General features: G+C 46.3%; 1 long non-coding RNA gene across 1 annotated transcript; it reads right to left on the bottom strand.

The window, feature by feature from the left end:
* Positions 1–53,769: 53,769 nt before the first annotated feature.
* On the bottom strand, positions 53,770–117,096 carry LOC141156560 (uncharacterized). Its single transcript, XR_012247672.1, has 4 exons — positions 116,927–117,096; positions 108,721–108,865; positions 76,188–76,295; positions 53,770–53,841 (listed from the first exon to the last, which is right to left on the bottom strand). It is a non-coding gene; the product is annotated as an uncharacterized lncRNA (long non-coding RNA).
* Between the last annotated feature and the right edge of the window lie 27,083 nt (positions 117,097–144,179).

Here is a 144,179-nt window from a genome sequence, read left to right as displayed (position 1 = left end):
CTTTCAGGTATATTATCAGCCAACCTAATAGTATGGGATAAAACGGGAATTTAACCATTATCTTTACAATTTCTGGTATTTTTAAAATTTCATTTGGAATTATTTAATTACATGTTTCTGCCAATGCAGGTATGTGGACTCTCTGATTGGCTGATAGACCTGTCAATCTTGACAGGAGGTATAAGAATCCTGAGAAGGCGGCCGATCCCGCCCTTAAAAAAAGCCGGTAATCACGGCGAAACGCGCGTCAGGGACGTTCATTCTTATAATCTATATGTGGTGACACATCCCAGGAACCACACACCACTCTCTGTCACTTTAATTCTTACCCTGCCGGCTTGATACATAAAGCGGCAGTGACCGCGTGCAGGCTATCTGCACGCGATCTGAATGAGAACGCTGTCGGGGAGATAAGAGGCTCTGCTCTCCACGTGCTCTAGCCAGCAATACAAACTGGCAGCTAACTGCACAACTTCTATAATCAATCATTTCTATCCGGCCGGCTTACTATATGAAGCGGCAGTGATAGCGTGCAGATTATCTGCACGAGGTCTGAGTGAGAGCGCTGCGGGGGAGACAGTGTGTTCTGACCTCCACGTGAAGCAAATGATATACATTGACATCTCACTTTATCTTTAATCTCTGCAATATATAATAGTAATTGCTAGCAGACCACCCGCACACAGCAAGAATGTACACGCTGTGGGATTAAATGAGCACCCTTATATTTACGGGTATGACTTGATAGAACAGCGGTATTAACCGCATAGACCACCCATATTAGATTAGTGCTTGGCTCAGAGATACAAATCCAGCTATATAGCTGTTTTTTTCATGCCAGCTTTAATAGTGAGATTGCAAGGAAATAGCTCATCTTTAATATCGGCATTAATTTATTAATAATGCAGAGTATATAAGAAGTCATTTAGGCTCACTGGTGGAAAATTAACTATCATCTCACATATTTCCACGGCACTTTATATATGTTATTATTTACTTTATGACGGAGAATGTTGGGATACCTGGGACACATAACTTATAATACCCAGCCAATAATTATAGGGACATTGGCTGTGGATAATTTATTTTTGTGTCCTCACAATTGAAATAAGTGATTTGTGGGCTAGCACTGCATATAAATACACAGCAGTGGCCCTATATACATAATTTGATGTATGAATATTTATTCACCAATAATTCACAAAATAAGAGTTTTTTTAATTATATTAATAAAAGTTATATTTTATTCACACACCTTTTCCCTTCTATAAACCCTTCCTAATTTATACTTCATGGTAAAATAGTTGCTAGGAAACCACTGCTAAGGACAAGCAACAAGCAGAAGAGACAAGTTTGGGCTAAAGAACACAAGGAATGGACATTAGACCAGTGGAAATCTGTGCTTTGGTCTGAGGAGTCCAAATTTGAGATCCTTGGTTCCAACCACCGTGTCTTTGTGCGACGCAGAAAAGGTGAACGGATGGACTCTACATGCCTGGTTCCCACCGTGAAGCATGGAGGAGGAGGTGTGATGGTGTGGGGGTGCTTTGCTGGTCAAACTGTTGGGGATTTATTCAAAATTGAAGGCATACTGAACCAGCATGGCTACCACAGCATCTTGCAGCGGCATGCTATTCCATCCAGTTTGCGTTTAGTTGGACCATCATTTATTTTTCAACAGGACAATGACCCCAAACACACCTCCAGACTGTGTAAGGGCTATTTGACCAAGAAGGAGAGTGATGGGGTGCTACGCCAGATGACCTGGCCTCCACAGTCACCAGACCGGAACCCAATCGAGATGGTTTGGGGGGAGCTGGACCGCAGAGTGAAGGCAAAAGGGCCAACAAATGCTAAGCATCTCTGGGAACTCCTTCAAGATTGTTGGAAGACCATTTCTGGTGACTACCTCTTGAAGCTCATCAAGAGAATGCCAAGAGTGTGCAAAGCAGTCATCAAAGCAAAAGGTGGCTACTTTGAAGAACCTAGAATATAAGACATATTTTCAGTTGTTTCACACTTTTTTGTTAAGTATATAATTCCACATGTGTTAATTCATAGTTTTGATGCCTTCAGTGTGAATGTACAATTTTCAAAGTCATGAAAATACAGAAAAATCTTTAAATGAGGTGTGTCCAAACTTTTGGTCTGTACTGTATACTCATTACTTAGTTTATTTTTCAATTTTCTTCTTTCTTTCTTACATTTTTCACATCTGCTTACCCCCCCCCCACTGCTTATTCATAATAGGTCACTAACATTCATTCATTCACCTTTCACACTTCTGTTTTACGTTTCAGGACATGAGGCTCCTTGTATATTTATTGCGCTGAGCCCAGCCGGCTGTTATTTGACCCTTGTGTTCTAACATGGAGCGTAGAAGTCGCCATCTTGTTTTGCGCTCCAACGCTGAACGCATACCGCCGTCACTTCTGCCCTATTGATGCGCTCAAGCGAGTCGAGTCACGCGGACCGGATGTGACATTGACATGTCATGCATGACGATCCCTCTCCCTGTTACCAGCTAATCGCGGCTTGCTATATCGCACTTTGCACCCTTTTTGGCCGACTCCGGCTTAAATACTAACTCGGCCTTTTTGTTCCTTGTGCCTAGTCAAAGCCCAGATGGCGAAAAGTGCGTTGTGTGCAGCAGCATGTGTGTGTGGTTTCAGCTCATGCCGGTATGTTAATTTTTTCTGGCGATATGGCACCAGAGAGATTCCGCAGAATCCCACCACTGCCACCACATGTGAAGGATCCACACCTCGCCACCCGCCTGACATCACAGTTACGTCTGACGGATCACATGATATGGATCTGCCCTTTGCACCAACGTGACGTTCCGCACCCCCTTGAGGAAGCATAATGTCAGATTGGTACAGTTCTACACAGACACCCCCTGTCCACACAGGTACAGGAAGGTACCGGGCATGAGAAGAGGTTGCCCACTCAGTGTCTGACGTGGCACCACACTCGCTCACACCCCTGACAGGCTGAGAGGCCCCTTCCACTAGCCCCAGTGAAACAGAACCTTATCAGCTTGGTAGAGCTGCTACCAGTTTCTATTAGATATAAGCCCCCCGGTCCGTTAACGGGAATTATCGGGCCAGAAACCAGCCCCGGTATTGTGTTAGTTGGACCGTACAATGGACATGAGGATTCGTGGATCGAGATAAAAGATCAGCCCAAGGTTAAACTATATATTTAATCGCCATCACATCGCCTATATACATAAGGATTATAAATACATAATGGTCAGAGATGCAAACACAATAGTAGTGGTACAAAAGATAAAAACAGATATGAAGAGTGAGCTACCAGTCAGATGGAAAGCCTGGCTTGTGGGGGAGGGCTGCCACATGGGAGGCTTGTGGGTCCCTCTGTGGGGATGACTTCCCTCACATGATGAGTCATCGCGACCTCCCAGAGAAAAAGCCCTAGGCTAGAACTGCAGGAGCTTTTAAACTCTCTGGGTCACTCCCCCTCCTGCCCCCTGGACTGGACCTAAATCTCCACCCATTGCCTCCCTCAGCTATAAACTCCAAAAACAAAAATGGGTTATACTTCCTTAATGGACGGTCCTAGGGAGCCGGTTCTGGTGTCATCACGATCCAGCCGGGCCTCTGCTACACGAGGAGACTAAAGACAGTGGCCCTACGGGTCTTCAAAAGGCTGTGTCTGGTATCTCCCCATCCCTACGCGCTAGACTGGGCTGGGAGTAAGGCTGACATTCCCCATTCTCTTGGGATCTTGAAAATCTATTTTATAAATAAGTAGGACATATAGCATTTCCATAATTTGGTATTGAATTATAGTTGTCTGACACAAAGGGAACGGCATGGCTTGGATCTCCAGGGGGTCTTCCTATTGAAGCCCACCAGCTAGCTAGTGGGGGTGTAATTTCTTGGCTTGGAGCTGCTAAGTGAGATATTTGTCACTCACTCTCTCGGGGCCCCCTTCCTCCTTCTTGGCTGTAGAAGTGTCCAGTTACAACTGTATGCAGTAGATCTTTATAATCCCCTGCCAAATAGGATACAATGATTGACATGGGATTATATCTACAATATTCTTTACATATTTTGCATTTTTATTGCATCGTTTTATTCTGAGAGCTATAACTTATTTTTCAGCTGATGGAGCTGTATGGTGGTTTGATTCTTGCGGGACAAGATGACGTTTTCAGTGGTACCATTTTTATTTACATTTGTCTTTTTGATTGCGTTTTATTCCATTTTGTGTTCGGCGGTATGATGATAAAGCACTGTTTTTTGCATTTTTTTTTTACACCGTGTTCACTAAATGGGTTAACGAGTGGGACAGTTTTAGAGGTCAGGTCGTTCTGGACGTGGTGATACCAAATATGTTTACTTTTATCGTTTCGTTTTTTTCATAATAATATTTATTTATGGGTATAATATATTTTTATTCTTTAAGATTTTTTCATTTTGTTTTATATTTTTCCAATTTTTTTTTACTTTCTGACACTTTTTTACTTTGTACTACTATGGGACTTTCATTTTTTTGCAGGCTGATTGCTTGTATAGCATAGGGATGCAGCAGTATCTCTAAGCTATGCAGGCTGTAAGCTCTGCACTGACACAAGTTAGACAGATAGTGCTCTGCACATGATCTAACAAACTTGCTGGTGCCTGGTGACCCGGATGTAGTCATGAAGACATCGGGTCACCATGGCAACAAACAAGACCACCACACTGAGACAGCGAGGGGTCTCCGATCCAAGGTAGGAGGGGCTGTCTTACCTCTGCCTGCTCCCGAAATGCTGCGATCGACTTCAAATCACAGCATTTTGGGGGTTAATGTGCCGGGCTGCTCCTGGCACAGAATACTGGGTGTCAGCTGTCAGAATCAGCTGACACTCGGAGCTGAACGCGCCAGCACAGCATGTGTGCGGGCGCGATCGCCGAGGTGTAATAATACGTACCTGGTCATTAAGGCCCAGGGCACAGGGATGTCTTATTACGCCTCATGCCAGAAAGGAGTTAAAGAAATTTTTGTATGACTGTGACGCTGGATTTCCTGCATTTCCATTGCTGGTGAGCTGGATTTTTCCTATAAAGTCTGTTAGTGCAGTTAATAGTTACCATCCGTTTTCCTCTAGTCAGATAGGTTGAGATCACTTGGACACTAAGTTTGTGTTAAAAAACTCAAAAGAGAATAAAAAAAGTTAGAGAAGACCTCCATGTGTTATACACGTATTTTCCCATCAATATTTTGCCACAAATCAATTTATTGTGGAAAACTCATCATGGCTGGCAAACTGAAATGTTACCAGATTCTGTCATCTGCTCCTCAATGTTTGCTGATCCCTCAGTGCACACGGTGTATAATGCAGTCACAGCACCCGGCACTTACTTCCAGCTGTTAGGAGGTGCTGGGAAGTTTCCTTCAGTTTAATGCTGACTGATATTATAGTGAATGATTCCCAGTGAATAGACCATGCTGGCGATGTGGAGCATTATTCTATTCAGGGGTCGCCCACCCGTCACCTCCAGTGACTCCGCTCAGTAAGCGCTGCAGCTGCAAGAACTGGTAATAATCAGTGTGGGGCGTCACATTCCCCCCGCAGCGGCCATTTCATCCATCTGCCACATTCTTACACTGTCTTCTCCACATTTACACCATCTAGTTAGTTAGTTACTTATTTTCTGCCAGAAATGTGAGCTACAATTTTGGTGTAATTTCTGGAGTAGAATGTTAGGCCCCTCCCCTCTCACATAAGCCACACCGCTTTTCAGCTAAGCCACGCCTCTTGTCAGACAAGGCACAGAAAGGGTTTAAAACATGTGAAGCAAATCATGAAATACAGATTTTGCTGCACAGAACTACAGGATTCTGTCATTTAGCTGATAAATCTCTCCCAGTGACTTCTGATTAATATTTAGATTTGTATTGAACATAAACCGCAATCGTATGACCATTAATAGATAACCAGCCTTCTTTATACACGTTCAATTGTTACCATAAGTTATTTTCCCCCAAAATATCTCTGCAGATCCTCTAAATGAATCTATGTAAAATATGAAGAGCTATATATGGAGAGCTATATATGCCCCCACATTATCTGCACAGGGCCACATAATATACAGTATTTGGGGAACATTATAGTAAAATGTATTATAGCACTATAACAGCATCCGGTCCCTTTAAATCTTCAGATACTTCTGTCACCATGGTAACTGCATTTCTGAACAACCAATAGGATTGCTCAGTTTGAATTTGGAAAAAAAAAAAAAAAAAGAAGTCAGTCTGTTATATCTCATCCGAGTGTGAAGACAGACACCTGCAGTCAGCGCGAGATTCCAGGTATAAGACGTCTATAAGATAACGGAGGAGCCACATCCCATCACACGCACTCACAGACCACAACCAAGACGTCCTGAGAAATCTGCTCAGCACCAACTTATTATTCCCCAACACACAATAGGATGAGATATCAGGGGGTGAGGCCGCACTCGTCACATCTCCCATCTGGATGGATCCGGCGACAAGATCCCGATATTTACCCCCCGCTCTGCTCCTCCATGGGGAACGGCCCCGGCGCACACAGGATGGCCGCAGTGTAGTATTGCTAGTACTCTGCACGATACCCCGTCCTCCATATATACCACATACTAAAGGGGAGCTCCCAACAAGTTATCACCTATCTGCGGGATAAGATCAGAGTCCGACCACTGGGAACCACCAATCGCCAGAACAGGGCCCTGTTATCCTGTTAGGAGGCAGCGGCAGTACCCTCGCCCAACCACCGAGGGTGCCAGAGAACGTTGAGTACAGCTCCTGCAGGCCCCAGAGAGGGTGAATGGAGCGGCGGTGGAGCATGTGCACCTCCTCTACCATCTAACGGGGATAAAAGTTCTGGTGACGGCTGGAGTTCCCAGCGGACGGACCCCACTGATCTATAAGTCATCACCTATCCCAGGTATAAGTGATAACTTGTTCCAACTGAAAATCCCCCTGTAATGGAGCCGACATATGTAACAGTCAGTATCCTGTACATTTCCCAATGTTGCCCTTCCCCTGCACCAGAATTTATAGTCAAAACCCCTGCTGACTATTCCTGATGTTTTATAGGATTTGGATACATTGTCAGTGAAGATGTCAGCAGTCACCATGTGCCCCGGATACGTCCCCCCTGAGGAGATACTGAGAAGACTGGCGTATTGTACGAAGCTTCTCCCTTCTCCCCTCTACAAGAAGGAGCGCCTCATGCCAACCAACCCAGAAGCCCAAAGAAGGTATACTGTAAGGAGAGAAGAACGGCCCGCTCCACCCATAAGCATCCAAGCCAGGGAGAAAAGGAAACGGGAAGAAGAAGAACAAATGGCTCTAAGAGAAATGCTGGACTATCTGGATGAAGAGGAAGACAAGAAAGAAGAGCAGAAGGCGGCAAAGAAGATCAAACTGGACATTAAGCTCCCGAGAAGCAGCACAAGAAGAAGCAGGACCAGGCCGCACAACTTCCACCACCAAGTCAGCCAAGTCTTCCCTATGACAAGAAAGCAGAACATCCTGTGGACCGTCCTGCTGGGACCTCTCTGCCGATAACATCAGATGCGGCATTACCGGCCCGTAAGTATAAAAACACCAGTAATAATAATAGCAGGAGAATAGTAATATAGTGGGAATAGATCAGTATTAGACTAACAAGAGTAATTATATTAGTGATAATAAGAAAGTCCTAAAAGTAGTAATAAAATATCCGTAGTAATAGTACAGTAGTAGGTGGAATAGCAGTGTGATCCGGGGTCCTAGGACTGATCGCCTTTTCTCGGGGTCAAGAAGGAATTTTTCCCCTGTGACACAAATTGGCTGAATGTGTCCTGGGGTTTTTGCCTTCTTCTGGATCAACAGTGTAGGAATAGGGTAGTATTAATGATAATAGAAAAGTTAGAATAATAGTTATAAAATAGCAGTATTAATAATAGTAAGAATATAAAATAGTTATATCTATAAAAAGAACAAAACACTAAATTAAAATAATTATAGTAGTAGCTCAATCAGTAGTGTAAAGTGAAACAGTCATAGAAAAGTTAGAATAGTACTATAAGATAGCAGGACGTAAGTAATAAATATAAAATCTATAAAAAGAACAAAACCGGATCTAAAAGTTAGAATAGTTCTGTAATAAAATAGCGGGATATTAATAATAGTATAATATCTATAAAAAGAACAAAACCCTATATATAAAATAATAATAACTATAGTAGTAGTATAATTAGCGCTGCAATATTAATTAGATAACTAGTAATAACATAATTAGGTTTGATCCAGGGTCCTAGGACTGATCGCCTTTTCTCGGGGTCAAGAAGGAATTTTTCCCCAGTGACACAAATTGGCTGAATGTGTCCTGGGGTTTTTGCCTTCTTCTGGATCAAAAGCTTTAGACATAGGGATTTTAGTAATACCATTATTAGAGTCACAAGAGTAATAAAAAAAATGATAAAACTAATAAATAAAGTAAATAATAAAAGGTACATTTTTAATAAATCGTAAAAATGGTAGTAATAAAAAGATATTTGTGAGGCCGAGTTCCAGTTAGTAAATAAATTAGTGTTAGGTTAGCGTAGGGACCCATCTGAAGAGGTCGCCTTGTCGTTGGCAGATGGGCTCGCACAATTTGCTCAAAATGTGCGCTAAGAACCTCATATTTACAGTACAGACCAAAAGTTTGGACACACCTTCTCATTTATAGATTTTTCTGTATTTTCATGACTATGAAAATTGTACATTCACACTGAAGGCATCAAAACTATGAATTAACACATGTGGAATTATATACTTAACAAAAAAGTGTGAAACAACTGAAAATATGTCTTATATTCTAGGTTCTTCAAAGTAACCACCTTTTGCTTTGATGACTGCTTTGCACACTCTTGGCATTCTCTTGATGAGCTTCAACTTTTGGTCTGTACTGTATATCTATAGTAAATCTAGCAGTAATACCATTCAGGAGATATAGATATACATGTATACACTCGTTTTGTGAATAACTTTTTGTGCAGCACCACAGCAGCAGGTATACAGGTATAGGGAGCTCACATCTAATGATAGTGTTACAGTGATATTATAGCTGGGCCTTAACGGGAATCTGTCAGCCGGTTTTTGCTATGTAATCTGACAGCAGCATGATGTAGGGACAGAGACCCTGATTCCAGCGATGTGCCACTTACTGGGTGCAGCAATTGTGATAGAATCACACTTTTCTCTGTAGCAGAGCTCAGATGTTGAGCCCTGTATAACCCCGAACACACCATTGATTGGCAGCTTTCTATGTACACTGTATATTGACAGAAAGCCGCTAACCAGTGATGGCGGTGTGGTTGGACTAGGAGACACGAGACACCTAGTCTTGTAGTGATAACGTCCTGCTGATAAAATACTGATTGTATTAAAACAGCAAAACACACCCAGTAATTGACACATCACTGGAATCAGACTCTCTACCCTTAACCTGCTGAAAGATTAAGAATAACTGGTTCCCGAGAAGCATCGAAAATATACTTCACAGTCAGGATCCAGCACCCGCTCAATAGTGCACATTTTCATCAGGCAGGTGTCGTCAGGGCACCTACGAGATCTGCAGCAGTCGTACAGCTGTATTACACAGTCCCGCTGCTGGAGGAGCTATTCCTGATCCTGGCAGTTTAACCCCTTATACCCCACCGTCAGTAGCAACCACAGCATCTAGATGGTTTGGACAGAAGGAGAGGGAGATACGATTACGGTGCTGATGAGTTTCTATAGAAGTTGGGGTCCTAACAGTGACCCCCATGACTGACATCTTACTGCTCCTATTAGACCTTGACTGAAGAAAGGTCTATTAGGACATCGGTCAAAGTAATGTCACCTGCTCTGCAGCTACTGGAAATACCTAGGTCTGATTACTTTCCCATTTGCAAAATGTGATTTTGCGCTGCACCTACAGCAGCACTGTTTTACCATCATCATCAGTGACAGGACCTCCAGCCTTTCCTGAGATTGATCAGTGGAGGAAGAAGCTTTCAGTTCCTTGTTCCACCATTCAGTTCACCTGTATGTCTCTGCTAGCAGCTGATTGGACTGGTTAGTGCAACCAGCTGTGACATGCCACTGCCGCCTTGCACTGTGTGCAATTGCAAAAAGAACTTCGGCACTCCATACATGAATATATAAGAAATATTGTATCTAGACCAGTGATTTTCAACCTTTTTTGAGCCGCGGCACACTTTTTATACTTAGAAAATCCTGGGGCACACCACCAACCAAAATAGCACAAAATGACACTAAAACAGTCATATTATACATATAGTTAATAATATAGATTCTAAATTTATTTTACTCACTCAGTGTGAAACCTGGGCCGGTTTCGATAAACACAAAAGGGATATCCTGGCAGGAATGGTGGAAAGACACACATGAAGCTCTTCCTCAACAGTTCTCAGTTTCTCCCTGTTTTTAGTTTTTATCGCAGTCAAGCTTGAGAAGCCCAGCTCACATAGATATGTGGTTGAAAATGGGAGCAATGTCAAAATAGCTTTGTTGGCCAGAATGGGGAACTCCTTGGCAACAGATAACCAAAAACTGTCCAAAGGAAGATCAGCAAACTTTAGCTTTAAACCGCGATCTTGCTTCAGTTCAACGAGTTCCTCTTGCTCCTTTAAAGTCATGTCCTTTCCAGCAACGGATAATGAGCTGTATGGGTCCCTAACCCAGTCAAGGCATTCTGTGAAGGCTGAAGAGAAATAGAACGATAACTTCTCCTCAAGAGTTTTCAAATGTCTGCCAATCGCTTCGCACATTGCAGCAGTATTGTCATCATGCAGTTTCTCGGTGAGTGGGAACATCTGAAGGTTGCCACCCTGCACATGTTGTTGCCAGAGCTGCACCTTTAAACGGAATCCGTTCATTTTATCAGTGCTTGTAAGCAGGTTTTCATTTCGACCTTGCATCCGTGTGTTTAGTTCATTCAGATATTGAAATATATCAGCCAGGTATGCCAGCTTTGCACACCACTCATCACTTGCAAGCAGCTTTGAATAATCGGACCTCTCGTTTGTAAGAAATATTTTAAGTTCTTCTCGCAACTCATACACACGGGCCAGCACTTTGCCGCGTGACAGCCACCTGACCTCCGTGTGAAGCAATAAGATTTTATGCTCCGCTCCCATTTCTGTACACAAAGACGCAAATAAGCGACATCTCAAAGGTCGCGTCTTCACAAAGTTCACTATGCGCACAACATCATCCAACACAGGAGCTAGATCTGCTGGTAAGGTCTTTGCAACGAGGGCCTCACGGTGCAAGAAACAGTGGGTAGCAAGAACATCTGGGTTTCTTTCTTTAACCCTACTTACAAAGCCTTTGATGCGCCCGACCATGGCTGCGGCTACATCAGTGCAGACACCTGTGCAGTTTTCCCATGTAAGTCCACTTTTATCAAGATATTCCGATGTGACTTGGAATATTGCCTCTCCTGTTGATTTTTCTGTCAGTGCCTTGCAAAATAGGAAGTTTTCTCTAATGGCTTCACCATCCACAAAACGCACATTGGCCAACAACTGACAATGTCCACTGATATCCGTCGACTCATCAAGTTGCAAGGCAAATTTCTTACTGATGCGCACCTTTTCCAAAACAACTGTTTCAATGTCCGCAGACAAGTCATCAATCCGTCTGGCAATTGTGTTATCAGAGAGAGGCACTTTAGCCTTCTCTTTAGCTGCTTCAGGGCCAAGCATCTCATTTACAATAGCTTTACAAGCTGGTAGTATTAATGTTTCTGCCACAGTGTGGGACTTTTTTGATTTAGCTATGAGTTCAGCAACAAGGTAGCTAGCTTTGAGGGCTCTCTCATTTACCTTTGTGCTTTTTCTCAAAAAAGTTGCCCCTTTCTCATTGTTTGTACGTAAGCGTACAAAATACTCCATCGGTTTATTTTGAACGGAAGGGTGTTTCGTTTGGACATGGCGTTTAAGTTTGCTTGGCACCATAGCGCTATTGGAAAGCTTCTCACCACACACCAAGCACAGTGGTGTTGGTGCTGTCGCATCCCCAGTTGAAGTAAATCCAAATGAAAGATAGCTTTCACTGTATTGCCTTGAGCTCACCGTCTTGTCTTTTTTCTTTTGTCGAACTCTCATACTAGGGCCTTCATTTGGGTTAGAATTGTGTCCAGGGTCCTGTTCGGCATTTGCCTTTTCCATTCTCAAATACTTCTCCATCACTGCTGAGATAGTGTGCGCAGCCACACACTAAAATAGAAGAGTATTACATTATCTGCCACACTTAAAGGACCTCTGCTAGGCATATTTCATTCCTGAGGGCTTAAAAAGCAGCTCTCGTGGTGACAAGAAGCTGATTTAAACCCCCCAAGAGTGAACTTCGCGAGAGCTGTATGTGTGTGATAATAACTTCTATTACTACGGTCTGCATTTCCTGCTTGAATTGACACTAGTGACGTAGCACTCAGCTTTCTCTATAAGTAGAATAGAGCCGGCTGCCAAGTGCTACGCCACTAGAGTCAATTCAAGCAGGACATGACTGCTGAAGAACGGTACTAATATCATTTATTATTCCATACATACAACTCTCACGGAGTTCACTCTTGGGGGTTTTAAATCAGCTTCTTACCACCACAAGAGCTACTTTTTTAGCCCTCAAGAGTGAAATATGCCTGGCAGAGGTCCTTTCAATAAATTATTTATTTTAAAAAAGTGAAATAAAAAAGGATAACCCCCTCATATATTCAATCCCATGTAACCTCATAAATACAGTCCCACGTATATGAGCACATGATTATCAGCATCATATACTGTGGTGATGTGCACTGTACAGCGCCACAGTATATGGTGCTGATTATTATGTGGCTCATATACTGCAATATAAAGGGGTACAATGAGAAGTACTATGGCCATGAGGCCAGAGTACAAGTGCCAGCTCATATACTCAGCATATGAGCTGGTACTTGTAGTACTCCAGCCTCATGACTATAGTATTTCTCATTTTACATTTCTCATTGTTATATGCAGTATACTGCTGGAGTACTAAATGTTATGTTCTGCTACCAAAGCTAAGGAAAGAGAGGAGATCTGTCCCTACTATAAGACTCAGCTGAATCCCTACGATGTAACAGGGAACCTGATCCTGCGATCAGACCTGCTAAAGTCCTAATCTAGTCTGTACGGAGACCTATAGATGTGAGGAGGGAATCCCTACAAGTACTAAGGACTGGGAGGAATATGGGACACCTCCTAACAGAAATAGTAGCAGACAGATGAACAAACAAAATAGATAGAACATAGAGGTCCGTAGACCAAGCAAACTAACAGAGTTAGATACAGAGCACAGGCTAGCTAGAAAGTAGATATACAATGAAGTCCAGCAAAGCCAGAAGGGCGGAGCAGGATTAAATAGGCCAACAAGGTCATGTGACCAGCAAAGGAAAAAAACCTAACAGCAAGGTTCTAACAGTACCCCCCCTTCTAAGAGGATCCTCCGGATCCCCTAGGACCAGGCTTATCAGGAAATCTCCTGTGAAACGCTCTGATAAGTCTGGACGCGGAAACATCATCTGACCTCACCCAAGAGTTATCCTCGGGTCCGAAACCTTTCCAGGCCACAAGATACTGCAAACTACCTCTATACCGTCTAGAGTCAAGGATGCGAGAAATTTCATATTCCCCGTCCTCCACCACCGGAGGAACAGAGGCAGAGGCGTCACCATCCGACACAACAGCTTTTTTTAACAGAGAGACATGAAAGACCGGATTAATTCTCCAGGAGGTAGGAACCTCCAACCTAACAGCAGATTGGTTGACAACCTGAAGCACCTTAAAGGGCCCTACAAACTTGGGACCCAATTTCTTAGAAGGAATCCTCAACCGCAGATTCCTAGAGGACAACCAAACCATGTCACCAACAGCGAACAAAACCTCCTGTCGTTTCCTATCAAAGTAGTCTTTAGATTTTCTGTTGGCCTCCTGAAGATTACCACGCACATCCGTCCAAACTCTTTCCAAATTACCGGAAAAATTCTCCTCCTCAGGCACGGCAGATCCCAACTTGGAGAACGACCCAAACGACGGATGTCTCCCAGAACAACAAAAAAAAGGCGAACAACCAGCAGAAGAAGATGTATGATTGTTCAGAGCAAATTCGGCAAGTGGCAGAAACTCAGACCACCCCTCTTGATTGTCTGCCACAAAACAACGCAAGAACTGCTCAACATCCTGGTTTTTCCTTTCTGTCTGGCCATTAGATTCAGGATGATAACCGGACGAAAACGACAAATGAATTCCCAACCTGTCACAAAAGGCACGCCAAAAACGAGCCACGAACTGAGGACCCCTATCAGAAACAATGTCAGTAGGAACGCCATGAAGTCTGACAATTTCCTTGACAAAGGCCTTAGCGAGAGTTTTAGCGCAGGGCAGTTTGACGAAGGGAACCAAGTGACACATCTTGCTAAAACGGTCCACGACCACCCAGATGACAGTAAAACCCTCAGAGGAGGGAAGGTCAGTTATAAAGTCCATAGCCAAATGTGTCCAAGGAGCACTGGGGACCTCCAAAGGACAAAGCAACCCCGCAGCAGGAGTATGTGAGGACTTAGATCTAGCACATATAGTACATTGGCGCACCCACTTAATGACTTCCTTCTGCCATCCAGGCCACCAAAAACTGCGACCCACCAGTCTCTTGGTCTCAGAGATTCCGGGATGACCTGCCAACCGAGATTCGTGACACTCAACAAACAAATCTCTCCTAAAGGTCCCAGGCACAAACAACCTCCCATGAGGAGTGTTAGATGGGGCATTCTCCTGAGCTTTAAGAATCTCATCTTCCAAAACGGAGTCTAAAGCAGCTATCACAACACCTTCTTGTAAAATGTTTTCCTCTTTCTCAGCACAGACTATGGGAGAAAAACTGCGAGACAAGGCATCCGCCTTAACATTCTTAGTACCAGGGATGTAAGTAACGGAGAAATTAAACCGCGAGAAAAACAGTGCCCACCTAGCCTGACGGGCATTCAGGCGCTTGGCAGCATCAAGATATATCAGATTTTTATGATCCGTAAGAACCTGAACGGGAAATTCCGCACCTTCCAAGAAGTGGCGCCAGTGTTCAAATGCGAGTTTAATAGCCAATAATTCCCGATTACCAATATCGTAATTCAGTTCAGTCTCCGAAAATTTTTTTGAAAAAAAGGCACAGGGATGTAATCCATCCCCGTTATCCTGAGACAATACTGCGCCAACCCCCACAGAGGAAGCATCAACCTCAACCAAAAACGGCCTAGTAACATCAGGCTGCATAAGGATGGGAGCAGAGGTGAACCTCTCCTTGAGATACACAAAAGCTTCAATGGCCTCAGAAGACCACTGAACCGCATCAGCACCTTTCCTGGTGAGATCAGTCAGAGGTTTGACAATACTAGAAAAATTTTTTATGAATTTTCTGTAGTAATTGGCGAAACCCAAAAACCTCTGCATCGATTTCAAACCAATAGGCCTAGGCCATTCCTGCACAGCCTGAACCTTAACCGGATCCATCTCAAAACCTTTGCTGGAGATAATGTAGCCCAAAAAACTAATTCTCTGTACAGCGAACTCACATTTCTCCAGCTTAGCAAAAAGCTAATTGTCCATTAATAACTGTAATACCTCACGCACGCTCCGCCAATGAGACTCCAGATCTGGCGAATAAATCAAAATGTCATCCAAATACACAACCACATTTTTACCGATCAAAGGTCTAAGGATGTCATTAATCAGATTCTGAAAAAATGCAGGAGCATTAGTAAGACCAAAAGGCATAACCAGATTCTCAAAATGACCCACAGGAGTGTTAAAAGCAGTCTTCCATTCATCACCCTCCTTCATGCGCAACAGATTGTATGCCCCCTTAAGGTCAATTTTAGAGAACCACTTGGCCCCCAATAACTGGTTAAACAGATCAGGAATCAATGGCAGTGGGTAAGGATTGCGTACCGTAATTTTGTTAATCTCACGAAAATCCAGACAAGGACGTAAACCGCCGTCCTTTTTTTTTACAAAAAAAAATCCAACCGCCACAGGAGACTTAGAGGGCCTAATGTGACCGGCGGCCAAACTTGTCTGTATGTATTCCTCCAAAGCCTTCCTCTCAGGAATGGTAAGGTTAAATAAACGACTTTTAGGAAGAGTCGCTCCAGGGACAAATTCAATAGAACAATCATAGTCTCTATGGGGAGGCAAAACCTGCGATTCCTTCTCAGAAAAAACTCTCCAAAAATCCTGAATAGGAACAGGCAATTCTCCCCTATCCAAAGCTGCAATACGCCCGTTACAACACTTGTCATAACATTTATGGCTCCAGGATTTAATTTCACTGGTAGACCAATCCAGTACAGGATTGTGAAATTTTAACCAGGGCAATCCCAATATTACTGGAGAAGGCAAGTTATTCAACACTACCAAATCCAATTTCTCATGGTGAACACCATTAATAGTGAGAGGAAATTCACTGACCTTAAGAGTAATATTCTTCAAAGGGGAGCCATCCACAGAAACCACAGCAATGGGGGATGATAAAGGTTCAGGTTTTAAATTGAGTTTTTCCACGAATCCCCCATCAATTACATTCAGTGTAGACCCGCAATCAACAAACACCCGAAATTCCATCAATTTTTCCTGAGCAATCGTGGAAGCAGCTAAAAATATACCCTTGGAATTTAAACAGGCAATACGGGCGTGACTGACCATTTTTTTTTCTTTCTTCATACGAAGCTCACAGCCTTTAATCAAATGACCAGATTTTCCGCAATAGAAACACAAGCCTTCTGAAAAACGACGGTCTTTTTCTTGAGAGCGAGGTGCCACCGATCCAATCTCCATCGGTTCACCACTGTTAGTACACACATTATCATAACCAGAAACTGACATAGCAGAGGATTTGCTCTCATTAACCCTAGCACGCAGTCTTCTATCCACCCGTATAGCTAATTGCATAGCCTGTTGCAAATCCTCAGGTGTAGGATAAGCAATTAGCAGGTCTTTAACCCTTTCACTGAGCCCAGCAAGAAATAGACTTTTCAGAGCAGAATCGTTCCACCCTGTTTGAGTGGACCAACGACGAAAATGAGTACAATATTTTTCGACATTACCTGATCCTTGTTTTAAACGTCTCAACTCAGTCTCAGCTGATGCCACACGGTCAGGATCATCATATAATAGTCCTAAAGCAGAAAAAAAACTATCCACTGATCTGAAGCATGTATCACTAGGTTGCAAAGAAAAGGCCCACTCCTGAGGCTCTTTGCGCAAAAGTGACATTATGAACCCTACGCGCTGGGATTCATCCCCAGAGGACTTGGGTCTCAAACGAAAATACAATAAGCAAGCATTTTTAAATGAAAAAAATTCTCGATGTTCACCAAAAAATAAATCCGGCAAACATACCTTAGGCTCCAAGAAATATGCTCCAGGACAGTTACTCATGTGCTGACGGAGCTCGGCCACTTCCAGAGAGAGTCCCTGCAGGTGTTTAGCCAAATCCTGAACCGACACCATGATGGAACAAAAAAAAAAAAAAAAAAAAAAAATCTTTCCTTAGAGAATTTGCAGGCTGGACTTACTGTTATGTTCTGCTACCAAAGCTAAGGAAAGAGAGGAGATCTGTCCCTACTATAAGACTCAGCTGAATCCCTACGATGTAACAGGGAACCTGATCCTGCGATCAGACCTGCTAAAGTCCTAATCTAGTCTGTACGGAGACCTATAGATGTGAGGAGGGAATCCCTACAAGTACTAAGGACTGGGAGGAATATGGGACACCTCCTAACAGAAATAGTAGCAGACAGATGAACAAACAAAATAGATAGAACATAGAGGTCCGTAGACCAAGCAAACTAACAGAGTTAGATACAGAGCACAGGCTAGCTAGAAAGTAGATATACAATGAAGTCCAGCAAAGCCAGAAGGGCGGAGCAGGATTAAATAGGCCAACAAGGTCATGTGACCAGCAAAGGAAAAAAACCTAACAGCAAGGTTCTAACACTAAAAGTACCAGCTCATATGCTGAGTATTCTGCCAACAGTTCATATACTCAGGCAAAAGCTTATATAGTCAGCATTATTGGCGGGCATTACCTTGGCGGCGGGCAAATGCGAGAGTCTCTCCGCTCTCAGGATGACGCGCCGGCCTCGGTGACGTCATTAAGTCGCGCGAGGTTCAAAGCTTGCGCATGTGTTATTGTACACGTCTCCTACATTGTAAGAAGGCGTGACTGCCCATCGAGCGCATTGCCGGGAAACAAAACACAGGGGGCAGCATAGTTTGGGGAACTTTCCCCGCAGCACACCCGACCATGTGTCGCGGCACACTAGTGTGCCGCGGAACACTGGTTGAAAATCACTGATCTAGACTAATGTCACTTTGAAAAATGAAGGTTTTTTTGCGCATAATTTTGCCAATTTATGTGTGCCCATCAACCACGACAAGGTCACCTTCGTATGATGGGAAACTACGCTACGCTACCACTGGATATGCCACTCTTGGGCTGTAAGCCTGTATGAACAATATGTCTCTGCTTGGGCTTTTAACCTACAATGTATGGGCTGGTAGAGCTAGTTAAAACAACCTGTGACTGAATGAGAGGGACACATGGTCAGAAAAAAGGCTGTCAAACTTCTAATAGTGTGAACACGTACCAGCTGCAATGTTCCAGGAGCGGGATCCCAAAAATGATTAATAGAAAAAAGAGAGGGGTCGCTCACTGGTCTATTCGGGTGCTCTGAAGAAAAAAGTAATCTCAATTGCAAAAAGAACTTCGGCACTCCATACATGAATATATAAGAAATATTGTATCTAGACTAATGTCACTTTGAAAAATAAAGGTTTTTTTGCGCATAATTTGGCCAATTTATGTGTGCCCATCAACCACGACAAGGTCACCTTCGTATGATGGGAAACTACGCTACGCTACCACTGGATATGCCACTCTTGGGCTGTAAGCCTGTACATAACATAAGGTCTCGAAAATCCTCTGTGTCCACCAGGCGGAAAGGCAGCATTTCTGTAGCCAAGAGCTTGCAGATGGAGAAATTCAACCTCTTAGCTTTCTCACGGCTAGGAGGAAATGGTCTTTTACTTGTCCACATCTGAGGGACCGAGGGCTGGCTGTTGTGCTTAGACGGGGTTGATAAGGGTGTCCCGGGCAAACTGCCGGTCTGTGAGGAAGATGCAGGCGGACATGTTAGGTTGCCTTGATCCAAAGGTGGTGCTATCGATGTCGGACAGCGCTCAACACCAGCTGTTGTTACCACCTCCAAAGAAAATGATGACCCAGTCACAGAGGATGAAGAGGCCGCGGATGCACAAGATGTGGCAGACGGCGGTTGGCCCGGCCGGCTAGGCCGCATTGTAGCACAGTGAGCTTCCCACTGAAACTTATGCTTCATGTCCATGTGCCGGTTCATGCATGAAGTACTCAAACTATGTATTTTTTGGCCTCTACATAACTTTTGCTGACAAATGTTACAGATAACACGAGTTGGGTCATCTTTATCGATCTGAAAAAATGCCCAGTCTATGCAAGGCTTAGCACCCATGTGACCTGTAGAGCCACCACGACTTGTGGTGAGAGGTAGAGTTGTGTTTGAGGATGCAGTTGTTGACGTGCTTCCAGTACAACGTCTCTGTCCAGGAAGGCGCAACCTGACCTCGTCGTCACTAGCATTCTCCTCCACCTCCTCTGCTGACCTCATCTCTTGGCTGACTGTGGGTTGACAGTAAGTGGGATCTCCAACCTCATCATCATCACCCTGTGTGTTATCACACCCGTCGTCCTCAGAGCCAACCTGTTCCTGCCCTGACAAAAAACTAAAGTTGTCGCTCCAATCAGGTATTTGAGTCTCATCATCGTCTTCCTCATTGTCTCCACCAACAGGTGTTACAGTTTGGGAATGAGGGTCTACATTATGGTCAGAACCTTCTGCGTCTGGTCCTGGATCCGACTCATAAAGTATCTGGGAATCAATGCAGATCATTTCCTCGTCTGGATTCACAGAAGCGCTGGAGTCGACCTCTGATTCCCAGGCTATAGTATGAGTAAACAGCTCTGCAGACTCAACCATCTGTTCTACCTCATACTCAGACGGGCAGCTGGAGATTTGGGAGCTGTGAGGAAGCAAGTGCGATTGGGGTGACACCTCTGAGGACTGGAGTATTTGTGATGTTGAAGTTGATGTGAAGGAGAGACCACTTAAAGGAGCACTTGATATCCGTTGAAGCACCTGCTGTTTTTGTGCCTCATCTGGAATTTGTAGCGATTGGCGTGGCCGTAAGAAAGGGATCTTATCACATTGTCCGCTAAAAGAAGTAGACATTTTAGTTTGGCTGGAAGATGGTCTTTCTTCTGCAGATGTTACTGTTGCTTTAACACCTACCCCACGGACACAACCTTTTTTCGCCTTCCCAACACGCCTAATCCCCTTTCCACCAGCAGCAGGCCTTTTTCCACTCATTTTGGTGGTTAACTAATTCACAACTCTGGAGTTGTTTGCACAAAAAAACAATGGATGGGAACCGAGCAGAGCTGAGTGGCCAAACTGTGGTATTAGGCCAAAACTATTGGCTGGGTTAGATGCAGAAAAAAATTATATTCAATTTACAACCTGATGGAGGTCAGTATAGATGGACTAATAGACCAAGTCCCACACACTGCTAGAAGCCCAAATATTTTTTCAGAGCTAGATGCAGAAAAAAATTATATTGAATTTGCAACCTGATGGAGGTCAGTATAGATGGACTAATAGACCAAGTTCCACACACTGCTAGAAGCCCAAATATTTTTTCAGAGCTAGATGCAGATAAAAATTATTTTTAATTTGCAACCTGATGGAGGTCAGTATAGATGGACTAATAGACCAAGTCCCACACACTGCTAGAAGCCCAAATATTGTTTCAGAGCTAGATGCAGAAAAAAATTATATTCAATTTGCAACCTGATGGAGGTTAGTATAGATGGACTAATAGAACAAGTCCCACACACTGCTAGAAGCCCAAATATTTTTTCAGAGCTAGATGCCGATAAAAATTATTTTTAATTTGCAACCTGATGGAGGTCAGTATAGATGGACTAATAGAACAAGTCCCACACACTGCTAGAAGCCCAAATATTTTTTCAGAGCTAGATGCAGATAAAAATTATTTTTAATTTGCAACCTGATGGAGGTCAGTATAGATGGACTAATAGAGAAAGTCCCACACACTGCTAGAAGCCCAAATATTTTTTCAGAGCTAGATGCAGAAAAAATTATATTCAATTTGCAACCTGATGGAGGTCAGTATAGATGGACTAATAGAACAAGTCCCACACACTGCTAGAAGCCCAAATATTTTTTCAGAGCTAGATGCAGAAAAAAAAAATATTCAATTTGCAACCTAATGGAGATCAGTATAGATGTACTAATAGACCAAGTCCCACACACTGCTAGAAGCCCAAATATTTTTTCAGAGCTAGATGCAGAAATTTTTTTTATTCAATTTGCAACCTGATGGAGATCAGTATAGATGTACTAATAGACCAAGTCCCACACACTGCTAGAAGCCCAAATATTTTTTCAGAGCTAGATGCAGAAAAAAATTATATTCAATTTGCAACCTGATGGAGGTCAGTATAGATGGACTAATAGAACAAGTCCCACACACTTCTAGAAGCCCAAATATTTTTTCAGAGCTAGATGCCGATAAAAATTATTTTTAATTTGCAACCTGATGGAGGTCAGTATAGATGGACTAATAGAACAAGTCCCATACACAGCTAGAAGCCCAAATATTTTTTCAGAGCTAGATGCAGAAAAAAATTATATTCAATTTGCAACCTGGTGGAGGTCAGTATAGATGGACTAATAGAACAAGTCCAACACACTGCTAGAAGCCCAAATATTTTTTCAGAGCTAGATGCAGATAAAAATTATTTTTAATTTGCTACCTGATGGAGGTCAGTATAGATGGACTAATAGACCAAGTCCCACACACTGCTAGAAGCCCAAATATTTTTTCAGAGCTAGATGCAGAAAAAAATTATATTCAATTTGCAACCTGGTGGAGGTCAGTATAGATGGACTAATAGAACAAGTCCCACACACAGCTAGAAGCCCAAATATTTTTTCAGAGCTAGATGCAGATAAAAATTATATTCAATTTGCAACCTGATGGAGGTCAGTATAGATGGACTAATATAATGATGCTATGCCCAAAAGGTTTTACTTCACTAGGTACAGTAAAAAAATTGGTATTCTATACACAGTGTATATGGTATATGTATATATGGTGTAGCTTGCAACACAGATAGGCTACTCCACTGACTAACACACTCTGCAATAGGCCAAAAAGGATTTGCTTTGCTAGATTTAGCCAAATGCTGTGAAAAAAACTTGCACAGCACTAGCACAGACCTGCCTGGCAAAAACTGATAGGAACTGATGTAACTTAGTCCTGAAAAGGACTGCAATTACAATTAGTCTTTACTCCCAACCTATCTATTTAAGAGCACAGACCTGCCAGATAAAAGTCGTAGGAAATGCTGTAACCTAGTCCTTAAAAGGACTGCAATCACAACTATTCCCTACTCCCAAGCTATCTGTAGATTTGTGCGAAAATTGGCTTGAAATTAACAAGGTATAGCGCACACAGCAACAGCGGTGCCGTCTAACACGCAGCTGCAGCAGTGAGAAAATGCTGGCGACGGGGAAAATGGCTGGGTCTTATAGGGCAAGGACATGTGACATACACTGCCAATGACACATGCCCTTGCTTGTGTGAAAAAAAGCACTTTGCTGCGTGTGTGCGCTGCTGATAGGCTGACAGACTGCACCTCCCCACTGTAAATGCGGGAAAGAGAAAAAAAAATGGAGATCTTTATTATTCCTGCAGAGATCCATCCCCTGCCCCTCCCCCCGCCCCGCTGTACACTCAAACTGCGTATTAACATTAATTTTCATCATTACTGAGAAAAAATCCAGTTATGATTTTGGTGCACGAACAGTTATCGAACATAACCTCGAACAGCCGAATTTTTTTCAAATCGTTCGTGTTCGCCGAACGGCTCGAACACCGCCCAAAACAGCTCGAATTTGCGATTGGCGAACAGTTCGAGTCGAACAACGCTCATCTCTAATCGGCGAGTTCAGAATCACCCGATTTGTCCAAAATATAAAAAGAATTAATCAGATCGGTAATGAGGAAAAAAAAACAAAAATGTAGAATTTTGGTTGCTGCAACATTGCGATAAAATGAAATAACGGGTGATAAAAACATCGTATCTACCCCAAAATGGCATCATTAAAAACGTCAGCTCAGTGCGCAAGAAATAAGCCCTCACCCGACCCCAGATCCCAAAAAAGGAGATTCCATGGGTCTTGGAAAATGGCTCCTTTATTTTCTTTTTTACAAACTTTGGATTTTTTTTTCACCACTTAAATAAAAAAGAACCTGGACATGTTTGGTGTCTACAAACTCGTAATGATACAGAGAATCATAATGGCAGGTCGCTTTTAGCATTTAGTGAATAAGTTTAAAAAAAACAATTGTCGAGTTGCACTTTTTTTGCAATTTCACCACAGTTGGAATTTTTTTCCCGTTTTCCAGTACACAATATGGTAAAATCAATGGTGTCGTTCAAAAGTACAACTTGTCCGCAAGAAACAAGCCCTCACACGGCCATATTGACTGAAAAAAAAAAGTTATGGCTCTGGGTAGAAGGGGATCAAAAAATGAAAATGCAAAAACAAAAAATCCCAAGATGGTAAAGGGGTTAAATGAGCAATGTATATATGTGATTTGTGTTTTGAAATCTATGTCTTAATCCACAGTTTTTAATATATCGTATTTTACAGACCATAAGGTTTTAGAGGAGGAAAATAGAAAAAAAATGTGAAGAAAAAAATGTCATGCCGCATTGTTATGGGGAAGGGTCTCCTGCTGGCACTGTTTATGGCCCCCACACGCCGATGTCAGCTGGCGGAATATTCACTGCTCCCCATGCCCGGGGGTGTGTAGAAAGTTTTAAGAAAATTATACAAACAACCTTTTCACCTATCTAAATTAGTGCCCTTATGGGAAAATCCTAGATTTATTCAGGGTAAACAGAACAAGCTTTGTAAGCAATGGAACCAGAAAGGGATTTATTAAATGTTAATGAAGGAAGGCTGCTCACCTGGCAGGAATTCTCAGGGATGTATGATATGGGAGATCATCAATGTCTACAGTACCACCAAACAGTTACTTTCTACAGCTCTATGGTGAGAGATTTCGGGAAGGTGGAAAGGAGGGGTGATTTTGACATATTGATGTGGTCTAGCTCATGGGTAAATTCCCTATCCACAATATACCAAAGGATTAGGAGACAAATTCTGCACACTGCGGTACCTGATTCATTTATCCATTGGAGTATAGCGCTAAATGACACTTAGATAGATGGTAAACTTTTGACGGGCTTGGATAAAATAAAAATAGCAATGAACAATGGAGAGAAATGCAGTACAAACTGATTCATAATGCCATTTATGCTTTCAATTTTTCCTACAAAGATGCTTCATCACATTATTTATGAAAATGCCCAAAATGTAACCTAAAACCAATTTGTTTGATAGCATCAGGCGATGCCCTTCCACCCAAATGGTGTGGGAAGAGACCCTTCTCTATTTAGATAATGTTTGGAAAATTAAAGTACCACAGTTTCCTCGGGCATGTTTATTTCATCATATTGTAACAGAACATCGGGAGGATGGGGACAGAGTTCTGTCTATACAGATAATACATGTCGTTCTTTTGATGGTTAAAAAATGTCCACTTAGATATTGGTTGAAGAAAGAGACTCCTCAATTATCTGAAATAATGAAAACTCTGAAAACCTTATTAGTTTATGACAAACTTGAGTCAGAAAGACAAAAAGAAAAGTCGACGACAGCGTTTTTTCACAAACTGAGATCTTTTAATGAATATAGCAATACACAATCTGATATGTCACAGCTGATGAAAGTATTCTGACACACATCCTGGTATCATACGGAGGAACATAGGGGGGCAACAGGATTACTTAAAGTCTAATGGATTCACTTATTTTTACATCTATTCATATAAGGATTTTGGACAAGTATTTTTTTGCTGTTTTGCATGCGGAGTTAAAAATTGAATCTTAAAATTGTGAAAAAAAATGATTGGATGAATTTCACACTTATTTCTAAAGATGTGGTCTGTGTTGGTAAATGTCATGGAGATTCTAGGATTATAACCTGATTTGTTTGTCTATTTTGTCTCATTAAATAAAGTTTGTTTAAAAAAAAAAAAAAAGATGAGAACACTAGATTCCATCATGACATCATAATTAACCATCACTACTTACAGAAGTGTTTACACCCATATAGTCACTTTGACATTCCGGTGTCATTGCTGTCAGTGAGAAGCTGCATAGCTAATCATATACTGATTGCGCTTGGATTTACTTTGGATTTACTTGAAATGTCTGAAATTCCTTCAGACAGACTTCAGGTGTTAGCACTGCTCCAGGGGATTCTTACCACCTACGCCCCTGACATTGTGCTACCACTACCCGATGGCGTCCTCAGCTTCACTTACCGGCTGGTTATGAAGCTTGTGAGAGACTGCCTGACCAAATACCACAAAGGTCGTATTAGCTCAGAATATCTTGAGCATTTACAGCAAAACATCTGGACACTCGTACAGCAGGTAAATAGCAGGCAATCTGCACAAATCTTATAATAATAATAATAATAATAGAATATGATAAGGGATTACATGTTTAAGTTTAACCTGTTCCAAATACTAAGATAAGAATAGCTGGGGACCAAAAATAGGGCATACAGGCTACATGACAAGGGAAATTGAGGTATCTAAAGGGTTAATTGAAATAGGGACAGGAAGGTTGTTACCGTGGGGTGAATTGGATTGGTTAACCTTGTAAGGATCAGGAAATTTGACATTTTTTTGCTGTCATTTTTTCATCACTTTCTTTTAAGAGCCATAACTTTCTTATTTTTCTGTTGGGGTTTGTGAGAAGAGTTGTAGTTTTGAGTGGCTCCATTCTTTTTACCATAAAATATACAGTAGTTTTTGGGGGGTTTTGTTTTTACAGCGTTTGTTATGCAGTAAAAATGACCTGGAAAAATGATTTTCCACGTCAGTTCGATTAAGGCGATACCGAATATGCAAAGAAAATTCAGAATATTGCAAAAACATTTTTTTGCTTTGTGTCGCTATATTCTGAGACCCGTAACATTTCTTATTTTTCTGTTGATGGGGCCCAGTGAAGACTTGGTTTTTACGCTGTAAGATATGGAGGAGAGGAAGGAGGATTTAAAAGGCGGTACTTGATAAATAGTGGGTTTGGGGAGATGTGATTTTTAATTGTCACAGGCCGATTTACACAAGTCGTAAGCAGTCATGTGTCTTACTTACATGCCCTAGGTGTGGAGGGTGGACGTGGAGATATAAAGGGAACCTGTCGCCTAAAATAATGCTATTAATCTGCACCTTAATCTGCAGGTTAATAGCGTTCTGACACCATGGAGCCGCCACACTGAAATAAACTGTATCCCCCAGGCAGCCTCACTCTTTCAGTCATATCGGTGGCGCCGGCAGGCTTTCAGTCACCGTTCTCTGCATAGTGAGCGGCGGCTGTGACCGCACCCGGCACTGACTGACAGCCGGTGCTAATATGGCAGCACAGTGTCAGAATGCTAATAACCTGTATATCAACTCCATATCTGCAGGTTACTAGCATTACTTTACATGACAGGATCCCTTTAGAGGTTTACAAATGACCGGATCCCTCGTCAGCTGTCATGTAGCATTTGTAGTGCCGATATCAGGAGTAACACGGCGATATAAATGGCGTCCTCCATTCTGCACTTTCTCTCATGATTTTCCTTTCTTGTTTATTTCCATCTCTATAGGCTGAAGAAAAATCCCATAGTGGAGAATTGGCCTTTATTAAACAACTGGCCCAGAATGTCCTGCTTGTACTGGAGTATCCGGCCTACTCCCTGGAGCGCCTGGTAAGGAGCCATCGTCTTCTATATCTCATGTCCTTGTTGTCTGATCTTCTCCAGATTACCGTCATATAGCAGAAGCTCAGATTTATGGTGGTAGAGGCCTCCCTGTCCGCTCCAGGCAGACACAGGACATTTTTGGCCGCCTGTCTCTGCGGCTCCATCATCTGTGAGGACAGTCTGTACTCAGCGGTGCGGAGTTAGTATTTCCGCTTCTGTCTCTCTCGATGATCACAATCTTCCTTCTTATAAATGCTGTAGTCCTGATAGAAGATATTGGAGATCAGTTGTAGATACAAGTCCCTTATACAAACCCTGGCAAAAATTATGGAATCACCGGGCTCGGAGGATGTTCATTCAGTTGTTTAATGTTGTTGAAAAAAAAGCAGATCACAGACATGGCACAAAACTAAAGTCATTTCAAATGGCAACTTTAGGGCTATAAGATACACTAAAAGAAATCAAGATTAAAAATGTGGTACTCAGTAAGGGTAATTTTTTTCATACCAAGTAGAGGGAAAAAAATTATGGAATCACTAAATTCTGAAGAAAAAATTATGGAATCACCCTGTAAATTTTCATTTCCAATACTAACACCTGCATCAAATTAGATCTGCTAGTTAGTCTGCATATAAAAAGGAGTGATCACACCTTGGAGAGCTGTTGCACCAAGTGGACTGATATGACTCATGGCTCCAACACGAGAGATGTCAATTGAAACAAATATGGAATCACTCAATTCTGAGGAAAAATTATGGAATCATGGAAAACAAACACACAAAAGAACACTCCAATACATCACTAGTATTTTGTTGCACCACCTCTGGCTTTAATAACAGCTTGCAGTCTCTGAGGCATGGACTTAATGAGTGACAAACAGTACTCTTCATCAATCTGGCTCCAACTTTCTCTGACTGCTGTTGCCAGATCAGCTTTGCATGTTGGAGCTTTGTCATGCACCATTTTCTTCAACTTCCACCAAAGATTTTCAATTGGATTCAGATCCGGACTATTTGCAGGCCATGACATTGACCTTATGTGTCTTCTTTCAAGGAATGTTTTCACAGTTTTTGCTCTATGGCAGGATGCATTATCATCTTGAAAAATGATGTCATCATCCCCAAACATCGTTTCAATTGATGGGATAAGAAGACTGTCCAAAATATCAATGTAAACTTGGGCATTTATTGAAGATGTAATGACAGCCATCTCCCCAATGCCTTTAACTGACATGCAGCCTCATATCATCAATGACTGTGGAAATTTGCATGTTCTCTTCATGCAGTCACCTTTATAAATCTCATTGGAACGGCACCAAACAAAAGTTCCAGCATCATCACCTTGCCCAATGCAGATTCGCGATTCATCACTGAATATGACTTTCATCCAGTCATCCACAGTCCACAATTGCTTTTCCTTAGCCCATTGTAACCTTGTTTTTTTTGTGTTTAGGTGTTAATGATGGCTTATGTTTAGCTTTTCTGTATGTAAATCCCATTTCCTTTCGGCGGTTTCTTACAGTTCGGTCACAGACATTGACTCCAGTTTCCTCCAATTCATTCCTCATTTGTTTTGTTGTGCATTTCCTGTTTTGAAGACATATTGCATTAAGTTTCCGGTCTTGACGCTTTGATGTCTTCCTTGGTCTACCAGTATATTTGCCTTTAACAACCTTCCCATGTTGTTTCTATTTGGTCCATATTTTAGACACAGCTGACTGTGAAAAACCAACATCTTTTGCAACATTGTGTGATGATTTACCTTCTTTTAAGAGTTTGATAATCCTCTAATTTGTTTCAATTGACATCTCTCGTGTTGGAGCCATGAGTCATGTCAGTCCACTTGATGCAACAGCTCTCCAAGGTGTGATCACTCCTTTTTAGATGCAGACTAACTAGCAGATCTAATTTGATGCAGGTGTTAGTTTTGGAAATTAAAATTTACAGGGTGATTCCATAATTTTTTCTTCAGAATTTAGTGATAACATAAATTTTTTCCCTCTGCTTGGTCTAAAAAAAATTACCCTTACTGAGTACCACATTTTTAATATTGATGTATTTTAGTGTTTCTTAAAGCCCTAAAGTTGCCATTGGAAATTACTTTAGCTTTGTGCCATGTCTGTGATCTGCTTTTTTTTCAACATTAAACAACTAAATGAACATCCTCCGAGCCCGGTGATTCCATAATTTTTGCCAGGGGTTGTATATTAATGTGGATTTACTGGGGGGAGCGGCGTTGTACAGTTCATCCAATACTGAAATTATCCAGGAAATCCAATGTTTAGTCCTTCCTGTCTATTGTATGTGGTAATGTAGTATTTGTGAAATGTTATATTAATTGTATATATTATATCCATCAGGAAACATCTGAAGGCGACTCCAAAGAGGGGCAAAATGGAAATATTGCTGACCCTGATATCAGTCAGCCGGGGCCGAACCCTGATCTGATGGAAGGTAAGCCGGTCATCTAATATTCTACATACAAATATCAAGTTATAGAGAACGGCAGAGAACATGGAGATTTACTCTTCATCCAATGTATGAGGCCGCTGGCGGCTCATGAGCCCCCATGGACTATAATGAAGGGGGTCACAAATGTACAAAGAGGCTCATTGGTCCCCAATCATGTAATTGTTGAGGATTCGGTCAGATCCTGCGCAATGACACGTTCATAGTACAGTATATATATATATATATATATATATATATATATAGATATGCCATAAATATATACAGTGTGTGCAGAATATCCTTATATCTAGTATATTCCATGTACAGGGGTCTTATTTCCATTATTATATGGATGTGTTATATAAGTGGTGATATAGACTAATACATGTCGTCTCTTTTTTATTTTATCATTATTATAGGAATAACTGTGCCGTCAAATACTGATGGTGGAACATCTGAGCCACCAGAAATCATCCAGGAATCTGCCAGTGTAAGTATCATGGGACGTCTGTATATCATCAGATGACGGGTGGGAATTACACATCCCATATTATACCCCATATGACAATGGGATATCTCTGCTCTTATGTAGATCAGACCTATTATGTGTGACGGTGGTGTTATTATTCTGTCTCCTCTGTGTGATGTCCCTTATCCTCCCCTGCAGTACAATGATTTATGTGTATGGGGAATATCCCCTTATAATATAATAGTGTCTGTGGGGGGTCCGGCTTTTATCACGTCCTCTACTTCGGTTGCAGTGTAATCAGGGGGGATATAATATAGACGGAAGATGTTCCTGCATCTGGAGCTTTTATCCTCCTGCAGCTTCGTTGTCTTGATGTCATTTCTTATTCCTTTTTAGGCCTTGATCGGATCAGTGAACCCGGGGAGAAATCCTTGTAAGGACGACTTTAATCCTATCAAACTGATCAGCTGTGGAGGATTTGGGTGAGCTTTACTTTGGTATAATATTTATTTCTCAGGGCTCCTTATGACGATGCCTATGTCTCTACGTCCTGCCCCTGCAATGCTACCATAGAGAAATTATGGTTCCACATCACTGTCCACATCTAATTGTCTCTCTTCAGGTCAGTTAGGATGTGACGTGGATGAGGACTTTCCATAGGTGATCATTTATGGAGTGTTATTTTATGGATTTCTAGTGATGGCCGCACATCTAGTATTAACCATTAGTACAGGAGATCACTTGATCAGGTCTATGGATGGACTGTTAGTAAGAATTCATAATAAATCATGGATTTTCTTCCTCCTCAGATCCGTCCACCTAGTTCGCCATACAGACACAAACAAGATATGTGCTATGAAGAAAATGGACAAGCAGAACCTGAAAAAGCCAAAGACCCTTAAATGGGCCTTTCAGGAGAGGGACATCTCTACATTCGCTGATTGTCCCTTTGTGGCCTCCATGTTCTGCTCCTTTCCTACTAAACTTCATCTGTGTATGGTCATGGAGTATGCACCAGGTAGGACACATCCATTGTATTTATATCCAGCCCACGTCTGCCTAATCCTAGCACCTTATATATAACCTGAACATGTCCACATGGACGGTTACATGTCCACACCGCATTTACTATAATGTTACTAAGATGCCTTGTGTGTCCTCACTGAGCATGGCGGCAATATCTGCTATGGAGGAAAGGAAGATTTCTCTGTATTTGAACAGTTTTTATAGATGAGAACTTTCACAGAGAAATAAATTAGAGGCTTGTAGATGAGGCCTGGCTCTGTCTCTATGTACAGGGTTCCTCTGCAGTATACGCTCTACATTACACAGTGTATCTCTATATATACCATCCTGTCCCAATATCTCCACTTGTTTCACATTCACACTCATCATGTGTAATTTACTCTGTAACAGACCCTCACCTGTCATATTTGCTTTTTCCTGTAGGAGGAGACTGTGGCAATCTTCTACAGCACAGGGGTCCTTTACCTATCACCTTGGCCCGTCTGTACATTGCAGAAACAGTCCTTGCTGTGGAATATCTGCACAGCTATGGTGTGGTGCACAGAGACCTGAAGCCTGTAAAGTAAGTGACCCTTGAGGTATAATAAAGGGGATGAAAGTTAGTTTGTTATACAGTCTATGGGTTATTACTTGGGTCTGACAATCTTTTCTTTTACAGCATCCTGATAACATCAACAGGACATATTAAAGTGACCGATTTTGGAGTTTCAAAACTTGGCCTCATGAGACCAACATCAAACATCTATAAGGCTCCAACTAAGGACATCACCAAAGAGTTCTGTGATAAAGAGGTCGGCTTTACTTACAGGATCTTCTACTTTACATATTTCATCTCTTTCTCCTTCTCTGATCATTTCTCATCACATTTCCACTGATGTTATTTGTCGTATGTATTGATCATCATCTCATTCTTCTGTTGTTTTCCAGACTGCTGGCACGTCTAGTTACATGGCCCCAGAAGTTATCCTACAGAAAGGCTATGGAAGACCTGTTGACTGGTGGTCAGTAGGCATCATCCTATATGAATTTCTCTTTGGATATACACCATTTTATAGGGCTTCCCAAAAGGAGAAATTACGCAGTATCCTCAGTGGTAAGTAAAATAATCTGACTGCTTGTCATGTCGCTGTTATTTGGTTTGATTGGTTCCTTGGTTTAGCTTCTAGCTTTTTTTAAGGAAAATGCTTTTTTATGTAAATAAATGAAGAGGTTTTATTTCCAGTAATATTTTCTTTTTATATCACAGATGACATTGTTTGGAGATGTAATTACTTTCCTCCACCAAATGCTCGGGGCATCATCACTCAGCTACTCAGAAAAAATCCAGAACAAAGACTTGGGACAGGTAATATGATAATAGTATTAATAATGACTTATTACACCTCTGGACAAATGAAGGTGTCCATGAGGATGAGCACTGAAGGTCTCTACCAACGTGTCCATTCCCCATTCTTCATGCTCTAATGTTTAGTACATTTCCTTCATGTTGGCTCTTTTAAATCTCCAGTTCACATTAACATAAACTGTATAGATACGGAGTAGTTTCTCTGACAATAACTATCGATTTCTTTCTTGTCTTCCTTTTCCAGGAGGGGCACACGAGATCAAAATTCATCCATTTCTGCGTGCCTTAAACTTTAACAACCTTCTAAGTCAGAAGCCTCTGTTCGTTCCTGATCTAAAATCAGATGAGGACACCAGCTGTTTTAGCAGTAAGTAAAATGAGACCTTATCAGCAGAAAACTGCTGAGTGCCTTTTCTTTCATTATGTGTGACAATCAGTTCCTATCATAATGAGTAATAACATTGTGACTGTCTGACCGGCTCTTATACTAATAATTTCTCATAACACTTTTACTTTTCAGATCGCTCTGTGCGTTATAAATTTAGGAATTCAGATGATGGGGACACAAGTGAGGACAATGACTGTCCAGAAATCAAAAACTTTGAATCATCTTCTCAAAGGTTTTCCAAAGTAAGTATGTCTAAAGCATGTAGGTCAATAAAATGAATAAAACCTATAATTAGAAAAAAAGTTTAAAAATATATCTATTTATATTTCTTTGTGTTTTTTAGCTATATACCACCAGTACCAAGATGGTGACCATTGAAGAACCTATGTCACCTCCAGAGTGTACCCCTGAGAACAGCGAAAAACACCCAGACTGGTGAGTAGATTATTATTATTATGAGATTTAGCTCTGATATATGCTCAGACACGAGTAACACAAATCTAAATCCAGCATCCACCACCCCATGATAACTGATTACTGTGGATCTGGCTTGTGATTACACAGCAATATCAGTTGATCATTGCAACCAGCCATTCATTCCCAGCTCTTTATAGGCCAATATTACTAGTTAGACTCCATTCTTGCTGGTAGAATGGGGTCCTGAGCAGAGTATCCCCTTCATGATGTCCCAAATGGCCTTACAGACAAGTGTTCTTCATTTTTGTATTGTTTTCACTTGTAATTTACTTGACTTTCTTCTACCAAACAGGCAGAAAGAATCTCCCCCTTCCAAAACTGATGATGGTGACAATCAGTGTGTCACTGCTAAAAAGTGTGAGTCATCCTCGCCCTCATTGTCAGGTATGTACAGATTTATAGACCATCCCATTATAGGCTATGATACAAAAGTGTAATGTGAATCTGCACATGAAGGCTCAGATAATGACTTACTTTATTCCCGCTGCCCCTGAGTATTCAATTTTTTGTTTTAGTAAAATCCACCATACGGTTCCAGAGTTATTGGCAGTTTTATTTAGTGCTAATTTTTATGTTCTTTACAAGGGGGTGGTGCTTACAGGATTATCTGGGGGGGGGGGGCGTCTTCAGCCTCTTCTTCAGTATTATAGTGTGGTAAAGACCATAAAAATGACCACTAAATAAAAAGGCCCCTGTCTGTGGAACTGTAAGGCGATGTGCTCACTATGTGTTTTTAATCGTTTCCGCAGCGGCAATTCCACCGCAGAAACGCTTAAAAAACGCTTGGTAGAAGGTCTGCCATGTTCCCCAATGATAATCCGCATCTGCTGTGCACATGCTGCGGAAATTTCCGCTGCGGATTATCATTGCGGAAAAATCCGCAGCACTACCAATTATTTTGCAGAAGTGCTGCGTTTTCACCGCCATTGACTTGCATTGGAACACATGGAATCCGCATCACTGCATCTGTACATGCGGAATCCATTTGTTTCAATGCGCGGATGGTACTCGGGTCTGGAGAAGAGGAGCCTCTCCTCCAGACCCCCCCTACCATAGAACCTGTAAAAAAAAAGAATAAAATAAAAAATAAATATTATACTTACCTTCTGATGGCCTCCGGTTCCTTGTCTCGGCTTGCCGGCAGATCGCGGTAGACTAAAGGACCTGCGCTGACGTCATTTAGTCATGTGACGGGTCATGCGACCAATGATGTTGGCAGGTCCTTAAATCTACCGCGAGCTGCCGGCAAGCCAAGACAAGGACTCCGGGGGCCATCAGAAGGCAAGTATATTTATTTTTTATTTTTTACCATTCTTTCGATCAAAACGCTTCGCATCCGCATGTCCCTGGCAGGAAAAACGCATGTACAATCCGCGTGTACAATCCGCGTGTACAATCCGCGTGTACAATCCGCATGCGTTTTTTGTGCCAGGGAGATGCAGAAACGCTCAAAAAAAAATCCGGAGCATTTCTGCATCGTGGGCACATAGCCTAAGGGGGATTTTAATAAAAACCAAAAACAGAGTCCTCAGGGGAGCAGGGGGAATAAAGTAAGAGTGAATTCTGGACACTTAAGACCTGGTGATGAGTCTTCTTTAAACTTACGCTTAAGTGTTATCTGACGGATTATATAAAAACACTTTGGCTTGCTGCAAGTAATGTCATGTTAATAAGGGAGACACCACACGGCCGCACACAGAAAAGCTACAAGTGCATATTAACCAGTTTGAGTAACTCTATAAACATATAAAATTAATCTTTGAGGAGTTTATAATCAACATCTTTTTCTGACTTTTTATTAGAACCTCCAGTTCAGGAGAGAAAGAAATCTGCACTAAATCTGAGAAAACAGCAAAGAACAGATAAAGTGGAAGAGGGGGAAAGTAGTAGGCGAGGTAAGTGTGACGATAATCTCCATGTTGTATGATGTCAGTGAGATAAGTCATGTGGAGCAGATGTCATCTGTCAGTGGTGGGATTGTCACATGTATGATGGCTGACAATGATCCCGCACCTCTGTATGGAGAAGATTCCTCTACCGGCCTCCCACAGAGACACCACAGTAGTGTCCTCTAATATGGAGTCCCATTACTTACTTCGGTTTTACATCTTTTTTATAGGTTCTATCTTCCGCCGGATGATATCATCCTGCCGGCGTGGATTATCCAGGGCTGCTCGCACTATCAGACAAAGCTGCATTTTTGCCCACTGTCACCAGGGCACCAGAAACATCTCAAGGGCAGAAAACCCTCACATCTAGTGCCCTGAAGAAAGTACAGCACATCCACCATCAATGCTGTACCTGCATGGAAAGAGTTGTACCATCTACTGTACCTGCGGCCGTCTGACCAGCAAGAAATATCTGCAAAAGTCAAAGGCCTCCAAGAACATCTTTTCAACCTTCCATGTAATTCTTAATTAAAAAAAAAAATTAAAATTGCTTAATGTCCTTTTGAATTTAATTGAATATTACTGACATTTATGGCATATCAATGCTATACATGTTATATCTGTCCAACGGTTTGGACACCAAACAGAAGATTAGACAAGACTGAAACATACAGTTTGCACAGCAAGTTGTTTTTACATTGCAGTGTATGTTCAATTTAATTTTTATTGAGTGCTTTTCATAAGGGAACCAGGAGGAAACCACCTGAAATAGACATTGTGTGCACAAAAAGTGGCAACCAAGCTAGGTGGAAACATGCCCTGATCCACTGATTTTACAAGAGCTCAGATACTTTTACCTTAGTAGCGCTCTATTTCAGATTCAGGCACAAGAACAAGTTGGATTCTGTGCTGTGCATCCTGGGGGTCCCAGCAGTCACAATCCACCAAAATCGTAGCTAAGACTTCAAGCACTGACGAGGCGAAACATCCGAGTGGGTCACTAACCGATATTACCACTATTTGGTGACCATATAGTGGTAGATAACAGCACATATTAAGACTATAGATGAGTGAGCACTAAACTGCTCAGATGCTTGTTACTCGAACCGAACAATTCCTAATGCTCGTGTGCTCATTTCAAGTAACAAGTATAATGGAAGTCAATGAGAAATCCGAGCATTTTTCTGGAAGACCCTACAAGGAGGTCTGGGTGGCAGTGAAAATGTACAAATGGATGGAAAAAGTGCTGAATGGAAGGAGAACAGCATGGGGAAGACCCCTGGAGACATCTCTGACTCCCAGATCGCTGCTGAGAGCAATGGTGTGACACTTTTTCTCCACTTTAAGGACTGACAATAAAACATTCCCAATCAATGAGAAATTGCATTTTACAGGAACAAAAATGTTAAAGGGGTTGCCCAGTACTTTAGATTACCCCCACAATGTATCCCCCCTGGGCCCCTAAGGATTTTTGTAATTACCTTACGTTGCAGATAATGCCTGTGAGTGGCGCTATCACTGGCCGCTCACAGGCATCACGTGACCCCCGGCTGCAGCCGGCTCTGATATCCGCTGATGTCACGACAAGTGCTGGCAGCAGCCGGGGGTCTCTCTCTTCCACATTCCACGGTGAATGCCAGGCTGTAGGTGGGGTTACCCCCTGCGTCACACCCGGCATCCACCTCGCGCTCTCCCTCTCCCCATTCATTGGGAACGCACGCGGTGAATGCTGGGTGTGACGCGGGGGGTGATGGCGCCCACAATCCAGCTGTCACGCCTCACTTGTCGTGACGTCAGCGCGGGGTCACGTGATGCCTGTGAGCGGCGCTATCCTTGGCTGCAACGTCAGCTAATTACAAAAATCCTTAGGGGCCCCGTGGGGATACATTGGGGGGGGGGGGGTAATCTAAAGTACTGGACAACTTCTTTAAGAATCATTTTTTTCCTGTATAATGACTTAAACCAAAATTTTATTTTTATTAACAAATAGGTAATTTCAGTGTAATTTATGAAGGAAGAAAGAACTGCCAAAAATTAGGGATTCTGATACATCCTGTATTAGAATAAAGGAGGGTCTCATACACATTCTGGTCAATTTGACATATAGTAATACTTCTAGACTCATAAAGGCTATGCACTAAGTGCAAAATGCAAGTAGTTTCATGTTTTGACTACACCCCACAATTTTTTGGCATCTGTTGGCTTTGCCTCAGAAACAGCATTTTTGATGTCACCCCACAAGTGTTCTATCGGATTAAGATAGGGGTGTAGCATCGGCGTCTCTGCCTCCTGCCCGGCAGAGACTCCGTCCCCATTACCGCCGCGGTCCTGCTCCGGCGTCTTCTGGCCTCCCTGCAGCTGCTGCTGGTGCACGCAGCTTCCCCGGCTCTGTACTTGGGGCGCGCACACGCTCGCTCCCTCTTAAAGGGGCCGCGCGCGCCGTCCTAAAAAGTCACCGGCCAATGGCCGGAGGACTTCCCCTATAAAAGGCACCTCCTCCAATATGGAGGTGCCCGTGCAAGGTTGTAGCTTTGTGTGTTAAACTCTGCTTCAGCCCTCAGGTCCCGCTGCTAGCCTGACTACAAGTCCTGCCTGCCCGCGCCAGCCTGACTACCAGTCCTGTCCGCCAGCTTGACTACCAGTCCTGTCTGCCAGCCTGACTACCAGTCCTGTCCGCCAGCCTGACTACCAGTCCTGTCCGCCAGCTTGTTTACTCTCCAGCCCGACAGTCTGCCTACGGTCCAGTCCGCCAGTTTGTCTATGGGCTCAACCCGCCTGCTTGCCTGGAAGCATCTGCCTGTTACCTGCCGTGCCTACCTGTCTGCATGCCAGTGCCCACCTGTCAGCCTACCTGGAGGCTCCTGCTTGTTACCTGCCGTGCCTACCTGTCAGCCTACCTGGAGGCTCCTGCTTGTTACCTGTCGCGCCTGCCTGTCCGTCTGCCCGGATCACCCGTCAGCCTGCCTGCCGTGCTCATCTGCTGTACCGGTCGGTCCCTGCCTTCTGACCCGTGGGAGTCACCTGCTCTCATACAAGGTTGGTACCCAGAGTAGCACCTGGTCCCTCTGCTCGGTCCTTCCCTGGTCACGGAGTCGATTGAACCGCCGTACGACCTTGGTCGGTCCGAGTTGATACCTAGTTACGCCTCTCTGGTCCCCCCTTTCACCGCAGCACAGAGGTTCCACCACCCGGATCCGTAACACCGGGGATTGGGCTGGTCACTCCATAACCTCTATTTTGTTGGACTGGAACCAAGATTTTGATCGTTTACTGGTGTGTTTAGGGTCGTTGTCTTGTTGAAACACCCATTTCAAGGGCATATCCTCTTCAGCGTAAGGCAACATGACCTCTTCAAGTATTTTAATATATGCAAACTGGTCCATAATCCCTGGTATGCGGTAAATAGGTCTGGCACCATAGTAAGAGAAACGTGCCCATATCATGATGCTTGCTCCACCATGCTTCACTGTCTTCAGAGTGTACTGTGGCTTGAATGCAGAGTTTAGGGGTCGTCTGACGAACTGTCTGTGCCCATTGGACCCAAAAAGAACAATTTTACTTTCATCAGTCCACAAAATGTTTCTCCACTTCTCTTTAGGCTAGTTGATGAGTTCTTGGACAAATTGTATCCGCTTCAGTACATGTCTTTTTTTAACAGTGGGACTTTGCGGGGACTTCATGCTAAGAGATTAGCTTCACACAGGCATCTTCTAACTGTCACAGTACTCACAGGTAACTTGAGACGGTCTTTGATCATCCTGGAGCTGATCATTGGCTGAACCTTTTCCATTCTGGATATTCTTCGATCCATTCGAATGGTAGTCTTCTGTTTTTTTTCCACGTCTCTCTGGTTTTGCTTTCCATTTTAAAGCATTGGAGATCATTTTAGCTGAACAGCCTATCATAGTCTGCACTTCTATATAATTTTTACCCTTTCCAAACAACTTTTTAATCAAAGTACGCTGTTCTTCTGAACAATGTCTCAAATGACCCAGATTTCTCAGGCTTTCAAGGAGAAATGCATGTACAACATGTGCTGGCTTCATCCTTAAATAAGGGCCACCTGATTCATACCTGTGTCTTCACAGAATGATTGACCTCACTATTGAACTCCACACTGCTATTATTTTGAACACACCCCCTAACAATTAATTATTCAAATACACAGACTCAAAAACATGCAGATCATGAATGCGGAGTCTGTTGGTTTTCTTAGAATCTACTGCACCAACTGGTAAATTGCTTGACATGTGGTAATATAATTTATAAATCATATATAGCAACTATAGTGGATTTAAAACTTAACTTTTACTATTAAGAATAAAAGATTTGGCAATCCTCAATACAAAATTGACAATACACATAACAAATATGTTAAAAACTAGAAAATATGTCCATGTCCCTGTTTAGGATCATACTCTGACAATAGTCAAAAAGGTGGCAACAAGGCATCAGTGAATACCTATATAAATATATAACATGTTACAACAAAACCAGACAATAAAGTCCAGAAATTGTATACAGTAGGGCCAATGGATATAAGGAAAGATCTCACCAAATTCGCTGGTCTCCAAATTCCTCCAACAGGTCCTCATCCATAAAGGCCCAAATCATGGAGTCCAAGGGGTTGATTATCCCTGTCAGTCCCCATAATCTTGACTGACCCTCCAACCCCAAGACTCCCGCCCTTACAAGGGCAGTCAAGAGGTGACCCTGAAAACCTGGACAGCCCTGAACTGACCCTATGCGCCTCCCGACGCGTTTCTTCAAAAATCTTGAGTCATCAGGGGATTGGCACAAAAAACTGTAGAATACAGGGCTGGGAACTGGGCTGGGAACCCTCTATCTGGGTTGTAATTTTAGGCAATGGCAGATTCCATAGAGGCTGCCAGCAATTTATAGCATGTCTAAATCAGGGAGTGTGGACACCTGGAGAGTGGTGCCCCACCCCTTAGTTATGTAGATGTGTCGTAATTGGTAGATTCAAAAATAAACTAATCAAGTGGACCTATCCAAGACATTCTCACCTTATTTGGGCAAATAGGATTACAAAACCACCCATATCTGTGACCCTGCAATAAACAGAGGGCACGCCCCTATAACCAGATTTAATATTATATCTCATGTTTGTGGACCGCCGGTTGGTTCCGGGATGTATGCGCCACTATGCTATTATGGAACGCTGTATGCTCTCCACAGGATTTCCGGGGGAGCCGCAAACTATGCTGTATGCGCTCCACAGTTTCCCTACTATATTTCCGGGGGAGCCGCAAACTTCGTTGTCGGTACGCCGGCACGTCACTTCCGGTACGCTGGAACGCACCCTGCGTGCCAAGTAGATGGGGCGCACCATTAGCGACACGTATGCACGTCACTTCCGGTGCACTGGAGCGCAGAATACGTTTGAGGGTCAGTCAACATTATAGGGACTGAAAGGGATAATCAACACCTTGGACTCCATGATTTGGGCCTTTATGGATGAGGACCTGTTGGAGGAATTTGGAGACCAGCGAATTTGGTGAGATCTTTCCTTATATCCATTGGCCCTACTGTATACAATTTCTGGACTTTATTGTTTGGTTTTGTTGTAACATGTTATATATTTATATAGGTATTCACTGATGCCTTGTTGCCACTTTTTTGACTATTGTCAGAGTATGATCCTATACAGGGACATGGGCACATTTTCTACTTTTTAACATATTTGTTATGTGTATTGTCAATTTTGTATAGAGGATTGCCAAATCTTTTATTCTTGATAGTAAAAGTTAAGTTTTAAATCCCTATACTTGGTATATACAGTTACTGTAGGTCCATATATATTTGGACAGAGACAACATTTTTCTAATTTTGGTTCTAGACATTGCAACAATGAATTAAAAAAAAATAATTCAGATGCAGTTGAAGTTCAGACTTTCAGCTTTCATTTGAGGGTATCCACATTAAAATTGGATGAAGGGTTTAGGAGTTTCAGCTCCTTAACATGTGCCACCCTGTTTTTAAAGGGACCAAAAGTAATTGGACAATTGACTCCAAGGCTATTTCATGGACAGGTGTGAGCAATCCCTTCGTTATGTCATTCTCAATTAAGCAGATAAAAGGCTTGGAGTTGATTTGAGTTGTGGTGCTTGCATTTGGAAGGTTTTGATGTGAAGTAAACATGCGGTCAAAGGAGCTCTCCATGCAGGTGAAACAAGCCATCCTTAAGCTGCAAAAACAGAGAAAACCCATCCGAGAAATTGCTACAATATTAGGAGTGGCAAAATCTACAGTTTGGTACATCCTGAGAAAGAAAGAAAGCACTGGTGAACTCATCAATGCAAAAAGACCTGGGCGCCCACGGAAGACAACAGTGGTGGATGATAGCAGAATAATCTCCATGGTGAAGAGAAACCCCTTCACAACAGCCAACCAAGTGAACAACACTCTCCAGGAGGTAGGCGTATCAATATTCAAATCTAGCATAAAGAGAAGACTGCATGAAAGTAACTACAGAGGGTTCACTGCACGGTGCAAGCCACTCATAAGAATCAAGAATAAAAAGGCTAGACTGGACTTTGCTAAAAAAAAACATCTAAAAAAGCCAGCACAGTTCTGGAAGAACATTCTGTGGACAGATGAAACCAAGATCAACCTCTACCAGAATGATTGAAAGAGAAAAGTATGGCGAAGGCGTGGTACAGCTCATGATCCAAAGCATACCACATCATCTGTAAAACACGGCGGAGGCAGTGTGATGGCTTGGGCATGCATGGCTGCCAGTGGCACTGGGTCACTAGTGTTTATTGATGATGTGACACAGGACAGAAGCAGACGAATGAATTGTGATGTATTCAGAGCCATACTGTGTGCTCAGATCCACCCAAATGCAGCCAAACTGATTGGTCGTCGTTTCATACTACAGATGGACAATGACCCAAAATATAAAGCCAAAGCAACCCAGGAGTTTATTAAAGCAAAGAAGTGGAATATTCTTGAATGGCCAAGTCAGTCACCTGATCTCAACCCAATTAAGCATGCATTTCACTTGTTAAAGACTAAACTTCAGACAGAAAGGCCCACAAACAAACAGCAACTGAAAACCACCGCAGTGAAGGCCAGGCATCAAAAAGGAGGAAACACAGCGTCTGGTGATGTCCATAAGTTCAAGACTTCAGGCAGTCATTGCCAACAAAGGGTTTTCAACCAAGTACTAGAAATGAACATTTTATTTACAATTATTTAATCTGTCCAATTACTTTTGGTCCCTTTAAAAACAGGGTGGCACATGTTGAGGAGCTGAAACTCCTAAACCCTTCATCCAATTTTAATGTGGATACCCTCAAATGAAAGCTGAAAGTCTGAACTTCAACTGCATCTGAATTGTTTTGTTTAAAATTCATTGTGGTAATATCTAGAACCAAAATTAGAAAAATATTGTCTCTGTCCAAATATATATGGACCTAACTGTATGATTTTCGAATTGTGGACTTGGCAGGAGGGGCAACCCACACATATTGCCTCCCCTTGAATTTTGCTGTTAATGTTTAATATAATTTATACCAAAAACAGTGATCAATCTGGTTAGTCATATTGGACTGCTATTATTTTGAATACTACTGTACATACAGCGCCGGACTGGGGTGTCTGGGGCCCACCAGGGACATTGACTCCAGGGGCCCACCCACCTTTCAGCTATTTGCAAATACCTGTTAGCCGTTATACCCATTATATTGTCGGCTCCTGCATATCACTGTGCGCTCACAAGAACTGCGATGTACAATTACTGTAGTTTGCATTAAAGGGTTTTTATTGGTGAAAACAAGTTATCAGCGATGCACAGGTTGGGAAGGTGATCACTTATTTATTGGTGGAATCCGCACTGTCAGAAGATTGTGGCACTTTGAATATTTGGTGAGATTTTTACCTCTGTATTTATAAGACAAAACCAGGAGTGGAGCAATCTGAGGTAATGTTTTATGCATTTCTCACCCACTCCTGGTTTTGTCTTATAAATATGTGGCACCCCAGGGGTCTGGTTACCACAGTAATAGAAATATTACGTCTGAGAGCAAGTGGGAGGTTTCCTGGTCAGGAGCCCTTAAACATGCAACACCTCCTGTCCAGTCCTGGGAGGGGAGGAATCTGCCCTTATAAACTGGGTCTGGGGCGGGGTTAGGGAGAACAAGCAGACACAGGGAAAGTAACAGCAAGGAGCTCTGTAGGAGCAGGAGCTGAAGACCAGGGGCTGGAGCTGAGCAGAGCTCGCCCTGGCAGAAGAATCTAAGTACCGGACACCGGAGTCCGAGGCTGTAAGGATCTCTAAGTCCAACAGCAGAACCCAGCCGGCAGGGGATTCCAGGTCCTCTGGCCATAGAAGCCCGGAGGCTCAGTCACAAGCAAGGGACCAGCACCGCCATCAAGGAGCGGAGGCTAACAGAAGGCCCCAAGTCACCAGCCATACGGGTGAGCACTACACGGTACACTCAGGGACGTGGGCTACTATCACCCGCTTATAGCAAGGTAGCCAGGAAGAGTGCAGACAGACGGGGAGGCCTACAACTCCACCTGGCCACGGGAGCTCCTGCTTGCTCACAGACTGACCAGGCCTCTTATGCTAGCCAGTACTCCCGGGAGGGTCTGCCTTATTATCATCAGTAAAGACCCTGAACTGCACTGCAAAGACTCTGAGTCGTTCCTGTTACGCTCGTGCACCATCACTCCCATCATCCACACTCATTGCCCTGAGGCTATACTCCTCCCATTCTCTGCTGCGCATACAACACCAGCCTCAGCGGTCTGCCTCGCAGCGGCGGTATACCCTGACCGCAATCCACGGGTGGCGTAGTCGGACAATTAACCTAAAACCTTACAAATAGACTGCCACTGGTTTGACCACCCTGAGCCACGGGACCGGGTCACCGCCACGGTGACTACAACCCCCAGCGTCCCACGAAAGGCCCAGTTCCGGATTCCCCACGCGGCCCAGGGGGCGCGTCAACTTTGGCGTAGTCGGCAGGATTTCGTGCCCGCAACCACCGGGTACTGCGCGCCTTCAAAAGACTGTCATACCTGCCGTGGTGAAGGTTTCCGCCCTCTTCAGCCGTTTTCCCGCCATCTGCAACTGTTTTCCCGCCATCGGGCGCCATCTTCGGGACGCCACGCGGGAAGAAGAGGGGCGTGGATGCCGAAAGCGCGCGAGACCTGAAGCTCCGCCCTACGCACCGACGCTGCGCAAGGTCCTGGAAGGGAGAGAGAGCGACGCTGACGTCACCAGGACGCGACGCAAGGTCCTTGTCCGGAGCAGCACCAGCGGAGCCGCGGCCTACAGAAGAGGATCGTCGGAAGGTAGGCCACACTTAACTAGGGGGGAGGAAGATGACGGACACGGAGGGACCCTCTACCACCAGCGCGGCCGCTGCCACAGTAATGCCGTTCACAATGCCATACATCCCCGGAGCGGCCTGGCTGCCCCAATACTCAGGGGAGTCGCATATCCTAAGCGACTATAAAGAGAGACTGTACAGCCTATTTAAGGTATACCCCCTGACGGAGGGCCAGAAAGTGAGCATATTGATAGGCCAGCTAACCGGCGCAGCCCAACGCGAAGTAAAGTCCTGGTCAGTCCGGGACAAGGAGACCGTAAAGGAGATCTTAGCCCGGCTGAAGGACACTTTTGATACCCGCACCTCAGCCGAGATCAAAATGAGATTTTATGGGTGCAAGCAGCGGGCCCAAGACAGTATAAGAGACTATGCTTTGAGTCTGCATGAGGCCCTGGGAGCCATTAAACAGGCAGACCCTGACAGTGTGCGGAATGCAGATGAACTATTAACTGAGCAATTCATTGAGGGTCTGCTGTCCAACGCCCACCGAACCCAGTTACATGCAATGGCCTTGCAGAACCCTGGTTTAGACTTTGCAAAGTTCAAAGACAGGGCCATCCGGGTGCTCAGAGAACCGGCACCGGGTAGCGCTGTAACCCACCGGCACCCTGCTATTACCTATCACCAGGAGGCGGCGCCCTTGTCTGCAGAGCCTATAGGAGCTGGTGCGCAGGCTTTGGACAACAACCCGGCTACAGACCTGCACCATCAGGTCCAAGAGCTAACTAAAAGCGTAGCCGCGCTAACTAGAACTGTGCAGTCTTTACAGGTCTCTCCTCCAGGAAAGATCCAGCCGGCATCCGGACCGGAGGATGTCCCGTGGCGCCGACAGAGGAGGATCTCATCGTCCAGAGGAAGACCCAGCGACAGATACAACGAGGACGGACAACCCATCTGCCGCCGCTGCAATCAACCCGGACATATGGCAAGGTACTGTCATTTAAACGGGCACAACCTGGGGCAGAGAGCCAACCCCCAGGCATAAGATCATCAGGCCCCTCGAACTGGCGTGATAAATATGTAGGGGGACGTCCAGTCTTGCCTGTGGTACTGGATGGCATTCCAATGAGTGCCCTACTAGACACCGGGTCACAGGTAACTACCATCCCTTATGTGCTCTTTAAGCGGTACTGGAATGACTCGGACATAACCCGCTACCCAGATGACGACCTGAGTATCATCGCCAGCAATGGTCAGCCCGTGCCGCAGGTGGGATTCAAAGAGGTGACCATTAAAATCGGTAAAGTCGAACTGGCGGCACAAGGACTGATCATTGTGGACATTGACCGTCGTGAGAGTCACCCTAAAATAACCTTGGGTACTAACGTGATTGAAAATTGTCTTGCAGAGATAATTCTCATTTTACAGCAGGTTGCCATGAAAGCCAGTTCCAGCCAGCAGCGTGTCCTCCAAAAAGAGATCTGGGCACTGATGAAATGGCAACAAGTGGAACTATCTGATGGTGAGATAGGTAGCGTGAGAATGTGCGACCCGTTCCCTATTACCATGCCCCCGAAAAGTGAGATGATGATCTGGTGCCGAGCAGCTATTGGTCTAAGAGGTAGAGACTACCAAGCAATGGTAGAGCCCGTCTACTCAGACAGTAGGCCCACCATTTTGACAGCACAGGGAGTAGTCGATGTACGCCATGGGAGGGTACCTGTCCGCATCGTAAATATCGGGGAGAGAGAAGTATACCTGCCCCGGTATGCCACGCTAGCCAAATTGTTCACCATAAATCAAAATTCTGTAAAGGCCGTGGAACCCTTGCCTCCATCTCAACCAAAGGAAGGTAACGGCTCTAAGAAATAAATGGAGGACAGGTGTCAGCAACTGCATTTGGGTACTGACTCCACTCCCTCACACCAAAAACAGGGAGTCTACCGGGTGGTTCAGGAGTACGAAAGAGTCTTTAGTAAACACCCGCTAGACTTCGGGTGAGTAAAGGGGGTAGAACATCACATCCCCACGGGAGACCATCCACCCATAAAGGAAAGATACCGACCTGTACCCCCTGCACACTATCAGCATGCAAAGGGGATGTTGAAGGACATGAAGGAGGCTGGGGTAATCAGGGACAGCTGTAGCCCCTGGGCAGCTCCACTAGTTCTAGTGAAAAAGAAGGACAACACAATGAGAATGTGTGTAGACTACAGAAAGGTCAACCGTATCACACACAAAGATGCGTACCCGCTACCTAGAATAGAAGAATCTTTAGCTGCATTAAAATCTGCTAACTTCTTCTCCACTTTGGATCTTACTAGCGGGTACTGGCAGGTTCCTGTAGCAGAGCCAGACAAGGAGAAGATCGCATTCACCACCCCGATGGGTCTCAGCGAATTCAACTGTATGCCGTTCGGGCTCTGCAACGCACCAGGAACCTTCCAGCGGTTGATGGAATGCTGTCTGGGACACCGGAATTTCGAGACTGTCCTGTTATACCTGGACGATGTCATCGTTTATTCCAAAACCTACGAGGACCATCTGAAACACTTGGCAGAAGTGTTTGACGCCCTGGCAAGCTAAGGCCTAAAGGTGAAACCCTCCAAGTGTCACCTGCTGAAACAAAAGGTGCAGTACCTGGGACACGTGGTGAGTGCTGACGGAGTGGCTCCCGACCCCGATAAGATCACCGTGATTAAAGACTGGCCAAGACCCTCCAGCATAAAGGAAGTGCGGCAGTTTCTCGGGTTGGTAGGCTACTACCGAAGATTCATTCCCGGTTTCACCAAAATGGCAGCTCCTATGCAGGACCTCCTGATAGGCCAGTCCAGGAAGGCCAAGAACCAGAAGCCGCCCTTCAGGTGGGAAAAGCTGGAAGAGGAGTCCTTCCGCCAGCTGAAGATGGCCCTCACGGGGGATGAAATCCTGGCATACCCTGACTACGGCCAGCCCTTTATCCTCCACACGGACGCGAGCAACATCGGGCTAGGAGCCGTACTGTCCCAGATCCAGCAGGGGAAAGAACGGGTAATCGCTTACGCCAGCCGAAAACTACAGCCCACAGAGAGAAACCCTGAGAATTATAGCTCATTCAAGCTAGAGTTCCTGGCAGTGGTGTGGGCAGTGACCGAACGTTTCAAGCATTACCTTGCCTCTTCAAAGTTCACCGTGTACACGGATAACAACCCGTTGACACACCTGGACACTGCAAGACTTGGTGCCCTGGAGCAGAGATGGATGGCCCGCCTGTCCAACTATGAATTCACCATCAAATACCGGGCGGGACGCTCAAATGCCAACGCGGATGCCCTGTCCAGAATGCCAAAGTTACCGGACGTAGGGGAAGATCCAGAAGAACTGGAAGAAGTCGAACTCCCTGCGTTCCACCGTCATGGGATTACCCTGTATTCCCACCGTGTAAGGGACAAGCGCTCTGCTACGTTCAATCCCTTACCCCACTATAGCTGGGCGGAGACACAAGACCGTGATCCCGCAGTCCGTCTGGTGAAGGAAATGCTGACACAGGCTGATGCCCGTCTTGACCCAGATGCTCCGGAGGAGACCAAGCAACTGTGGAAGGAGAAAAGTAAACTGTTTCTTTACAAGGAGAAGCTGTGCCGGAGAATGGTCAACTCTAGAACACATGAGCTGACCTGGCAGGTAGTGGTCCCAAGACGAGACGCGGCTATGGTTCTGGAGGCATACCAGGACAGAGCAGGACACTTCGGATGGAAGAAGCTGGAGTTCTTGTTGCGTGGACGGTTCTACTGGGTAGGCATGAGAGGAGCCACGAGAGGTGGTGCAGAGACTGTGGCCCGTGCAGCCTAAGGAGAAGAGACCATGCCAGCCAGAAGACTCCCCTGCAGCCCATCATCACCAGGCAGCCACTAGAACTGGTAGCCCTGGACCATGTGAAACTGGCTCCAAGCAAATCTGGGTACGTCTACGCCCTCACCATCGTAGATCACTACTCCCGGTTCCTGGTGGTGGTCCCTGTCAAGGACTTAACGGCTCAAACAGCAGCTAGAGCCTTCCAGCAGCACTTCTGCCGTCCACACGGGTATCCGGAGCAAGTGTTAACTGACCAAGGGCCAGCCTTCGAAGCGGAGGTCTTCCAAGAGTTCTGCAATCTGTATGGCTGCAGGAAGATAAGAACAACGCCCTATCACCCTCAGACCAACGGACTATGTGAGAAAATGAACCAGGTGGTGATAGACTTGCTAAAAACGTTGCCCCTGGAAGAATGCGGTCTGTGGCCTGAAAAACTGCCTGATCTGGTGGACTTGTATAACCACATCCCCGTAGGTTCTACCAACTGTACCCCGGCTTACCTAATGAGAGCAAGACCTGGTAAGCTGCCTGTTGATCTGGATATGGGAGTACTGACACCTGAGGACACCTCGCCAGAGGCAGACTGGGATACAGAACGGCAGCAGCAGTATCAGAAAGTACAGGAGAGCGTCGAGCAAAGTCTGTCTCAAGCAAGAGAAAGGCAAGAGAAGACTTATGACCAGCATGCTCCCGCTGTTCCCCTGGTACCTGGAGAGCAGGTCTTGAAGAGAAAGAGGCGGCTCCACAAGATGGACAACCAGTGGGAGAAGGACCCGTACACAGTACTGCCCTCAAGCCATGATAATCCAAAAGTCTTCATAATCAGTAAGGATGGAGGAGAAACCACAGCCATTGTTTCCAGAGACCACCTGAAAAAGTGTCCCGAGCAGCTGCAAAGAGCTGACGAAGATCAAGAGAACCCTCAACCCGCAGAGGAAAGAGAAGAAATGATCAGTACCGTACTCGGAGACTTTCCCCGGTCCTGGACTCAAATCAACAACGCAGTCGTGGTACCCGTCCTCACCTTTCTCCAGCCAGCCCCTCAAGGGCCTACAGAAGAACAGGGAGTGTCAGAAGAGCAGCCGGCCCAGGAGGCAGAAGAATCCATACCAGCAGCCCAGGAGAATCAACCCTCTGCTAGTAGTGAGCCTGCCGTGCCCCTAGTAAGCCAAAGAGTACGCAGAAAGCTGCCAGGCCTACCCGCAACACCTTCTACACCCTGTAGTGCAGAACCAGATAGTGGGTTACGTAGGTCCACCAGGAGCACTAGAGGACAGATGCCCGCTCGCTGGAGAATCTAAACTGTAATGTGAATTTACCTGTAAACTGCAAATGTTGAAAATGGTTTATGTTTGCTGCCTGTTTATTAATTATGTTTCTCTAGTTACCCTTCAGGTTTATTTGGACTGACAGGTTATGGACGCTGAATAACCGGAACTACATTGTAGATAGTTACACTTGGTGCTTCTTGCGAAAACGAAGAAAAACCTGTCTGGCGTGGCCTCCATGTGGCCCAAAGTAGTTAGCTTTGCCTTGCAGCCACGCCCAGGGCCAACGTTCGGGGTTTGCTTTGGACAGGTCCCCTACTCTATTCTAAAAAACTTCACCTTGGGTGATATGGACACCCGGTTACGGAAATGCCGTGACCATCAATACAAAATGTACTTTTCCTGTTATTGTTTTACCCTGTATTTGTGTTTTCTTAAAAATGTGTTTAGTACCGGAGTACTAAAATTTACTAGGGGGGAATGTGGCACCCCAGGGGTCTGGTTACCACAGTAATAGAAATATTACGTCTGAGAGCAAGTGGGAGGTTTCCTGGTCAGGAGCCCTTAAACATGCAACACCTCCTGTCCAGTCCTGGGAGGGGAGGAATCTGCCCTTATAAACTGGGTCTGGGGCGGGGTTAGGGAGAACAAGCAGACACAGGGAAAGTAACAGCAAGGAGCTCTGTAGGAGCAGGAGCTGAAGACCAGGGGCTGGAGCTGAGCAGAGCTCGCCCTGGCAGAAGAATCTAAGTACCGGACACCGGAGTCCGAGGCTGTAAGGATCTCTAAGTCCAACAGCAGAACCCAGCTGACAGGGGATTCCAGGTCCTCTGGCCATAGAAGCCCGGAGGCTCAGTCACAAGCAAGGGACCAGCACCGCCATCGAGGAGCGGAGGCTAACAGAAGGCCCCAAGTCACCAGCCATATGGGTGAGCACTACACGGTACACTCAGGGACGTGGGCTACTATCACCCGCTTATAGCAAGGTAGCCAGGAAGAGTGCAGACAGACGGGGAGGCCTACAACTCCACCTGGCCACGGGAGCTCCTGCTTGCTCACAGACTGACCAGGCCTCTTATGCTAGCCAGTACTCCCGGGAGGGTCTGCCTTATTATCATCAGTAAAGACCCTGAACTGCACTGCAAAGACTCTGAGTCGTTCCTGTTACGCTCGTGCACCATCACTCCCATCATCCACACTCATTGCCCTGAGGCTATACTCCTCCCGTGGGGAGTCATCCCATTCTCTGCTGCTCATACAACACCAGCCTCAGCGGTCTGCCTCGCAGCAGCGGTACACCCTGACCGCAATCCACGGGTGGCGTAGTCGGACAATTAACCTAAAACCTTACAAATAGACTGCCACTGGTTTGACCACCCTGAGCCACGGGACCGGGTCGCCGCCACGGTGACTACAACTCCCAGCATCCCACGAAAGGCCCAGTTCCGGGTTCCCCACTCGGCCCAGGGGGCGCGTCAACTTCAGAGGTGAAAATCTCACCAAATGCCAACTTGCTTTCTCTGGTGAACCTCTGTAACTGCATCTCTGCTGCTGTGTAATAGTCACAGGGCAGGGAGGAGTTAAACATCCAAGTATTTAATATCTATTGGAAATAAAGAGGTTTCCCCTTATTGATATCAGGTAAAACAAATGACCAACCACAATCCACTCTACCAAGATCAATATCAGGGCAATGAAAAACAAAAAAAGGGCTTTCGGTAAACTTAAACAAGAAGGCAGCGAGGAAGCGCTAATATCTTATAGGGAAAAAAACTAAATCTGTAAGAAACAAATAAGAATAGCAAAAGAGGAGACAGAGAGACTAATTGCCAAGGAAAGTAAAACGAATCCCAAACTGTTCTTTAACTATATAAACAGTAAAAGGATTAAAACTGATGGAGTTGGCCCATTGAAAAATAACCTGGGTAAAATCATAGAGGGCGATGAGGGTAAAGCAAACCTACTCAATAGCTTCTTCTCCACTGTTTTCACAAAAGAAAACAATTTATCGAAGGAAATGCAGAGTGATAAAGTAAACCCTCCGCTAAATATCACCCACCTAACCCAGGAGGAAGTTCAGAAACGCCTAAATAATATCAAAATAGACAAGTCACCAGGCCCAGATGACATACACCCCCGGGTACTAAAAGAATTAAGTAATGTGATAGACAGACCACTGTATCTTATATTCAAGCACTCTTTATGGACAGGGACTGTCCCACTAGACTGGCGCCAAGCAAATGTGGTACCAATATTCAAAAAGGGGTCTAAAAGTGACCCTGGGAACTATAGACCAGTCAGCTTAACGTCTGTTGTGGGTAAATTGTTTGAAGGATTTCTTAGAGATGCTATTGTAGAATATCTTAATAATAATAACTGTCTAACTCCATATCAACATGGATTCATGAGGGATCGCTCCTGCCAAACAAACCTGATCGCCTTCTACGAGGAGGTGAGCTCACAGCTGGACCGGGGAGAGTCAGTGGATGTTGTAGACCTTGACTTCTCCAAAGCGTTTGATACCGTGTCACACAAAAGGTTGGTATATAAAATGAGAATGCTTGGTCTGGGGGATAATGTGTGCAAGTGGGTAAATAGCTGGCTGAGTGATAGAAAGCAGAGGGTGGTTATCAATGGAGTAAGCTCAGGGGGTGTCAGGGTTACTAGCGGGGTGCCTCAAGGGTCTGTCTTGGGCCCTATATTATTTAATATATTTATTAATGATCTAGTGGAAGGGTTGCATAGTAAAATAGCAATATTTGCAGATGATACTAAACTTTGTAAAGTAGTTAATACAGATGAGGATAGGGCACAGCTACAGGAGGATTTAGATAAATTGGGGAGTTAGGCCAAAAAATGGCAAATGGGGTTCAATGCCGATAAATGTAAGGTCATGCACATGGGAAAGAAAAACAGCAGTCACCCACACATATTAAATGGGAAACCGTTGGGGAAATCTGACATGGAGAAGGACCTGGGCGTCTTGGTTAATAGCAAATTAAATTGGAGTGCCCTGTGTCAGGCAGCAGCTGCGAAGGCAAATAGAGTCATGGCATGCATCAGAAGAGGAATAGGGGCATATGATGAGAACATTGTTCTTCCTCTGTATAAAGCGCTGGTAAGGCCGCACTTAGAATATTGTGCACAGTTCTGGGCTCCGGTGCTCAGGAAAGACATATTGGAGCTAGAGAGGGTACAAAGGAGGGCGACTAAGGTAATAAAGGGAATGGAGGGACTAGAATACCCAGAGAGGTTGTCAAAATTAGGCCTATTTACATTGGAAAAGAGAAGGCTTAGGGGAGACCCCATAAACATGTATAAATACATCAGGGGGCAGTACAGAGATCTTTCCCATGACCTGTTTATACCAAGGATGGTGACAAAGACGAGGGGGAACACTATGCGTCTGGAGGAAAGGAGGTTCCTGCACCAGCATAGAAGGGGATTCTTTACGGTCAGAGCCGTGAGACTCTGGAACTCTCTGGGAGAGGAAGTGTTGATGTCCAACTCACTTAATGAGTTCAAGAGAGGCCTGGACGCCTTTCTTGAGAACAATAAAATTACATCTTATGCTTAGTTAATTAATCCAGGGATTTAATCTGACTGCCAGATTAGTGTCGGGAAGTGAATTTTTCCTCAATGATGTAAACTGGCCTATACCGCATAGTTTTTTGTTGCCTTCCCCTGGATCAACGCTGCGGAATAGCTGCAGTGCACAAGAAATAGGCTGAACTGGATGGAAGCTTGTCTTTTTTCGGCCTTATAAACTATGTAACTATGTAATATTACCAGATAGAAGGAAGAAATACCACCACACCGTGACCAGATCACATATTACCACCACATAGTGCCCAAATAATGCCACATACAAGGCACAAATACCGCCACACCATGACCAAAGCACATAATACCACCACATAGTGATCAAATGCTACCAGATACAAGGTATAAATACTGACACACCATGAGACCACATATTACCACCACATAGTGACTGAATAATGCCACATACAAGGGACAAATATCGTCATGTCATGACCAAAGCACATAATGCTACCACATAGTGACAAATAATGCTAAAATAATAAAAATGTAAAAAAGCTCTGTATATTGGGTCAGTGTACAGGTTATACAGTGATCACCAGTGACATTATACACAGGAGCTCTGTATATAGTGTACAGGTTATACAGTCATCACCAGTGACATTATACACAGAAGCTCTGTATATAGTGTCAGTGTGTGTGTATAGGTAATACACATACTCACCAGTGATGTCTCTAGGTGAAGTTCTTTATCTGCCGCAGACCGATATATCACATCTTCTATGCAGGACTTATCTATGCAGAAAATAACATAGTTAGCTATAACTGATCACTTCCAGAGCACAATCCACACTTTTCCCAAGATTTCTACACTGCATGAAATGACAAAAAAGCAACATAGTGCCGCACTACACAGTAACAGTGCTCCAGTGTCATTCTGTGCCTGCTCATTTGTCAGCAGACATATTTGTCTGATGGCAAAGATGTAGCAGAGCTGAAGACAGAAGACCCATGGATTACGTCAGAGCGAGGATTTTTTTTTTATATTAAAGATAGAGTCCCTTAGGCTACGTTCCCACGCGGAGTAATAGCCGCATATTCCTGCTTTTATGCGGCGTTTTAGAGCGCTCGCGTAAAAGCAGTGCCAAAGAAAGCTGGAAACGGCTTCCAGCAAAAGCTATGGCTTTTACTTAAAAGCGTTCAGACGCCGCGTTTTGCCAGGTATTTTTGCGCGGGCGCTTTCACTGCAAAAGCGGCCGTGCAAAAAGAATTGACATGCCAATTCTTGGCGTTTTTTTCGGCACGATTTCCCCATAGGCTACATGTTAACATGGCCTTGGGAAAAGCACGCTGAGAAAAGCGCAACGTCGGCATGCAGTAGCGATTTTTTGCGCCGCGTATGAACGTAGCCTAAATGTGTTTCGTGTTTTATTTTTAATAAAAAAAAAATTTCTGTGTTTTTTTTCTGTTTACTAGAAATTCATGGTGGCCATGTCTAATTTGGCGTGACAACATGAATTCCGGGCTTAGTATCAGCTGATAATACAAAGCTGGCCTGGCACTAACCCTATTATTACCCAGGGTACTCACCACCAGGGCCGCTAGAAGAGCCAGCTAAAGCGCCTGGAAATTTTCAAGGGTGGCTGCGGGCTGCGATTTTCAGCGTGGGGGGCCAAGAACACTTGGGCCTTACCATGCTGAGAATCCCAGCCCCCAGCTGCCTTGTTTTATCTGGCTGGCGATCAACATATGGCAGGAGCACACACCTTTTTCTAAAAAAAAATATTTAAAATAAGTTTAAAACAAATATTCGGCTTCTCTGTCTTTTGATCGCCAGCCAAGGTAAAGCCAGGCAGCTGGGGGTGGCAGGCCGTAGCTGTCCGCTTTACCTGCGGTGAGAATCAAAAATTCTGCAGAGTGCTACATCATGTTTTTAAAAATGATTTCTTTTCACACTTCTATATGTCACAGACCCAACAGCCAATCACAGATGCTGTCAAAGAGGATGGGCGTCTGTGATTGGCTGTTCGAGTAATGTACAATCAGCCCATACATTCTAGTATGGTACTATGTATGGGCTGCTTTCAGGTTACTCAAGCAGCCAATCACAGACGCCCATTTTCTGTGTCAGCGTCTGTGATTAGCTGTTGGGCCTGTCACACATATAGAAGTGTGAAAATAAATAAATAATAAAGCAAAAATGACATAGCGCTCCGCAGAATTTTTGATTCTCAGCGCAGATAAAGCAGACAGCTACAGGCTGCCACTTCTAGCTGCCTGGCGATCAAAAGTCAGGAAAGCCCAATGTTTTTTTTTAATTATTTAAAAAAATAATTTAAAAAAAAATGCGTGGGCTCCCGCCATATTTTGATCGCCAGCCTGGTAAAAAAAACAGGCAGCTGGGGTGTGGGATTCTCAGCATGGTAAGGCCCAGCATTCTGGGCCCCCCACGCTGAAAACGGCAGCCCGCAGCCACCCCTGTAATTGGCGCATACATCGTAGCGCCATTTCCAGGCACTTTATCTGGCTCTTACAACGGCCCTGGTGGGGGTGGCACGCTGGGTGATAATGGGGTCAGTACCAGCCTTGTATTATCAGCTGGCACTAAGCCTGAAATTCATGGCGTCACGCCAACCTAGACATGGCCACCATGAATTTCTAGTAAACAGAAAAAAAAACCACAACCACAGAAATTTTTTTTTAATAAAAATAAAACACAAAACACATGTAGGGACTCCATCTTTAATAAATAACAAAATCCTCGCCCTGACGTAATCCACGGATCTTCTGTCTCCAGCTCTGCAACATCTTTGCCATCAGATCAGACAAATATGCCTGCTGACAGAGATGAGCAGGCACAGAATGACACTAGAACACAGTTGTCAGAGAAGTGCTCAGCTGGCCTCCAGCCGCCGACCATGTTGTCCTGCGCGTTGCAAATAATGCATACTTTCAAATGCATGCCTATTTTTGCAATGCAAGTCTACGGTACATTGCGTCTGCGCTGATTTACAACGGATCCGTTGTAACGCACAGCATAAACGCAATGTTAACCCATCCTAACAGCAGCGAGAAGGGGAGATGGAGCCCTGGAGACCGCCTAGTCAGTCTACTGGTGGTACTATCATGACCATTGCCCAGTATGTACTGCCAGCCTCTGTGGTACTAGCATTCAAGCTCACATGGCATGTCCTGCCAGCCAGCCACTGGTGTTCGTACTAGCATGATAGTACCACACCACCAGTGGCTGGGCAAGGGGCATGCATGATGGTACCACCAGTGGCTGGCAGGACAGGACATGCTGGGCATGATAGTACACAGAGGCTGGCAGGACATACTAAGCATGATTCATGCCTAGTATGTCCTGCAAGCCTCTGTGGTACTATCATGCCCACCCGGCATGTCCTGCCAGCCAGCCACTGGCGGTAGTAGTACTAGCATGATAGTACCACAAAGGGCCGGATCCAGGTTTTTCTGGGCCCCGGGCGAAAGAGTCTCAGTGGGCCCCTTTAACACATACCACGATTCATGATGCACAGATACTGCAGAGAGATAAAAGTATAGTACAATGCAAAGATTTCACTTCTTATATTATATGAGTGATATCTATTTTAAATTCTACAATAGCTCAGAAACCGGCGAATCGCTCCACACAGTGTACTGGCCCCCAAAAAATGCTCCATACAGGATATTGGCCCCCAAATAACGCTCCATACAGGATACTGGCCCCCAAAAAAATCCTCCATACAGGACACTGGTCCCCATATAACGCTCCATACAGGATACTGGCCCCCCAAAAATGCTCCATACAGGATACTGGCCCCCATATAACGCTCCATTCAGGATAATGGCCCCATATAACGCTCCACACAGTATACTAGCCCCCATAAAATGCTCCATACAGGATACTGGCCCCCCCATATAAGGCTCCATACAGGATACTGGCCCCCATATAAAGCTCCATGCAAGCTGTTCCCCCCACATAATGCCCTATGCAGGCTGTCCCATCCCCCCCTTATAATGCCCCATGCAGGCTGTTCCCCCCCCATATAATGTCCCATGCAGGATGTCACCCCCCATATAATGCCCCTTGCAGGATGCCACTTCCCCCCATATAATGCCCTATGCAGGATGCCACTTCCCCCCATATAATGCCCCATGCAGGATGTCACTCCCCCCCCCATATAATGCCCTATGCAGGATGTCCCTTCCCCCCCCATATAATAACCCATGTAGGATGTCCCTTCCCCTCCATATAATGCCCCATGCAGAATGTCACTCATCATATAATGCACCATGAAAGATGTCACTCCCCCACATATAATGCCCCATGCAGGATATCACTCCCCCCCATATAATGCCCCATGCAGGATGCCATCCCCCATATAATGCCCCATGCAGGATGTCACTTCTCCCCCCCATATAATGCCCCATGCAGGATGTCACCCCCCCTTATAATGCCTCATGTAGGATGTCCCTTCCCCCCATATAATGCCCCATGCAGGATGTCACCCCCATATAATGCCCCATGCATGCTGTCACCCCCACCCCATATAATGCCACATGCAGGCTGTCACCCCACCATATAATGCCCCATGAAGGGTGTCATCCCCCCATATAATGCCCCATGCAGGCTGTTACCCCCCCATATTATGCCCCATGCATGCTGTTACCCCCCCATATAAAGCCCCATGCAGGATGTCACCCACCCCCAATATAATGCCCCATGCAGGCTGTCACCCCCGCCCATATAATGCCCCATGCCTCCATACATAAAAAAAAAAAAAAATCAAATATTCACCTCCCTCCTCCTCACCTGCTGCCGCTGCTCAGGTCTATACTCCTGCGTTGCCGGCGTCTTCCCGCTCTGCGCTGCCTGTGATGGCTCAGGGGAGGACGCAGTGGAAAGTCGTCACCGCACCCTCTGACCTGAGACGTCACAGGGAGCGCAGACCAGGAAGACAGCGGATCTGCGAAGGCACGGGGAGAGGTAAGTATCCGGCTGCCGGGGCCCTGAGCAAGCGGGGGAGAAGGGCGGGCGCTGGCACTGCTCTCCTCCGCCCATAGCCCGGCGGGGAGCCCGACGGCAAGTGGACCTCCCGCCTGCTCAGGGCCCCGGCACTTGCCCAGGAGCTGACGCCAGCACTGACTACCACTCCACCAGCCTCCTTGGTACTATCATGCCCACCCAGCATGTCCTGCCAGCCCCTGGTGGTAGTACATGCTGCTAGGCATAGTACCAGTAACCAGAGGCTGGAAGCAAGACATGCTAGGCAATGGGCATGATGATAATCATGCCCACTGCCCAGTAGTATTTACTGCCAGCCTCGGCCAGGGGTCCTCCCAGTCACTCCCACCGATCCCTCCCCCCGTCCCGGCCCCTGCTTTTCATACTCACGCGTCGAGATGAGAGGCAGGCCTGCAGCCGCTGCCTGGAGCGACGCCGGGTCCGTCAGCGCGCACAGGAAGCAGTCCCAGGGCGATGACGTCATCACCCTGAGACTGACCTCCTGCGCACGCTCCGGCAGTGTCGCGCTGCGCACGGGAGGCAGAAGGCCACTGCGGCAGCAGGCAGAGCAGGGAGATCGCTCTCCAGAGGGCCCATCACTAATCATATCGGCAGTGCTCCGACATGATTAGCGAACCGGGGGGCCCTCTGTTCTCTGTACAGGGGGTGTAGGGGGCGGGGCTTGATGGAGACATTAGGGACAGAATGGAGGCAAAATGGAGACATGGGGGCCAGGATAGAGACATAGGAAGCGGGATGGAGACATGGGGGGCAGGATGAAGACATGGGGGACAGGATGAAGACATGGGGGCATGATGGAGACATTGTGGCCAGGATAGAGACATGGGGGGCAGAATGGAGACATGGGGGGCAGGATGGAGACATGGGGGGCAGGATGAAGACATGGGGGACAGGATGAAGACATGGGGGCATGATGGAGACATTGTGGCCAGGATAGAGACATGGGGGGCAGAATGGAGACATAGGGAGCGGGATGGAGACATGGGGGAGAGGATGGGGGGCAAGCTTGAGACATGGGGGGCAGAATGGAGGCAAAATGGAGACATGGGGGGGGAATGGAGACATGGGGGACAGGATGAAGACCTTGTGAGGGGGGTCATGTTACTGTGCAAGGCGACACTAGGTTGCTTTATTTTCTTTATCTTGTGCAGTGTAGAAGCTGGGGAAAAATTGGGGAATGTGCTCTGGAAACTGTTCTTGATAACTGTGTTATCTTATGCAGAGACGAGTCCTGGCTGGAAGAAGTGATGGCAGTCTGCGCTGGATGAAGAGGAAAAGCAAAGATGAAGGACTTCAACTAGAAATGTCACCGGTGAGTCAATGTGTTATCTGTACATTTACACTATACACTGTGTACGTTGTACAGAGCTCCTGTGTATAATGGTACTTATGGTAATATTAGTTTTCTTTTTTTTATTAATAATCAGTATTGTAGTATTCGGTCACTATGTGGTGGTAATATGTGATCTGGTCATAGTGTGGTGGTATTTGACCCTTGTATGTGGTATTATTCGGTCACTATGTGGTGGTATTATGTGATCTGGTCATGGTGTGATGGTATTTGTCCCTTATACGTGGTATTATTGGTCATTTTAAAAAATATATGTAACACATTCCCATAAATAAAAATATACCTAAAAAGAATATTGGATATTATAAGAAATTTTTAATAGGTTAGCGTAGAGTATGGCCCGGCCAGAAGAGTCTCCTTGCCGTGGTGGTGACTTAAAATATCTTTTGGCAAAAACAAAAGCTGCTGGCTATATATGTGATCTGCTGTTCAATGGGAAATGTTAATGTGTGATTGGTGAAGATGTGGTGCAGAAAGTAGAGTTTTTCCAGGAGTGGGCGGTGGGACTGTGGAACGTTTGAGGGATGGAGACAGAGCTGGGGTGGAGGTGGAGCTGGGATGGAGCCTGGCTGGAGTTTCAAGGGGGCCCAAAAATTTTGTCAGTATGGGGCCCCCAAATTACTGGTGGCAGCCCTGCATCTGATGGATGGCTCTAGGTTTGGTGAATGCCAGGAGAATGTGACCTGCCTGAATACATTGCAGGGCTGCCTCCAGGAATTTTAGGGCCCCATACAGCCAAAGTTTTTGGGCCCCCCTGAGACTTCACCCCAGGCTCCACACCAGCTGCACCCCTCGAACCTTCCACAGTGCCACCGCTCACTCTTGGAAAAACTCCACTTTCTGCACCACGTCCTCACCAATCACATATTAACAGTTCCATCGAATACCAGATCACCTACATAGCCAGCAGCTTTTGTTTTGGCCAAAAGATTTTTTTAAGCTGCCACCACGACAAGGAGATTCTTCTGGCCGGGCCCTACTCTACTCTAACCTATTAAACATTTCTTATTTTACCTAAAACTCTTTTTAAGTACAGTATATAGGAGCTCTGTGTATAGTATGTAATGCATAGTGTAAATGTACAGGTAACACACTGACTCACCGGTAACGTCTCTAGTTGAAGTCCTTCATCTTCGCTTTTCCTCTTCATCCAGCACAGACTGCCATCACTTCTTCCAGCAAGGACTCGTCTCTGCAGAAAATAACACATAGTTATCTAGAGCAGTTTCCAGAGCACATTCCCTAATTTTTCACCAACTTCTACACTACACCAAATGAAGAAAAAAAGCGACATAGTGCCACCCTGCACAGGAACAGTGCCCCCTCCCCACTGAAAACAGCATTCTCAAAAATAAAATACATCACACTTGTAATAATGTCCTTTTATTAGCCCCTACAGTAATAATGTAATAATGTCCCACATCCTGCTTCCATATGTACTCCATTCTGGACCCCATATGTCTTCATCTTGCCCTGATATGTTCTCCCATCCTGGCCCCATGTGACTTCATTCTCCCTGCATATTTCTCCATTCTGGCCCCCATGTGTTAGCTCGCATTCTGCCCTGCATGTGTCAGTTCCCATTTTGCCCCCCATGTCTCAGCTTCCATTCTGAACCCAATTCTCAGCTTCCATTCTGCCCCCCAGGTCTCAGCTCCCATTCTGCAACAATGTATCATCTCCCATTCTGCCCCCCATTTCTCAGCTTCCATTCTGCCCCCCAATGTGTCAGCTCCCATTCTGCCCCCCAATGTGTCAGCTCCCATTCTGCCCCCAATGTGTCAACTCCCATTCTGCCCCCCGTGTCTCAGCTTCCATTCTGCCCCCCATGTGTCATTTACCATTCTGCCCCCATGTCTCAGCTTCCATTCTGCCTTCATTTCTCAGCTTCCATTCTGCCCCCCATGTCTCAGCTCCCATTCTGCAACCATGTGTCATCTCCTATTCTGCCTCCCCCCATGTGTTAGCTCTCATTCTGCCTACCCCCATGTGTTAGCTCTCATTCTGCCCCCCTTGTCTCATATTCCATTCTGCCCCCCATGTGTCATCTCCCATTCTGCCCCCCATGTGTCATCTCCCATTCTGCCCCCCATGTGTCATCTCCCATTCTGCCCCCCATGTGTCATCTCCCATTCTGCCCCCCATGTCTCAGCTTCCATTTTGAACCCAATTCTCAGCTTCCATTCTGCCCCCATTTCTCAGCTCCCATTCTGCCCCCCATTTCTCAGCTCCCATTCTGCCCCCCATGTGTCAGCTCCCATTCTGCCCCCCATATGTCAGCTCCCATTCTGCCCCCCATATGTCAGCTCCCATTCTGCCCCCCATATGTCAGCTCCCATTCTGCCCCCCATATGTCAGCTCCCATTCTGCCCCCCATATGTCAGCTCCCATTCTGCCCCCCATATGTCAGCTCCCATTCTGCCCCCCATGTGTCAGCTCCCATTCTGCCCCCCATGTCTTATCTCCCATTCTGCCTCCATGTCTCCTCTACATTCTGCCCCCATTTTTTTGCTCCATCCAGCCTCCATGTGTCTCCTCTCCATTTTGCCCCATGTGTTATCTCCCATTCTGCCCCCCATGTATCATCATCCATTCTGCTTCCATGCCTCATCTCCCATTCTTCCCCCTGTCTCAGCTTCCATTCTGCCCCCCCCCCCATGTGTTAGCTCCCATTCTGACCCCCATGTGTTAGCTCCCATTCTGACCTTCTTGTCTCATCTCCCATTCTGCCCCCATGTCTCATCTCCCATTCTGGCTCCCATGTCTCATCTCCCAGATTTCCAGTGTGTAGTCCCAGTCAATGTATAGCAGTCATCACCAGACAATGCAGATCAGGCTCTAGAATAGCTTACAGCCGTTGATCTTTGGGGATACAGTATATCACAAAAGTGAGTACACCCCTCACATTTTTGTAAATATTTTATTATATATTTTCATGGGACAACACTGAAGATATGACACTTTGATACAATGTAAAATAGTCAGTGTACAGCTTGTAAATTTGGTGTGCCCTCTAAATAACTCACACAACCATTAATGTCTAAGCCACTGGCAACAAAAGTGAGTACACCCCTACTTGAAAATGGCCAAATTGTGCTCATAGTGTCAAAACTTTGTGTGGCCACCATTATTTTCGTTTTGATTTAAATTATTTATTTATCATGAATCAAAAAAGTAAAGACAAATCAGAGATACAACAATGGTGGAACAACATCTGGAAATAAGATATTACAGGAAGATCAAAAATTAGAAATCAAACAGAAGTGCCAGTTGAGTAGAGCTAAAGGTGAGGATTAGTTCCGACAAGAGGAAGAGAATTAAATAGATGATTCGTGGCCACCATTATTTTCAAGCAGTGCCTTAACTCTCTTGGGCATGCAGGTCACTAGAGCTTCACAGGTTGCCACTGGAATCCTCTTCCACTCCTCCATGATGACATCACGGAGCTGGTGGATGTTAGAGACTTTGCACTCCTCCACCTTCTGTTTGAGGATGCCCCACAAATGTTCAACAGGGTTTCGGTCTGGACACATGCTTGGCTAGTCCAGCACCTTTACCGTCAGTTTCTTTAGCAAGGCAGTGGTCATCTTGGAAGTATGTTTGGGGTCATTATCATGTTGGAATACTGCGCTTTGGCCCAGCTTCCGAAGTGAGGGAATCATGCTCTGCTTCAGGATGTCACAGTACATTTTGGCATTCATGGTTCCCTTAATGAACTGTAGCTCACCACAGCCGGCAGCACTCATGTATCCCCAACCATGACACTCCCACCAGCAGGCTTGACTGTAGGGAAGACACACTTGTCTTTGTACTCCTCACCTGCTCGCTACCTAACACACTTTACACAATATGAACCAAATAACTTTATTTTGGTTTCATCAGACCACAGGACATGGTGCCAGTAATTCATGTCCTTAGTATGCTTGTCTTCAGCAAAGTGTTTGCGGGCTTTCTTGTGCAGCATCTTTAGAAGAGGCTTTCTTCTGTGACAACAGCCATGCAATAAAAATTTGATTGCAAAGTATGGTCTGAGTACTGACAGGCTGACCCCCCACGCCTTTAACCTCCGAAGCAATGCTGGCAGCACTTTTACACCTCTTTTGAAAAGACAGCCTCTGGATATGACGGTGAGCACGTGTACTCAACTTCTTTGTTCGACCATGGCGAGGCCAGTTCTGAGTGGAACCTATCTTGTTAAACCACTGTATGGTCTTGGCCAGCATGTTGAAGCTCAGTTTCACAGTGTTGGTGTTATGATCTGCTACAAGAACTAAGGAAAGATAGGAAAACTGTCCCTACAATAGGACTAAGCTGATTCCCTACGATGCAGCGGGCAACCTGTTCCTTGTGAACAGACCCGCCTTCATCCTCAGCTAGTCTGAACACAGGGAGGGGTCCCTAAAAGTACTAAGGACTGGGACAAAATTGGACACCTCCTAGCAGAAGTTGTAGCGGAGCAAAAAGACAAACAGACAGAAATACTCAGAGGTCCAAGGACCAAGCAAACTATAGAGATAGGTACAAAGCACCTGGCTAGATTAAGAGTCAAAGTAACACTGAAGTCCAGCAAAGCCAGAAGGGCGGAGCTTGAATAAATAGGCAGCAGGTCACGTGACCACAAAATAGAAAAAAAACTAACAGGAGGGTTCTAACAGTACCCCCTCTTCTATGAGGATCCTCCGGATCCTCCAGGCCCAGGCCTATCAGGAAACCTCCTGTGAAACGCTCTGATAAGTCTAGGAGCAGAGACATCATCTGCCCTTACCCAGGAGTTATCCTTAGGACCGAAACCTTTCCAAGCGACGAGATACTGCAATCTCCCTCTATGCCCTCTGGAATTCAGGATACGAGAAATTTCATATTCACCGTCTTCCACCACCGGAGGAACTGTGACAGTGGCGTCCCTATCCCATACATCAGCTTTTTTCAACAAGGAAACATGAAACACCGGATTAATCTTCCAGGAGGAGGGAACCTCCAACCTAACAGCAGACTGGTTAACCACCTGAAGCACTTTAAATGGTCCCACAAACTTCGGACCCAATTTCTTAGAAGGAATCCTCAACCGCAGATTCTTTGAGGACAACCAAACCATGTCACCAACCGTAAACAAAACCTCTTGACGTTTCCTGTTAAAATACTTCTTAGACTTTTTGTTAGCCTCTTGAAGGTTACAACGTACATCAGTCCAAACTCTCTCCAAATCACCGGAAAAATTCTCCTCCTCCGGCACAGCCGACACCAATTTGGAGAACGAACCACCGACGGATGTCTCCCAGTACAACAAAAAAACAGAGAACACCCAGCAGAAGAGGATGTATGGTTGTTAAGAGCAAATTCAGCAAGTGGCAGAAACTCAGACCACACCTCTTGATTGTCTGCGACAAAACAATGCAAAAACTGCTCAACATCCTGGTTCTTTCTTTCTGTCTGTCCATTAGACTCAGGATGATACCCAGATGAAAATGACAAATGGACTCCCAACCTGTCACAAAAATCACGCCAAAAATGAGCCACAAACTGAGGTCCCCTATCAGAAACAATGTCGGTGGGAACGCCATGGAGTCTGACAATTTCCTTGACAAAAGCCTTAGCGAGTGTCTTAGCACAGGGTAGTTTAATGAAAAGAACCAAGTGACACATCTTGCTAAAACGGTCCACGACCACCCAGATGTCAGTGAAACCCTCGGACACAGGAAGGTCAGTAATAAAATCCATTGCAAGATGCGTCCAAGGTGCACTAGGAACCTCCAGAGGGCAAAGCAACCCCGCAGCAGGAGCGTGTGAAGCCTTTGATCTGGCACACACAGTACATTGACGCACCCATTTAATGATTTCCTTCTGCCACCCAGGCCACCAAAAACTGCGACCTACCAGTCTCTTAGTCTCCGAAATTCCTGGATGACCTGCCAACCGAGACTCATGGTACTCCACAAACAACTCTCTCCTAAAGGTTCTAGGTACAAACAACCTCCCATGGGGAGTGTTAGATGGGGCATCCTCCTGGGCTTTCAGAATCCCATCTTCCAAAACGGAGTCCAATGCTGCTATCACAACGCCTTCCTGTAAAATGCTCTCCTCCTCCTCGGTACCAACCATGGGAGAAAAGCTGCAAGATAAAGCATCAGCTTTAACATTCTTAGTACCCGGGATGTAAGTAACAGAAAAATTAAACTGTGAAAAAAAAAGAGCCCACCTAGCCTGACAGGCATTCAAGCGCTTGGCAGCATCTAGATAGATCAGATTCTTATGATCAGTGAAAACCTGAATGGAAAATTTAGCACCTTCCAAGAAATGACGCCAATGTTCAAATGCGAGTTTGATAGCCAGCAATTCCCGATTACCAACATCGTAATTAAGTTCGGTTTCAGAAAATTTTTTCGAACAAAAAGCACAGGGATGTACTCCATCCTTGTTCTCCTGAGACAAAACCGCACCGACCCCCACCGAAGAAGCATCAACCTCGACCAAAAAAGGCTTGGTCTCATCAGGCTGCATAAGGATGGGGGCAGAACTGAACCTCTCCTTGAGATACACAAAAGCTTCAATGGCCTCAGTAGTCCACTGGACCGTATTCGCACCTTTCCTGGTGAGATCGGTCAGCGGCTTAACAATTATAGAAAAATTCTTAATGAATTTTCTGTAATAATTGGCGAAACCCAAAAATCTCTGTATCGATTTTAAACCAATAGGCCTAGGCCATTCTTGCACAGCCTGAACCTTCACCGGGTCCATCTCAAAGCCCTCGCTGGAGATAATGTAGCCCATAAAACGAATTCTCTGCACAGCGAACTCGCATTTCTCCAGCTTAGCAAAAAGTGAATTGTCACTTAATAACTGCAATAACTCACGTACACTCTGCCAATGAGACTCCAGATCTGGCGAATAAATCAAAAGGTCATCCAAATACACCACCACATTCTTACCAATGAAAGGTCTCAGGATGTCATTAATAAGATTCTGAAAAAACGCTGGTGCAATGGTAAGACCAAAAGGCATAACCAGATTCTCAAAATGACCCACCGGGGTGTTAAAAGCAGTCTTTCATTCATCACCCTCCTTCATTCGCAACAAATTGTATGCCCCCCGGAGATCAATTTTAGAGAACCACTTGGCCCCCACTAACTGGTTAAACAAGTCAGGAATTAACGGCAGTGGGTAGGAATTCCGTACGGTAATTTTATTAATTTCGCGAAAGTCCAGACATGGACGTAAACCGCCGTCCTTTTTTTTTACAAAAAATAATCCAACAGCCACAGGTGACTTAGAAGGTCTAATGTGACCAGCAGCCAAGTTCGTCTGTATGTATTCCTCCAAGGCCTATCTTTCAGGGATAGTAAGATTAAATAAGCGACTCTTGGGAAGAGTAGCTCCAGGAACAAACTCAATGGTGCAATCATAGTCCCTATGAGGAGGTAGAATTTGTGACTCCTCCTCTGAAAAAAACTTCCAAAAATCCTGAATAGATACAGGTAATTCCCCTCTTTCCACAGCAGCAATGCGACCGTTACAACATTTATCATAACACTTAGGACTCCAAGACTTAATCTCATTAGTAGACCAGTCCAGTAAAGGATTGTGCAGTTTTAACCAAGGCAAACCTAAAACTACTGGAGAAGGTAAATTATTTAATACCACTAAATCCAAATTCTCTTGGTCAATACCATTAATAGTGAGGGGAAATTCAAAAACCTTGTGAGTAACACATTTCAAAGGAGTGTTATCAACAGCAACCACAGAAATAGGAGATGACAAAGGTTTGGGTTCCAATTTAAGTTTTTCCAAAAATCCCTTATCAATCACATTCAGTGTAGAACCACAATCCACAAATACTTGAAATTCAATCAATTCCTCCTGCAATGAGGTACTCCCTGCAAGAAATACTCCCTTAGTGTTTAAACAAGCAATACGGCGTAACTGACCTTTTTTTTTGTTTAACAGAAGCTCACAGTTCTTAACAAAATGGTCAGATTTACCACAATAAAAACACAATCCCTTGGAAAACCTGCGGTCTTTTTCCTGAGAGCGGAGTGGCATCGCCCCAATCTCCATCGGTTCTCCGTCGTCCGAGCAGACCCCCTGATGACTAGGAGCTGCCATAGCAGGAGTTTTCTCCTCATTAACCCTGGCACGCAGTCTCCTGTCCACCTGAATAGCTAATTGCATGGCTTCTTGCAAGTTTCCAGGTGCAGGGAAAGCAATCAGCAGATCCTTAACCCTTTCACTTAAACCAGCAAGAAACAAACATTTTAACGCCGAATCATTCCATCTCACTTCAGAAGACCACCTTCTGAAGTGTGTACAATAATTTTCAACATCACCTGACCCCTGCTTTAAACGTCTCAGTTGTGTCTCAGCAGAAGAGACTCGACCAGGATCGTCATACAACAACCCCATAGCAGAAAAAAAATCTTCCACCGATCTAAACCACGGATCATTAGGTTGGAGAGAAAAGGCCCATCCCTGTGGTTCCTTGCGCAAAAGTGACATGATAAACCCAATGCAATGTGATTCATTCCCAGAGGACCTGGGTCTCAAACAAAAATATAATAAACAAGCATTTTTAAAGGAAAAAAAATCTTGTTGTTTACCATAAAAAAAAATCAGGCAGTCCTACCTTCGGTTCAACAAAATGCACTCCAGGACAGCTACTCACGTGTTGCTGGAGCTCGGCCACCTCAAGAGACAATCCCAGCAGGCGTTGAGCCAATTTCTGAACGGACACCATGCTGATCTCCGGATCTCTTTCCTTAGGATTTTTTATTTTATTTTGGGCTGGACTTACTGTTATGATCTGCTACAAGAGCTAAGCAAAGATAGGAAAACTGTCCCTACAATAGGACTAAGCTGATTCCCTATGATGCAGCGGGCAACCTGTTCCTTGTGAACAGACCCGCCTTCGTCCTCAGCTAGTCTGAACGCAGACCTATAGATATAAGGGAGGGGTCCCTAAAAGTACTAAGGACTGGGACAAAATTGGACACCTCCTAGCAGAAGTTGTAGCGGAGCAAAAAGACAAACAGACAGAAATACTTAGAGGTCCAAGGACCAAGCAAACTATAGAGATAGGTACAAAGCACCTGGCTAGATTAAGAGTCAAAGTAACACTGAAGTCCAGCAAAGCCAGAAGGGCGGAGCTTGAATAAATAGGCAGCAGGTCACGTGACCACAAAATAGAAAAAAAACTAACAGGAGGGTTCTAACAGTACCCCCTCTTCTATGAGGATCCTCCGGATCCTCCAGGCCTATCAGGAAACCTCCTGTGAAGCGCTCTGATAAGTCTAGGAACAGAGACATCATCTGCCCTTACCCAGGAGTTATCCTAAGGAACGAAATCTTTCCAAGCGACGAGATACTGCAATCTCCCTCTATGCCCTCTGGAATTCAGGATACGAGAAATTCATATTCACCGTCTTCCACCACCGGAGGAACTGTGACAGTGGCATCCCTATCCGATACATCAGCTTTTTTCAACAAGGAAACATGAAACACCGGATTAATCTTCCAGGAGGAGGGAACCTCCAACCTAACAGCAGACTGGTTAACCACCTGAAGCACCTTAAATGGTCCCACAAACTTCGGACCCAATTTTTTAGAAGGAATCCTCAACCGCAGATTCTTTGAGGACAACCAAACCATGTCACCAACCGTAAACAAAACCTCTTGACGTTTCCTGTTAAAATACTTCTTAAACTTTTTGTTAGCCTCTTGAAGGTTACAACGTACATCAGTCCAAACTCTCTCCAAATCACCGGAAAAATTCTCCTCCTCCGGCACAGCAGACACCAATTTGGAGAACGAACCAAACGACGGATGTCTCCCAGTACAACAAAAAACGGAGAACACCCAGCAGAGGAGGATGTATGGTTGTTAAGAGCAAATTCAGCAAGTGGCAGAAACTCAGACCACACCTCTTGATTGTCTGCCACAAAACAACGCAAAAACTGCTCAACATCCTGGTTCTTTCTTTCTGTCTGTCCATTAGACTCAGGATGATAGACGTTGTAGTGGAGCAAAAAGACAAACACACAGAAATACTTAGAGGTCCAAGGACCAAGCAAACTATAGAGAGAGGTACAAAGCAACTGGCTAGATTAAGAGTCAAAGTAACACTGAAGTCCAGCAAAGCCAGAAGGGCGGAGCTTAAATAGGCAGCAGGTCACGTGACCACAAAATAGGAAAAAAACTAACAGGAGGGTTCTAACAGTTGGCAATATTCTTATAGCCTAGGCCAGGGCTCATCAAACTTTTTAAACAGGGGGCCAGTTCACGGTCCCTCAGACCATTGGAGGGCCGGAATATAGTTTTTTAAAAAAACTATGAACAAATTACTATGCACACTGCACATATCTTATTTTGTAGTAAAAAAAAACAATACAGGAACAAATACAATATTTAAAATGAAGAACAAGTAAAGTTAAATCAACCGGTATTTCAATAGGTAGGTAACTGTACCCAATAGGAAGCATAGGTCCTCAATAGGCAGTTAAATATCCCCAATAGGCAGTTAAATATCCCCAATAGGCAGGTAAATGTCCCCAATAGGCAGCATACGTCCCCAATAGGCAGGTAAATGTTCCCAATAGGCAGCATAGGTCCCCAATAGGCAGGTAAATGACCCAATAGGCAGCATAGGTTCCTAATAGGCAAGTAAATGTCCCCAATAGGCAGGTAAATGTACCCAATAGGCAGCATAGGTTCCTAATAGGCAAGTAAATGTCCCAAATAGGCAGGTAAATATCCCCAATAGGCAGCATAGTTCCCCAATAGGCAGGTAAATATCCCCAATAGGCAGCATAGGTTCCTAATAGGCAAGTAAATGTCCCCAATAGGCAGGTAAATGTTCCCAATAGGCAGCATAGGTCCCCAATAGGCAGGTAAATGTCCCAAATAGGCAGCATAGGTCCCTAATAGGCAGGTAAATATCCCGAATAGGCAAGTAAATATCCCCAATAGGCAGGCTGTTTCCCCCTTATAATGCCCTATGCAGGCTGTTCCCTCCTTATTATGCCCCATGCAGGATTTCCCTTTCTCCCACCATATAATGCCCCATACAAGATATCACTCCCCTGTCTTTATAATGCCCCATTCAGGATGTCACCCCCCCCATATAATGCCCCATTCAGGATGTCACCCCCCCCATATAATGACCCATGCAGGATATCACTCCCCCATATAATGCCCCATTCAGGAAGTCACCCCCCCATATAATGCCACATGCAGGATGTCACCCCTAATATTATGTCCCATGCCTCCATACATTAAAAAAAAATATAAAAATCCAATACTCACCTCCCTCCTTGCCTGCTGCCGCTGCTCAGGTCCGGACTCCAGCGTCGCGGCGTCGTCGTCCCTCTCTGCGCTGCCTGTGATGGCTCAGGGGAGGGCGCGGTGTAAAGACGTCACCGCACCCTCTGACCTGAGACGTCACAGGGAGCGCAGACCAGGAAGACAGTGGATCTGCGAAGGCACGGGGAGAGGTAAGTATCGGGCTACCGGGGCTCTGAGAAAGCGGGGAAGAAGGGTGGGCGCTGGCACAGCTCCCCTCTGCCCACAGCCCGGCGGGCCGGATAAAAATCCTCCACGGGCCGCATGTGGCCCGCGGGCCGTAGTTTGAGGACCCCTGGCCTAGGCCATCTTTACATAGAGCAACAATTCTTTTTTTCAGATCCTCAGAGAGTTTTTTTTGCCATGAGGTGCCATGTTGAATTTCTAGTGAGCAGTGTGAGAGCGATAACACCAAATTTAATGCTCCTGCTCCAAATTCACATCTATGACTTTGTAACGTTAATGAGCCACATGAAATCGGTGAAGGAAAGTACCTAATTGAGCACAATTTGGCCATTTTCACTTAGGGGTGTACTCCCTTTTGTTGTAAGTGGTTTAGACATTAATGGCTGTGTGTTGAGTTACTTAGAGAGCACACCAAATGTACACAGTTATACAAGATGTTCACTGACTACTTTTGTGACTTTAATGCGCTTTAACAATATTATTTGTTATATCTCCAATCTATATAGGATACCACCGATACCACCACCTGCCTTGATACCACCACCTGGCTTGATACCACCACCAGCCTTGATACCACCGATACCACCACCTGCCTTGATACCAACGATACCACCACCTGCCTTGATACCACCGATACCACCACCTGCCTTGATACCACCACCTGGCTTGATACCACCGATACCACCACCTGCCTTGATACCACCGATGCCACCACCTGCCTTGATACCACCGATACCACCACCTGCCTTGATAACACCGATACCGCCACCTGCCTTGATAACACCGATACCACCACCTGCCTTGATACCACCGATACCACCACATGCCTTGATACCACCACCTGCCTTGATACCACCACCTGCCTTAATACCACCGATACCACCGCCTGCCTTGATACCACCGATACCACCTCCTGCCTTGATAGATACCACCACCTGCCTTGATAGATACCACTTTTTTATTTTTTTACTGGCAATTTTGGATGACAGCCCAATAAACTTTGTTTTTGATTTCTACCTTTCATTACTCCTGAATTTCTTTTTATTTGCTGCACCCTGTTTACATGCTGCTCTCCAGACTAGGTTGTGCTCCCTGTACCTTTTTTTGTAGACTCAGAACCAGAGCTAGCACTGCCTGGCTCAATTGTCCAGCACTTGCTTCTACCCGCCCAATACTCACTCATTGGCTGTTAGTAATCCGCCTCAGCACTGACCTCATTCATTCCAGCATTGGAACTGACTGAGCAGTGATCCTGTGCTTTTATCTGTGGCAGTGCAGCACCGATCACTTCATCTCACACCCCATCCACAATGATGTCAGTATCATCCCATGTCCCCTACATTACCCAGGGGCATAATGATTGCGGTCTCATAAAGTGCAACTGGACCCATATGACTACTTCAGTCGGATGTGCACCTCAGGACTGAAGTGTGTTGCGGTGCAGAGAATCGGAGTCCCTGGACTACAATACACGCTGCCGGCCAATCAGAGGGCAGCAGCTGACGTTGATGTGCCAGGGATTGGCGTTTCATGGCAGTGACGTTAGCCCACACACATGGTCTAGCCTATGCTTGGGTGACACGAAGTTTGGTCACAACATAGGTCAAGCTGCCAAACTTCGTTCTATGCCGCTGCTGCATGGTAGCGTGATGCAGGTGAGTAGGGTCACATTGCGACTCCTGCGGTGACAAGCTTTAGTCTGAATACCAGCCGAAGAAGTTTTACAATAGATCCTGCCGATTTTCTCGAGTCCGTATATTCTACACTAATATATATGAGGACAAATCTATGCAGTTTTTGTTTTACATATAAAAATGTAACCATATAACTAGAGATTCATATAGATATTTATTTATAGTGAAATACAGCAAGAAAATGGCCGCACTCCATCTGCGAGATAGTAAAAACACTGATCTTTATTCACCCGTGTAGGTGCGACATTTCAGCTCTTTATACTGTGAGCCTTTCTCAAGCCATGAACATTCACAGTGCATAAACAAGGTATATATAAGATCTACTCCATAATCAGTGATTAATCACTGTACATCAGGAAATCATACTGCAATAATACTCATCTCCTCATATAACAATACTTCATTTTTATTCTGTACCACTTCACATGTATTTGCATATAGTGATAAAAAGCCTTAATTGTATCAGAATGATAATGTGCCAACACTTGTGTTATAATTAAAAACTGCTCACCCAACTGCTGAAGTATAAGTAATATACATAGTATGGCGTCCCAGGGACGGCCTTGCATGTGCTCTAGGCTCAGCTGTGATGTCAGGGACCCCAGCTACTCACTGCACCAGGGGCGGACATATGTCTGATGCAGCTGGAGGGGGCCCGCCGATACCAGCGACTATTTCAGCTTGATGTGCATCATCGTACACACATTCAGCTGAAATGTATTACGGTGCAGGGGACCCGCCGAGTCCCTGCACTGCAATACATGCCGGCAGCCAATCAGTGCGTGACTGGAGACACAGGTCCTCTGTTGTTGTATTATGTTTTGCATATACACATACATTCATATACAGTTAGGTCCATATATATTTGGACAGAGACAACATTTTTCTAATTTTGGTTCTAGATATTACCACAATGAATTTTAAACAAAACAATTCAGATGCAGTTGAAGTTCAGACTTTCAGCTTTCATTTGAGGGTATCCACATTAAAATTGGATGAAGGGTTTAGGAGTTTCAGCTCCTTAACATGTGCCACCCTGTTTTTAAAGGGACCAAAAGTAATTGGACTGATTAAATAATTGCAAATAAAATGTTCATTTCTAGCACTTGGTTGAAAACCCTTTGTTGGCAATGACTGCCTAAAGTCTTGAACTCATGGACATCACCAGACGCTGTGTTTCCTCCTTTTTGATGCCTGGCCTTCACTGCGGTGGTTTTCAGTTGCTGTTTGTTTGTGGGCCTTTCTGTCTGAAGTTTAGTCTTTAACAAGTGAAATGCAATTGGGTTGAGATCAGGTGACTGACTTGGCCATTCAAGAATATTCCACTTCTTTGCTTTAATAAACTCCTGGGTTGCTTTGGCTTTATGTTTTGGGTCATTGTCCATCTGTAGTATGAAACGACGACCAATCAGTTTGGCTGCATTTGGGTGGATCTGAGCACACAGTATGGCTCTGAATACATCAGAATTCATTCGGCTGCTTCTGTCCTGTGTCACATCATCAATAAACACTAGTGACCCAGTGCCACTGGCAGCCATGTATGCCCAAGCCATCACACTGCCTCCGCCGTGTTTTATAGATGATGTGGTATGCTTTGGATCATGAGCTGTACCACGCCTTCGCCATACTTTTCTCTTTCCATCATTCTGGTAGAGGTTGATCTTGGTTTCATCTGTCCAAAGAATGTTCTTCCAGAACTGTGCTGGCTGTTTTAGATGTTTTTTAGCAAAGTCCAGTCTAGCCTTTTTATTCTTGATTCTTATGAGTGGCTTGCACCGTGCAGTGAACCCTCTGTATTTACTTTCATGCAGTCTTCTCTTTATGGTAGATTTGGATATTGATACGCCTACCTCCTGGAGAGTGTTGTTCACTTGGTTGGCTGTTGTGAAGGGGTTTCTCTTCACCATGGAGATTATTCTGCAATCATCCACCACTGTTGTCTTCCGTGGGCGCCCAGGTCTTTTTGCATTGATGAGTTCACCAGTGCTTTCTTTCTTTCTCAGGATGTACCAAACTGTAGATTTTGCCACTCCTAATATTGTAGCAATTTCTCGGATGGGTTTTTTCTGTTTTTGTAGCTTAAGCATGGCTTGTTTCACCTGCATGGAGAGCTCTTTTGACCGCATGTTTACTTCACAGAAAAACCTTCCAAATGCAAGCACCACAGCTCAAATCAACTCCAAGCCTTTTATCGGCTTAATTGAGAATGAAATAATGAAGGGATTGCCCACACCTGTCCATGAAATAGCCTTGGAGTCAATTGTCCAATTACTTTTGGTCTCTTTAAAAACAGGGTGGCACATGTTAAGGAGCTGAAACTCCTAAACCCTTCATCCAATTTTAATGTGGATACCCTCAAATGAAAGCTGAAAGTCTGAACTTCAACTGCATCTGAATTGTTTTGTTTAAAATTCATTGTGGTAATGTCTAGAACCAAAATTAGAAAAATGTTGTCTCTGTCCAAATATATATGGACCTAACTGTATATACCACCGTCCAAGGGCGGACACTAAAAGGTTGGGGCCCCTGTTTAAGAAATGTGTCTGGGCCCCCATCCTTTTGTGGTGACAAAGCTATATACACGTAATATAATTTTATATAGTGTCCTCTCTTGTCCTTTACATGTCAAATTCTCAATATTTTGGTGCCCTGTCCTTATTTCATTGCGTTCACTCTTGTTAGAAATAAATTAAAATGACGGCTGATGGAGCATGGGAAAGCTTTTTTTCTAATGGAGGCGGATGATGGACTGGTCTCCTGGTCAGATGCTGCTTCATCAGCAGTCATTATATATCTAACAAGTGAGAACCATGTGATAAAGAGAGGGCGCAGTGATTATCAAAACTAACAAGAATATGCTATGTAAGGGACGGTGCTATACATAATAAGATGCAGGGATTGCCTAACAAACAGGCAATCCCTGCATGTGTTGCAGCTGTGTAACAGCCGCGACACATGCAGCCGTAGCGACTCGAACATAGTTGTTGAGCACTCCGAAAATTCTCGGTCAGTATCCGAGCGTGCTCGGTGAAAGGGTTAACTGAGCGAGCTCGCTCATCACTAGTTACGACCACTAACAGCTGACTAACAGTCACTATGTGTGTGGCCATTTGCTAATATTACTACACTTACTACATATTAGGATAGGAACTTAGAGATGGGAATACTCCTTTAATGACTGTGCTATACATAATAAGGGAGTACACTATACAATAAGGGACGGTGCTGTATATAGTAAGGCTACATTTCTGTATCAGTGTGCTGCTCAATTTTCTTTTTCTCTCGAACAGCACACAGACCCACTGAGTAAGTCCTATTCTGATCTTCAAAATCAGATCAGAAACAGGACATGCCCCGAGTCTCGCAGACCTCATTCTCGGATCCATGATTTTTACTGATAAGTGAATGGATCTATGAAACCCTGAGTCCATGTGCCAACCAATAAAAAAATCTGGCAGCTCACAGACATTTCACACAAATGTGAGAAGTGGCCTAAGGAATTTTACAAAGAACAGTATTACTCCAAGTCATACACATCAGAATAAATACTTACATCTCGTCTGATTAGAGCCATTTTCTGTTGTTTCTTCTCAATCTGGTCAGACCTTCATGTCGACATCTTCCACCCACGACGCGTCTTGTCACACTGATCACCGCAGCCCTGAAAATAATAAGGTCACATATATCATATGTATATATATACACACACACACACACACACACAAACGTCTCCATCACATTGCTCCTTAAAAATATAAACTGATAAGTAATCTAGCTCTGTGCCCCCCACCCCACATTAACTATAATTTTCGAAGCCCAATAAATAAATATTAGTCAGTGTCTAACATTCCCCCAACTAATTTCAAGGCTATGTGCACATGTTGCATCAAATACGCATCATTTTACTGTACCAGCAAATTGAATGAGAATCCTGAAGTCATGCACACGCTGCCTATTTTTTCCTTACAGATTTGCAGCAGATTCAAATCTGCATAATGTCAATTCTTGCAGCATATTTCACCCATTCCAATGAGTGGAGAAAAATCTGCAACAAAATCGCCTTTTAAAAGCACAGCAAAAAAGCGTATTTTATGCAACGTTTTTCCTGCCAACACATTAGGATTTGCAGTAGAATTTTCTGCTGGAAATCCTGAATGTGTGCACATAGTCTTAGTCCCTGCCCTGCATCCATCCCCCCATTCATTATACATACTGTTCAAAATAATAGCAGTTTAATATGACTAACCAGATTAATCACTGTTTTTGATATAAATTATATTACCACATATCAAACAATTTACCAGTTGGTGCAATAGATTCTAAGAAAACCAACAGACTCAGCATTCATGATCTGCATGTTTTTGAGTCTGTGTATTTGAATAATTGAAAGGGGGTGTGTTCAAAATAATAGCAGTGTGGAGTTCAATTAGTGAGGTCAATCATTCTGTGAAGAAAAGGTGTGAATCAGTTGGCCCTTATTTAAGGATGAAGCCAGCACTTGTTGTACATGCATTTCTCCTTGAAAGCCTGAGAAATATGGGTTGTTCTAGACATTGTTCAGAAGAACAGAGTACTTTGATTAAAAAGTTGATTGGAGAGGGTAAAACTTCTAAAGAAGTGCAGACAATGATAGGCTGTTCAGCTAAAATGATCTCCAATGGTTTAAAATGGATCGAAGAATAGCCATAATGGCAAAGGTACAGCCAATGATCAGCTCCAGGATGATCAAAGACAGTCTCAAGTTATCTGTGAGTAGACACAAAAGACAATTTTCAAAGTCATGAAAATACATAAAAATCTTTAAATGAGAAAGTGTGTCCAAACTTTTGGTCTGTACTGTATATGTGATCCGTGTGACGGAGAAAACAGAGTTTTAAATACCTGGCCTGTAGGTAACTAGTTTGAACAGCAAACTGGTGTGAATTGCTTCACTGACACACTGAAGGAAATTTTTAATGGAGTCCAGAAATGGCAGTGTTTTCTGACAACGTATATGTGATCCGTGTGACGGAGAAAACAAAGTTTTAAATACCTGGCCTGTAGGTAACTAGTTTGAACAGCAAACTGGTGTCAAAAACTTTGCTGACACAGTGAAAAAAAATTGGAATGGAGGCCAAAAATGGCAGTATTTTCTGAATACGTATATGTGATCCATGTGACGGAGAAAACACGGTTTTAACTAGCTGGATTTCTAGCGCTGTAATATGGAAAGGACCTGACTGTATTCTGCAGTGCCAACAAGCAAATGGCGCAGAAAAAAATGGTGTTCTCTGGATTGCTTTTTAAGCAAATAATGAGGATTTAAAAAAAAAAAGTATTCCTGGCCCCTGAGACCTGGGCCTTTGTATAGAAATATCTAACAGCAGCAGAAGGCAGAATTGGAATGGAGCCTCTTGTGCTATATGCACTGCAGTCTGCTATATACACTGCCTGCCAGCTTATGTACACTGCCTGCCTGATATCTCTGCATATGGATTAGTCAGTGCTCAAAATGACTGTTTGTTAAGATGGATAAGTGTAATGTACGGTTTTTCTCCCTACACTACCTAATACACAAGCAAATCTCTCCCTGAAGCAGCAGCACCTCTCCCTACTCTGCCTGACTCCGGAGTGACTGTGACGAGCACAGCGGTGCCAGGTCTGATATAGACCTGATGACGCTGTGCGGCCATCCAACCACTGTAATGCCACAACCACCATGGCTGCGGCATTACAATGAGTGGCAGGCAATCCCTGCATGTTGATTGGCGCTCTAAAGAGCGCCAAACATGCAGGGAGGGGACCCGAGCAACCCCGGGAATACTTGGCGAGCGCCGAGCATCTCGAGCAGTGAGATGCTCGGGCGAGCACCGAGCAGTAGCGAGCATGCTCACTCATCACTAATAAAAAACAGACTCGACAATACAACCTCAATGTAATCACATTGTTCAGCTCCTGCACCTCCTCCTTCTCATCCTCCTCCTGTTCGGCCTCCATTTCCAAAATGATCAGTCACAAGCTGGAAGCACTGCAGCACTTCCTTGGCCAAGCGGCAACAGGCTGTGCCAAAGATAATATGCTTATGCTTAGGTGACAAACCACACACCGCTGCAGAGTTGTTGAAAGCTGTAACACAGCAGGCAGATCTGTGGCTTTCACCGCTGAACATGCAGCCAGACATGGTCGTGTGTGACAATGTCCGGAACCTGGTGGTGGAGAAATGACAACCGGAGTGGATAAGGTTTCCCTGTATTCCAGTCCTTTCATCTGACCTAAAGAATATGGATGTGGTGAAATACAACTCTCTCCTAGAAGCAGCCCTGGCTAAGAAAAGTATGTGTGAAGGTTTCCGGACACTCTATGGCTGCTTTTTTTTACTGTGGATTGGACGTGCTTATGCACGTTATTTCTCAAAACGCATTGCAGATCAGGCCATTGCCCAACTCTGTAGTCATGAAATTCAAGCCACAAAGAAAGATCTTTGTATGTTGAAGCACCACCCAGAAGTGGTAGCTGATGTTGGACGGGCTGCCATTGCTTATGCAACAAGCTGCATTAGAGGACTTCCTGGGAGAAATGACAGCTGGAGTAGATACGGTTTCCCTCTATACCAGTCCTTTCACAGAGCTAAAGAATATGGCTGTGGTGAAATACAACTCTCACCGTGAAGCAGTGTGAGACTGAAGAACATTGGGCCCACCAGAGGATTTGATTCTCTGAGGGTCCACCTTTCTCTCTCGCTCAAGAGCCCCATAGCAGCTGTAAGGTTTGCACTATGAACTATTCAGAAGGAGAAGCCAGGGCCCACCGGAGGAGTCTCTGATTCTCTGGTGGGCATGTCCAACCCTTCTGAGAAGCAGCCCTGGCTAATAAAAGTCTGTGTGAAGGTTCCCAGACACTCTATGGCTGCTTTTTTTTTTTTACTGTGGACTGGCTCCAGCAATCTATAAGATTGCAATCTATAAGATCCCTTCACTGGCTCCCAATTGCCCAGCATAACCAGTTCAAACTACTAACACTGACCTACAAAGCCATCCACAACCTTTCTCCTCCGTACATCTCTGAACTACACTGTGTTCCAAATAATTATGCAAATAATATTTTCTCAGATTTTCCCAAATTACCTACAGTACAGACCAAAAGTTTGGACACACCTTCTCAGTTAAAGATTTTTCTGTATGCTCATGACTATGAAAATTGTACATTCACACTGAAGGCATCAAAACTATGAATTAACACAAGTGGAATTATATACTTAACAAAAAAGTGTGAAACAACTGAAAATATGTCTTATATTCTAGGTTCCTCAAAGTAGCCACCTTTTGCTTTGATGACTGCTTTGCACACTCTTGGCATTCTCTTGATGAGCTTCAAGAGGTAGTCACCGGAAATGGTTTTCACTTCACAGGTGTGCCCTGTCAGGTTTAATAAGTGGGATTTCTTGCCTTATAAATGGGGTTGGGACCATCAGTTGTGTTGTGCAGAAGTCAGGTGGATACACAGCTGATAGTCCTACTGAATAGACTGTTAGAATTTGTATTATTGCAAGAAAAAGCAGCTAAGTAAAGAAAAACGAGTGGCCATCATTACTTTAAGAAATGAAGGTCAGTCAGTCCGAAAAAATTGGGCAAACTTTGAAAGTGTTCCCAAGTGCAGTTGCAAAAACCATCAAGCGCTACAAAGAAACTGGCTCACATGAGGACCTCCCCAGGAAAGGAAGACCAAGAGTCACCTCTGCTTCTGAGGATAAGTTTATCCAAGTCACCAGCCTCAGAAATCGCAGGTTAACAGCAGTTCAGATTAGAGACCAGGTCAATGCCACACAGAGTTCTAGCAGCAGACACATCTCTACAACAACTGTTAAGACGAGACTTTGTGCAGCAGGCCTTCATGGTAAAATAGCTGCTATGAAACCACTGCTAAGGACAAGCAACAAGCAGAAGAGACTTGTTTGGGCTAAAGAACACAAGGAATGGACAATAGACCAGTGGAAATCTGTGCTTTGGTCTGATGAGTCCAAATTTGAGATCTTTGGTTCCAACCATCGTGTCTTTGTGCGACGAAGAAAAGGTGAACGGATGGATTCTACATGCCTGGTTCCCACCGTGAAGCATGGAGGAGGAGGTGTGATGGTGTGGGGGGGCTTTGCTGGTGACACTGTTGGGGATTTATTCAAAATTGAAGGCATACTGAGCCAGCATGGCTACCACAGCATCTTGCAGCGGCATGCTATTCCATCCGGTTTGCTTTTAGTTGGACCATCATTTATTTTTCAACAGGACAATGACCCCAAACACACCTCCAGGCTGTGTAAGGGCTATTTGACCAAGAAGGAGAGTGATGGGGTGCTACGCCAGATGACCTGGCCTCCACAGTCACCAGACCTGAACCCAATCGAGATGGTTTGGGGTGAGCTGGACCGCAGAGTGAAGGCAAAAGGGCCAACAAGTGCTAAGCATCTCTGGGAACTCCTTCAAGATTGTTGGAAGACCATTTCCGGTGACTACCTCTTGAAGCTCATCAAGAGAATGCCAAGAGTGTGCAAAGCAGTCATCAAAGCAAAAGGTGGCTACTTTGAAGAACCTAATATAAGACATATTTTCAGTTGTTTCACACTTTTTTGTTAAGTATATAATTCCACATGTGTTAATTCATAGTTTTGATGCCTTCAGTGTGAATGTACAATTTTCATAGTTATGAAAATACAGAAAAATCTTTAAATGAGAAGGTGTGTCCAAACTTTTGGTCTGTACTGTATATGAATTGCAGTCATTGTAATTTTCCAGTCAAATAACTATTAGAGTACAATTGAAAGGTTTTTGTACAAACTGCCTATGATAACAGTATATTTTTTAAAAAATAAAACACTCGAACTGCACTCAAAATGCATGTTCCAAATTATTATGCACAGCAGAATTTTAAACCTTTTCATTTTAATAAAGAACAAAAAAATGGTCATTTTTGAAATTATAAGCATTAGCAGGTTATTACAAACTAAAATCAAACAGTTTTCAACTCAAAACTTTATTCTAGGTGATGTAACATTTTCACATAGGACCCCTTGTTCGAAAGGAGCTTCTGAACTCTCTCATTCATTGAATTTGTCAGGTTTTGGATGGTTTCTGCTTCAATTGTTTTGCATGAGGACAGAATACCCTCCCAGAGCTGTTGCTTAGATGTGAACTGCCTCCCGCCATCATAGACACTCCTTTTGATGATGCTCCAGAGGTTCTCAATGGGGTTGAGGTCAGGGGAGCATGGGGGCCACACCATAAGTTTGTCCCCTTTTATGCCCACAGCAGCCAGAGATGCAGATGTGTTATGTGCAGCATGAGACGGGGCATTATCATGCATGAAAATGATCTTGCTGCGGAATGCACGGTTCTTCTTCTTGAACCATGGCAGGAAGTACTGTTTGAGAAACTCAACATACATTATGGAGTTCATCTTTACCCCTTCAGGGATCCTAAAAGGGCCGACAATCTCTCTCCCCATGATTCCAGTCCAAAACATTACTCCACCTCCTCCTTGTTGGCGCCGTAGCCGTGTTTGCATGGGGTGTCCATCAACCAGCCATCCTCCACTCCATCCATCTGGACCATCGAGATCATTTCATGCATGATATTGCCCCGTCTCATGCTGCACATAACACATCTGCATCTCTGGCTGCTATGGGCATAAAAGGGGACAAACTTATGGTGTGGCCCCCATGCTCCCCTGACCTCAACCCCATTGAGAACCTCTGGAGTATCATCAAAAGGAGTGTCTATGATGGTGGGAGGCAGTTCACATCTAAGCAACAGCTCTGGGAGGGTATTCTGTCCTCATGCAAAACAATTGAAGCAGAAACCATCCAAAACCTGACAAATTCAATGAATGAGAGAGTTCAGAAGCTCCTTTCACCTAGAATAAAGTTTTGAGTTGAAAACTGTTTGATTTCAGTTTGTAATAACCTGCTAATGCTTATAATTTAAAAAATGACCATTTTTTTTGTTCTTTATTAAAATGAAAAGGTTGCAAGGTTGAAAACTCTGCTATGCATAATAATTTGGAACATGCATTTTGAGTGCAGTTTGAGTGTTTTATTTTTTTTTAAAAATATACTGTTATCATAGGCAGTTTGTACAAAAACCTTTCAGTTGTACTCTAATAGTTATTTGACTGGAAAATTACAATGACTGCAATTCATATAGGTAATTTGGGAAAATCTGAGAAAATATTATTTGCATAATAATTTGGAACACAGTGTAATCTCTCCTGATATATTCCCTTACGTAATCTCCGGTCTAACATACTGAAGAAACTTGCCACTCAGTATCTTCAGCTCCTTTATGAAAAACAAATGTATTTGGCCAGCTACTCATTCTACCAAATAAAATTCCTGAGAAGGAAATTGTGGATGGCTTCGCTACTGGTACTGGGGGCAGTGCTAATACCATGGCGTCGTGCCATAATTCACTGAAAATATTTCAGGCTGGTTGGAGCCAAGCTGATTCCTGCAGAAAAGTACCACCAGCAAGCTAAGGAGATAGTGGCCTCTATCATAGGCGCATTATAATGAAGGCAATCTGGGCTACCGCCCGGGGTCCGGAGCTCCGGAGGGGCCCTTGGCCAGATCGCCCTCATTATAATGTGTGCGCAGCTGATGTGGCGCACATATCCCGGTGGGTAGGGGCGAGCTGGACGGCGAGGAAGGGGGAGGCGTGCCACTCCCCCAGCAGCTGCGCAGGGCCCCTGCTTCTTCTTTCGGCCGGGCCAGCACTGCACCTGTAAACTTTCTTGTGTGCTGGACCGGCCGCGTCATAGCTAGGAGACACGGCCCTGTGACGTCAGGCAGTGCGCCTTGCACTGCTGCACCGGAGAGGAGTTGGGTGACAGGAGCCGAGCAGAGGGATGGTGAGTGACGTGTGTGTTTGTGCGCATGTATGATTGTGTTTATGTACATAGGCTACAACACATATTAATGAAATGAATCTTCATTTATTAAAAAAAAATAATGATAACAGGCAATGGAAGAAAAAGTGCACAGTGCAAATCGCTATGTGAATAAAGGACGCGCAGCCGTGGAGACATAATTCATGGTAATATCAATAGAACAATATCTACTATATAATTGTCTTATCCCGTCTGTCTGTCTGTCTGTCTGTCTGTCTATCTGTCCAGGAAATCCCGCGTTGCTCATTGGTCCGGCAGCCAATCAGCGCCGCGGGATTTCAGAAAAAAAAATGGCAGCCGTTAGCGGCTCATCTGCGGGACGGAGCTCAGCGGCGTTGCAGCCGGGAGATGAGCGCCGCGAGGCGCTCATCTCCCGGCCGGTACCAGCAGAAGGACCCCGACCGTCGGACCCATCTGCGGGACGGAGATGCAGCCGGGAGATGAGCGGCGGGAGGCGCTCATGTCCCGGCCGGTAGCAGCGGAAGGACCGCCGGCGTCGCTGACATCCATGCGGAAGGGAGGACCGAGGAGCGGCGCTGCGGGTCGGGATACTTCTGCTGCGAGCGCCCGCTCATGTCCCGGGTTCTCGCAGCGGAAGTAGCCGCACAGGCAGCGCCGCTCCCCGGTCCTCACCAAGACGATTCGATGATTGGTCACGGTCTTCGGACCCGACCAATCACTGATCTTAGCGCAAAAGTTAAATACCGCTGTGCTGATTGGTCGCGGACGCTGCCCGCGACCAATCACCGATTTGGGCGCCACATTTAAATAGCGGCCGCGACCAATCACCGATCTTGCCGCCACATTTAAACACTGCTGTGCTAATTGGTCGCGGACGCCAGCCGCGACCAATCAGCGAGCTTGGCGCCAAATTTAAACAACGCTCTGCTGATTGATCGCGGTCGCTGGCTGAGATCAATCAGCAGCATTGGCGCAAAATTTAAACAACGCTCTGATGATTGGTCGCGGCCTAACGCGATCAATCAGCGATTTGGGCGCCAAATTTAAACGCCGCTCTGCTAATTGTGCCCCGTCGGCCGCATACCTATTCTAGAATACCCGATGCGTTCGAATCGGGCCACCATCTAGTATACATATATGTGTTTATCCCCTTCATATCATGAAAATTATGACCATGCTAATACACAATAATGCAGCACATGTATACATATACCTGCATGTCACCCCTATCAAAAATATTGTTATATTATTATTACCATGAGTTATGTCTCCAGGGCTGCGCATCCTTTATTCACATTTGTAGTGTGCACTTTTCTTCCATTGCCTGTTTATTATTATTACTAGATGGTGGCCCGATTCAAACGCATCGGGTATTCTAGAATAGGTATGCGGCCGACGGGGAGCAATTAGCAGAGCGGCGTTTAAATTTGGCGCCCAAATCGCTGATTGGTCGCGTTAGGCAACCGCGACCAATCAGCAAAGCGGTGTTTAAATTTGGCGACAATATCGGTGATTGGTCGCAGGCGGCGGCCGCGACCAATCGGCGAAAAGTGTTAGTGAGGAATGGAGAGCGTGTTTAAATTTGGCACCAAAATCGCTGATTAGTCGCGACCAATCAGCAAAGAGGTGTTTAAATTTGGCGACAATACTGCTGACTGGTCGCGGCCGGCGACCAATCAGCAGAGCGTTGTTTAAATTTTGCGCCAATACTGCTGATTGATCTCGGCCAGCGACCGCGATCAGTCAGCAGAGCGTTGTTTAAATTTGGCGCCAAGCTCGCTGATTGGTCGCGCTCTCCGCACGCGACCAATCAGCGAATCGTATTGGCGGGGAGCGGAATCGTATTAGTGAGGACCGGGGAGCGCCGCTGCCTGTGCGGCTACTTCCACTGCGAGGACCCGGGACATGAGCGACTGCTCGCAGCAGAAGTATCCCGACCCGCAGCGCCGCTCCCCGGTCTTCCCTTCACACCCTAGCCGCTGATCTCCCCACAGTATCCGCATGGTGTTACAAAGGTCCAGACATTTGTGTTAAAAATCGCTGATATTGGCTCCACGTTTAAACACCGCTGTGCTGATTGGTCGCCGACGCTGGGCGCGACCAATCAACGATTTTGGCGCCACATTTAAATAGCGTCCGCGACCAATCAGTACAGCGGTGTTTAAATGTGGAGCCAAGATCGGTGATTGGTCGCGGCCGATATTTAAATTTGGCGCCCAAGTCGGTGATTGGTCGCGGGCAGCGCCAGCGACCAATCAGCGATTTTTAACACAAATGTCCGGACCTTTGTAACACCATGCTGATACTGTGGGGACATCAGCGGCTAGGGTGAGAAGGGAGGACCGGGGAGCGGCTCTGCGGGTCAGGATACTTCTGCTGCGAGCGCCCGCTCATGTCCCTGGTTCTCGCAGCGGAACTATCCGCACAGGCAGCGCCGCTCCCTGGTCCTCCCTTCACACCCTAGCCGCTGATGTCCCCACAGTATCCGCATGGTGTTACAAAGGTCCGGACATTTGTGTTAAAAATCGCTGATTGGTCGCTGGCGCTGCCCGCGACCAATCACCGATTTGGGCGCCAAATTTAAATATCGGACGCGACTGACTCGCCCCCTGGGCCTGCGCTGTGCAGGGGATACCCGGAGCCGGATCGCTGGGGGTTGTAGTCTCCGTGTGGCGGTGACCCGGTCCGTGCCCAGGGTGGTCAAACCAGTGGCAGTCTATTGGTGTTATAATAAGTGTCCGACTACGCCACCCGTGGATTGCGGTCAGTGGGGACCGCCGCTGCAAGGCAGACCGCTGGGGCTGATGGTATACGCAGCTTAGGTAGTGTGACTCCCCACGGGAAGAGTGCAGCCCCAGGGCAGTTAGTGTGCGAGATGATGGGAGTGATGGTGCGAGCGTCCCAGTACTAATGGTGCTGGTGCGGCGATGAAACACAGAGACGTGCGGTTGCAGTTTCCAATGCTTTACTCACAGTTGTTATTCGTGTCAATGCTGCAGGCGATGACTGCCCAAGCCGTGCTGCGTCCACCAGGTGAGGGACTCGGTCAACTCCCAGGCAATTCCAGAGTGTGGCACAGAACTCCCTTCTCTTCCCTTCTCTGGCCGTCCCCACCAGTGACCCACCTTTGTCCAGCTTCCTCGGGCCTTCTGTTGGCGAAAACTCTCTCCGGTTTCCCTGACCCTATGTGGTATGCTTTCCTGGTGGATGTAGTGAGGGGTCGCACCAAGATGTGGTCACAACCTCCGGTTTTGGCTGAGGATTAGTCGCCTCCACCAATTTGGGTTCCGGTACCCTGCTCTGCCAACCCTTCACCCGTTATCTCGTGGGTTCTTAAGGTTCCTACTTCACTCATGTCTCTGGGCCTTTCTCTGTGTTCCTGTTCCTTGCTTACTGTCCTTTCTGTTCCTTCTCCTTTCTCTCTCTCTCAGGCTCCAGCCTCCGGACAAGGCCAGCCTGCGGAGCAGAGCCCATGCAGAGGCTCTGCTTCCTGTCTTCCCCTCTGACTCAACTCACTACTGTCCTAAGATGGTGCCCACCTTATATACCTCCTTCTAACACCCGAGCCCAGGTGACTAGCAACCAATGGGCCCCTACCTATGCCCAGAGACCCACCCCTATCTGCTCCTACACCACTGGGTGCACTCCCCCCCCCCCACTCCAGCCAGGGACAGATGCTGTCGTGCCTGCACTTCTGTCTAGTGGGAGCACCGTTGAGCTGTCCCTCGGAAATGGGGTGTATGTGGTGCATGCAGCCTACCGAGTCCTGGTCCACACTCCATCCTTACCCGGGAGTGGAATACCACACCTCTGGTTTGAGGTGCAATACCCCTGTAGCAGCCGAGCCCTCGGGGTGCTACACGACCAATCACCGATCTTGGCTCCAGATTTAAACACCGCTGTGCTGATTGGTCGCGGCCGATATTTAAATTTGGCGCCCAAATCGGTAATTGGTCGCGGGCAGCTCCAGCGACCAATCAGCAATTTTTAACACAAATGTCCGGATCTTTGTAACACCATGCGGATACTGTGGGGACATCAGCGGCTAGGGTGTGAAGAGAGGACCGGGGAGCGGCGCTGACATCTAATTGGTCGCGGCCGCTATTTAAATGTGCCGCACAAATCAGTGATTGGTCGCGGTCTTGGCCCGCGACCAATCACTGATCTTGCGGCTAAAGTTAACCACTACTGTGCTGATTGGTCGCGGCCGATATTTAAATTTGGCGCCCAAATCGGTGATTGGTCGCGCGCAGCGTCCGCGACCAATCAGCACAGCGGTATTTAACTTTTGCGCTACGATCAGTGATTGGTCGCGGTCTTCGGACCCGACCAATCATCGAATCGTCTTGGTGAGGACCAGGAAGCGGCGCTGCCTGTTCGGCTACTTCCGCTGCGAGAACCCGGGACATGAGCGGGTGCTCGCAGCAGAAGTATCCCGACCCGCAGTGCCGCTCACCGTTCCTCTCTTCTGCATGGAGGTCAGCGACGCCGGCGGTCCTTCTGCTGCTACCGGCCGGGACATGAGCGCCTCGCGCCGCTCATCTCCCGGCTGCATCTCCGTCCCGCAGATGGGTCCGGCGGTCGGGGTCCTTCTGCTGGTACCGGCCGGGAGATGAGCGCCTCGCGGCGCTCATCTCCCGGCTGCAACGCCGCTGAGCTCTGTCCCGCTAACGGCCGCCATCTTTTTTCTGAAATCCCGCGGCGCTGATTGGCCGCTGCCGGACCAATGAGCGACGCGGGATTTCCTGGACAGACAGACGGGATAAGACAATTATATAGTAGATTATTATTTATTATTATGATCTGCCTGTATTTTTCAGCATTAAGGACTCCATCATACAATTCCATCAGGGAGGCGTCTGATTGCCTCCAACATTATTCTGCAGCAGCAAAACGACCACAAATATACAGCCAATGTCATTAAGAACTGTAAATGGCATAAAGAAGAAAAAGGAGTCCTGGAAGTGATGATATGTCCCCACAGAGCCCTGATCTCAACATCAAGTTTGTCTGGGATTACATGAAGAGACAGAAGGTTTTGCGAAAGCCTACATAGGATCTGTGGTTAGATCTCCAAGATGTTCGGAATAATCTCCCTGTCGAGGTCCTTCAAAACTGTGTAAGTGCATCCAGAAGAATTGATGCTTTGGTGATGTATTGTGTTCATTCACTTTGTATTTTGTTAATTGATAAAAATAGACACTTCTACATTTTAAACCATTTTCACTGTGCAGCATTTCTCCACACCTGCCGGTCTAGTTGATTGGAGGGGTTTCGGTCCTGAGGAACGGTCTTGGGAGCCTGCCGACAACATCGTTCTCCCCCCTCTTCCCCCCTGCGATTTTTGAGCAGTTTCTCCGTCGGGTTGGCCTAAAGAACAGTGGGGCGTCAGGGGGGTGCTGTCACAGCAGTAACTCACGTGCCTCCTCAGCGTCGTCCTACTCTCCATCGTCAGCGTTCAGCGTCTCCTCCCATCAGGGCGGCTCGCTGAGGTTTGCCTCTTGCAGCTCTCCTCTGCACAGCTGCAACAGCATGGTGTTTTCCATTTGGCCTTAGGGGGCGTGGCCGGTCTCTGCAGGAATTTAACCCTGCTTTGTCCTGCAGAGATCAGGAGTGGTACCTGGCGAATACCTGTGGCCAAGACTATCCTCGCCACCAGAGGCTCTAGTGAAAACCAGTTAGTTGCTTAGTCACGCCACTCCAGGGTCAGCCCGGCCCCAGGAGCAATAGGTCCACACCCAGCCATGTTACAGGAAGTTTCATCAGTTTTTATTTTAAGTACATTAAGACAACTTTTTCTGTTGAACAACTTCCTTTGTAGAGAAGCTGTCACTTGACATAAATGTGTAATTTTTTCCGTTCTTATGAATCTGCGTCATTTAGTTTTTCTTTCCTGTGCCCCTTCGTTTCTAAAAGATGGCACTTTACGCCTTGTGTAAAGTAGTCTTTTTAGCCAACTCGGAGTGGTCTTTAACCCCTTACTGGCCAGGGGCGTATTAGTACACCCCAGGCCATCACCCCTGGTTCAGCGCTGGCTCTGGCGCTGAGCCCGCACTGAACCAGGCACATGTCAGCTGATTCTTACAGCTGACATGTGAACCAGGCACATGTCAGCTGATTCTTACAGCTGACATGTGGCTGCAACAGCCGTTGGTGGAATTGCGATCCACCCGCAGCTGTTAACCACTTAAATGCCGCTGTCAATCTGCAACAGCGGCATTAGCCCCGCCCATCGGTGACCTGTCACGTGATCGCGGGTTAGCGATGCGTGGGCATGGCAACCCGGGGTCTGCAGCAGACCCTTGTGGTTGTCATGTCTTGCTTGCTATGAGCGCCACCTAGTGGTTGGCGCTCATAGCACATGAGCATTTCTGCTACATAGAGGCAATCTGCTCATCGCCTTTCTGAAGCCGAGCCGATCAGGTAACTGCAGCTTCTGGTCTCCTGTGGAGACTATTGAAGCATGCAGAAAGTGGAAAAAAATGTTTTTAAAAATATGAAAAAGATAAAACAATATATAAAAGTTTAAATCGCCCCCTTTCGCCCCATTCAAAATAAAATAATAATAAAGTAAAAACACATATTTGGTATTGCTGCGTTCAGAATCGCCCATTCTATCAATATAAAAAAAAGAATTAATCCGATCAGTAAGCGGCGTAACGAGAAAATTCTAGACGCCAGAATTATGTTTTTTGGTCGTCACAACATTGAAATAAAATGAAATAACGGGCGATCAGCTCGACACGCAAACAATAAGCCCTCACTTGGCCCCAGATCCCGAAAAATGGAGACTCTACGGGTCTCGGAAAATGGCGCCATTTTTAGCAAACTTTGGATTTTTTTTTCACCACTTAAATAAAAAAGAACCTATACATGTTTGGTGTCTACAAACTCGTAATGACCTGGAGAATCATAATTGCAGGTCAGTTATAGCATTCAGTGAACGTGGTAAAAACAAAACAACCGTGGAATTGCATTTTTTGTTGCAATGTCACCGCACTTGGAATTTTTTTCCCCGTTCTCCAGTACATGATATGGTAAAACCAGTGATGCCGTTTAAAAGTACAACTTGTCCCGCAAAAAATAAGCCCTCACATGGCAATATTGACCTAAAAATAAAAAGGCTATGGGTCTGGGAAGAAGGGGAGCAAAAAATGAAAATGCAAAAATGGAAAATGCTCCGGTGATTAAGGGGTTAAAAAGCCTCCCATGTAGAGGAGTTTTGTATCACTACCACTTAGCTAAAGGGAGAAGATTAATATATAAGTAAGAGGAGTGGAGTGGCCGATGGAAAAGGGAATAAAACCAATCCCAGATTCAGAAGAACAGCGGCATTTACACCAAATAAATGTTACAGATTTATGACAAGTGACAGATCCTATTTAATGTGATTGTTTCTGTGACAAAACAGACATTTTCTGATGTTCTATAACTCCTTTCCATATAAATGTATTGTGGGCTGTAGATGGCGCCGTGTATGCTATCATTGTAATCTCCATTACTGGATAGAATTAGAGGAGAAAGACTAAGGCCAGAAGCTGTGACCAAAAATTATCAAAAGTGACTGCAGATTTTATTTGTATTTTTTTTAGGCAAAAGGAGTTAATAACAGCGACCACCTGACTGGGGTCTTACATCTTCAAGCAACTATTCCCAATCATCCGGGGAATCTACAAGAAGAAATGTCTTGTTTGCAGCCACTGATTTCTCTGCCTCCGTTCAGTCCACAGTTGTGGATTTGTCCGGCTGAATCTTCCATGAGGCTTTTCCTCCATCACTGACTGCGAGGATCCATCACATAACTGCCATAGATTCAGCTTATGTGCTCAGACATCACTGGGAGCCCCCCAGCAATGTATACATGACATTGCCAGAGCAGACCACCCCACTGTATCCAGAGCTGATCACTCCGTACTAGGACCCTGTAATAGAAGTGGACGGCCCCCACACACAGGGAGCAGCTGTGGACGTGGTCCTGTGCCGGCTTCATTAGGGCAAGGTATATAGAGGATCTCATCTGTACCGAGAAGCCGGACGAGCAGTCCTGCAGCAGAAGTGACCGAGCACTGCGAGGGTCAGTACCTAGGACCACCTCTTGGGAGGAGGAGGATGTTTTAATGAAGTATAAAAACTTAGGACACTATAGTCCTGATTGATCAATGCAATTATGCCAGAATACTGGTGTAAATCACTTTGAAAAGTCACAATTTTTGTTCATTGTTGAGTTGATCAAAAATGTTGTGACGTTTGGTGTTTTCACGTCAGTTTTGCCCAGCTTCACCAAAATGGGCAGAGTTGGGGCAGGATGGAAGTGTGGCACCACAGCTTGTCTAATTCATAGCGAACTGTGGCTTCCCTTACACCAGAAATCTTACTCCAGTCCGTGACTGGAGTAAGATTTGTGGCAAGGTGCACGCACCACTTGTCAGAAGCGCATAATTCATGCGCCACTTAATGAATCTGGACCGTCTGACTCCAGCACGCTCCCTCATCAAGAGCAGCTTGAATATGACCAGTCTTAATGAATCCGTGTCCTAAGTGCTTTATTAGTTAAAGAATAACCGTTGTTTTAATTTTTGTTTTGTAAATTAATATTACACATGAAAATAAGTAATTTTATAATCTTATCAGAGAAGTCGTCTTTTTCCTGCTGGATTGATCTTTCAGTCTCAATTCGCGGTAACATCTGTAAAATCTGTATTCAGTGAAGACAAACTTTCCTATTAGTGAGATAGATGACAGTTAGTGCTATTAATACTCTTTAAAGAAGGAAGGGGAGGAGCTAGCGGAAGGGGGAGGAGCTAGCGGAAGGCACAGACCTTCTGCTGCAAGTTCTCCTGAAACCACAGTTACTTCTCCATGGAAGATTGCAGCTGGTGTTTATACATAGAATCCTAGAACATTAGAATTGGAGGAACCTTCAGGGTCCTAGTGTCCAACCCCTGCTCAATGCAGGATTCACTAAACCATCTCAGACAAATGTCTGTCCAGCCTCTGTTTGAAGACTTCCATTGAAGGAGAATTCACCACCTCTCGTGGCAGCCTGTTCCATTGAAGAACGCACCAAATCTGCAGCGTGTGCACACAGCCTTGTTGTTCTTTTGGTCACAGGCAGGTCTTTGCACAGTCCTGAATGATAAGTACAGCACATACACGCTAAGGCTATGTGCCCACGTAGCAGATTTGATGCAGAGCGTTTTTGCCTCTCTCTGGCAGATTTACATGCAGATTTACATGCATTTTTTCTGCCAGAGAGAAGTGTTTTTTCAGCGTTTTTTCAAGCACTTTTCCAAGTGATTTTGAGCATAACTTGGAAAAGTGCTTGACAAGTTGGTCACACAATATAAATCCATGCAACCGGCATGGATTTATATTGTGTGACCAACTTAGATGCTTTAAATGCTGCATCTATAGTAAAAAAGTTAAAAGTAAAAACAAACCTGTATACTCACCTCTCCAGTCTCCTCCCGGCGGCGTTCTCTCTCTTCAGCGTCGCGCGGTGTACTGGCAGGATCTGCGGTGACGTCATTTAGTCAGCTGATGGTCACGTGACCATCACCTGACCGCTGACGTCAGCGGTCGCGTGACCATCTGCTGACTAGATGACGTCACCGCAGGTCCTGCAAGTACACCGCTGGACGCCGAGGAGAGAGGATCGCCGCCGGGAGCAGACCGGAGAGGTGAGTATACAGGGTTTTTTATTTTTAACTTATTTATTTCTTTTTTTCACCGCTTGGTAGCCGGGATGAAGAGGAGTTGTAGTCTCTTCTTCATCCTGGGTACCACACGCACCCCGATTACGCTGCAAATTCTCGGCCATTGAATTTAATTGAAAAGCAGCAAATCCACATATACCTGCGGGGTTGCTGCTTTCCAATGGCCGCGAATTTGCGGCGTAATCGCGGTAGAAATGGTCATGCTGCGTTTTGCAACGCAATGCGAATTTGGCGCGCTAATTAGCGCATCATGTGCACAGCACATCCGAATTCACATTGCTTTGCATGGCAGACGGTTTTACAAGCGTTTTCATGGGCACATAGCCTAAGAGCGGGGAGCGGCTCTAGTGTCACCTGCTGGGATGGCACAATCACTGTCACCAGGATACAGGGGACATTATCAGAAAGGAGGAGATGACGTCTCTTCCCTCTCGCCTATCAGAGAATAGATTGCTGTATATGGGGGGCCTTATCCTCCTCTATTACACATCACTCAGTTCCTAAAGGGAATGATTTGACCATAATACAATATATTTGAGTGGGGCCAGTGCTCCAGTTTTACGTTCATCATGTTGAATGGAGATTGATCAGTTCCAGTGTGTCTGAACAGGGTCCGAGCCCACATCTCCTGAGCTCAGGCTTTACCCTGAGCATCACTGTCACGGACGTCAGATTAGAAGGGCATGGAGCACGATGTGGATGGTTGCCTCCGTATCCGCCATTACCTGGACTGCTAGCTTTACCTGGACACTCTGGATCAGCTCCTCCGTCTTGTCGAGACCTCTAAGGGCCTGTTCACACAAGCAGATAAAATATCATTCAGAGTTTCATCCAGAAAAGTGGGAGAATTCTTTTCTCACTTGTCGTCCATGTGCAGTCCAGATCTAATCTGGCTTTTTAACCATTTACAGTTTCCAGGGCTACAGGATTGCAATGTATCTGTATAAAGCAGATTTTTTTCTGTACCCATAGACTTGAATGGGTGAATCTTGTCTGACGGATGAAACGAGGACATGCTGCCATTTTCTCTATTTATTTTTTGCTCACACACAGATTCGATCAGTGACAAAAAAAAAATGACTCCTCTGCACTTTCCCATTGAATAGCATTGGTCTGAGTGCTGTCCATTTGTTCCACAGACAACTTTCCTACTGAAAATACATTCGTGTGAACGAGTCCTAAGAAAGACATTGTAATTGGTTATTAGATGTTGACTGAAGTTTGGCTCTGAAAATGCAGGGCTCTTAAAGACGTTCTCTAATACTTTAATGCAGATGATTTATGCATAAAATAGGTCGTCTATATCAGATGGTTGTAGGTCCGACTCTTGGCTCCCCACCAATAAGTTGTTTATAGCTCTGGCAACGGCCGGATGTAACTTGTGCACAGAGCGCACCCCAGTGGCCACTGCCTGATGCTGCAGATCACCTCCGGTACTCCTCAATAGCTGGTCTGCACCCGGCAGCGGCCGCAGTGTACGGAGCGGTTTTGTCAGAGGTGATGGCGGCTGATCATCGGGGGGCCGATGGTTGGACCCCCACCTATCTTATATTAATGACCTATCCAGTGGAGTATAAAAGTGTTTGATAACTCCTTTTAAAATCTTGTTTCCATACCATTGTCTTATACAGCGTGTATCTGTGTTCTTGCTGTAACCAGATCGGCCTGACCTCTGATGGTTCTTCTAGGCCTCTATTACAGCTCTTACAGCCCCAGCATGCATCATTTGTGCTGGAGAGGAATATGAAGATGCAGGAGCAAATAGAAGAACAATTAGGAAAGCTTGGATTATTAGAAGAGCAAAAAATGCTCATAGTGGAGGTGAGCCTATTATTATTATTTTATTTTTTTTTAACTTTCATTTTTATATTTTTTTATTTTTAGGACATTTGTTTCCTCTCTTCATTAAATAACAGTAGATAAGATTGATTAAAGCTTCTGGAAAGGTGTTCAATAACGTCTGATCAGGTGGCTGGTTTGTAATGGTTGTCCCATCTTACCAATCCCTCTCTCCTGCGGTGAATGTGACATTGTGGGATGAATATATATATATGTATATGTGTATGTGTGAAAAGTTATTTGCCCCTTCCTGATTTCTCATTCTTTTGCATGCTTGTCATACTTAAATATTTCAGATCTCAAAACAAATTTTAATATTAGACAAAGATAACACAAGTAAACACAAAATGCAGTTTTTAAATGAAGATCCTAATTATTAAGGGAAAAAGAAATCCAAACCTACAGGGCCCTGTGTGAAAAAGTGATTGCCCTCTAAACCTAATAACTGGTTGAAGCACCCTCAGCAACAACAACTACAATCAAGTGTTTGGGATAATTGGCAATGAATCTTTTACAACACTCTGGAGGAATTTTTGCCCACTCATCTTTGCAAAATTGTTGTAATTTAGCCACATTGGAGGGTTTCCGAGCATGAACCGCTTTCTTAAGGTCAGGACTTTGACTAAACCACTGCAAAGTCTTAATTTTGTTTTCCTTAAGCCATTCAGAGGTGGACTTACTCCTGTGTTTTGGATCATTGTCCTGCTGCATAACCCAAGTGCACTTCAGCTTGAGGTCATGAACAGATGGCCAGACATTCTCTTTCAGGATTTTTTGGTTAACCAGCAGAATTCATGGTTCCATTTACCACAGCAAGTCTTCCAGGTCCTGAAGCAGCATAACAGTCCCAGACAATCACGCTACTGCCACCATATTTTACGGTTGGTATGATGTTCCTTTTTTGAAATGCAGTGTTACTTCTACGCCAGATGTAATGGGACATACACCTTCCAAAAAGTTCAACTTTTGTCTTGTCAGTCCACAGAGTATTCTCCCAAAAGTCTTGGCGATCATCAAGATGTTTTCTGCCAAAACTGACATGAGCCTTTGTTCTTATTGCTCAGCAGTGGTTTTCATCTTGGAACTCTGCTATGCGTGTCATTTTTGCCCAGTCTCTTTCTTATGGTGTAGTCATGAACACTGTCCTTAACTGAGGCAAGTGAGACCTGCAGTTCACTGGATGTTGTTGTGGGGTCTTTTGTGACCTCTTGGATGAGTCGTTGCTGTGCTCTTGGGGTAATTTTGATCAGCCGGCCACGCCTAGGAAAGTTCACCATTGTTCCATATTTTCGCCTATTGTGGATAATGACTCCCACTGTGGTTCGCTGGAGTCCCAAATCTTTAGAAATGGCTTTAGAACGTTTTCCAGACTGATAGATCTCAATTACTTTGTTTCTCATTTGGTCCTGAATTTCTTTGGATCGCAGCATGATCTCTAGCTTTAGAGGATCTTTTGTTCTACTTCACTTTGTCAGGCATGTCCTATTTAAGTGATTTCTTGATTGAGAACACGTGTGGCAGTAAACAGGGCTGTGTGGGGCTACGGAAATTGAACTCAGCTTCCCAAAGATGTGACAAATCACAGTTAATTTATGTTTTAAGGAGGGAGGGGCATCACTTTTTTCACACAGGGCCCTGTAGGTTTGGGTTTCCTTTTCCCTTAATCATAAAAACCTTCCTTTTAAAAACTGCATTTTGTGTATACTTGTGCTATCTTTGTCTAATAGGAGTCTGCTGCTGACATTGGTATTGGGGTAATGTCCCCTAATTCTGTTAATATCCTCCATCCTGGTATGTATGGTCCCTCCTTCCTGGTATATGTGGCCCCCATCCCATCTTGGTATACGTGGCCCTCATCCCCATCCTGGAATGCATGGCACCCATTGATCCCCCATCCTGGTATTCATGGCACCCCTTTGATCTACCATCCTGGTATGCATGGCACCCCCTGATCCCCATCCTAGTTTTCATGGCACCCCTTGATCCCCCATCCTGGTATGCATGGCACCCCTTGATCCCCCATCCTGGTATGCATGGCATCCCTTGATCACCCATCCTGGTATGCATGACACCCCTTGATCCCCCATTCTGGTATGTATGGCACCCCTTGATCACACATCCTGGATATATACAGTAACAGACCAAAAGTTTGGACACACCTTCTCATTTAAAGATTTTTCTGTATTTTCAATGACTATGAAAATTGTACATTCACACTGAAGGCATCAAAACTATGAATTAACACATGTGGAATTATATACTTAACAAAAAAGTGTGAAACAACTGAAAATATGTCTTATATTATAGGTTCTTCAAAGTAGCCACCTTTTGCTTTGATGACTGCTTTGCACACTCTTGGCATTCTCTTGATGAGCTTCAAGAGGTAGTCACCGGAAATGGTTTTCACTTCACAGGTGTGCCCTGTCAGGTTTAATAAGTGGGATTTCTTGCCTTATAAATGGGGTTGGGACCATCAGTTGTGTTGTGCAGAAGTCTGGTGGATACACAGCTGATAGTCCTACTGAATAGAATTTGTACTATGGCAAGAAAAAAAGCAGAAAAACACGTCCCCAGCATGAGACACCCATTCAGGGCCAGCGTAAGGGCAGGCAGACTAGGCATCTGCCTGGGGCCTCCAGCCCGTGGCGTGCCGCTATAGGGCCCGTGAGTTCGTCCCCCCACATCGCGCATTGAACTGTATCGGTAGCGGGGGAATGACTGTGCCTGCAGAGTGGAGCTGCTGAGACGCTCTGCAGAGCATGGAGCAGCTGGAGAACGAGGAGAGGTGAGTATTGTATGTATTTGTTTTTTATACGTGGTGACCATAATACTGCAGAACTGGGGGGCTGCATTATACTCTATGGTTGGGGCCGAATTATACTTTATCGAGGACTATGGGTTGCATTATATTATATGTACTATATGTTTGGCTGCATTATACTATAGGGAGGCTGCATTATACTCTATTAAGGACTGAGGAGAATGCATTATACTATATGAAGGACTATGGGGAGTGCATTATACACTATGAAGGACTATGGAGAGTGCATTATACTAAAGGGAGGGCTATGGGGAGTGCATTATACTATAGGGAGGGCTATGGGGCAGTGTATTATACTATATGGAGGGCTGTGGGGCAGTGTATTATACTATACACAGGGCTATGGGAAGTGTATTATACTATATGGAGGACTATGGGGAATGTATTATACTATATTGAGGAATATGGGCCACATCATACAATATGGAGGGCTGTGGGCCACATTATACTATATGGAGGACTATTGGGAGTGCATTATACTATATGGAGGACTATGGGCCGTATATTATACTATATGGAGGACTTTGGGGAGTGCATTATACTATTTAGAGGGGTATGGGGAGTGTATTATACTATATGGAGGACTATGAAGTGCATTTTACTATATGGAGGGCTATGGGGAGTGCATTATACTATATGGAGGGCTATGGGGAGTGCATTATACTATATGGAGGGCTATGGGTAGTGTATTATACTATATGGCGGACTATGAGGTTCATTATACTATATGGAGGACTATGAGGTGCATTATACTATGTGGAGGGCTACGGGGATTGTATTATACTATTTGGAGGAATATGGGTCACATTATACAATATGGAGCGCTGTGGGTCACATTATACAATATGGAGCTCTGTGGGGCACATTATACAATATTGAAGACTTTGGGGAGTGCGTTATACTATAGGGAGTATATTATACTATATGGAGGGCTATGAGGTGCATTATACTATATGGAGGGCTATGAGGTGCATTATACTACACTGTGTTCCAAATTATTATGCAAATAATATTTTCTCAGATTTTCCCAAATTGCCTATATGAATGGCAGTCATTGTAATTTTCCAGTCAAATAACTATTAGAGTACAATTGAAAGGTTTTTGTACAATCTGCCTATGATAACAGTATATTTTTAAAAAAATAAAACACTCAAACTGCACTCGAAATGCATGTTCCAAATTATTATGCACAGCAGAGTTTTCAACCTTTTCATTTTAATAAAGAACAAAAAAATGGTCATTTTTGAAATTATAAGCATTAGCAGGTTATTACAAACTGAAATCAAACAGTTTTCAACTCAAAACTTTATTCTAGGTGATGTTACATTTGCACATAGGACCCCTTGTTCGAAAGGAGCTTCTGAACTCTCTCATTCATTGAATTTGTCAGGTTTTGGATGGTTTCTGCTTCAATTGTTTTGCATAAGGACAGAATACCCTCCCAGAACTGTTGCTTAGATGTGAACTGCCTCCCGCCATCATAGACACTCCTTTTGATGATGCTCCAGAGGTTTTCAATGGGGTTGAGGTCAGGGGAGCATGGGGGCCACACCATAAGTTTGTCCCGTTTTATGCCCACAGCAGCCAGAGATGCAGATGTGTTATGTGCAGCATGAGACGGGGCATTATCATGCATGAAATGATCTCGATGGTCCAGATGGATGGAATGGAGGATGGCTGGTTGATGGACACCCCATGCAAACACGGCTACGGCGCCAACAAGGAGGAGACGGAGTAATGTTTTGTGCTGGAATCATGGGGAGAGAGATTGTCGGCCCTTTTAGGATCCCTGAAGGGGTAAAGATGAACTCCATAATGTATGTTGAGTTTCTCAAACAGTACTTCCTGCCATGGTTCAAGAAGAAGAACCGTGCATTCCGCAGCAAGATCATTTTCATGCATGATAATGCCCCGTCTCATGCTGCACATAACACATCTGCATCTCTGGCTGCTGTGGGTATAAAACGGGACAAACTTATTCAATGAATGAGAGAGTTCAGAAGCTCCTTTCGAACAAGGGGTCCTATGTGCAAATATTACATCACCTAGAATAAAGTTTTGAGTTGAAAACTGTTTGAGTTCAGTTTGTAATAACCTGCTAATGCTTATAATTTCAAAAATGACCATTTTTTTGTTCTTTATTAAAATGAAAAGGTTGAAAACTCTGCTGTGCATAATAATTTGGAACATGCATTTTGAGTGCAGTTTGAGTGTTTTATTTTTTTCAAAATATACTGTTATCATAGGCAGTTTGTACAAAAACCTTTCAATTGTACTCTAATAGTTATTTGACTGGAAAATTACAATGACTGCAATTCATATAGGTAATTTGGGAAAATCTGAGAAAATATTATTTGCATAATAATTTGGAACACAGTGTATATGGAGGACTATGAGGTGCATTATACTATATGGAGAACTATGAGGTGCATTATACTATATAGAGAGATATGGGGAGTGTATTATACTATTTGGAGGAATATGGGCCACATTATACAATATGGAGGACTGTGGGGCACATTATACAATATGGAGGACTATGGGGAGTATATTATACTATATAGAGGGTTATGGGGAGTGCATTATACTATATGGAGGGCTATCGGGAGTGTATTATACTATTTGGAGGACTATGGGCCTCACTTTACAATATGGGGGGCTGTGGGGCACATTATACAATATGGAGGGCTATGGGGAGTGCATTATACTATATGGAGGGCTATCGGGAGTGTATTATACTATATGGAGGACTATGGGCCTCATTATACAATATTGGGGGCTGTGGGGCACATTATAAAATATGGAGGACTATGGCATGTATTATACTAAACACGCAAAATGCTGCCTATTCATCGAGTAATTGGATTGTTTATGCCAGAACAAAAATCCTTGTTCTCAGCAGCACATCGGCCGGTGTAACCTGCTGATAACATGATGCTGTATGGGGACAGATTGATCTATTAGTGATTGTTCTGTATCCATCATTCTTCCTCAGCTGGTGTAAAGAGGTCGGGAAACAAGCGTCGAACGGCTTCAGTATTGTGGATTGCGCTCGTTTTAGCGGCCTGATCTCAGCACATGTAAATACAAGCTAAATGTTTGTGTGGTGCTGTATGTCAGCATTTGGGACCCCACTTTAAACTTTTCCCCAGGGCCCCACTTTATCTAAAATCGGCCCTGCACCCATTTAAATGGTTCCCGTCCGCTGCACAGACTGGGAGAGAGAGGGGAGACTATTTGTGGCTTATGTAGTGGCGCTCAGTTTTGTGGACATCGGAGGGAAAGTTTTCTTTTAATTTATGAAATTCAATTCATGTGCTAAATTTAAAAAAATAATATTAGTAACAATTCAACTTTATTTTAATCCTTAGGTTATGGGTGAGGATCTTTTGGCAGAAAGAACAGAGGAAGGACAAACGGACACAAAAACCACTCAGACATTGGCCTCTTACATAATGCCGTCTGACGCCGAGTTCAGAGTCAAATGGTTTCAGAAAGCGACCACTTTCCTAATGAGCAGCGAGTAAAGATGATCAGCTCTCCGCCATCACTGACTGTCTGCCAACTGGAGCTTGTCCATCTCTAATCATTCCTGCTCAATGGGGGCCACAATATTTTTACTTCACAGTAATCCCTGACATCTTTTCGGAGTATATTGTATACATAGTGATCTTTATACGGCTGGAGCACTTAGCAAATCAGATGGCATGCAGGTAGCCTTGTGCGAGATCCAGTATGCCGTCCAGCTTCTATCATTAGAGGGTCCTGCTAGAGAACAGCGGCCACACTATTATACTGTGTCCAGAGTTACAGGAGTCTGTCAGATGTGGACTGCTACGTTGCAAAAAATACTTAATAAGTTATTTTTTTTCAAACTGGATTGATATGCAAAATATTTTTAATAAAATCATTTTCTTATACTTGCAGGGTTTCTGTTTATTCAGTAATGTTGTAGCTGTTTTCTCTCACTCTGTGGATGATTGTAAATGAATACAGTTTCCTACATAATCATTGCAGCAGATCAGTTAAAAACGGGTGCCGTATGTGTTGTACCCAGGGCCGGCATCACCACCCGGGCAAGAGCCTGGGCCCTGAGCGAGCAGGGGGCCCACTCACCCTCTGGGACACCAGCGTGCTATGGGGCCCATGAGTCGGCGGGGCCTGATGCCAGCGAATGGGCACTTGCACTGGGCCTTCCCCAGTACTTTAAACTGTTTGCAATACTTACCTCTCCCTGTTCCTCTGCTGCTCCTCTGTCTTCTGCGTCTTCTTACTCTGTGACATCTCAGGGCAGAGGGCGCGATGACGTCACTACAGAGCGCCCTCTGCTGAGCAGTCCCAGTGCAGAGAGTCGGAAGACGCTGATGAGACAGGCCTGCTTCCAGCAAGGAGCGGTGAGTATTTGATTTTTTTTTTTATGTAAGGAGTATTATATGGAGCTCATTATGTATGGAGTATTATATGGGGCTCATTATATATTGAACAATATATGGGGCCCATTATGTATGGAGTATTATATAGGGCCCATTATCTATGGAGCATTATATGGGGCCTATTCTTTATGGAGCAATATATTGGGCCCACTATTTATGGAGCAATATAAAGGGCCCATACTGTGTGGAGCAATATATGGGGCCCATACTGTATGGAGCAATATTTGGGCTCCATTATTCTGTATGGAGCATTATATGGTACCCATTATGTATGGAGCAATATATGGGGCTCATTTTACTTTATGGAGCAATATATGGGGTCCATTATACTGAATGGAGCAATATATGGGGATCATACTGTATGGAGCATTATATGCGGTCCATTATTCTGTATGGAGCAATATATGGTGCCCATAGTACTGGATGCAGGACCATGTGCTGCCCATAATACTATATGGAGGACCATGTGGTGTCCATAATACTGTATGGAGGACCATGTGGTGTCCATAATACTGTATAGAGGACCATGTGGTGTCCATAATACTGTATGGAGGACCATGTGGTGTCCACAATACTGTATAGAGGACCATGTGGTGTCCATAATACTGTATGGAGGACCATGTGGTGCCCATAATACTGTGTGGAGGACCATGTGGTGCCCATAATACTGTATATGGAGGACCATGTGGTGCCCATAATACTGTATATGGAGGACCATGTGGTGCCCATAATACTGTATATGGAGGACCATGTGGTGCCCATAATACTGTATATGGAGGACCATGTGGTGTCCATAATACTGTATATGGAGGACTACGTGGGGCCCATAATACTATATATGGAGGACCACGTGGTGCCCATAATACTGTATATGGAGGACCACGTGGTGCCCATAATACTGTATATGGAGGACTACGTGGGGCCCATAATACTGTATAGAGGACTATATTGTCTGCACTGTGCGCTGGGAGGATTCGCCGGTTTCTGAGCTCTTGTAGACTTTACAATAGATATCACTCATGTAATGTGAGAAGTAAGTGAAATCTTTAGCATTGTACTATACCTATATTTCTGTGCATCATGAATCGTGGTAGGTGTGAAAGGGGCCCACTGAGACTTTTGCCCGGGGCCCATGAAATCCTGGAGCCGGCCCTGGTTGTGGCATCTATTTCTTTTTGTACTGTATGCATGAGTTTTAATGGCAAATTTCTTTCAAAAAACAGTGGGATAAACAGTCATCTGAACTTGTCCCTTAACTTACATTGGTCTGTGAGGTGATCTGAAAGAAGAGAATCCAATGCTGACTTCTAGAACATTTGGGGTAACTTTCCCGCATTGGTCTCTACATAATCTGTGAATTCAGGGAACTGCTAGATCTGCAGCAGATAAGAGGGATTATATCAAAATGCCATCATGCAGACCAGCAAGTGACACATCGCTGGGATAAGGTCCTCTGCCCCGACTTGTTGCTTTTAGATTACATAGCAAAAACCTGATGACCGTTTCCCTGTAATAAAATATCAGAGCTTCTCACATGGGAAATACAGCGGGTGGCAGATACTGGCCTGGAATCCTGCAAATACACAGTACTGCCGTCGCCTATACAGTGCATTGTGAAAGGATTTGGCCCCCTTAAACTTTTCTACCTTTTGCCACATTTCTGGCTTCAAACATCTACTATATAATTGTCTTATCCCGTCTGTCTGTCTGTCTGTCTGTCTGTCCGTCCTGGAAATCCCGCGTCGCTCATTGGTCCGGCAGCGGCCAATCAGCGCCGCGGGATTTCTGAAAAAAGATGGCGGCCGTTAGCGGCTCATCTGGCGGACGGAGGTCAGCGGCGATGCAGCGGGGAGATGAGCGGCGCTAGCAGCACAACTACCCCGACCGGCGCCGCTGACCTCCATGCGGCTAACGTCGGAAGATCAGCGGCTCGGCCCGCTGATCTCCCGACAGCAAGTGTGAACGGAGGACCGGGGAGCGGCGCCGCCGGTCGGGATGCTTCTGCTGCGAGCAGCCGCTCATCTCCCGGCTTCTCGCAGCAGAAGGAGCCGCACAAGCAGCGCCGCTCCCGGGCCTACACTAATACGACGCTGTTGGTCGCGGTGGCCGGCCGCGACCAATCAGCGAGATGGGCGGCAAATTTAAACGCCGCTCTGCTGATTGGTAGCGTTGGCCGACCGCGACCAATCAGCGAGATGGGCGGCAAATTTAAACGCCGCTGTGCTGATTGGTCGCGGTGGCCGACTGCGACCAATCAGCGAGATGGGCTGCAAATTTAAACGCCGCTCTGCTGATTGGTCGCGGTGGCCGACCGCGACCAATCAGCGAGATGGGTGGCAAATTTAAACGCCGCTCTGCTGATTGATCGCGGCCAGCCACCGCGACCAATGAGCGAGATGGGCGGCAAATTTAAACGCCGCTGTGCTGATTAATCGCAGCCGGCCACCGCGACCAATCAGCGATATCGGCGGCAAATTTAAACGCCGCTCTGCTCATTGGTCGCGGTGGCCGGCCGCGACCAATCAGCGAGATGGGCGGCAAATGTAAACACCGCTGTGCTGATTCGTCGTGGCCGACAGCCGCGACCAATCAGCGAGATTGGCGCCAAACTTAAACAACGCTCTGCGGATTGGTCGCGGCCGCCGGCGACTGCTACCAATCAGCGATTTTGGCGCCAAATTTAAACACCGCTCTGCTCATTGGTCCCGGCCGCCGGCCGGCCAAGACCAATCAGCGAGATTGCCGGAAAATTTAAACAACGCTCTGCTGATTGGTCTATTTTATCGCCAAATTTAAACAAGCTCTCCCGTCCTCACTAACACAGTTCGCTGATTGGTCGCGGCCGCCACCCATGACCAATCACCGATATTGCCGCCAAATTTAAACACCGTTTTGCTGATTAGTCGCGGTTGCCGGCCGCGACCAATCAGCGATTTTGGCGCCAAATTTAAACAACGTTCTGCTGATTGCGCCCGGTCGGCCGCATACATATTCTAGAATACCCGATGCGTTAGAATCGGGCCACCATCTAGTAAAGATATAAAATTCTATTTTTCTGGGGAAGAATCAACAACAAGTGGGACACAATCGTGAAGTGGAACGAAATTTATTTGCTATTTTAAACTTTTTTAACAAATTGAAAAGTGGGGCGTGCAATATTGTTCGGCTCCCTTGAGTTAATACTTTTATAGTGCCACCTTTTGCTGCGATTACAGCTGCAAGTCGCTTGGGGTATGTCTCTATCAGTTTTGCACATCGAGAGGCTGAAATTCTTGCCCATTCTTCCTTGCAAAACAGCTCGAGCTCATTGAGGTTGGATGGAGGGCGTTTGTGAACAGCAGTTTTCAGCTCTTTCCACTGATTCTCGATTGGATTCAGGTCTGGACTTTGACTTGGCCATTCTAACACCTGGATACGTTTATTTTCTAACCATTCCATTGTAGAGTTTGCTTTATGTTTGGGATCATTGTCTTGTTGGAAGATAAATCTTCTTCCCAGTCTCAGGTCTTTTGCAGACTCCAACAGGTTTTCTTCCAGAATGGTCCTGTATTTGGCTCCATCCATCTTCCCATCAATTTTAACCATCTTCTCTGTCCCTGCTGAAGATAAGCAGGCCCAAACCATGATGCTGCCACCACCATGTTCGACAGTGGGGATGGTGTTTTGAGGGTGATGAGCTGTGTTGCTTTTACGCCAAACATATCATTTTGCATTGTGACCAAAAAGTTCGATTTTGGTTTAATCTGACCAGAGCACCTTATTCTACATGTTTGGTGTGTCTCCTAGGTGGCTTGTGGCAAACTTCAAACGAGACTGTTTATGGATATCTTTGAGAAATGGCTTTCTTCTTGCCATTCTTCCATAAAGCCCAGATTTGTGCAGTGTACAACTGATTGTTGTCCTATGGACAGACTATCCCACCTCAGCTCTAGATCTCTGCAGTTCATCCAGAGTGATCATGGGCCTTTTGGCTGCATCTCTGATCAGTCTTCTCCTTGTTCGAGATGAAAGTTTAGAGCAGTGTTTCCCATACTCCAGTCCTCACAGACCCCACAGGTCATGTTTTCAGGATTTCCATAGTATTGCACAGGTGAGAGAATTCCTGATGCCTTGATGATACTTCCATCACCTATGCAATACTAAGGGAATACTGAAAACATGACCTGTGGGGGTCCGTGAGGACTGGAGTTTGGGAAAAACTGGTTTAGAGGGACGGCCGGGTCTTGGTAGATTTGCATTGGTCTGATACTCCTTCCATTTCAATATTATCGCTTGCACAGTGCTCCTTGAGATGTTTAAAACTTGGGAAATCTTTTTGTATCCAAATCCGGCTTTGAACTTCGCCACAACAGTATCTCGGACCTGCCTGGTGTGTTCCTTGGTCTTCATGATGCTCTCTGCACTTGAAACAGAACCCTGAGACTATCACACAGCAGGTGCATTTATACAGAGACTTGATTACACACAGGTGGATTCTAGTTATCGTTACCAGTCATTTAGGACAACATTGGATCAGTGGATTCTCGTTATCGTTACCAGTCATTTAGGACAACATTGGATCATTCAGAGATCCTCACTGAACTTCTGGAGTGAGTTTGCTGAACTGAAAGTAAAGGGGCCGAATAATATTGCTCGCCCCACTTTTCATTTTTTATTTTTAAGTTTAAAATATCCAATAAATTTCATTCCCACTTGTTGATTCTTCCCAAAAAAATTTGAATTTTATATCTTTATGTTTGAAGCCAGAAATGTGGCAAAAGGTAGAAAAGTTCAAGGGGGCCAAATCCTTTCACAATGCGCTGTATCTACCACTCGCCGACCTCCCTCTGTGAGAAGCTGATGGTTATTAATTATGGAATACAATGTTTTATTATAGCGGTGAGCAGAGTCGGACTGGGGTGCCCAGGGCCCACCAGGGGAACTGACTCTAGGGGCCCACACTACAGCCCACCATAAACGGTTTTATTACTTGTTATGCTTTTCTATAATGCACTATAGTTACATGATTGGCCACGCTGTGAAGCACTGAGCGGCAGGACTTTGTTCGAACAGTCATTCCGTACTGCCAGAGTCCCTTTAATGGTAACTTGTCACCTTGAAAAACGCTATTTATCTGCAGATATAGGGGTAATCTGCAGGTAAATAGGGTTTAAAGCCTGGTTAGACAGCTTAATGGAAAAGCGTTGGCTACACAGAGAAAATTACGTTTTATTCTCCCTGCCGCAACTCGCTTCCTGTTATAAGGTCGGTGCAAGGAGGGAGACATTACAGTCACCGCGAACTACAAAGTGAGGGTGCTGCAATAACGTCCGACACCTTGATTGTGACACTTCCATGGAGCCCAGCCTCAGGCTGAGCTTCATTGAACGACTAACATGGCAGCAGCATCTGGCAACTAGTGCTGAGCGAGCATGGTCGGATAAGGTGTGATCCCAGCATGCTCGGGTGTTATCCAGGTATCTTGTAATGTTCTGCTAATATGCTCGAGTCCCCAGGGTAGCATGTTTTGCAGGCAGACGCAACACATGCAGGAATTGCCTGTTTGTTAGGTAATCACTGCATGTGTTGCTTCTGTCTACCGCCGCAAAACATGTTACCGCAGGGACTCGAGCATATTAGCAGAGCACTACAAGATACTCAGATAACACCCGAACATGCTGAGATAACACCTTGTCCGACCACGCTCACTCAGCACTACTGGCAACCCACCAGCAACCTGCAACTGCGTCACAGGGGGCTGAAGGGAGCAGGTGACTGCATGCACCGGCCATCGTGCTATCTAAATGCCGCTGTCAGTGATTGACAAGGGCACTTAAATACTCAGAACAGCAGCAATCAAGGCGAACTCTGATCACTGCTGTTACAGGCAGACGCCGGCTATGTAACACAGCCGACATCCGCCTGGTATGGAGCAGGCTCAGCTCCTGAACCCGCTCCATACAAGTACAACCCTATGGTTATGACAAGGTTAGCAAATTTCACTTGTCTGTTCCTAAATGTGGAAAGACAAATGGAATTCCCTAACACATGTGAGCAAGTCCTAATAGATTTAGTAAAGGTGTCCCAAGCATATGAATGTTATTACACACCACAATGGACTCTTACATACACGCATCTTACAAAAATACATATTATTCCAGATACGTAGACACATACAAACACACAGACGCGCACAAACACATTAGTACAAGAATACATCATCTGAACCACCATCATTTGTAATGTCAGGTCAGCCCCATATATCTTTGTATCGCATAAACCTACAACTCCCAGTATGTAATTAACAATAGAGATACTGGGAGTTGTTATCAGTCATCATCAGACTGTGGACCATACAGGAACCACAGTACTGATGAGACGCAGGCAGGATCACAGATGAACATTTACATCCAGGTGTCTTACCTGAGACGTCTTCTCTGATTAGAGTCGTTCTCTCTCTTTTCGTCTCCCTCTTGTCCAGTCTCCATGATGACTTTTCTCATCCACAGCTCGTCTCTGCAGACTTCCATCTTCTCCGGTCTTCTGCAGCACATCCCGACACGATGCCCTTAAAGATAGCAGTGTCATTATAATGCTCCCGAATAAAAATATCTACACTGAGCCCCTGAATAAACCTAACTCTTACAATGCTCCCTGCACAAAACATGACATACACTCTACCCCTCTTATGGTACCTGCTCTCCACACTGCCCCCTCCTTACCATACTGGGCCCCCTCTTCACATTGTCCTCTCACACGGTGTCCCCCCTATACTGCCCAGTCTCTATACTGTGCCCCTTCATCACACTCCCCCCTCCTCAGCATACTGTTCCCTCCTTGCTGTGCCCTCACACTGTTCCCCCCATACTGCCGCATCTCTATACCTTCCCCCACACTACCTAGTCTCTGTGCTGTGTCACCTCACACTTTTCTCCCTCCATACTGTCTCCTCACACTATTCCCCCACTCTCCATACTGTCTTATACATCCCTTCCCCATTCTGTTCCCGCACCCATTCCCACCCCTCCCCTAGTTCACCATACTGTTTCTTCACACATCTCCCCATTCTGTCTCCTAGAATTTCTCTCCCATCTCTCTCCAAATATAATAAATCTTCGGAAGAGCACACAGACATGCAGAAGCACGCTTACACACACGAAAACAAGCGCACACGGACACATACTAAGGGCTCTTTCACACGTCAGTACATGCGGTGACCGTTTCCACACGTACCAGAGACACTGACACACGTAGACCCATTCACATGAATGCGTATGTGCACATGTCAGTGTGTTTCCACTTTACACAGACCATGTGGTGTCCGTGGGCAAAACACGCTGACATGTCTGTTTTTTACCTGATGTCCAGACCGCAAAATGTCCCGCACACTGATGACAGTTAGCACCCGGTGCTTGGGAAGAGCGCTGAGCGCTGCCCTCATCATAGATCCCTGCCGGCTCTGCGATCAGCACCCCAGGGTCAATGATGAGAGTAATAGTCTATACCCGCTGTGTCCAACTGTAAAAAGAATAAAATAAAAAAATCCTTATACTAACCTCTACTAAGTGTCACCCGCTGTAATCCGTGCGAGCGCTCACGCCGAGGAGAATGTCTCCTGCAGCGAGTGGGCTCCGGAGCTGCGCTCAACAAGCGGTGCCCTGTGATTCAATAAGCGCAGCTCTGGAGCAAGCTCGCTGCAGAAGTCATTCTCCTTGGCGTGAGCGCTCGCACGGATTACAGCAGGTGACACTTAGGAGAGGTGAGTATAAGGATTTTTTTATTTTATTCTTATTTTTACAGTTGGACACGGACACAGTGGGAGTAGACTACTACTCTCATCATTGACCCCGCTGCTGCTGATCACAGCGCCTGCAGGGATCTATGATGAGGGCAGCGCTCAGCACCCGGCTCTTGGGAACAGCGCTAACTGTACACTGATTCCCAAGCGCCAGTATGTGTCACTTGGATGACACACAGGTGGACACGGATATCTCCAGTCCCGTAAATATCAGGACATGTGAAAGAGCCCTAATATACACACGCAGATACACATACTCACAGAAATGGGGACAAGTACACACACAGGCAAGCACACACAGAAATGCACAGACACACTCAGACAATCACACACAAAAATGCAGACACGCAGGGAAGCACACACACACGTGTGAAGACACATAAGCACACAGGCATACACAATGTACACATACAGGCATATACACACATACGCACACGCACACAGGCATATACACACACACACACACATACAGGCATATATACACACACAGGCATATACACACACACACGCACGCACAGGCATATACACAAACGCACAGGCATATAAACACACACTGTACACACACACAGGCACACACACAGGCATATACACACACTGTACACACACACAGGCATATACACACAGGCATATACACACACTGTACACACACAGGCATATACACACACTGTACACACACACAGGCATATACACACACTGTACACACACAGGCATATACACACAGGCATATACACACACAGGCATATACACACACTGTACACACACAGGCATATACACACACTGTACACACACACAGGCATATACACACAGGCATATACACACACTGTACACACACAGGCATATACACACACTGTACACACACAGGCATATACACACACTGTACACACACACAAGCATATACGCACACTGTACACACACAGGCATATACACACACATGCAGGCATATACACACACTGTACACACACAGGCATATACACACACACAGGCATATACACACTGTACACACACAGGCATATACACACACTGTACACACAGGCATATACACACACTGTACACACACACTGTACACACACAGGCATATACACACACTGTACACACACAGGCATATACACACACAGGCATATACACACACACTGTACACACACAGGCATATACACACACAGGCATATACACACACTGTACACACACAGGCATATACACACACAGGCATATACACACACTGTACACACACACAGGCATATACACACACAGGCATATACACACACTGTACACACACAGGCATATACACACACAGGCATATACACACACTGTACACACACAGGCATATACACACACTGTACACACACAAGCATATACACACACTGTACACACACAGGCATATACACACACATGCAGGCATATACACACACTGTACACACACAGGCATATACACACACTGTACACACACAGGCATATACACACACTGTACACACAGGCATATACACACACTGTACACACGCAGGCATATACACATGTAGCACCCTGAGGATTCGGCTGCTACAGGGGTATTGCACCTCAACCCAGAGGTGTGATATTCCACTCCCGGGTAAGGATGGAGTGTGGACCTGAGCTCGGTAGGCTGCATGCACTACACACATCCCATTTCCGAGGAGCAGACCGACGGTACTCCCACTTAGAAATGTGCAGGTACGACCGAGTCTGTTCCTGGCTGGAGTGGGAGGGGGGTGGAACATCCCAAGTAGTGTAGGGGCAGATAGGGGGAGCAGCCTGGGTAAAGATAGGAGCTCATTGGGTGCTGGTCACCTGAGCTCACACATAGAGGGTGTATATAAGGTGGGCACCATCAAAGAACAGGGTCAGTCTGTCAGAGCAGAGCAGAGGAAGAGGAGCAGAGAAGCCCCAGAGAGAGAGAGGAGAAAGCAAGAGAGACCCAGAGGGGGAAACAGAAGAGAGGACTCTGAGACCCCAAATCCAATCCACGGGTGAAGAGTCGGCATCAGGGTACCGGAACCCAAGCTGGTGGGGGCAAAAACACACCCCAGCCAGAGACCGGAGGCCGTGGGCAGCGTCTGCCACGGCCACCCACCACATCCACCCGAAGGCATACCACGTGGAGGGTCAGGGAACCCAAGGCCAAGGGTCTCCCAACAGAAGGCCCGAGGGAGCTGGACCTGGGTGGATCACTAGTGGGGACGGCCAGAGAAAGGACAGAAGGAGAGCTCAGGGTCACGCTCCGGACTCGCTTGGGGGTTGGCTGGATCCAGGACCTGGTGGATGCAGCACGGCTCGGGAGGTCACTTGAAGCTGGAGTGACCGGAACATCAGCAGTGAGTAAACACCCTAAACTGCACAACCCGACTCTGTCTTCATTTAACACCTATGCTGCACCACCACAACCCCCATCCTCTGCACCTGACCCCCTGAGGCTATACCCCACCCGTTGGGGGTTATACCATCACAAGCTGCACCTACACCATCAGCCTCAGCGGACCCTGCTGCAGCGGCAGCCATAGTGACCGCAATACAACGGGTGGCGTAGTCGACATTAAGAACTTAATAACATCTGTAGGACTGCCACATACAACTGAGTTTGACACCCTGGGCACGGACCGGGTCATAGCCACTCGGAAGACTACAACTCCCATCTGATCCGGCTCCGGGTATTCCCCTAAGGAATATGGCCCAGGGGGCGCGTCAACTTTGGCGTAGTCGGCAGGATTACGTGCCCACAACAACCGGGTACTGCGTGCCTGAAGAAAAGTGCAAGTTTACCTCAAAAAGAAGTCTCCTGCCGGTTCCGGAGGGTCCCCGCCATCGGACCCCATCACCAGTCGATTCCCGCCGGTTGTCCGCCATTAACAGCGTTTTCCCGCCATCTGCAGAGTTTCCCGCCACTGGGAAGCGATTCCCGCCATTTCCAAAGGTTTCCCGCCTTGGAAGAGCGGACGCCATTATGGGCGTGCCAGAGGGTGGCAGGAGGCCACCTCCCATCGTGGGCCAGGACCGAAAATGGCGCCAAAAGTGGAAACCGCCCCCACCAACAGAGACTGTGATGCTAGAGGTGTCTGTCAGCGTGAAAGAACAGCCCCTGGAGCTGACAGTCACCAAGTGCCCCGGGACCGCCCTCGAGGGGGGAGGAGACGAAAGGAGAGAACAAAGATGGGTGCCGCTTGGAGCAGTCTGGAGAGAGCGCACCCGGAGGCAAGAAGCCTGGAGAAGAGTATCGGAGGAGCTTACCCGGAGATGGCGAGAAAGCAGAGCAGCACCGGCCCGTTGGCCAGGAGCCTGCTAGAAACCGAGGAGGGAGAGCAGAGCAGCACCGGCCCGCTGGCCAGGAGCCTGCTGGAGACGACTGTAGGAGAGCAGAGCAGCACCGACCCGTTGGTCAGGAGCCTGCTGGAAACAACGACCCCACTAGGACTAGTGGAGGTCCTAGCACAGCTCCCCCGAGACCGGGAGTGTGCACAGACCGCTCTGGAGGGCCTCGCAAGGAGGATGGCCCGGGTGCAGCGAGAGACGTTAGCAGAATGGAGCCGTGAGATGGCCCAGCAGACCGAGACCTGTCAGCGGAGCACGCCACCCGAGATGAGGAGACAGACCGCCTCTGAGGATGGCGCAGGAGGACTGAAGGCCGGAGACGGCGCCGAGAAGGGAGCCGAACGAGTGGAGGCAGGTAAAGGGGACGTCTATACCCCAAACCGGGAAACCGCGCACCTGCCCCAGCTCCCCGTCGCAGAGCCCGAAGTCTATCCTGCCGTGCCCGTCGCTGCAACATCACCGCCGCAGACTAGGCCTCAAACGGGAGCCGCGACCCCTGTGACGTCACACGCCTCGACCCCGAGCGTGACCAAGCAGGAAGTACCACCAGCCTGGTCGCAAGGCCTAGTACCCCCGGGCGCCGCAATACCAACAGCGCCCCGTACCTCCGCGGAGCCCCCGGCCTGGTCGCAGGGCCAAGTAGCCCAGGGCGCCGCCGTCCTTACGGTGCCCTTCACCTTCCAGATACCCCAGGCCTGGCCGCAAGGCCCGGGCAACCCGGGCGCTAACACCACCGCGCCCATAAGACCAAGAGTGCCGCATCTGGGAGAGGACCTGTACGCCCAGCACACGTGCCCGGATGGGCAGCCATTTATATGGCCACCGGAGTTCCACCATCCCCGACTCCGGAGAGAGAGACCCCTGGATGAACCCCTGATCCCGGCTCCAAAGCCCGTAAAGAGGATCTCGCCCCCGCTAGCAGAAGCGCAGTTTGAGTAGGACCCCACCGGAGAAGACCTCATGGGGTTCACTCAAGAGACTCGGGCAGCTGCAGCGGAGCGTGCTGAGTGCTGCCGCCAACAGCTCGAGGACTTCGAGAGGGAGCGGAGAGAGAGGCGGGTCCGGGAACAACAAGCCCAAATAAAGAGCGCGGAGCAGAAGAGCCGGGCCAGGAGAGACCCCCGTGCAGCGCATAGTCCCCGCACCACCGGGACTGTGATAAAGTTTAACCTGCAGCATGGGTGGGGCTTCATCCGAGACCACCACACCCTAGGCGACGTCTTCGTAACCAGGAGAGACGTTGAGTCCCACCTACCGGAGGGACACAGAGGTCGTGACCTTTACATCGGGGACGAGGTCACCTTCACCCGGCACAAGTGTGCCAAAGGTCCCTACGCCCTCCATGTGCATCGCCTGACGGAGGAAGAGCTGCGGTGTGAGGAGGAAGAACAAGAGGACCCGGACGGGTCTGAAGCCAAAGGTAACCATAAAGCAAGAGCAGGAGGACGCCGTCGTTAAGTACAGCGAAGCAGAAGCTGTATATAGTTGCCCGTCGGGGCACCGTGAACTGAAACTGTTACTGTTGCTAATATAGTCCCCGTTGGGACCAGCAAGTGTGAACTGTTTACCCGTTTAACCCCTAAATCCCACTGACTGAGGACTGAGAGCGGTCATTCCTCCCTAATACCTGGCCGAGGACTGAGAGCGGCCACTACCCCTTGTAAATAGTTGCGCGTCCTAAAGCGCCCCCTACCGGTTTTATAGGAAAGCCACGAGTTCCAAAGACTGTCGCACTTTACCCGGTCACACGTTGCACAGTGACCGGAGGAGGAGCCAGAGGCGACGAGAATGTTTTATAAGAATGTTTTGCTGCTAATGTATGTTATTTTATATGTTTATACGATGTTGTTGATATGAAAAAAATTGTATGTTTTGGTGTTGTTTATGTCTTACAGCCCGAGGACGTGCTGTGATTTACCAGGGGGGAATGTAGCACCCTGAGGATTCGGCTGCTACAGGGGTATTGCACCTCAACCCAGAGGTGTGATATTCCACTCCCGGGTAAGGATGGAGTGTGGACCTGAGCTCGGTAGGCTGCATGCACTACACACATCCCATTTCCGAGGAGCAGACCGACGGTACTCCCACTTAGAAATGTGCAGGTACGACCGAGTCTGTTCCTGGCTGGAGTGGGAGGGGGGTGGAACATCCCAAGTAGTGTAGGGGCAGATAGGGGGAGCAGCCTGGGTAAAGATAGGAGCTCATTGGGTGCTGGTCACCTGAGCTCACACATAGAGGGTGTATATAAGGTGGGCACCATCAAAGAACAGGGTCAGTCTGTCAGAGCAGAGCAGAGGAAGAGGAGCAGAGAAGCCCCAGAGAGAGAGAGGAGAAAGCAAGAGAGACCCAGAGGGGGAAACAGAAGAGAGGACTCTGAGACCCCAAATCCAATCCACGGGTGAAGAGTCGGCATCAGGGTACCGGAACCCAAGCTGGTGGGGGCAAAAACACACCCCAGCCAGAGACCGGAGGCCGTGGGCAGCGTCTGCCACGGCCACCCACCACATCCACCCCGAAGGCATACCACGTGGAGGGTCAGGGAACCCAAGGCCAAGGGTCTCCCAACAGAAGGCCCGAGGGAGCTGGACCTGGGTGGATCACTAGTGGGGACGGCCAGAGAAAGGACAGAAGGAGAGCTCAGGGTCACGCTCCGGACTCGCTTGGGGGTTGGCTGGATCCAGGACCTGGTGGATGCAGCACGGCTCGGGAGGTCACTTGAAGCTGGAGTGACCGGAACATCAGCAGTGAGTAAACACCCTAAACTGCACAACCCGACTCTGTCTTCATTTAACACCTATGCTGCACCACCACAACCCCCATCCTCTGCACCTGACCCCCTGAGGCTATACCCCACCCGTTGGGGGTTATACCATCACAAGCTGCACCTACACCATCAGCCTCAGCGGACCCTGCTGCAGCGGCGGCCATAGTGACCGCAATACAACGGGTGGCGTAGTCGACATTAAGAACTTAATAACATCTGTAGGACTGCCACATACAACTGAGCTTGACACCCTGGGCACGGACCGGGTCATAGCCACTCGGAAGACTACAACTCCCATCTGATCCGGCTCCGGGTATTCCCCTAAGGAATATGGCCCAGGGGGCGCGTCACACACACTGTACACACAGGCATATACACACACTGTACACACGCAGGCATATACACACACAGGCATATACACACACTGTACACACAGGCATATACACACACTGTACACACACAGGCATATACACACACTGTACACACACAAGCATATACACACACTGTACACACACAGGCATATACACACACATGCAGGCATATACACACACTGTACACACACAGGCATATACACACACTGTACACACACACTGTACACACACAGGCATATACACACACTGTACACGCAGGCATATACACACACTGTACACACGCAGGCATATACACACACAGGCATATACACACACTGTACACACACACATGCAGGCAGCATATACATAAAAATCCATACAAACACACAAATATTACAGTACCTTGGCTTGTCTCCAGCCCATACAGTGTACAGACGCGCCCCTAATGCGGGAGACTGCAGTGCAGGGCGCGCTGTGACGTCACTTTTAGCAGACGTACGGCCCTGTCTGCTGAATGTGACGCTGCAGCGCAGCCCCTGCCCTGCTCTCCTGCTCCCAGGCCCCTCCCGCTACTGTCCTGGGCATCGCGTCGGTGAAAGTGCTTGCGTGCGCCCTCGACCACTTTTTTTTTTTTTTTTATTCTCCTGTTCCCTCTGCAAGGGGCCCGGGGCCCACCGGGAAATTTCCCGGCGTCCCGCCAGGCCAGACCGAGCCTGACTACAATGATAAATAAGTGCTACAGCTCATAAGTCTAATAGATGAGATACAAGGGCGGCAGTAGAAGCATTTACCTCACTGCCCACTAATGAATGAAACCAAATATTGCTGAATAAGGCTCATTTGGATATGAAAAGATATCTATTGTGATCCAAATAGTTTTCTATCTATAGAGACTGGAGAGACGGCTGAACACCGGGATGACCAGTGTAGTTGTACATAGAAGCAGTTTTCGCTTGCTACGTATAGCATAATCCCTTTTATCCAATTTCCTGATAAATAAGCCCTCATAATAAAGTGAATAGTGTATACCGAGTAGGATTATATTGAGGACTCACTATTGGTGGTGATTTATTCTGAAGAATAATATATTAGACAAATAAGCCCTCGATACACAACTGCCATAACAGAAGCACAAGCACTTTAATAGTTATGGCTCATATAACCCAGCGCTGAATTATCAGAAACATCCAGTACTGTGTGATTTTAAGTGTGTGTTATATTTTCCGTTATTACAGTTATATGAAAAAGTTTGGGCACCCTTATTAATCTTAAGCTTAATGTTTTATAAAAATTGGTGTTTTTGCAACAGCTATTTCAGTTTGATATATGTAATAACTGTTGGATACAGAAATGTTTCTGCCTTGAAATGAGGTTTATTGTACTAACAGAAAATGTGCAATCTGCATTCAAACAAAATTTGACAGGTGCATAAGTGTGGGCACCCTTATCATTTTCTTGTTTTAAATACTCCTACCTACTTTTTACTGACTTACTAAAGCACTTTTTTTGGTTTTGTAACCTCATTGAGCTTTGAACTTCATAGCCAGGTGTATGCAATCATGAGAAAAGCTACTTAAAGTGGCCACTTGCAAGTTGTTCTCCTGTTTGAATCTCCTCTGAAGAGTGGCATCATGGGCTCCTCAAAACAACTGTCAAATGATCTGAAAACAAAGATTATTCAACATAGTTGTTCAGGGGATGGATAGAAAAAGCTGTCTCAGAGATTTAACCTGTCAGTTTCCACTGTGAGGAACATAGTAAGGAAATGGAAGAACACAGGGACAGTTCTTGTTAAGGCCAGAAGTGGCAGGCCAAGAAAAACATCAGAAAGGCAGAGAAGAAGAATGGTGAGATCAGTCAAAGACAATCCTCAGACCACCTCCAGAGAGCTGCAGCATCAACTTGCTGCAGATGGTGTCACTGTGCATCGGTCAACTATACAACGCACTTTGCACAAGGAGAAGCAGTATGGGAGAGTGATGCAAAAGAAGCCGTTTCTGCAAGCACGCCACAAACAGAGTCGGCTGAGGTATGCAAAAGCACATTTGGAGAAGCCAATTTCTTTTTGGAAGAAGGTACTGTGGACTGATGAAACCAAGATTGAGTTGTTTGGTCATACAAAAAGGTGATATGCATGGCGGCAAAAAAACACAGCATTCCAAGAAAAACACTTGCTACCCACAGTAAAATTTGGTGGAGGTTCCATCATGCTTTGGGGCTGTGTGGCCAATGCCGGCACCGGGAATCTTGTTAAAGTTGAGGGACGCATGGATTCCACTCAGTATCATCAGATTCTTGACAATAATGTTCAAGAATCAGTGACAAAGTTGAAGTTACGCAGGGGATGGATCTTTCAGCAAGACAATGATCCAAAACTCCGCTCCAAATCTATTCAGGCATTCATGCAGAGGAACAATTACAATGTTCTGGAATGGCCATCCCAGTCCCCAGACCTGAATATCATTGAACATCTGTGGGATCATTTGAAGAGGGCTGTCCATGCTCGGCGACCATCAAACTTAACTGAACTGGAATTGTTTTGTAAAGAGGAATGGTCAAAATTACCTTCATCCAGGATCCAGGAAATCATTAAAAGCTACAGGAAGCGACTAGAGGCTGTTATTTTTTGCAAAAGGAGGATCTACTAAATATTAATGTCATTTTTCTGGTGAGGTGCCCATACTTATGCACCTGTCAAATTTTGTTTGAATGCAGATTGCACATTTCCTGTTAGTACAATAAACCTCATTTCACGGCAGAAGCATTACTGTGTCCAACAGTTATTACATATATCAAACTGAAATAGCTGTTGCAAAAACACCAATTTTTATAAAACATTAAGCTTAAGATTAATAGGGGTGCCCAAACTTTTTCATATAACTGTATATCTAATAATCAAAATAAAAGTTATGTTTTATATTTCGGTCTTTATTAAGGGATCTCTATTTGCCTTTGGCAATTTGTGTGTACATGAAGTAAACCCTAAGCCGACCTTTGAACAGAGTTTTTGTGTGTCTGATCCACACAATGTTACTCCACATTATGAGCTAAAGAGGAGTTAAAAATGAGCAATTGCTGCCTATTTGCTTCTGTGCTGATCTGACACATGGGCCCATCAGGTAAAGTGATGGAAGGAAGTTTTCTCTCCTCATGTTGAAAAATGACATTTTCTGCCACCTATTGATGAGAGAAAAAAAGTGATGAAGGTTCACAAACTTCTAACATTAGTCAGTGAAAAACATACAGAACAAGGATGCAAATGTATCTTTTTTTTGACAATCCAATCATTTGAATGGGCCAGTTTTATCTGCAAATCAGATTACAATCAAACATGTCTCAAATTTCTTTTGTGAACCATCAGCATCAGAAAAGGTCCATAGACTATAATTATTACGTTTTTATAAGCAAAGAAAAGGAACACAATGCAAACTCTAAAATCAGACATTTAAATGGATGAGTTTGGTGGGCAAACAGGGTCTGACTGGAGCACCGGGACACTGGACGATTATCCGGTGGGCCAGGATCCTTGGCAGGACCCTGAGCAGGACGTAGAGGGGGCCCACTGGTTTCAACTGAATGTGCGTCCGAGGACATTTCATTAATGATCAGTATTGTAATATTCGGTCACTATGTTGTAATATCTGGTCCAGTCATGGTGTGGTATTTATCCCTGTATGTGTTATTATTTGGTCACTATGTGGTGTGGACATGGTGTGGTGGTATTTCTCCCTTGTATGTGGAATTATTTGGTCACTATATGTTTGTAATATCTGGTCTGGTCATGGTGTGGCGATATTTCTCCCTTTTACAGTATGTGGTATTGTTCGGTCACTATGTGGTGATCATATGTGGTCTGCTCACGGTGTGACGGTAGTTCTCCCTTCTATGTGGAATAATTTGGTCGCTATATGCTGGTAAAATCTGGTCTGGTCATGGTGTGGCGATATTTGTCCCTTATACAATATGTGGTATTATTCGGTCACTATGTGGTGGTAATATGTGGTCTGGTCACGGTGTGGCTGTATTTCTCCCTTCTACGTGGGATTATTCGGTCGCTTTATGCTGGTAATATGTGGTCTGGTCACAGTGTCGCGTTAGTTCTCCCTTGAATGTGGTATTATTGGTCTTGAAAAAGTGGATTGTGTTGTGTATAGCAGTCAATTGTTCTCTCAGATATTAATTAGGAGAATAATCTTTATTTAGATTTGTGATTAAATACTTGGAACAAGATGCACTTACATCAAATCTACTGTGAAAACAAGTAATCACCTCTCCAAAGGATAAGTGATAAGGTATTGATTGGTGGGGGTCTGACTGCTGGGACCCGCACCGATTGGTAGAATGTGGAGCTTTTATCCCCACTAGACTGGAGCAGCATGTGCGACTTCACCACTGATCCATTCATTCCCTCAATGGCTGCGAGCGCTGCTCTTGTTTTTTTCTGGAAGCCCCAAAGAGAATGAATGGATCTGCGGTCAGACATCCCACCTGCCGCTGCATTTTAAAATGGGGATAAAAGTGTCCTGTCAGGGATAAAACTTCCCAATTCTGATCAGTGCGGTTTCCAATGGTCGGACCCAAACGATCATTAAGTTATCACCAATCCTGAGGAGCCCATGGATCGGTGATAACTTGTTTTCACCAAAGAAGCCCTTTAATGCAAACTACCGTAATTGTACATCCCAGTTGTGCTGTGCGCACAGTAGATGTGCAGGAGCCGCCTGTGTTTTACAGTCGAGGTTCCACTATAACGGGGATAAAGGCTAACAGGTATCTGCATCTAGCTGTAGGGTGGGCCCCAGTCTCCCCAGTCCGACGCTGATTGTAGTGCTTTTCAATTGTCATACAATAGGGCTTCTTGTAGCATGCATTCTTACCTGTAGCAGCTAATCAAAACCATAAAATGTACTGATTTTTATCAATTGTATATAAAGCGGAAATCATACTGCTCCTGTTATTCAGCCCTTGTATTTTGATCAACAGTTACTAATACAATATGATGTACCACACGGCCCGGCACCTAGAATGACATCCCCACAAAGCCTCACTACACAGTATTATGTCCACACAGAACGATATGCTCACACAGCCCCCTCACACAGTATTGTCCCCACAAAGTTCCCTTAAACAGTATTCTGCACCCTGTGACAGTCACTGGTGTTATATGCAAGAGGAGGTATGTGTCACTCCAGCTGCTAGCTTGTGAGAACTGAAACCTACAAACTTTCCTCCAGCATGTTATATGTTGCGGTTAATTCCTAAAGGGTGTGGTTTTATGTGAATGGCAAAGAGGGTGGGAGGTCATTCACCCTATGTCCCCTCAGGGTGTAGCTGAGCAAGCTTAAATGCTCAGTCACTGTTTTTTTTCTGTAGTGTGTGGTCTGGAGAGTGAATTTTCCAGGCTGTGTTTGCCAGAGAGCAACACCGAAGGACTGGTGTTTGGGGCACTTCACTGTGCTGCTTTGAGTGGGCAAAGCCTCGCTAATGGACTCTGCTATACTTTATCTTTTGTTTTCCCGTTAACCCAGAGAGGGCCTGTTTATTTTTGTGGAACGCTGCTGGAGTTTATGCCATACAATAAACCAGCAGGAAGTTAACCCGAACCGTGTGTCCTGTGTCTGCCTCTGGAAAGCCTAGCAAGTCGCTTTACCACAATTGGTGGAGAATACGGGCAAGATTCTAGGAACACTTGTACCTGCCATAGAGAACGGTGGATGTCCTGGGTGAAGGCCGTCAGCCAGCCACAGATGTCCGGAAACATGGAGGAGCTTATTAAGCATTTAGTCCAGAGCCAAGCGCAGCAACACCAGCAGCACCTACAGCAATTACAGCAGCATCGGGAGCTACAGCAGCAACAAGCTCAACAGGAGACGACCAAACTTGCTGCAACAGTTGTAGCCAAAGGCGCAGCAGCAGCACCAGCGGGAGCAGCAAAAGAAGATACAGTTTCTGGCGGATGCCATCCAGGGTAGAGCAACCGCACCACCCCCTGGGCCGACTGATGACTCACACGTCAGGAAGGCGGTAAGATGGGCCATGCAGAAGATGACCCCTGGGATGATGTAGAAGCCTTTCTGACAGTCTTTGAGAGGGTGGCTGATCGGGATTGACTTCCACCAGAACAGTGGGCAGAGGTTCTGGCACCATATTTGTCTGAGACATGGTTATGACTAAGGATATTTTTTTCGAAACGCGTAATCCCTTGGATCCACAATTTTAACAGCATGATTTTAAAGGAATTCTAATAAACATGAAGTTTTAATACACATTCAGATTCTCATTTGGATGTTTGTTGCTGGATCCCTGTTTTTTGTTGTTGGACTCTGGGAGTCTGGTGACCTTAATCAGAGCTACCCTTCCCCACCAGTTGGTCCCTACCAAATCTGTGGGCGTTCGGTAAATCTATGAGGATGCCAAGCACTACCCCGTGGCCACAGTGACAGTGGGAAAAGAGTGTGGTGCCCATTCCCACGAGGTCGGGGTGGTAAAGGACCTGATATATCCCGTATTACTAGGATGTGATTTTTCTTCGTTTTGGGACTTGTGGGGAAAGGGAACCGGACTATGTAGCATGGGCCAAAGCTTGGTCCCTAGGTAAGAGCCCCCGATGAAGTCTCAAGTGGATGAGTTCCCACTGTGCATCCTTGCTGGCAATGAGGGTGAGATGGTGACCGACGAGGCCGAGCTTCCTGAATTAGATGTGTCCAGAGAGAACTTTGGGACTGCTCAAGTTCGGGACCTGACCTTAAAGGGGGCGTTTGACCAGGTTACTGTATGTAATGGGGTTGCTCAAGAGCCGGGGGCCGACACCAGGTTCCCCCACTTTGCAGTTCAGGGGGAGTTGTTCTATCGGGTGGCCAAACTAAGGGGCGGTGAGATAGTGGAACAGCTGTTAGTGCCGGGGCCCTACCGACGGAGGGTATTAGATATGACCCATTCACATGTTCTGGGGGGACGCCTAGGGGTCGAGAAAACTCAGGAGAGGATGTTGAGAAGGTTTTATTGGCCAGGGTGTTACCGAGAAATTATAAACTATTGTAGGTCCTGCCCCACCTGCGAGTTAACCACTCCGTCTTCCCACTTCCGTAGCCCACTAATCCCACTACCTGTGATAGAGGTCCCCTTTGAGAGGATTGCAATGGACCTAGTGGGGCCCTTAGTCAAATCAGTCCGGGGCCACCAATACATTCTGGTGGTCATGGACTATGTGACCTGGTATCCAGAAGCGGTACCGCTAAGGAACTCATTGACTAAGTACATAGCCAGAGAACTTGTCAATATATTCACCAGGACCGGTCTGCCGAAGGAAATACTAACCGATCAAGGGACCCTATTCATGAGCAAGGTAATGAAGGAGCTGTGTAAGGTCCTACAGATTAACCAGTCCATTAGACTCAGGATGATAACCAGACGAAAATGACAAATGAACTCCCAACCAGTCACAAAAAGCACGCCAAAAGCGAGCCACAAACTGAGGTCCTCTATCACAAACAATATCCGTGGGAACGCCATGGAGCTTGACAATCTCCTTAACAAACGCCTTAGCGAGTGTCTTGGCGCAGGGCAACTTAATGAATGGAACCAAATGACACATCTTACTAAAACGGTCTACGACCACCCAGATGACAGTAAAACCCTCAGACACAGGAAGATCAGTAATAAAATCCATAGAGAGATGCGTCCAAGGCGCACTAGGAACCTCCAGAGGGCAAAGCAACCCCGCAGCAGGAGTATGTGAAGCCTTTGACCTGGCACACACAGTACACTGACGCACCCACTTGATGACTTCCTTCTGCCATCCAGGCCACCAAAAACTGCGACTGATAAGTCTCTTGGTCTCCGAAACTCCTGGATGACCTGCCAACCGAGACTCATGACACTCCACAAACAAATCTTTCCTAAAGGCTCTAGGCACGAACAACCTCCCATGGGGAGTGTTAGATGGAGCATCATCTTGAGCATTCAGAATCCCATTCTCCAAATCAGAGTCCAATGCCGCCACCACAACTCCTTTCTGCAAAATGCTCTCCTGCTCCTCGGCACCGACCGTAGGAGAGAAGTTGCGAGATAAAGCATCGGCTTTAACATTCTTAGTACCAGGGATATAGGTAACAGAAAAATGAAACCGAAAAAAAAAAAGTGCCCACCTAGCTTGACAGGCATTCAAGCGCTTGGCAGCATCCAGATAGATCAAATTCTTATGATCTGTGAAAACCTGAATAGGAAATCTAGCGCCTTCCAAAAAATGATGCCAGTGTTCAAACGCAAGTTTGATAGCCAGAAACTCCCGATTTCCAACATCATAATTCAGTTCGGTTTCCGAATTTTTTTTCGAAAAGAAGGCACAAGGATGTACTCCATCCACCCTTGTTCTCCTGAGACAAAACTGCTCCGACCCCCACTGATGAAGCATCGACTTCGACCAAAAAAGGTTTGGTCTCATCAGGCTGTATAAGGATAGGGGCAGAACTGAACCTCTCTTTGAGATACTCAAACGCTTCAATGGCTTCAGTAGTCCACTGGGTCGTATTCGCACCTTTCCTGGTGAGATCGGTTAGAGGTTTAACAATTACAGAAAAATTCTTAATGAATTTCCTGTAATAATTGGCAAAACCCAAAAACCTTTGTATAGATTTCAAACCAATAGGCCTAGGCCATTCCTGCACAGCCTGAACCTTCACAGGGTCCATCTCAAAGCCCTCGCTGGAGACAATGTAGCCCAAAAAACTAATTTTCTGCACAGGGAACTCACATTTCTCCAGCTTAGCAAAAAGTGAATTATCACTCAATAACTGCAAAACTTTATGTACACTCTGCCAATGGGACTAAATCAAAATGTCATCCAAATAAACAACCACATTCTTACCAATCAAAGATCTTAGGATGTCGTTAATAAGATTCTGAAAAAATGCAGGTGCATTGGTAAGACCAAAAGGCATAACCAGATTCTCAAAATGACCTACCGGAGTGTTAAAAGCAGTTTTCCATTCATCACCCTCCTTCACATGTAACAAATTGTATGCCCCTCGGAGATCAATTTTTGAGAACCACTTGGCCCCCACTAACTGGTTAAACAAATCAGGAATTAACGGCAATGGGTAGGAATTGCATATGGTACTCTTATTAATTTCACGAAAATCCAGACATAGACGCAAACCGCCGTCCTTTTTTTTAACAAAGAAGAATCCGACTGCCACAGGCGACTTAGAAGGTCTAATGTGACCAGCAGCCGGCTAGTCTGTATGTACTCCTCCAATGCCTTTCTTTCAGGGATAGTCTGATTAAACAAGCGACTTTTGGGAAGAGTAGCACCTGGAACAAACTCAATGGTGCAATCATAATCCCTATGAGGAGGTAAAACTTGCGACTCCTCCTCCGAAAAAACCCTACAAAAATCTTGAATAGGTACAGGTAATTCCCCTTTTTCCACAGCCGCAATGCGACCATTACAACATTTATCATAGCACTTCGGACTCCAAGACTTAATCTTGGAGTCCGAAGTTATGATCTGCAACATAAACTAAGGAAAGAATGGGAAAAGCTGTCCCTACAGTAAGACTAAGCTGAATCCCTACAATGTAGCGGGCAGCCTGTTCCTTGTGAACAGACCCGCCTTCATCCTCGGCTAGTCTGAACGGAGACATATAGAATAAAGGGAGGGGTCCCTAAAAGAACTAAGGACTGGGACAAAAATGGGACACCTCCTAACAGAAGTTGTTGCAGAGCAAAAAGACAAACTGACAAAAAGTACTAGAGGCCCCAGAGGACCAAGCAAACTAGACAGATAGGCACCGAAGCACCTGGCTAGAGAGACAGGCAAAAAACACTGAAGTCCAGCAAAGCCAGAAGGGCGGAGCTGGAATATATAGGCAGCTGGTCACGTGACCGCAAAACACAAGATAGCAAAAACTAACAGGAGGGTTCTAACAATTGCAGCTGTTGCCTATTTGAAGGTTATAGACTCTAACAATGAAGCCCATGTTGGATTTCTATTTGGAAAGGCTAAACTGGCTCCTAAACCTGAACACACCATACCCAGACTTGAGCTCTGTGGAGCTGTACTAGCCATCGAGATTGCAGACTTCATACAGAATGAACTAGCTATTCAGGTGGATGACACAAGATTCTACACAGACAGCAAGGTTGTTCTGGGCTACATATACAACCAGACAAAACGCTTCTATGTCTATGTCAGTAACCGCGTTGAAAGGATCAGGAAATCCTCTAAACCTGAGCAATGGAAGTATGTTCCATCACATCTTAACCCTGCTGACATTGCTACTAGGCCAGTGTCTGTTGGTGCCCTCGCAAACTCTTCTTGGTTAAAAGGACCGGGGTTCCTTTGCGGCCAGTGTGAAGAGACTGCTGTTGAAGGCAGCTTCAGTCTTCAGGATCCGGACGTTGACCCAGAGATCCGTCCTGATGTCAGCACCCCCATTACCAAAGAGAAGGTTGGCTTGGGCTGACAGCAATTTGAACACTTCTCCAGATGGACAAGGTTTGTTTGCGCCAACACATCTGGAACTTGAACTTGGAACTTTCAAGAAACTTTTGGACTGCTAAAAACACTCATCTGATTGCAACCAGGAACTGTAACCACTGGATTACAATTGGGTTGGAGACAGTTTGACCTAGTGCGGCTTCTCCAATCTGAAGATGGGCATCCTTTGGATTGCTTCAGGAACTGTTATAGACATTCGTCTACCTTGTTTGTTATATGTTATTGTTGCATTGCATGCATTGTTTGTCTTTCAGGTTGAGGTATCCCTCAGTACTTCAGGAAAACACCCCCACCTCAAGACTGTTAATATAGTGAAATCCAGGGATTTCAGACGGGGAGTGTGCTGTCCAGCTTTTTATTTGAAAATACTTTCAGACATTTGGGGCATTACCTAATGTTACATGATTATTGTATTGTTGTACTTTGCTGCCATCTACTGGCCGTAGTTATAATACTGTATGTTATAACATATATTATTCTTGTGTTTTACCCACAAACCCCTTCGGTCTGTAACTCCTCCTATCTCCTGCTCAGCACTTCCTTCTTCTTCTTCACATCCATCTTGACTACTCATGCTGCAGGACTGGAGAAAGGATTCTCTTGTTACCACTTTACCTGGCGCTTCTAATACCTACAATTCCTACCCTTTCCTCATCCTTCACTTTCCCTCATCTCACCTCATCAAGAACTGTAAATAAATCTGTTGAATTCATCACTGCATCATCATTCCGGATTACCACGTGCAGTTCATGAGGAACAGGAGCGCAGGTCAGTGAGTTAGTAGAGAAGTAACCTGGCACTCAGAAGACTCATGGGTTCTTTTATAGTTTTTAATAAAGTAGTGCAGAAAAATAAACAACAGACGTTTCGGTCACATTAGACCTTCATCGGTGTACTACAAAAATAAAAATGGCAGTAAGTATCATATAGACATGTATAAATAATACAGATGTGACCAAACATGATCAAATCAAACCAATTAGTCATGAAAAAGTGCTTAAAGGGAGTACAACATGGGAAAAATAGGACGGGAAGGGGAGGAGGATTAGGAGAGGGAATGGTGGCAGATCCTGAAATCTTATAAAAAGGAACCTACCAGTTAGCAGAAGTGGGTATGTGACACCCCAGGGATCTGGTTGCCACAGTGATAGAGATGTTATGTCTGAGAGCAGGTGGGAGGTCCTTTGGTCAGGGATCCTGTGCATGCCACACCTCCTGCCCAGTCTTGGGAGGGGAAGAACTTCCCCTATATAAACCCGGGGCTGAAGCAGGGTGAGGAGTCAAGGAGAGTAGAGACAAGAAACAGTCATAGGAAGAAACAGCAGGAGCTCAGTGGGAGCAATACTACTACGAGTCAGGGGCTGGCAGCTGCAGAGCTCGCCCTGACTGAGAAGCTTTCTTACCGGACCCGGCGTCCGAGGCTGTGGGGACTAACTCTTACCCAGCAGCAGAAGCCGACCGGCAGGGGATTTCAGGTCCTCAGGCCCAGAAACCCGAAGGCATGGTCACACGTGTGGGACCAGCACCGCCATCGTGGAGCGGAAGCCAATAGAAGGCCCCGAGTCACCGGCCATACGGGTGAGCACCACACGGTACACTCAGGGACGTGGGCTACTTATATCCGCTTCTAGCAAGGTAGCCAGAAGAGTACAGTCAGTTTGGGAGGCCTACAACTCCGCCTGGCCAGGGGAGATCCCATCTGCTCAAGGACTGACCAGGCCCCGTTCGCTAGCAAGTACTCCGGGAGGGTCTATCGTTGTTACCAGTAAAGACCCTGAATTACACCGCACCGTCTCTGAGTGGTTCCTGCTACCCCCATCTTCCACGTCGGCTGCCCTGAGGCCATACCCCTCCCGTTGGGGGTTATACTATCACGCTGCACAATTCTACACCGGCCTCAGCGGTCTGCCCTGCAGCGGCAGCTCCATAGCTGCAAATCAACGGGTGGCGTAGTCGACACTCAAATAACATCTATCAAGACTGCCACACACTGAGTCTGACTCCCTGGGCACGGACCGGGTCCCCGCCACTCGGAGACTACAACCCTCATCTGATCCGGTTCCGGGTAAGCCCCCGTGCGCGAGACGCTGCGCGACACAGCAGGCCCAGGGGCGCGTCAACTTTGGCGTAGTCGGCAGGATTTCGTGCCCGCAACCACCGGGTACTGCATGCCTGAAAAGCAAAGACTGTTCAAACTTACCAGTGGTGAGGTTTCCCGCCATCCGGCGCCATCTTCTGCCTTCTTCCCGCCATCCGCGAAGTTTTCCCGCCATCCGGCGCCATCTTCGGCCTTCTTCCCGCCATCCGTGGAGTTTTCCCGCCATTGGACGCCATCTTGAGGACGCTGCGCGGGAAGAAGAGGGGCGTGGACTTCGAAAGCGCGCGAGAACTGAAGCCCCGCCTCACGTCCGGACGTTGCGTAAGGTCCTGGAAGGAGCCCAGCAGACGCCGACGTCACCGGAGCGCGACGGAAGGTCCTCAACCCTGACGATCTACTGCGGAGCCGCGGCCTACGGAACAGGATCATCGCAAGGTAGGCCACGGTCCACTAGGGGGGAGGAAGATGTCGGATACGGAGGAGAGCTTCACTGCCTCAACCCCCGCCAGCGCCACCGCTGCTGCAGTTATGCCCTTCACCATGCCCTATATCCCGGGAGCAGCTTGGCTACCCCAGTACTCAGGGGAGTCACATACCCTGCATGACTTTAGAGAAAAGCTGGATAGCCTCTTCCAGGTGTACCCCCTCACAGAAGAGCAAAAAGTGAGCATCCTGGTGGCCCAACTAACCGGGGCAGCTAAAAGGGAAGTAAAATCCTGGCCACCTGGGAAGAAGACTGTCGCAGGGATACTAACCCGGCTGAAGGATACCTTTGATACCCGCACCTCAGCCGAGATTAAGCTTAGATTCTACGGGTGCAAGCAGCGAGTGCATGAGAGTATAAGGGACTATGCACTAAACCTACAAGAGGCCCTGAGGGCCATTAAGCAGACCGACCCTGATGGAGTGGGAAACGAGGACAGGCTGTTGACTGAACAATTTATAGAGGGACTGTATTGTAATGCCCACCGAACCCAGTTGCGGGCGATGGCCTTACAGGATCCCCATCTGGGCTTTGCACAGTTCAAGGACAGAGCCATCCGGGTGCTCCGAGAACCGGCACCGGGTGGCGTTATGACCCACAGGCGCCCAGCTATTACTTACCACCAGGAGGCGGCGCCCTTGTCGGCAGGGCCTGTGGGAGCTGATGCGCAGGCTTTGGACAATGACCCGGCTCCAGACCTACACCATCAGGTCCAAGAGCTAGCTAAGAGCGTTGCTGCGCTAACCCGAACTGTGCAGTCTTTACAGGTTTCCACCCCAGGGAAGATCCAGCTGGCATCCGGACCGGAGGACATCCCGTGGCGTCGACCAAGGAGGACCCCACCGGCCAGAGGAAGACCCAGCGACCGATACAGCGAGGACGGACAACCCATCTGCCGCCGCTGCAATCAACCCGGACATATGGCAAGGTACTGTTCTTTAAACGGGCACAACCTGGGGTAGAGGGCCAACCCCCAGGAAAAAGATCACCAGGCCCATCGAACTGGCGCGACAGATATGTGGGAGGACGTCCAGTCTTGCCTGTGGTACTGGATGGCATTCCCATGAGTGCCCTACTGGACACTGGGTCACAGGTCACCACCATCCCGTACGTGCTCTTTAAGCAGTACTGGAATGACTCGGATATTACCCGCTACCCTGACGACGACTTGAGTATCATCGCCAGCAATGGCCAGCCCGTGCCACAGATCGGATTTAAAGAGGTGACCATCAAAATCGGTAGAGTCGAACTGGCAGCACAGGGACTGATCATTGTAGATATTGACAAACATGAGAGTCACCCAAAAATAACTCTAGGAACTAATGTAATTGAAAATTGTCTTGCAGAGGTGATTTTCCTTTTACAGCAGGTTGCCAAGAACGCCAGCTCCGGCGAGCAGCGGGTGCTCCAGAAAGAGATCCGGGCACTGATGCGACGGCAACAGGTGGAACTCTCCGGCGGTGAGATTGGTAGCGTAAGAATGTGTGACCCTTTTCCTATTGCCATGCCCCCAAAAAGTGAAATGATGATTTGGTGCCGGGCAGCTATTGGTCTGAGAGGTAGGGATTACCAGGCAATGGTAGAACCAGTTTACTCAGACAGTAGGCCCACCATTTTGACAGCACGGGGGGTGGTTGATGTACGCCATGGGAGGGTGCCCGTTCGCATAATAAATATCGGGGAGAGGGAAGTGTACCTGCCCCGGTATGCCACGCTAGCCAAGTTATATACCATTAACCAAAATTCTATACAATCTGTGGAACCCTTGCCTCCATCTCACCCGGAGGAAGGTAACGGCTCTAAGAAAAACATGGAGGACTGGTGTCAGCAACTACATCTGGGTACTGACTCCACTCCCTCACACCAGAAACAAGGAGTCTATCGGGTGGTTCAGGAGTACGAGAGAGTGTTCAGTAAACACCCGTTAGACTTCGGGCGAGTCAAGGGGGTAGAACACCACATCCCCACGGGAGACCATCCTCCTATAAAAGAGAGGTATCGACCCGTACCCCCTGCCCACTACCAACACGCCAAGGGGATGCTTAGAGACATGAAGGAGGCTGGGGTGATCAGGGATAGCTGTAGCCCCTGGGCAGCTCCACTAGTCTTAGTCAGAAAAAAAGACAACACCATGAGGATGTGTGTAGATTACCGGAAAATCAACCGTATCACACACAAGGATGCGTACCCCTTACCAAGGATAGAGGAGTCATTGGCTGCTTTAAGATCTGCTAACTTCTTCTCTACCTTGGATCTCACTAGCGGGTACTGGTAGGTTCCTGTAGCAGAGGCGGACCGGGAGAAGACTGCATTCACCACCCCGATGGGACTTAGCGAGTTCACCTGCATGCCGTTCGGACTCTGCAACGCACCAGGAACCTTCCAACGACTAATGGAGTGTTGTCTGGGCCACAGAAACTTCGAGACGGTCCTGTTGTACCTGGACGATGTCATCGTATATTCCAAGACGTATGAGGACCACCTGAAACACCTGGCGGAAGTGTTCGAAGCTCTGGCGAGTTACGGCCTAAAGGTGAAACCCTCCAAGTGTCACCTCCTGAAACCAAAGGTGCAGTACCTGGGACACGTGGTGAGCGCTGACGGAGTGGCTCCCGACCCTGATAAGATCACCGCAATTAAGGAATGGCCAAGCCCCTCCAGCGTAAAAGAAGTGCGGCAGTTCCTCGGGTTGGTAGGCTACTACCGAAGGTTTATTCCCGGTTTCACCAAAAAGGCAGCACCTATGCAGGACCTCCTGATAGGCCAGTCCCGGAAGGCCAAGAACCAGAAGCCGCCCTTCAAATGGGAGGAGCTGGAAGAAGAGTCCTTCCGCCAGCTGAAGATGGCCCTCACGGGGGACGAAATCCTGGCGTACCCGGATTATAGCCAGCCCTTTATCCTCTACACCGACGCCAGTAACATCGGGCTAGGAGCCGTACTGTCCCAGATCCAGCAGGGGAAGGAACGAGTAATCGCCTACGCCAGCCGAAAACTGCGACCCACCGAAAGGAACCCCGAGAATTACAGCTCATTTAAGCTAGAGTTCCTGGCCGTAGTATGGGCAGTCACCGAGCGCTTTAAGCATTACCTCGCTTCTTCCCGGTTCACCGTGTACACGGATAACAACCCGTTGACACACCTGGACACGGCAAGACTCGGTGCCCTGGAGCAGAGGTGGATGGCCCGTCTGTCCAACTACGAGTTCACAATCAAATACCGGGCCGGATGCTCCATTACCAACGCGGATGCCCTGTCCAGGATGCCCAACCTGCCGGACGAAGGAGAAGATCCGGAGGGACTGGAAGAAGTTGAACTCCCTGCGTTCCACCGTCATGGGACTATCCAGTATTCCCACCGGGTAAGGAGTAAGCAGGCTGCTACGTTGAACCCCTTACCTCACTACAACTGGGTGGAAACGCAAGACAGCGACCCTGCCGTCCGACTGGTGAAGGAGATGCTGACTCGCCCGGAGGCTTGCCTTGAACCAGACGCTCCGGAGGAAGCCAAACAACTATGGGCAGAGAAGAGTCGACTGTTCCTTTACAAGGGGAAGTTGTGCCGCAGAATGGTTAACTCCCGGACGCATGAACTACTCTGGCAAGTAGTGGTGCCACGAAGAGACGCAGCCATGGTGATGGAGGCATACCACGATGGAGCTGGACACTTCGGGTGGAAGAAGCTGGAGTTCCTGTTGCGCGAGCGATTCCACTGGGTAGGCATGAGGGAACCATTGAGAAGTGGTGCAGAGACTGTGGCCCGTGCAACCTGAGAAGGAAGGACCGTGCCAGCCAGAAGACTCCCCTGCAGTCCATCGTCACCCGGCAACCGTTGGAACTGGTAGCCTTGGATCATGTAAAACTGACCCCAAGCAGAAGTGGCTACGTCTACGCGTTAACCATCGTGGATCATTACTCCCGGTTCTTGGTTGTCGTCCCCGTCAAGGACTTAACGGCTCAAACAGCAGCTAGAGCCTTCCAGCAGCACTTTTGCCGTCCACACGGGTACCCGGACCAAGTGCTGACGGACCAGGGACCTGCCTTTGAAGCGGAGGTCTTCCAGGAATTCTGCAATCTGTATGGCTGCCGGAAGATAAGGACGACACCCTACCATCCGCAAACTAATGGACTTTGTGAGAAAATGAACCAGGTGGTAATGGATCTTTTAAAAACGTTGCCCCTGGAAGAACGCAGTCTGTGGCCTGAGAAGTTGCCCGATCTGGTGGACCTATACAACCACATCCCGGTAGGTTCCACCAACTGTACCCCGGCTTACCTAATGAGGGCAAGACCTGGTAAGTTACCTGTTGACCTGGAAATGGGAGTCCTGACACCCGAGGACACTTCACCAGAAACAGACTGGGACACAGAGAGGCAGCAGCAGTACCGGAGAATACAGGAGAGCGTGGAGCGAAGTCTCTGTCAGGCTAGGGAAAGACAAGAGAAAACTTACAACCAGTATGCTCCCGCTGTTCCCCTGGTACCCGGAGAGCAGGTCTTGAAGAGGAAGAGACGGCTCCACAAGTTGGACGACCAGTGGGAAAAGGACCCGTACACCGTACTGCCCTCAAGCCACGAGAACCCGAAGGTTTGTACCATCAGTAAAGACGGAGGGGAAACCACAGCTATTGTATCCCGGGACCACCTGAAGAAGTGTCCCGAACAACTGAGGAACCCTGAAGAGGAACAAGAAGACCATCGACCCGTAGAGGAAAGGGAAGATATGGTTAGTACTGTGCTCGGGGACTTCCCTCGGTCTTGGACTCAAGTCAATGGTGCAGTTGTGGTACCCGTACTCACCTTCCTCCAACCAGCATCCCAAGCACCTACGGAGCAACAGGTAGAGCTGGAAGAACAGCCGGTCCAGGAGGCAGAAGACCCCACACCCGCAGACCAGGAGGATCAACCCTCTGCTTGCAGTGAGCCTGCCATATCCCTAGTGAGCCAAAGAGCCGGTAGACAGCTGCCCAGTTTACCCTTGACAGCTCCTACACCCTGTAGTTCAGGGCTAGGCAGTCAGCTCCGTAGGTCCACTAGGGCCACTAGAGGCCAGTTACCCGCACGGTGGAGGATTTGAAGTGTATAAATTGTTTTATTTATGTTTACCTGTGTATTGTTGCTTGTGTATAATTTTGTGTTTCTAGTTATTTGTAGGAGTCCTTGGCGGATTTACCGGGAATCCTTGTACATAGTTGGAGCGTAACCCAGGACGGACTAAAGACTGTTAAGGACTCGGGGTAGGACAAACCCCTACCTGGTTACGTCTCCCTGTTTTGGTGAAATGGACACCTTGCTTTTCTTCAAAGACTGCACCCGGTTACGGACATGCCGTAACCATCTTTATATGTTTTTCTTATTGTATTATTATTGTTTTTATCTTGTTATGTTTTTCTAAAATATGTTTAGTCCCGGAGTACTAAATTTCACTAGGGGGGAATGTGACACCCCAGGGGTCTGGTTGCCACAGTGATAGAGATGTTATGTCTGAGAGCAGGTGGGAGGTCCTTTGGTCAGGGATCCTGTGCATGCCACACCTCCTGCCCAGTCTTGGGAGGGGAAGAACTTCCCCTATATAAACCCGGGGCTGAAGCAGGGTGAGGAGTCAAGGAGAGTAGAGACAAGAAACAGTCATAGGAAGAAACAGCAGGAGCTCAGTGGGAGCAATACTACTACGAGTCAGGGGCTGGCAGCTGCAGAGCTCGCCCTGACTGAGAAGCTTTCTTACCGGACCCGGCGTCCGAGGCTGTGGGGACTAACTCTTACCCAGCAGCAGAAGCCGACCGGCAGGGGATTTCAGGTCCTCAGGCCCAGAAACCCGAAGGCACGGTCACACGTGTGGGACCAGCACCGCCATCGTGGAGCGGAAGCCAATAGAAGGCCCCGAGTCACCGGCCATACGGGTGAGCACCACACGGTACACTCAGGGACGTGGGCTACTTATATCCGCTTCTAGCAAGGTAGCCAGAAGAGTACAGTCAGTTTGGGAGGCCTACAACTCCGCCTGGCCAGGGGAGATCCCATCTGCTCAAGGACTGACCAGGCCCCGTTCGCTAGCAAGTACTCCGGGAGGGTCTATCGTTGTTACCAGTAAAGACCCTGAATTACACCGCACTGTCTCTGAGTGGTTCCTGCTACCCCCATCTTCCACGTCGGCTGCCCTGAGGCCATACCCCTCCCGTTGGGGGTTATACTATCACGCTGCACAATTCTACACCGGCCTCAGCGGTCTGCCCTGCAGCGGCAGCTCCATAGCTGCAAATCAACGGGTGGCGTAGTCGACACTCAAATAACATCTATCAAGACTGCCACACACTGAGTCTGACTCCCTGGGCACGGACCGGGTCCCCGCCACTCGGAGACTACAACCCTCATCTGATCCGGTTCCGGGTAAGCCCCCGTGCGCGAGACGCTGCGCGACACAGCAGGCCCAGGGGCGCGTCAGGTATATTAAAGCAGTAGCCTATTAGGTTCTGTAAGCTGTGGGGATAAAAATAAAGGCATAAATGCCATGGTCCAAGGCTATTACTAGTATGAAGAGTGAGGGGATTGTCCCTATGAAGTTACCTGTAGATGTATGGTAGCCGGTCACGGTGTCCACCGTTTGTCAGGAGGTGCTATGAGGGACTGAGGACCTTATGGGTCTTAAGTAGGTAGTGGAGAGGGTTAAAAGTCACTCTCTGGGCTGATCATTGGTAGCAGTGGGATTAGAGCGCGCATATAACAATCAGAAGGACCTGAGGAGCGGAAGTAGCGTCATTTGACGTTCTTTAAGGTCCTACAACGAGAAGGGCCGGTCACGTGACCGGAAGTGACGCGCGATTGCGTTCCACGCTATGTTGTATGCGTTCCACTGCATAAGAGTAGCGCTGGAGACAGTTTGGTAGGATGGAGGGATGTGATAGGATCAGGATAGGAGTCCAGGAGGGTAGGGGATCAGGAGGGAGGAACACCAATTAGGATGGGATCTAAAGAAAATGAGAAAAAGGGTATAAATAACATGATCATAGTATGCATCATTAAACCAGCATAGAATAATATAGATCATATCAGCAAGGCATCGCATATTTCAAGACATCAGAGAATCAGAGTAATGTTTACAATAACAGGGTATCCCATATAGGTCAATATGATAATGACAACTGAGTTAGTAGTCCCTTGGATAAACGGTATCATATGTAGAAAATCAAAGGTCCCTGTTAAATGCCATAGTTAAGCCCATGTTCAATATGATTGCATGAGCTAATTGATAACTAAGTGAATGAGCTAAGATCATATTCTTTATTGAGTCCTTTAGGGGATAGTGATTGTAGCTCATGGATCCAAAAAGACTCCCTGCGTTTTAACAAACGGATTCGGTCTCCTCCCCGTCTGGGAGGGGGGACATGTTCAATCACCTGGAATTTGAGTTGTGACACCAGATGACTGTCTGTCACAAAATGTAAGGGAACTGGTAAGAGTAATTGTTATGCACACGCCCGGGCTAAGCGGCGTGTGCGTGTGATTGGTAGTGATTCCACTGGACCGTGCCGGAGAGTGAATGCCTGGAGGGGCGTGACTAAGTATTCACCCGATCCGACCAGGGTCGCACGACGGCATACGACGCCAGTGCACCAAGGAGGAACCGAGCAGAGGGACCAGGTGCTACTCCAGGACAGACCCCGGACACGGCTGTTGACCCACACAGGGAAATACAGGAACAGGCTGGTAGGCTGGCACACAGACTGGAGGGTATAGGCAGGCACGACTGGTATGCAGGCAGGCGGGTATGCAGGCAGGGGGGTAAAGGCAAGCACAGCTAGAGTGCAGACAGGGAGGCACTAGCAGGTAGGAACACAGGCGGGATAGGACCCAGTACACACCGGGACTCAGGAACAATACAGGCAGAGGGTTACAGGCAAGCACAGCTAGAGTGCAGACAAGGCTGAGCAGGGAGGACAGGGCTCTGTTCACACGGAACAGACAGGAAGGGAAAGACAGAGCCAGATACTCACACAGTACTTGCAGAGACAACAAGCAGGAGTTAGGTACGAGTTCAGACTCTGCAGAAAAAGGAAGGGAACGGACATAGAGGCAAAACAGGTAAAGGACAGGAGAGAGTTCAGACTGGAACTGAGTGTACGGAGGAGACCGACACTGCAGAGGGATACAGGAGCGGGTCTGGGAATACGGCCCCCAGAGAGGCGGAACGAACAGGCAAGGAGCGTGTTCAGACAGGACAGACCAGACACAGGAGCGGGTCTAGGAAATCGGCCACTAGAAGGCGAGAGGAACAGGCTAGGAGCGTGTTCAGACAGGACAGACAAGAGAACACAGAAAGGAGTCAGTTCAGACACGGGAGCTGATACCGCAAAGCAGGAGACATACAGGACTCAGTTCAGACACGGGAGCTGATACCGCAAAGCAGGAGACATACAGGACTCAGTTCAGACACGGGAACTGATACAAAAAGCAGGAGACAAGAGACGGGACCTGGCACCTTCAGAGTGCAAGCACACACAGAAGGAAACACTATGCTCAGGCAGGGATAGAAGGGAGCTGCTGAGCTATATACCAAGTGACAGACAGCAATAGGCTGAGGACGCACAAGGGGTGTGACCCACAGCAGGTACAAAAGGCAGGAAGTGATCGGGCGCCGCCCTTAAGCAGCAGAAACAGACACAAACAGACAGCATGGAGGGAAGCCAGAGAGACATTCTGGACAGGAGATCAAGTGCGCCCTCTTGCACAGTGGGAGATGGACCACCATGCAAGGACGCCGCCAGGTATGTTACAGTACCTCCCCCCTTACGCCCCCTCTTCTTCAGGCCTGCCAGAATCTTCCGCAGGGAATTCGAGGGCCAGTCGTTCACTGGGTTGGAGGGGGACAGAGACTTAAGGGTAATCTCTGCTTCGAGGTACATCTTGTCAAGCTCACAGGAAGAAATAGACGGGTTATCACGTACATAATGAGGAAAAGTCACTGTCTCTTTGTTATCTGGTGGTATCCCGGAGGATTCAGGAAACAACTGGAGGTCCTCCGCCGGGTCAGAAGAGTGCAGAGGCTCAGAGAAAACAACTGCTTCAGAGTACACTAGGTCGGACTCACTGGAGGAAGCAGGCGAGGTATCGGGTACCGAGTATAGGAAAGTCTCTGTCCATTCACCACCAGGTGGCACCCCGAAGGGTTCTGGAGACAGCTGGCGGTCCTCCGCCTGGTCAGAGGGGTGTAGAGACTCACGGGTAACCTCTGCTTCAGAGTACACTAGGTCGGACTCACTGGAGGAAGCAGGCGAGGTATCGGGTACCGAGTATAGGAAAGTCTCTGTCCATTCACCACCAGGTGGCACCCCGAAGGGTTCTGGAGACAGCTGGCGGTCCTCCGCCTGGTCAGAGGGGTGTAGAGACTCACGGGTAACCTCTGCTTCAGAGTACACTAGGTCGGACTCACTGGACGAAGCAAGCGAGGTATCAGATCCAGGATATAGGAAAGTCTCTGTCCATTCACCACCAGGTGGCACCCCGAAGGATTCTGAACACAACTGGAGGTCCTCCGCCTGGTCGGAGGGGTGTAGAGACTCAGGAGTAACCTCTGCTTCGGAGTACACTAAGTTGGACTCACTGGACGAAGCGAGCGAGGTATCAGGTACAGAGTATAGGAGAGTCTCTGTCCTTTCGCTACCAGGTAGCACCCCGAAGGGTTCAGGAGACAACTGGAGATCCTCCGCCTGGTCGGAGGGGTGTAGAGACTCGGAGGTAACTACCACTTTGGGGTACCCATTGTCAGGCTCACAGGACGAAGCGGACAAAGTATTGAGTACCGGGTGTAGAGAAGTCTCTCTCCATTTGTCATCGAGTGGTATCCCGGAGGGTTCAGGAGGCAACAGGGGATCCTCCGCCAGGTAGTAGAGGTGCACAGACTCTGAGGTAACCACAGCTTTGGAGCATCCTTGGACATGCACACCGGTTAAAGAGAAAGAAGCATCTGATGCCGGGTGCAGGAAGTTCTAACGTGTGGAGTCTGGATGGGCAGAAGTCTCTTCGGCCAGGAGAACTGGTGCACTACCCACGCACATTACCCATTGGGGTTTCTCCGGGATACAGGGAGATGAAGCTTCAGTAGGGACTCCAAGGCTGGGGTCAGGAGGTCTCAGGGAGGATAGACCCTGGCGTGACGGCTTGCCTCTAAGTCTAGCACGTCTGGACTGCCTCTTGAGGTTGAGAGAAGTATTCCGGAAAGCGTAGTCACCCTGTGAGGATTCTGGGTGGGCAGTAGTCTCATTGGGCTGGAGGACTATTGCGCTACCCACACACATTACCCGTCGGGGCTGCTCCGGGATATTGGGAAGTGAAGCTTCAGCAGGGGCTTCAGAGTTAGGGTCCTCGAAGACCATACGAAAGGCCACCAGGAAGGCCTGCAGGTCAAGGATGACAGGATCCCATGCTTCCCATAGGGGGGTGACCCATTTCAAGGCATCACCCGCTAGGTAGTCAATCATAAAGGCCACATTAGCCCAATCGGAAGGAAAATAGAGAGGGTAGGCCTTAAAGTGTAGCATGCATTGCTCCACAAATGCACGACACTGTCTTGGATCCCCATAGTAACGTGGCGGATCCGCAGGAACGAGGGCTGATAGATCCATCTGGACGGGTGCGTAATTCGCCTGGAACTCAGCTAAAGGGGGAAAAAAAATTTATTTATTTTATTTTAATGCATGTATTCGCTGGAAAAACTTCTCAAAGAGCGAAGGCCGTGGGGCTCAACGGGAACCATGTCCTGAGCATGCTGTTATGCACACGCCCGGGCTAAGCGGCGTGTGCGTGTGATTGGTAGTGATTCCACTGGACCGTGCCGGAGAGTGAATGCCTGGAGGGGCGTGACTAAGTATTCACCCGATCCGACCAGGGTCGCACGACGGCATACGACGCCAGTGCACCAAGGAGGAACCGAGCAGAGGGACCAGGTGCTACTCCAGGACAGACCCCGGACACGGCTGTTGACCCACACAGGGAAATACAGGAACAGGCTGGTAGGCTGGCACACAGACTGGAGGGTATAGGCAGGCACGACTGGTATGCAGGCAGGCGGGTATGCAGGCAGGGGGGTAAAGGCAAGCACAGCTAGAGTGCAGACAGGGAGGCACTAGCAGGTAGGAACACAGGCGGGATAGGACCCAGTACACACCGGGACTCAGGAACAATACAGGCAGAGGGTTACAGGCAAGCACAGCTAGAGTGCAGACAAGGCTGAGCAGGGAGGACAGGGCTCTGTTCACACGGAACAGACAGGAAGGGAAAGACAGAGCCAGATACTCACACAGTACTTGCAGAGACAACAAGCAGGAGTTAGGTACGAGTTCAGACTCTGCAGAAAAAGGAAGGGAATGGACATAGAGGCAAAACAGGTAAAGGACAGGAGAGAGTTCAGACTGGAACTGAGTGTACGGGGGAGACCGACACTGCAGAGGGATACAGGAGCGGGTCTGGGAATACGGCCCCCAGAGAGGCGGAACGAACAGGCAAGGAGCGTGTTCAGACAGGACAGACCAGACACAGGAGCGGGTCTAGGAAATTGGCCACTAGAAGGTGAGAGGAACAGGCTAGGAGCGTGTTCAGACAGGACAGACAAGAGAACACAGAAAGGAGTCAGTTCAGACACGGGAGCTGATACCGCAAAGCAGGAGACATACAGGACTCAGTTCAGACACGGGAGCTGATACCGCAAAGCAGGAGACATACAGGACTCAGTTCAGACACGGGAACTGATACAAAAAGCAGGAGACAAGAGACGGGACCTGGCACCTTCAGAGTGCAAGCACACACAGAAGGAAACACTATGCTCAGGCAGGGATAGAAGGGAGCTGCTGAGCTATATACCAAGTGACAGACAGCAATAGGCTGAGGACGCACAAGGGGTGTGACCCACAGCAGGTACAAAAGGCAGGAAGTGATCGGGCGCCGCCCTTAAGCAGCAGAAACAGACACAAACAGACAGCATGGAGGGAAGCCAGAGAGACATTCTGGACAGGAGATCAAGTGCGCCCTCTTGCACAGTGGGAGATGGACCACCATGCAAGGACGCCGCCAGGTATGTTACAGTAATATTGTTGATTTACGCTTAGAGATCCTATCTTTGATACACTGAGTAGTCTCCCCCACATAAATCAGGCCACAAGGGCATTTTGAAAAGTAAACCACGTAAGAAGAGTTGCATGTGAAATAATCCCTAATTTTATACTGTTTGCCTGATTGTGGGTGATAGATAGTATCTCCTCGGATAATGTTATTGCATTGGTGACATTGTAAACATGGAAAAGTCCAATGTTTCGGTGTGGATAGGAATCTCTGTCTTGGTTGAGTGTTAGTGGTACCGATGTCTGAGTGGACGAGTTGGTCACAGAGGTTGGTGGATCTTTTATAACATGGTAAGAACGGGACCTTAAATTCTGGAACTGCTGGATAAGCTGTTTTCAATATGTTCCAGTGTTGCCTGATCTTTTTATGTAATATTGAAACCATAGGATGGTAAGTATGGACGAATGGTATGCGTTTGTTAGAAGTAAGACGAGTGCTTGTAGTGGGCTCTAAGGCTCGAGATGACAGAGGTTATCCACCAGCCATGTTAAGAATTTTTTCCCTCATCTCAGTGATCCTGACATCCTGTGTAGAGGGGTTACTAACAATGCGTTGAACCCGGTGGAATTGGGATCTGGGTACTGAGGTAAAGATGGATTTCGGGTGAAGGCTCGTGTAGTGTAGAAGACTATTTCTGTCTGTGGGTTTCACATACAAGTCAGTAGAGAGGAAGCCCAGCTCATCTTTGATGATGGTGGTATCAAGGAAATGAATAGATTGTCTACTGGAAGACATGGTGAAACCAAGACCATCCCAGGATGAGTTCAGAATTTCAAAAAATTGTGTCAAAGTCTCCATGGGCCCTGTCCAAATGCAGAAAATGTCATCTATGTATCACTTCCATAACCTAGAGTGGGTCTTGAATAGTGGATTTGTGTATACTACCTCTTCCTCAAATCTTGACATGTAGCAGTTAGCATACGGGGGGGCTACATTAGACCCCATTGCGGTACCCTGTTTCTGTAGGTAAAAAGTGTCTTGGAATAAGAAGAAATTTTTAGATAGGACCAAGGTTAAAAGATCTAGGCAGAGGCGGTTGATCTCTGGTGGTGTATGGGAAATAGCCAGTAGGTTTTTTACACAAGTGATCCCTTTCTCATGTGGGATGGAGGTATATAGGTTATTGACATCAAATGTGACTAATAAGGATTCTGGGTGGATCTGTGCGATTTCTTTAATAATAGTGTTTAACCAAAGGGGTCAATATTTTTTCCAAGAAAATCGCTAAAGATGATAGAATGGAATTAGTGTCAGCGACTATCGGACAGCCCGGGGGGTTTTCGAGATTCTTGTGAATTTTCGGTAAGGTATAAAACACTGGAGTAATTGGGAAGGTATTGGTTAAGAATTCACGGGTTTTGTTGTCATTTGTTCCCTTAAGGCAATGATGTTCCAGGGTTTTGGAGATAGCCTCCTTAATAGTGGAGGTGGGGTCGTGTGTAAGTCTCTCATAAACTGAGTTGTCGTCTAGTTGTCTATGAATCTCATTCAGATAGGTGGATTTGTCCATTACTACTATCGCCCCGCCCTTGTCCGCTGATTTGATGATAATGGAAGAATCAGATTGGAGTGTTTTTAGTGCTTGTCTGTCCAAAGAGGACAGATTCTGTTGGTAATGTAACCGGCCTAAATCAATATCTGATCGTAATTTTTGGAAAGATTGTTTAATAAAATCGATGAAAGTTTCTGCAGCATGGTAGTTCTGGGGGGGTCGATAAGTACTTTTATTCTTTAATCCTAGGCTAGCCGCTGTGATGCTGACTGGATTAATGATAGGTGTAGTGGTATTGGGAATAACCTCCTGAGAAAAGTGAGCCTTGAGTCTAATAGATCTGAAAAACCTTTGTAAATCCATCTCTAAACCAAAAGTATTACACTTGTAAGACGGGCAGAAAGACAGGCCTTTCTGTAACACCGATAGTTCCGCTATGCTGAGGGATCGTGACGAAATGTTCACAACTAATGGGGTCATACCTGGGAGCGTGTAACCCTGACGAAGCTCCTGTCGCCAACTGTTGGTACCGCCTCTCCTCGTCCTCCTCTTTTTCGGTTGTACTTCTTCCGAAAACCTAAATAATGAGTAGAGGTGGATGGGTGATTTGGTCTGTCCAATTCCGAGCCAGAAGAGGAAAGGTCGGTGGAGGAGTGACCCGGTTGTCCCAGACCACGTCGTGTGCTGGAGAAGTCGCGCCATTTGTATACTCGATCCTTCTGGTAGTCCTCTGCGTCACGGATGAATTTCAGTCGTTTCCTTTTTTCAGTATCCCGTCGGTGTTGTTCCAGGTTCTGATTTACCTTGGTCTTTAGAGAATTCAATTCTTCTATGGAGATCGTGGATGCTAGTTGAGTTTCAATGCTAGAAATCTGTTCTTTGGATGCCATGATTTCCTTCTGTAAGAATTCAATCGCTAAAGTCATGAGATCAAACGAGCATTTGTTTAAAATAAGTTCAAACTTTATGCAAT

The sequence above is a fragment of the Phyllobates terribilis genome, unplaced genomic scaffold (assembly GCF_046119375.1).
Source record: "Phyllobates terribilis strain yellow unplaced genomic scaffold, ASM4611937v1 Scaffold_8__6_contigs__length_399053987, whole genome shotgun sequence".
NCBI lineage: Eukaryota > Metazoa > Chordata > Amphibia > Anura > Dendrobatidae > Phyllobates > Phyllobates terribilis.
This window is presented reverse-complemented; position numbering and strand designations above follow the sequence as displayed.